At 38.5% G+C, this 144,179-nt stretch overlaps 7 protein-coding genes, 3 long non-coding RNA genes and 1 pseudogene across 10 annotated transcripts; 4 read left to right on the top strand and 7 right to left on the bottom strand.

Annotated features, from left to right (window-relative positions):
- Window positions 1-4,015: 4,015 nt before the first annotated feature.
- On the top strand, window positions 4,016-5,238 carry LOC116922424 (aquaporin-11; the record flags this gene model as incomplete). Its single annotated transcript, XM_032928782.2, is given in 5 exon segments — window positions 4,016-4,268; window positions 4,332-4,524; window positions 4,599-4,674; window positions 4,734-4,872; window positions 4,944-5,238. Coding segments are annotated over 5 exon segments (780 nt in total). The 3' UTR covers window positions 5,144-5,238.
- Window positions 4,559-5,647, bottom strand: LOC123475778. The gene is made up of 2 exons (XR_006651117.1): window positions 5,523-5,647; window positions 4,559-5,104 (listed from the first exon to the last, which is right to left on the bottom strand). It is a non-coding gene; the product is annotated as an uncharacterized LOC123475778 (long non-coding RNA).
- A 1,580-nt stretch (window positions 5,648-7,227) lies between these two features.
- On the top strand, window positions 7,228-8,826 carry LOC116922425. Its single transcript, XR_006651116.1, has 5 exons — window positions 7,228-7,515; window positions 7,576-7,651; window positions 7,713-8,229; window positions 8,313-8,582; window positions 8,648-8,826. It is a non-coding gene; the product is annotated as an uncharacterized LOC116922425 (long non-coding RNA).
- Window positions 8,827-36,122: 27,296 nt separating this feature from the next.
- Window positions 36,123-88,076, bottom strand: LOC123475696 (annotated as a pseudogene).
- A 405-nt stretch (window positions 88,077-88,481) lies between these two features.
- On the top strand, window positions 88,482-91,190 carry LOC123475695. Its single transcript, XM_045178697.1, has 6 exons — window positions 88,482-88,625; window positions 88,880-89,372; window positions 89,434-89,538; window positions 89,779-90,519; window positions 90,589-90,870; window positions 90,934-91,190. Exons 1-6 carry the CDS (start codon window positions 88,482-88,484, stop codon window positions 91,188-91,190), a joined length of 2,022 nt encoding a protein of 673 aa, XP_045034632.1.
- Window positions 91,191-93,348: 2,158 nt separating this feature from the next.
- LOC116919398 lies at window positions 93,349-94,074 on the bottom strand. The gene is made up of 2 exons (XM_032925369.2): window positions 93,601-94,074; window positions 93,349-93,516 (listed from the first exon to the last, which is right to left on the bottom strand). Exons 1-2 carry the CDS (start codon window positions 94,072-94,074, stop codon window positions 93,454-93,456), a joined length of 537 nt encoding a protein of 178 aa, XP_032781260.2. The 3' UTR covers window positions 93,349-93,453.
- A 50-nt stretch (window positions 94,075-94,124) lies between these two features.
- LOC123475824 lies at window positions 94,125-94,861 on the bottom strand. Its single transcript, XM_045178907.1, has 2 exons — window positions 94,710-94,861; window positions 94,125-94,542 (listed from the first exon to the last, which is right to left on the bottom strand). The coding sequence occupies exons 1-2, from the start codon at window positions 94,859-94,861 to the stop codon at window positions 94,125-94,127; spliced, it is 570 nt and encodes a 189-aa protein (XP_045034842.1).
- A 1,319-nt stretch (window positions 94,862-96,180) lies between these two features.
- Window positions 96,181-98,472, bottom strand: LOC123475694 (the record flags this gene model as incomplete). Its single annotated transcript, XM_045178696.1, has 2 exons — window positions 97,813-98,472; window positions 96,181-97,623 (listed from the first exon to the last, which is right to left on the bottom strand). Coding segments are annotated over exons 1-2 (2,073 nt in total), but the record flags the coding sequence as incomplete, so codon positions are not given.
- A 3,238-nt stretch (window positions 98,473-101,710) lies between these two features.
- LOC123475907 lies at window positions 101,711-102,655 on the bottom strand (the record flags this gene model as incomplete). Its single annotated transcript, XM_045179128.1, has 1 exon — window positions 101,711-102,655. A coding segment is annotated over exon 1 (945 nt), but the record flags the coding sequence as incomplete, so codon positions are not given.
- A 14,574-nt stretch (window positions 102,656-117,229) lies between these two features.
- Window positions 117,230-118,263, bottom strand: LOC116930794 (ubiquitin-related modifier 1). Its single transcript, XM_032938193.2, has 5 exons — window positions 118,054-118,263; window positions 117,914-117,981; window positions 117,774-117,855; window positions 117,476-117,524; window positions 117,230-117,376 (listed from the first exon to the last, which is right to left on the bottom strand). The coding sequence occupies exons 1-5, from the start codon at window positions 118,074-118,076 to the stop codon at window positions 117,308-117,310; spliced, it is 291 nt and encodes a 96-aa protein (XP_032794084.2). The 5' UTR covers window positions 118,077-118,263; the 3' UTR covers window positions 117,230-117,307.
- Window positions 118,264-118,716: 453 nt separating this feature from the next.
- Window positions 118,717-120,080, top strand: LOC116930773. The gene is made up of 3 exons (XR_006651189.1): window positions 118,717-118,797; window positions 118,865-119,535; window positions 119,600-120,080. It is a non-coding gene; the product is annotated as an uncharacterized LOC116930773 (long non-coding RNA).
- The last annotated feature ends 24,099 nt before the right edge of the window (window positions 120,081-144,179 follow it).

Raw genomic sequence — 144,179 nt, 5'->3', positions numbered from 1 at the left:
TAAGCCGCCATGCAAGAACTGTTACTAGTTCGTGTCCGATTTTTTCTTCACAGTTTCATCGAACTGGCAACTTCGGACGTTAGCCAACTCTATTTAAGAATTTCCTACTTATTTAGGAGTAATAAATGATTCGTTAGGGAAAGTTTAGTGTTCGTAATGACAACGTCAACTGTAGCGGCTCTAGGAAGAGATAACCCAATTCCATCTCGTTCAGGTACCTGAACTCTACCAGACAAAGTACGAAAGAAAGTCCTGGTAGAGTTCAGGCCCCTCTACCACAAGCTAGGCGTTGCCGTCATTGGTGCAACATGGTCCCTTCCCTATATACAAGCACTGCCGCTGCCAATCGGTCGGGAGGCCAGGCCTTTTCAGCCTTTATTTATTATTAATTGTACGATAGCTTTTTGTTGTTTTTTTAATTCGTGCAATACAATGCTTTTTGCCCTTAGAATTTTGTTTTCCCTTTTTAGATGGCTTAACGTTATGCTTTCATTTGAATTAATGTTAATTTTCAATTGAAAACGACAAGGTGTAACCGGTTCCACAATTTGATTACGTTATTTTGTACCCTGTTTGCACCCGTTTCGTGTATTACATTGTATTTTACTATTTTTATTGTTTTCTCTTCACTTGTTCACACTTTTTCTGGTTTGGGCAAGGCCTTATCGTTTTCATTGGGTGTTTTCAACTGAAGGGATCCGCTTGATAAGTACCTACCCGAGTTATAACCGATCAGTCATTTTTCAGGTAGCTATTCAATGTGGTTTTACGTGTATCGGGTATTCCCCTTGTCCCAGTACACGAAATTAAAATAGCTTCTATCAGAAAAAACATTAGTCCGAAATAAATAAATTTTACAGAAATGGATAGCCCTCATCATGGAGTATCCATTTCTGTAAAATTTTTGCTTAAAAAGTACTTACTTAAGTAGTAAAACCGATTGGATATATTCTGTCGGTGTGGTTTGACGGGTCGTGAAATTAAATCAATTACAATCAGTAAACTATAAATTCTCAATTTTAAGAAATAGCAGGCATGCATAGCTCTTGACTAGATCTACCCATTTATGCAAAATTATTGCTTTAAAAATACTTACTCCAGTAGTAAACCGATTCACAATTTTGTGTGTAGGTCGGTGCGGTTCGGAGGGGAATCGGGTAATCCCCGTCTCCCTGAAATGCATAAAATTTAAACAATTTTTTGCGGACAAACCGTTTGTCCAAAACAAATAATTTTACAGAAATGGATAGCCCTTATCAAGAGCTATCCATTTCTGTACAATAAATAAATAAATACTCATAAATAAAAATATTTTAGACAAGATGTTCTTTGGCGTGTTTGCACTTTATAGGTGTACTCGACCCAGTAGACGAATGTAAGAAATAAAAATATTTTTCAAAATTTTTTGTCTCTAAATATTTTTTCCTAAATTTTACAGAAAAGGATAGCTTTTGATAAGGGCTATCCATTTCTGTAATTGGATTATATCATATACATATCAATTTTTTTTTATAATTGTGAATTTTTCCCTATGAGCATTGGGTAGTGTAACCGGTTCCAAAACCCGATTACATTATTTTGTACCCTATTTGACCCGTTTCGTGCAATTTATTATAGTTTTATTTATTTTTCTTCACTTCCCCACCCATTTTTAAGTTTGGGCCCGGCCATATCGTTTACAGTGGGTATTTTGAACGAAATCAAACCGCTTGAAAAGCGCCTACCCGGGTAATGACCGATCAGCCATTTTTCAGGTAGGTAGGTCGGTGCGGTTTAACGTGTCTCGGGTAATCCCCTTGTCCCAGTACACGAAATTAAAATAACTTCCATCGGTAATAATATTATTTCGAAATAAAAAATTTTGCAGAAATGGATATCCTGTGGGCTATCCATTTCTGTTAGATTTTTGCTTAAAAAATATCTACTCGAGTAGTAAACCGATTGGATATTTTAAGTCGGTGTGTTTTGACGGGTCATGAAATTCAGTTAATTATAATCAGTTAACTATAAGTTCTAAATTTAAATAAATAACATGAATGGATAGCTCTTTATAAAATCTGTCCAGTTTTTACTTAAATTATCGCTTTAAAAATAGTTACTCGAGTTACACGCAAAATTGTGAATCGGTTTGTTAAACCGATTCACAATTTTGTGTGTAGGTCGGTGCGGTTTGAAGAGTATCGGGTAATCCCCATCTCCCTGAAATACGTAAAATTTAAATAATTTTTTGCGGGAAAACTAGAAGTTCAAAACAAATTATACAGAAATGGATAGCCCTACTCAAGAAATATCCATTTCTGTAAAAAATTATGGACAAATATTCATAAACAAAAAATTTTGAGACAAGAAGTTTTTTTTATAATTTTTGCGGCCTATATAGATATAGTCAACCCTATTGACAAAAGAAAAAAATATTATTCGTTTTGGAATTTTTTCTATGAATATTTTTTCAAAAAATTTTATAGAAATAGATATTAGCTCTTGATGAGGGTTATCGAAACAGGCCTCGACCCCGCAACAAAATCTGGAAGGAGATAGTATTTTATGGGCTGGCATGGTGGAAGTTAATCGGATTGAAACTAAATTTTTGTTATGCTCTTTTAATTGTTTTAACGAACCTTTGTTTGATGGATTGTCAAAATTGTTATGGCTAGTAACGTTATATTTTTGTTTGACGGTACCGTTATGTAATGGAGAGTAACTGTTCTGTAGTGTAAAACAAATTGTTAATCTGGATTGCCTGAAAAATTTTCAGGAAAATAAAGTGAACGAACCATGAAACCTTTTAACAATATATAAAAACGAGTCAAAATACTTGAGGAAAAAGAAATGTGATAACTCAACATGAGCGTAAAAAACGCAGAATTACATTTTCTCTGAATTTTTCTTCGATGCAAGGAATATTCATAAAAATTTGAGGGTGTTCGGGTTATGAAGCAAGGAATATTCATAAAAATTTGAGGGTGTTCGGGTTATAAGCTATTATAACGCTAATGGAGATCTTCTGGTAAATTATTTAATTTCTTTCCTACTCCTTAGCCGTTCAACCACGCAAGGCAGCCAAAATATCTCTTTGTTTGCAAAGCCCCTTCGGCTGTCCAAACACTTTTGCCTCACGCAACAAGTAAAATTCCACTTGCACATAAAGTTCCTCAAAACAGTTGTGGAATACCTATTACTCAGCAGGGGGGCCTACTAAAAACTTTTCATTAAGTTTGAATAAAAACAAAACTTTATAGTAGCACCTTCAAAAAAAGTGATTTTCCATGAAGTTATCATGTGTGTTTTAAATACTTTAGGAAAATAGAGTACCATACATTAAAAAACAGAGTTATGGGAGAAAAAAACCGTTTCAAGGAATGCCAGTTTTCAGTTCAATTTGTGAAAGACGAAAAAGTCTCTTGAAAAAAACTCGTCTAAAAGTTTTTGCGTGGCGTTACAGATTATTACTATTTTTGCAATACTTTTGCGATACTAGGTAGAGAACCACTTTGCTAAGCAGAAAATGTTGGCACATAAGAGAAGGAAGAGCCAAAAATCTTCCAGTTCCCGAAAGAACATTTATCTATAAAGAGAGTTATTTTGTTGTGAGTTTTAGAACAATCATTGACAAAATTAATTATTCTTGGTATTTATCTTTAATTAGTAATATTTTAAGTTTTTCCGGAATGCTCATGATGCTTTAAATATTTTCTTTCTTTCTTTCTTTCTTTCTTTCTTTCTTTCTTTCTTTCTTTCTTTCTTTTTATTTATTTATTTCTTTTTTTTTTTTTTTTTTTTTTTTGCGTAACATTTTTTCTTCCCCCTGAAGGTAGGGTATCTAGATATAGCCGTAGCTTTATGAGCAAAGCGTGCTTTAGCGTTATCGTGCAAGGAACTGCTAGAACGGACGTTCACTCTGAATTCGTGTATCAGCTTCTCGGCTTGAGCTAGCTCCAATTCTAAATATAGCTATAAAAGAAAATTTTAGTAATTTCAAAAATAGGTAGTTGTTTGGATCAGTTGAGAAACCCTGCTCGAAGCACGCGCATTCGCATTCTGTAGTTTCCAATATTTGCATAAGAATTTCCGTTAAAGAAATTAAATAAAATTTGCTATGGCTGGTTCTTTGATAGCGTCTTGTCTGCTAATTGCAGCTTGCTGTTTATTTTCTCAGCTCGTCCGTGTGATTATTAACAAAAAAGTTTCGACTCCCTTGTCCAAGCTTCTATGTCTGGAATTTGTTGCTTCAGCTGAGCTTTGTGCTGCCTGCTTCGAGTTGATTGTGGGTAAATGAAACACAGTTCAAGGTTGCACAAAGATAACATAATTTTTCGTTGCTACGTGGAAAGTTGCGGACGACTATGGAATTTGGATGTACGCTGTGATATTATTTCTTCTTACTCTGTGGTGGGCCACCCATTGGGGTGATGCATCTGCTTGTCCTTACATTCATCTTGAAGCATATCTCGATGGTTCTATCAGTTTTAGCCAAGCTTTTCTTGTCTCCTTGGCAGAAATAGCCGGGGGCCTGGCTATCTACAGGTATCTAGGTTTTAAACCACCAATTCATTGATTGTTTGATTTACATTGAATTATTATTTTCTCATTTACTTTAGGTACGTTCAGTACACTTGGGATTTACAATTATCGGTACACAATAGATCGGTCTGGGATTGCGACGCCGATCTACACGTAAGATTTGTTTCAATATCAGGGCTTAGATTAAAGTCAACCATTGACATGAATTACAGGTATCTGCATTTCACGGGGCATTGGTCGAAGGTGTCGCGACCTTTCTGTGTAGGATCGTATCAAGGACTATTGCTGAGCTCGAACCTCGTTTTGGAACTGCTCTCGATGCCTTCATTGGTACTTCCTTAGTTGTTGCAGGTAGCCAAGCACGTAAAACTTTTGCCTTGTAATCAGAGCAAATGCTAAAATATTATATTACTTCATTGCAGCCTGCGACTATTCTGGTGGATATTTCAACCCAGTATTGGCAACATCTCTCAAGCTGAACTGTCGTGGACATACTTTTGCAGAGCACTTCATTGTCTATTGGATTGGTTCGATCGCTGGATCCTTCCTTTCGTGGTGGACCTATCCTGTCGTTCAAGGAAGTCTATTTCCCATACAATCAATGGATAAAAAACATAAATAGTATTCAGTAAAATTTTTGAATGCAAGAATGCAATGAATGAAGTTTATTCCTCTGACGGGATTAATTAAATGCCCTACGTGAGGATTCTAAAACAACATTCAATTGGATCCATTGATTTCTCTCATTTCCTGCACCAACGGAATAGTCTACTAAAATAAGTCAAGACAGCATCTCTTCGTTCAGGTTTTACCATTAGGATTAGACTTTATTTGGCGACGGGGCTCTTAAATAACATCCGCAATGCCAACAGTCATTAACTAACCAGTCTGGTCTAGTTCATGAACATTTGCACTAGATCTTTTTATGCATTTAGAAACAGTAAAAAAACTAAATATTTAAAATGTTTATATTTGAGATGAAGTAATATTTTAAGTCTTACTGGTGAAGCTTTAATACGTGTCTGTGCAAAGCGTAATAGTTCGACCTGAATCGCTTTTTACAACTATCACAGGGGAAAGCACCAGGGTCCTGATATAAGTTTGCTACATGCAGAGTTGCCGTTCGATCGTCATTTCGTGATCAATGATCTCGATCTCGATCATTCAAATTTTTTGATCAATCGATCCATTTCGGTTGATCAATGAGTAAGTGATCGATCGATGATCAATTTCGATCAAATCGATCGCATAAAAAAAATGTCCCTATCAATTTTATTTCCGTAAAAAAATACACAACCTGAGACCGTGAGACTATACTATTTTCTGTTGGCCGTTGCTGTTGTTTTTTATGGCTGTTCGGCCCACTCACGACCGCAGGACCAATTCAAATTCAAAAAGAGCAACATTCCAAAATTTGAATCAAAAAGATTGCATCTTTTTGAAGTGAATATGAGTCCTGCTGTGTTATACAACCGTTCGCAGGCGGCGGAAGAAGGTAGGCCCCTGTTGCACTCTCTGATAGTGATAGGAAAAAATAAAACAAATAATGAAAATAAAAATTTTTAAAAATCCGAATCCCCGTGAACTTATGAATATAACAGTTTACTAATTAAGTTAAAAATTTAATACTGACAAATCAACAGGGTTATCTTTTGATGTTGAATGTGAAGGCGTGCATCTCATCGCGCAAGACGGCAGTTTTTAGTTGCAGTTGGTTTGTGATTTTGAACTTCGGAATCACTGACTCAAAGTCAAACTCGTAAAGTCAATCTTCGTGTCACTTACCTAACGCAGGCCTTTTAGATTTTTAAGAGCTTTTAAAAACGACCGCCAGGTGTCGCCAGTTTCACCGTGATCACCAATCAACCCCATTTTGATCTCGATCTCGATCTTGATAAGTTGCTGTGATCAATCGATCGATCTTGATCGGACAAAATGTGATCAATCGATCTCGATCATTCAATCGATCGCGGCAACTTTGGCTACATGCCTTCGTTAATCACACCACGTTGTAAATAAAGCTCCACAGATCTCATAAAGATATAAAAGTTCAGAAGAATGGATAGCTTGGTCATGGTATAGGAGTTTAATGGTAGGCGTACATGAGAGTAGCGCTCGGCCCCGCGCCAATCGGAGAGCTTTTTAGTCGATCCGGTGCGGGGATAATCTTAATCAGGGAAGTGATTTCGGTACTCGGTGCGGTGATATCGGTGATCGGTGCCTTCCCGGATTAACAATGAATAGTGATCTAAATTGGCAGTTGCCCTGTGGCCAACAAGAACAAAATGTTATCCTAGTCACGTGATTCTCGTTAACCTATCAGAACGCAAGGTCACTGGTAAGACTAACCCCCTATGGCTGAAGCGGTGTTATCAGTGCAGCACCGATTATAGCACCGTTCCGCACCGAAAAAAGAAATCCCCGCACCGAACTTCCCCCATTCATTTTAATTGGGGAAGCTTAGCGTTGTCCCCGATTAGAATGTGATCGGGACCGAGCCTTACATCAGGGTTGTTACGGTCGCTCAATGCCATGAGAGCTCTTTACATTGGAAGACGTCATCGTTTTTCAAAGGGGAGGAGCCTTTCTTCATGTGACGTCAGTTTCCAGCAGCAAATGGGAGTACAACTTAAACGCGTTCTTTTCGCCATCTAGGTAACGAAAATAAAACAAAGTTTGTTCTCAGTAACGATTAGTATGAAGCTAGTTTCGAAAACATGGCGTCGTCCGAGAATTACAAAAAAATCGTTGGGTTTTGTTTTATTTGCAAGGCAATTTACGACAAGGAAAATCATAAAGTTTCCACATTTGGTGTAAATAAAAGTAACGCACAATCTTGGCAGCAAAAAGTAGTGGGTATTAATGTTGGGGACAAATTGTGTCAGAAACATTTTGATCCACAAGATATTCTCAAAGGAACATTTGTGCTGAACTACTTATGTCCGTACAAAACGTGGAGGCTTGCTGAAAATACAACCCCAAAATACTACCTCAGTAACTTTAAAGCGTTTTTTTCATAAATAACAATAAATTAATTATGTAATTTATTATCAGCATCACAGAAACCCAGCAAGCGTAAGGCACTGGTCGACAAAATTGAAAAATTCATCTGCATAAAAAATAAAGCACAGTAAATAACTAAACAAATAACAGTAAATATCAAGTGTTATATTAAATTTGTTAATCTACAGGAGATGCAAAAGTTATGACTAATCCCTCTCCAAAACTAACATTGTGAACGAAGCAAAAAAGAAGCAAGACCTCCGAAGAAGGAACCACAATAATCAATCAAGATGTTTCATTATCATTAGATTCGTTTCCCAGTTCTTCTGACAGTGGAAATGTTTTACCATCTTCTGCATTGCGTTGTGCAGCCAGAGTTGCCGCGAGCGATTGATTGATCGAGAGCGATTGAGCGATCGCTCGTTTTTTTGCGAGCGAGATCGAGCGATTGATCGCACCAATTTATCGAGAGCGAGATCAAGAGCGAATGGTGTTGAGCGATATCGATCGTAACTTCAGCGCCATCTAGCGGTCGCAATTAAAAGATCTGTAAAAACGTTGAACGGTTGCCTTTTTCCGTTGTAACATGTAAGAAGTGGTCTGCCATTGAAGACGCCACTTTAATTGACAGTTTTTCTAGCAAACGAACAATTATGAGATGGATCCCACGCCTTCCACATCAAAAGATGACCCTGTTATTGATTTGTAAGTTATTTTATTGCCATATCTATGATACCAAGTTTCACTTTCGTTTCTTTTTTGAATTATCTCCATTACTAATTTACTAGAACTGAAACTGAAAGTCAAGATAAAAACTCAAACTCTTCAGGGAAGTCAGGAACGAAAATTTGTAATTGTTTTGATGGACAGTGGAGTCATTCCAGAAATACAATGTTTTGGTGAGCGATTTGAGCAATATCGATCAGCGATTGATCACTTCATAAACGATCGAGCGATTGGAGCGAATTGACCATAAATTTCAAGTGATCAAGAGCGAGAGCGTTGATCACCAAATGGTGAGCGAACGGCAACTCTGTGTGCAGCTACGTTAACACCAGGTAGCACACGCTCTTTTCAAATATTTAAAAAATTAGTTGTAAAAAATTAGTTGTTTACTTCTTAGCGGCCTCAACTCTAGATCAGCTTATTGATGATTCGCCATGCACGCCAACGCCGTCATCTGATAATCAAACTGCATTGGATTGTGCAGCTACTGTAAAGGGATCATGGATTTACTCATTCTTCCCTTTACGGAATAATTAAATTAAAAGCGGTTTAAATAAATAAAAAGAAGACGGCTGATCCACAATGCAAATGTATTGGTTACTAATTCTAAGTCTACAGTTATAAGTTAAATGAGGTGTGACATACCAATTGGGAACAGTTGAACGAGGGGAGAGGGTTACGGTTCACCGGTTTAAGTTAACGGAACTAAACTGGTACTTTAAACAGAGCTGTTAAGTCACAGAGCTCGAAGGGAGCTGTACTAGCTAAACAGAACTAACAGAACTAATAGACTGTACTGAACTGTGAGAGGAAAGTCACGGCCTTTTATATGGAAAAGATGAGCCGTGACCTGAATAAAGAAAACAATAGGGAAAGAAGGCTCCGTGCAAAAGCCACCCCCGACTCGAGTTGACAGTTCTGTCAACTCACTTAAGTCGAATTTTAGGGAGGTTAAAGGGTACCCATCCGCTAGGATGAGTCACGGAGGGGTAGGAAGAATTATAGTTTTAAGTCGTGAGATTTACGGGAGAAAGCGTGAGTTTGAGGTATAAATTATTATTTAATAGTCCTGTGTTAAAGCCACCCCCGAACTGTGGTGACAGTTTGGACAGGTCACTTAACCAGAGTTTAAGTGAATAATAAGTAAAACTATTTCTATACCTACGGTTATTTATGCATTGTGATCTTAATCTAAAAAGGGGCTGAATGTTTTGGCGCGTGTGGTGCAGGTGCATGAATATTCTAGGCGTGGGAACAGGTAAGAAGATGTTCGAGGAGTTTCTGGCTAGACGAGGGTGCTCCCGTGTTAGTCGGTTGATGTAAGAATATGTCTTCGGGCGGCGCAGGTGTCTTCTAGGGAGTCGATGGGAAAAAGGTCTATTCTGTTGCTGCTTGCAGTCTTATGGTAGGTTCAAGTGGAGGCTGTGTGACGAGGGACGTGGGGGAAATAAATTGGAGAAGCCATGCTTGCAGAATGGGAATTCTGTTACACTACGTAACATCAGGTAGCACGGGCTTTTTCTGATATTAAAAAATTGGTTTTTAACAAATGGTTGTTTGTTAGCGTTCTCTACTCTACATCAGCTTAATGCTGATTCGCCATGCACGCCAACGCCGTCATCTGATAATCGAACTCCTCGTTTGGGAATTGGTACTGTACCCACCAAACAATTAGGTACACCCCCATTTTTTTAGTGCATTCTTATGGCACTACGGGTATTAGGAAAACTTGAATATCTTTTTACTGATAAGGACAAATTTTTTTTTCTTTTTTCCTCTATCAGAAGAGAAAGAGCTCTAAAAGTTATCTTAACATGAAAAAATTGTAGAAGTTACACCCAGGGCGCTCAAGTATCGTTCACATGATTAGGTACACCACTTTTCTCCCCATGAACGCCACGTTAATACCGGCGTTTCCAAAAATATAAATAAAATACTTCAAAACATCCTTAAATTAATTGTTTTATGCCAAACGACGCATTTTTCTTTACTCTATTAGAATATAGTGCATGTTTTTGAATTATTTGAACTAAAAAATGCTTCCCTATACCCCAAAGTTGTTACACTCAAAAGTTTTACAGATAAATTTATGATTTGTGCTTGCGCCACCAGGGGCACTGGGATCAATTTCAAGTGCTCAGATTTTTTTCTTTATACACGCAAGGTAATTGATTTTATTTGGCTTAGGAAAAAATACTGAATGGATTTTTTGTTATCAATTGAACAGAAATAAGGTATAACTATGGTTTTGCACAGTACCTACTGACCAAACGACAAAAAATTGAGCAACTAACCAACCCTGAACGAACAAATTTTGCATTGCAACGTTTAATGACTTCTTTTTGAATGTCATGTTTTTGCACTAACGTTGATAATTTGGTTTTCTTAATTTTTTGTCTAACTGAAACCAATAGTAGACAAACAATAATTGCCATAGCTTGAATACATGAATTTCTTTGATTCATTAAATAATGTTATTTTTATTTAGCAACAAACTGTTGTTAGGACTTTCGTCAGAAAGCGCCAGCTAGAGCTACGATCGAAGAGTGGAAGAGCTCACGGAACACAGTACGAAGCAATTTTTCTTATGCAGGCCCTGATGCTGAGAATGAAAAGCGGTAAGGCTTACCGACACATCCAAGCGGATGGCCTTCTTCCGTTACCTTGTGCAAACACACTGAGAAGACTTTTGAATTCGTCCGATTGCAAAATTGGGTTCAATGAGTTAGCTCTCGAAAATATCAGAAAAGCTTTGTATGGGAAGAAATGATTCGAGCGGTGGGGCTGCCTCCTTTTTGATGAAATGTCAATTTTAGCTGACCTGACGTTTGATGCAAAACTACTCGAATGGCATGGCATCAGACTTGTGGTGATCGATTTCTGATCGAGATCGATCATCAAAAAGGGATCGAACGATCAATGTTCGATCCCTTTTTGCTGATCGTGAGCGAGCGATTGATCCACGACCCAGATCGAGATCGAGATCGAGATCGAAAGGGTGTGATCAATTTTGATCATTGATTGCAGCGCCATCTGTGAACCAAAAATATAACTTCTTTAAATATGTCACTAGAATTAAAAGATATTTCGAGAATTCTAGTCAGACTGCTTGCTTAGTCTGCTTGATTTGGGAAAGGCTTTGTAAGTCAATTTGATTTCTGAATAAATAATGGCTGAAGTAATTAAAGTCGATAATAAATTTTTTTTAATATTTTTTTATTGTTTACAAATGTACTAAATTTTTTTTCTTATTAGGGAATATAATAGTGCATTGCCATCGTCGGCTGTATGCGAACGTGTCTTCAGCACTGCTGGCTTGATTTTCACAGCAAAAAGAACTCGATTATCGGATCTCAACTTTGAAATACTAGTTTTTTTTATTTAACGGGGAATGCTGCCGTTGTTGGATCGATAGTCCAGCAAAAACATCGAAAAAATAGTTCACTGCAATTCACTGGATTTTATTTAAACATTCCAACTTTGAAGGACAATAATACCGAAATAATCTGAAATTTTCTAAATGTTGTGATCGAAAAGTGATCGAATTGAGCGATCGATTGATCACTTTTATTTCAGTGAGCGATGAGCGAGCGATTGATCACTTTTTGGGAATGATCAATGAACGAGCGATTGATCTCTTTTTGGTGATCAAACAACAAGTCTGCATGGCATTGTCGATTATGGAGAAAACATCAAGGAATCTTTCGAAAAGGGTCTCGCTGACCATGCGTTGGTGTTCATGTTCAGGCCATACGAGGAAGACTGGGTCCAACCATTCACCTGCTTCGCTGCAAAAGGAGCCGCTAAAGATGAAATGCTATACGAGCTCTTGGCTAAAGCAGTCTGCGTCCTCTACAATCACCTCGCCATTGTGAAGAACTTCGTGAGCGATGGACATCAAGCTAACAAGAAGGTGGCTACCATCTTTGGCATCCAAACTGTAGATCCATGCAAAACTTATTTCCTTCACCCGATGACGACTCGGTCAAGATTTATTGGTTTGTTGACGTCCCACATGCCTTTAAGTGCGTGAGAAACCATATGTTAATTCACAAACAAGTCCAGGTGTGTGAAATTTATTTTTTTTACTTCACTTACTTTTGGCTACCATCGCTAAATTTTTTTTAAATAGTTTGCAAGAGAAATAGCAAACTATGACTTTTATTCTAAGCTTTACAAGCAGGAAAGGTTCAATGGGTTAAGACTGGCCCATCGTTTGACAGAGTCGCACATATATCCTACAAATTTTCAACGAATGAATGTTCGAAAGGCCGCGCAAGTATTATCTCGGACTATCGCCATGGCCATTAGGCATTATAGAGAGAAAGATGAAACAAAATGTGACTTCAAAGGCAAATAAGAAAATTTATTACAGTTTATATCACATGTTATTAATCATATTTGTATCAATGGCAGGGTCAGAGGGGACGGAAAGACTTACCAAACTCATGAATGATGTGTTTGATGTGCTCAATGGCAGATGTTCATCTCAGGGAATAACGAAAGACAACTGGGAAGCAAAGAAAAAAGTTTTGAACGCCATGTTAACCGTGTTGAATCGAACAGAGGATGTGCACATGAGACATGATCCTGATCTACCTGCCCAAATGTTTTGCTCAGAAACGACTTGTTGGAATTAATGAATAAAGCCCAAGTGTTTTAGCTTTCAACAGATTCTTTATTACTTACATTTCGAGTAACCTGTCAGCTGTACATTCAGACACAGAGAGAGACAGACGCCATAGAAACTCACTAACAGGAAGACTTGTAACTGGGGTAGGGAAAACACAGTGAAGGTGGTACTAAACAGGAACCTAATAAGTAGGTCTTTCCAACACCTCCCCTCAAACATATTGGTTAAAATAGAAAAAAGATGAACGCAAAAAAAAACTAAAAGGGGTGTACACCGATTTGTTTCTGGAGCTGACTGAATAGCGGAGTCGGAAGAGGTTTGGTAAACAGGTCAGCCAGTTGGTTTTCTGTTGGAGTGTAGGTGATCTCGATTTCCTTATCCTGATGTTTTTCGCGAATGAAGTGATATTTTATGTCGATATGTTTAGTTCGTTGGTGGAACTCGGGGTTTTTCACCAGACGAATTGCACCTTCATTGTCACATAGGAGTGGGGTTGAACCGTTGTTTACGCCAAGAATTTCAGATAACAGTGAGCGTAACCAGACTGCTTCTTTTGTCGACTCGCAGGCAGCAATAAACTCAGCCTCCGTGGTGGACAAGGAAACACAGCGTTGTAGCCTGCTTGCCCAGGAAATTGAGCAGCCACAGAGTGTGAAGAGTAGACCTGAAACTGAACGACGATTATCAACATTCCCTGCATAATCTGAATCAGAATATCCAATCAGTTTTTCTTCTTTGTTGCCATCAAAGAGAAGACCAAAATGTGACGTCCCAGCGAGATAAGCCAGGATCCTTTTTACTCCATTCCAGTGTCCGTTTCCGGGATTCTCGCAAAATTGAGAAGCTTGGCTTACCGAGAAAGCGATATCTGGGCGAGTCATTGTCATCACGTATATGAGACTTCCGATGGCTTCGCGATACGGTACTGTAGGCGCATTTTGGTGGTCGGCGATTGAATCTGCAGGAGGCATCATGTTGCTTAGTCGAGCGTTTGGGTCTGCTGGTGTACTTTTTGGGTGGCAGGATTGCATGTTGAATCTTTCCAGGATTTTTGAGATGAAATAAGGCTGCGAAAGGTGGAGTTGGCGTTTTTCACGATCTCTGTTGATATCCAGGCCTAGGAAACGATTGGCTGGAAAAAAACGTACTTCAAAAAAAATTTTTAGATGCTCAAGTATGTCAGTTAGTGTGTTTGCCCTATTGCTGCAAACTAAACCGTCGTCAACGAAAATGAGAACAAAGGTGATCTCCCCTTCTTGGCGGCGATAATAGACACAGTGGTCGGACGAGCAGCGAGACAGGCCAAACTTGACTATAAACTCATTGAATTTGTTATTCCATGCACGGGGGGCCTGTTTAAGACCATAGAGGGATTTTCGCAACCGGCAGACCTCACTCTCACGACCTGGAACCACAAAACCTTCCGGTTGTTCAAGGTATAGTTCTTCTTTTAGTTCACCATACAAAAATGCAGTCTTTATATCAAGTTGAATTAGTTCGAGGTTTCTTGCTGCAACAAGAGCCAGGACAGTGCGGAGAGAGTTCGGTTTCACCACAGGAGAGTAGGTGTCATTGTAATCCAATCCGTATTTTTGGGTGTAGCCCTTGGCTACAAGTCTGGCTTTGTAGCGGGTTGGAGTATCCTTGGAGCCAGGTTTTATCTTGAAAATCCACTTAGCTCGTATCGGAACCCTACCCGGTGGAAGTGGTTGAAGAGTCCAGGTTTCATTTGTCATTAAAGATAAGTATTCGTCATCTATAGCAGCTTTCCAGTGGGGTGAATCATCAGAGGCCAGTGCGTCGGTGTATGTCTGCGGTTCCTGAGGATCGACTAGTGATACCAGTCCTAGTGATTCTTTCCACTCTCTGTATTTTTCCGTGGGGACGGGTACTCGTAGTGAGCGCCTTGGTTCCGGTCTGGATTGGTCTTGAACGACTGCTGGGACGTTCGGAGTGATGTGAGTTATCGGATCGATCTCACATGGCCTGGTTTCTTCGATGGTGTTCGTACTAGATTCCGTTTCAGTATCCCTCTGCTCTGGTGAAAGTCCCGGTGATGAGAATTCGGTTGTAGCTTGGGGAAGAATGCATGTGTTGTTGGTGTTTGCCGGTTCAGGAAGTGTTGATTCAGGTTGTGTTTCATACGGGGGAAACCAAAATGTTCCAGAACCTGAATTTTCTTCACGACTTTTTGGGTCTAACTTCTTACGAAGGGATTCTGGAATATGTACAAAGGTCCGTGAGCCAAATATGCGCAGATGAGATACATCTGGCCTTTTCTTGTACCATGATTCGTATGGAGTTACTTCGGCTGTACCAGAGAGGACTCTGTTGAGTGTATAAACTGAGTAGGCTATTGCTTCAGCCCAGAGTCGAATAGGAACCCGGCTTGAATAGATTATGCTGCGAGCTGCATTCAGGATGGTCCGATTTGACCTTTCGGCTACACCATTTTGGGCTGGAGTGTATGGAGCTGACGTTTCGTGTCTTATTCCAAGCCGCAACAGATGTTTCGGAATTCTTTTCCAGTATACTCGCCTCCGTTGTCGGAGCATAGAACGACAACGTTGTTTCCAGTTTGAGTTTTGACAGAGGCAGCAAAATTGAGAAACAACACTGGAACTTCGTCTTTGTTTTTCATGAAGTGCACTGAACACCATCCGCTGTGGTCGTCGTTTAAATGTAACAAAATACCTTGCTCCAGATGGTGATAGGTGTTCCATGGGTCCACAGACGTCGGAATGGACTAAGTTGCCTATCGTGGTTGCTCTTGATCTACCAACGGGGAAAGGTAGACGAGTCATTTTTCCAAGCTTACAACCCACACAAAGACTGTGAGACGGGGAAGTGTTCTTGAGGTTCAAGCCGTCTGTAAGACCTAGAGTGGACATTCTTAAGATGGTGTTGTTGGATGTATGAGCGAACCTCTCGTGCCAGGTTGATAATGGACAGGTTTGTTTTGCATCCATAGCTACCTCGGTCTCCTCCAAATCTATTGAGATGTTGAGGCAGTAAAGGGTGTTTCTTGTTCGTTTTCCAAACAGCTGAAGTTTTCCATCCTTGTAGAAGTGTACTTCATCGTTCGTGAAAGTAGCCTTTACGCCTTGTGATGTTGCAGCGCCAATTGAAAATAGATTGGTTCCTAGTTTGGGGATATAGAGTACATTTGGAATTGATATCACGGTTGTGGTACCATTGATGGTTGACTTTGCTTCTATGTCTCCTTTTCCTCTCACAGGTAAACGTGTGTTGCCGATTCCAGTGACAAACCAAGACTCAGGTTCAATGGGAATGAAATTTTTGAGTACTGATTTCAGGTGAGTCATATGTTGCGTCGCTCCGGAGTCTGCGAACCATAACTTGTCTTCATCATGAATTTTTGCGGTTGATGGGAAAAAAGACTGGTAACTGAAGTCAGCAAGATCTTGGTTGTTGTATGTCTCTGGGCGGAGTTGTTGTATGTCGGTAGCAATATTTGAGACTTCTCTGTTCTTGGCTGCTTCTTTTTCGGCTTTGATTCGCCCACGACACGTTGCGATGAAGTGGCTTGTCTCTCCACAAAAATGGCATTTTCTGTTGGTCTGGTACGGATGTCTACCTCTTCTAACTCCAAAGCCTCCTCTGCTTCGTTCACGTTGTCCTCTGAAAAACCTTTGAGGTTGACTAGTGAAAGCTTGATCATCAGTTGAACTAGATTTAGTGTCTAGATAGAGCTTGCTAAAGTTCTCTTCTTTCAAAAGACGCTGAGTCAATAGTTGAATGGTCTTTTGATCTGACGGAACATTGTCCCAAACTGACAAAAAATATCTGTAGCTGGACGGAAGAGTGATAAGGATTTTTGTTATAAGTTGGGATTCGGATATAGGTTCTTTGAGATCATTGAGTTGTGAAGCCAGTTGTTCAATGGTCGATATGTGTGTCATAACATCATGTTCTGGTTGGTATTTATATTCGAAAAACTTCCGCATCAAAAGGTGCTTGTTTTCTGCTGCACTCTGTGCATGTTGAATTGTCAACCGTTGCCACATGTCATGAGAAGTTTTGCATCCAAACAGTGTACTCTGTTGCTTCCTCTCCAATGAGGGAAAATAAATAATTTCTGGCATTTAAATCTTTCGATTTCCACTCATCAATCACTTTCTGATTGGTAACAGTTCTCTCGACTATAAACTGTATAGTCAAGGAAAGAAAAAAAAACAAAGAGACATGAGTAAAGAAAAACTTTTACTCGTAAAACTTCCAGATATGTGACTTACTTCACTAGGGATCTTTTCTACACCATCAATGACATCAAGTAATCCATGTGTCTCAAGAAGTAGTCTGCATCCAAACTTCCACTAAAGAAAATTATTTCCGTCGAATTTCACCAAGTGACTAATGTCTTTTAGTGTTGAACTGGACATTCTGATGAGACACAGGGCAATTTATCTGATAGGTATACGTATACAAAAAAAATCTTATTATTATTATTTCAGTATTCTGGGCCCATAACCTGTTGGAATTAATGAATAAAGCACAAGTGTTTTAGCTTTCAACAGATTCTTTATTACTTACATTTCGAGTAACCTGTCAGCTGTACATTCAGACACAGAGAGAGACAGACGCCATAGAAACTCACTAACAGGAAGACTTGTAACTGGGGTAGGGAAAACACAGTGAAGGTGGTACTAAACAGGAACCTAATAAGTTTCGGAAAACCAATTATTGTTTGTCTTTCCAACACGACTATGAAAGCTTGGCGAACAAACATTTTAAGTTTGATCTACTTGGTGAAGGAGATGTTAGATGCCGTATATGAAACTGCGTTAACTGGTCGTAGGAATCAAGACCCCGTTGAAGTATTATGAAATTTATCGAATTTTTTTTTTATTAACTTAATTGTTTTTTAGAGGTTTTTTGGCATCGTTCGCTCCATCAATGATACACCAACGGCACACTCTTGGCTCCAAGTCTTCCGTATCCTTTCTCTCTACCAGCCCTCTAAAAGGGTGGTAACAAATGCAAATGTCGATGACGGTGAAAATGGTGAAAAAATTCAAATCCTAGTCCAGTACAAAGAATGCCTGCTTCAAAGATTTAAGGACAGTTTAGAGTATGCTGTAAAACTGAGACATTCCCTTCGAGAGAAGCTGGAAAATGAATTTGTATGTCGATACGTGGAGAAGCTGGAAGAAGATCCAAATTGTGATACCACAGAAAATATTTTAGTCTACTACATGTGTGGGTACCAGTTAAATACTCGTGCGTGGGCAATTAAGTGTGAAGATTGCAAATCAATGATGTCAACAACTGAAGAATATTTGCCAGATGAATTTCAAGCCGCAAAATTCACCCTATGCAGTACCCGTGGCGGGCTGAAGTTGGCAACTCCAGCCATGTCCCACACGTTTCGAGAAGTTGAGAAGATCATTAAGAAATAATGTCATGACGGCCGCCACATATATATAAGGGGCAGCTACGAAGAAATAATTGCTAAAATATGTAAAGTTAATTTAATTCCGATTTGTTGTGATAACCACCCTCATACACTGCCGCATTTGTTAATGGATTATGTTCTTATTCGATTCCATTTTGAATCCAAACGGTAACGTGATACTACCCTTTCGAAAATCAAGTCAAGTGTACATAGTAACAAAAAGAAATCAACATGTGTCAATACAACCTCATTGAAATAAAATTGTGAGGTCCTTTTATTAATACTTTAACTTCTATGAGTTTTTTCGGTGTACAAAAATTATACACGTTCAACAGCTTATTCCATAATACAAAAGTGGAGGGAAAATTCGATACTTATCTATCATGCTGAAAAAGTTCAAAAAATATCCGCGTGGTAGCTCTGAGAACGGGTTTATTTTTTAGGACAGCCTCTTATGGGACTACGTCTTATGGCGTTGAGCAGCCGTAACGACCCTGCCTACATTAGAGGGCGTAAATGGGATGAAAACTGGAATGGTCTGCTATTGATAACGCTGGCCGGGTGTGTAGCTATGTAGAGTACTTTAACATGGGCTATTATGGTACTAACTATTAAAAAGCTTTAGAACGTAATGTAAAATAATGTTTTTTTGTTAGAAAAATTCTGATATATATGTAGAATCAAAAAAATTATACAGCTCATGAAATAAAACTTAAGCATAAAATGTATAAATTATTTAAAATAAATAAAAACAATGAAATCGTTCTGAAACGTGCAACACGTATTTTTCAAAAAAATCATGCGGTATATACTTTGAAAAAAAATTGCTAAAATTTCCGCTGTTTAAGGTAAAAGGCCTGCTGTGGAATTTTTTTATCCCCTAAAACGCAGAGATATCCGCAAATTTCTATCCAATTATATATACCAGCTGATTTTTTGAAATACTGTAATAGACCGCAGCAACTCCTCCCAGCAACAGCAACCCCACCCAGCAAGAAGGTCGTTACGAATGCAACCTTCCTTGCGGATAATAGTTTATGATAAAAGTAAAAGTTATTGTAAACCCCTCCCTTCTTAACCTTCAATCTTTTGGTATATAAGTGCATGGTTGTATCGTCTTAAGTAGAGTTAATTTACTGGTAAATACACAGTCTAGAAACTATTACATTTGGAGGTCCAAACGAGACCGTCAAGAATAACAACGAGACTCTGGAAGAAAAGTTTCTGATTTGTGCTTCGTTTGCTAGCTGCAAGTGTTCTACGCTTCTATCACCAAGTCTTCAAGCAACCGACATCGGAACACCATCGAGGTAAGCGAATGACGTTTGATTCACCTGTACAAAAGACTGCTCTCAACGAGAACACACTACTACCTTTATACCCCGTACTACAAGAATCTGATATAACCGACCAAGACCCAAACCTAAGTCACCATCGAGAACAATTTTTGGACCATTGGAAGACCTTAATAGACTTAGAATTTAAGCAAGACTTAGAAAGAAGTAAATCATACCAGACAACCTCAACAACTGAAAATATCCAACAGTTACAAACACAGAAACAAGAAGCAAGTCAGGCGACGCAAAATTCGCTGCATTTTTACACTTATTACCTTCTAGAAAAAACTTTAAAAGTAACAGATGGTGTAACAGCAGAAACCATTGCTAATGCTACTAAAACACTCAAAGAGGATACAGTCGCACAAGGTGGGAACACCAGAACACTCGATAGTTTACTCCAACAGCTACACACATTGCACGGAAAAGAAAAATAATTTTTGTTCGGTACCATCAGTGTATTGCAGAAAGGGTCAGTAATTGCACTAATTGAAGATGAAAAGCAGACATCTACGCTAAAATTTGAACTTTCAAACGCGCAAAAACAATTGGAGAGTAACAAAAAGAAGGCAAAGAGTTCCAAATACAATTTAAGCAGTTCGTTAGAGCAACTTCAAGAAAACAACGAGGCTCTGAAAAACTCCCTTGAAAAAGCCAATTACCGAATCGCCGACCTAGAACAAAACCTTGAAGCCACCTTAGCAACCGAGAGCCAATTGCAGAATCTTCTCAAAAGAAAAGAGGAAAACAACGCAGCTGTCGAGACCGAAGGGCAAGAAATAATTAACAAACTTGAAGGTGAGAAGACCAGACTGATCCAGAAACTCAGCAGTGCGTAAAACCAGATAAAACAAGTATCAGAAACAGCAGAGCAGCTCCAGAAAGAGATAAAAGTTTTGGCAGACAGACTCGACAAGGCTTCAACAGAGAAAATCAATTTAAAGAAAAACTTGCTAGATTTTACTTCGAAGAACAAGAACCTTGAAAAAGACCTTCAAGAACTACAAGATCGGGTACGAGGACAAGAAAATCAAATAATAATTCTAGAAAACCGGGTGAAAGAATACAAAAAACTTCAAGTTAAATTCATCGAGACTGAAGACTCCAACGACTCAAGGCTAGACGAGGACGAACCAGGAGAAATAACCAAACTAGTGGGAGATATAAACGAACTGACCTTGCCGACAGACAGTGGAGACAAGTCACTCCACTACGAGCTGGAAATAGAACAAGCAAACGATTTTGAACAAACAATAGAAAACCTGAAAACGCAAATAGAACACTTAAACAAAACAATCATCTATTTGGAGCAAGAAAATCAACAGCTAAAAAAGAAGGTCGACATGGGCGCAACACACGACGACGAGGATACTTCGGAAAAAACGTTCGTGAATAACTCCAAGAAAAATCCCAAGGATGACGATATTCCAGAAACTGAGCAGGACGACGAAGACGCAAAGAAAAAGAACAGGTACTTCACTCAGCCAATAGTGAAGGCCTTAGGAGAGCTATTCTCAAGAGAAGACAAAAAGGCAATTCCAATCTTTAAAGGAAAAAGCACTGATAAATTAATATCAGAGTGGCTACGCGGCGCCGAACACGTAGCACGAAACAATGAATGGGACGACAATCAAAAGATACGTTTCTTTTCTGATCGATTGAAAGGCGAAGCCTTCGAATGGCATGAAAACTACGCTGAGGAAGAAGGCGATGATTTAAATTACCAGGATTGGAAAGAAGAACTAATAACAAGATTTCAAGACACCTACAACTTAGCTACGCTGGAGAAAAAACTTTCAAAATTAACTCAAAAACCGGAAGAAAACTGCAGAGCTTTTGTGTCAAGGATAAATAATCTTTACGATACCATCGCTGGTAAAGAAGAAAGGGCTGACCATAACCAAACTATTATTGAAGGACAATTACTAAACAAAGTGAAAAAGATGAGGGATCACAGAAAAAGCAAAATCCTACTACAAGGATTACTACCAAAGTATAAAGCAGAACTTTTTTACGAATGCCAGAAAACACAGAAGACTTTGACGCATTATGTAAACAACTTTTTATTTCTGAAAAAATTCTACACACAAAAGAAGCTACAGACGACAAGGAGATGTCAGCTGTTATAGCAGGGATAACGCATCACGAAAACAACAAGACGATAAAATCCAACTACTTGAGCAAAAATTATCAGAAACTCTGTCAGAATTAAAATGTACTAATACGAAACGTGGATCCTCACAGGAAAACGACGTTACCATAGCTGCAACTGACCAATACGAAAACAGAAGACCACGTCCAAGTGAACGTTACTCAAGATCACGTGATTCGCGAGTGCGATTTTCTGACAGTCATAACAGCCGAGAATCAAGTCGAGAAAGAAGTCTAAGTAGAAACAGAAACAGTAGAACAGAGATTACAATTTGTCGAAGAAATTATAATCCTTCAGGATACAGGCAAACCAGATTTCCATCTCACCAACGTCCCCCATATCGGAACGACTACCCCAACCGGCAAGGAAACTACAACGGACCAAACAACTACAAACCACAAACACGTTATAACAGCAACCAACATCTACAGCAACAACAGCACACTAGCAACAACCCTCGAACTACTGAAAATCGAGAAATAACCTGCTACAAGTGTAACCGAAGAGGACATATTGCAAGAGAATGTTGGACAGATATGGCACGTACCAACAACCAAGGTCCCCGATAAACACCATAAAACCATTCCGTAACTCCCAACTAACATACAATTTAGGATCAAGATGTAGAAGTAGAAATTCCTAAAGTGATACGTATTCCCGTTAGAATTATTTAATAAGGAAATCATAGCTTAAGTGGACACTGGCACCGCCGCTAGTTTAGTATCCAGTAAAATATTGGATACTCTAGAGTGTAATGAGAACTTAAAACAAGTAGAAAATGCGAATCCCCCTATTTTTAGAACGGTGTCGGGACAAGAACTTAAATCGATAAAGAAATTTGAATTTTCAGTTATTATCAATGATAACCATATTATTAACCATCACTTTTATGTTATGAAAAACTTAAATGAACAATGCATCTTAGGATTAGATTTCTTATCTAACAATAATGTGAAGATTAACACTAGAAATCGTCAAATATGTTATGATCACTTTGAAGTAGAACATAATTTTGGAAGTAATACCATGCCCATTTATAGCGTAACATTTAGCAAAGCAGGCATCCATATACCACTAATCCCGATTGATAGAAAGATCTTACACAACAAGATTATCGTAATTTAGAATCCTTCACTCAATCAGACTTTAATAATAAAACTAAGCAGATAGCTAAGATTGCTGAAAAAGAAGAACAAGCACTCAATGTATCAGACGACATACAAACTAAAATCGAAATTTTACTAAAGAAACACGAAGATCTTTTCGCAGACCAAGAATCTGACTTGGGTCTAGCTACACAAGTGAAACATCACATCAACATAGGCCATAACGCTCCCATTAATCAAAGACTACGAAGAACACCCGAATCCCTAAAACTTGTTGTTAAGACTAAAATAGAGGTTATGCTAAGTAACAAAATAATAAGAGAAAGCCACAGTCCATTTGCTGCAGCCTTAGTAATGGTACCTAAAAAAGATGGAGAGATGCGAATGTGCATCGACTACAGAGCTTTGAACAAAATTACTGTTAAGGATAAGTACCCTCTACCTAGGATAGATGACACAATTGACGCGTTGTGCGGATCAGTTTATTTTTCAACATTGGACTTACTGAGCGGCTACTGGCAGATAGAAATAGAAGAAAGTGATAAACACAAAACAGCTTTCATTTGTGAATTTGGCCAATACGAATTTAATCGAATGCCATTTGGTTTAACAAATGCCCCCAGCACTTTTCAAAGAGCAATGAATAACATCTTGAAAACGGTATTGTACAAATTCGCATTGGTTTACCTAGATGACATCATAGTGTTCAGTAATTCAATTACTGATCATGTGACACACCTGGAAGCAGTTTTTAGACTCCTTAAACAAGCGGGTTTAAAGTTGAAAAGGAAGAAGTGCGAATTTTTTAAAGAAGAATTAGATTATTTAGGATACATCGTATCCGGGAAAGGAATAACACCAAGTACAAAAAAGTTAGACGCGATTATTAAATATCCCGCTCCCAAAAACGTAAAAGAATTGAGCTCATTTTTAGGTCTAGCCAGCTACTACAGAAAATTCATTCGGGCTTTTGCTGATAAAGCCCATCCACTAACTGCACTCACTAGAAAGTCAGCGGAATGGAAATGGGGGGAGGAACAAAGGGACGCCTTTGAACGTATTAAGAACTGTCTCATCACTAGACCTGTTCTAGGTTATCCGGATTTTTCTCGAGAATTTATCATCTACACGGATGCTTCAGGATATGGAATAGGAGCAGTCTTGGCTCAAATACAACCTCCACCTCAATCAGCGGATTTAGCGGAGTCCGACGGACAGGACCTTCGTAAATCAGACGGCGTAGAAGTCGTCATAGCCTATACCTCTAAACATCTGAACGACCGCGAGGTCAAGTGGTCAACCACAGAGAAAGAGGCATACGCAATAATCCACGCCATCGACGTGTTTAGGACGTACCTATACGGGCGTAAGTTTACCGTATTTACAGATCATAGACCTTTAGAATGGTTAATGAGTAAGACAGAACCAGCAGGAAGATTAGCTCGATGGGCTCTTAAGATCCAAGAATTTGATATCATTATTGGGTACCGACCAGGAAAGTCACACCAAAATGCTGACACACTTAGTCGCACCCCAATAGTGCCGCTAGCGAAAGTAGAAACAAGGTCAACAGGTACAAAAGAGAAACCAGAAGTAAAAAACGAAACCATGGAAACTAGAACAAAACAAGTAATTTTTGAAACGGAAAGTAATCATTCCAAGGACACGGAAAAATGGATAGAACTCCAACACAAAGATGAGTATTGCAGAAAAATATTAAAAGAAATGGCAAAGGCCAATCCAAATAAGGACGTTAAAAATAAATTTAAAATAAACGACAAAGGACTATTAGTAGATACCAGAAGAAGAATTGTAACGCCAGTAAGACTGGTGCTGCAAATTTTAAAGGAAAATCACGATCACATATTGGCAGGACATTTAGGAGTAGGAAAAACGTTGGCTAGACTTCAAAGACAGTACACATGGCCATGCATGCGTACCTCCGTAATAGAATACATTAAAAGTTGTTTGATGTGCAATAAAAGAAAAGCGGTAGGTGGAAGTAAACCACCATTGCACCCTTTGCCTTTAGTTGAAGGAGTGTGGGAAAGGATCGCAATGGATATAGTGGGCCAAATTCAAGAAAGCGCTAAGGAATACAGATATATATTAGTTATATCAGATTATGCCAGTAGGTTTGTTTTTACAGTTCCAATGAGAAATCAAACTGCCCAAACAATTGCGAAGATTTTAGTTAATCAAATATTTACTAAATATGGATCTCCAGAAGTAGTTCTAACAGACCAAGGTACTAACTTTCTATCCAGTCTGATACAAGAGGTGTGTAAACTATTCAAAGTCAAACAAATAAGGACTACGGCCTATCATCCACAAACTGATGGATTAGTTGAGAGGTTCAATCGAACTCTCTGTGACATGCTAGCTTGTTATGTCTCAGACCAACCTGCTAACTGGGACAAATACCTTCCGTTCGTTACTTTTGCTTACAACACAGCAAAACAAGCTTCAACTCAAGAAACACCATTCTTTCTATTCTTCGGACGAGAACCAATAATGCCCAATGATATCAAGATTAACAGAAGATACGAGACCTATGAAGATACTAGTATGGTGTATTCACAGCAATGGGAAAAAGCTCAAAAACTGGCAAGAGAACATCTCTTCAAATCCCAAGCAAGACAGAAAAAATACTACGACCTAACCACGAAAACTATTAAATACAACATAGGTGACTACGTATTACTGAAGGCGCCACCAGCAGCAGGAAAATTCATAAATCGATGGAACGGACCATTTCAAATTTCAAGAAGCTTCTCGGATATCAACTACGAGATCCAGCACACTGAAAACAAAAAAACTTAAATCTATCGTACACACCAACCGTCTCAAACTTTACATACCAAGAAAGCAAGAAACCACTAAGGAAGAAGAAATACTACAAAACCTACCAGAAGCCCAACGACGACCAGCAATTCACCAACGCCGACCAGGTCGACCAAGGAAGCAGCAGCTGATACATCCAGTGAAGATGAACATCAAACCACGCAGGAACGAAGGAGAACCAAAAGAACAAACAAACCATAAAATACCTAACCTTTACCGTAATCAAAACCGAAACGATCCTATAACGAATCACCAATACCACTTAAGAAGACGATATCAAGGACCGGATTACTAAACATTTCCATTTTTCACAGATGCAGACATTACTCTTCCTTCTTTGCCTCCTTCATTGACTTAACCCTACTTACCCTATCTACGCATCCGTCTGCGATTGCAACAACATGAAAATACGAGGAATCCTAGACTTCGAATTGCCTTACTACTGTGACAATGAAAAACCAGAAACACAACACTTACCAAGGATACCAACTACTTACACCTTAGTAACCAAGTAAAAACCAGCAGCCACTTGGAAAGGATGGACTTGTCGACAGTGGACTAAAACAAAGAAAATAACCGGATCGTTCTGGATCGGATCCTTCGATACGGTTTACTCCCAAGAAACAATACTAATCACCCCTTTGGAATTCTGGCGGATGGTCAACGATAAAAAATGTGGCGACAATAATATGCAAACCGGACCGAAGGGACTCAGTTTCACAGCCACTCCTACAGGAGAAGGTAAATGGTACGCCATCAAGGAATACCAAACACTCAACTGTATAGCGGAACAGATCACGCTACGTCAGGAGAAACCAGATAGTCCAATCGAAAGCCCTTTCGGATTACTAAACACCACCCAACAGGAAGGACAATTCATCCAAAATCAAAATACAATCGTGTGGGGAGAAAGAACAACCAACAGTTCATACACTCAGACGTTACTAAAAGGGAAAGGATACCTGGAAACTCCTCGAGAACCGGAGTCGGATAACTCCAGCCGCCTTTACGACACCAGTCGGCAGATTGAAATATCTTTTCTTAACAAACCCGATAAGAATATCGTACCAATAGGACATAAAGTGGTTGGAATCCCTCTAACGTACTTGACGTTTCCTGCAGAAACAACAAAAATTTTTTATGAAATGTTCAAGAACACAATCGCAACATGCCTTAAAAATACCAACCTTGCCACACCCGTGTGTGAAGACTACAGAGAGTTGTACAAATCCAGACCACAACGTTCTCTTCTTCAAGAAGTGCACTTTCTTTTCGACACCCAAGTCGAAGACGAAAAACTTGGGATTCGCCTCTACAGTATTTCATACGCCTGGGGAACTCTAAGATTGGCACATAGAAGACCAAGGATAATCAAGGAAGATGGAAAAATCGTACAAAAGGATACAACAATATACATTACTTACGAGTCCGGAAGCAGAAACCCTTTGACAACGTACAGTCAACTTTCAAAGGACGACCCTCTCCCATCAGGATCGAAATTTGAGTACATTGTCGACCAAACGATACGCGTACAAAATACTCATATCTGCATCACGGAGACAACACACGACTACGTATTTGCTGCAGCCTGTTCAGAGGAATCAACGAGATGGATTTTAGGAAAAGAGAATAGCTATCTAATTTCCCAAGAATCAGAAATGTGTCTTACCGTAGGAGTCGACGAAACCTTAAAATTGGAAAAGTGTGCTTTGGAAGGAGATACCAGAAAAAACCAGCAGTGGTTCTTTCAAACAATAAATACAAATCCGGATGTTATAGAAAATTTTCCCGACGTAACATTGCAGGATATTCAAGAAGTCCGATTAGAACAACGAAGAGCAATTATAACCACAATCAACTCACCCATATTTGGCGGTATCTTGAAAGCAAATCATGGCAGTGGAAACATCATCTGGGACATGATCGCCTGGGGATTGTTGAAAAATGGACAATATGCAAACGGGAAATGTGTCACATATCATGGGCTTGAAAAAAAACTAACCATGGAAGATTGTGACGCAGATTGGACAAAATGTCAAGAAGAACTAAAAACATTTATCACAAGTAACGATCCCCTGTTGCAAACACAAGTATCCGTAGGAAACTGCAGTAAAGCAACTACCAAAGGCCAAGCTTTCGAGTATACGTCTGATTTCACCATTAGACCGTTCAACACTAATGCTTGCGTCAAGGAAAACACAACGATGCTTATTCTACAGGAATGCGCCAACACCAGTTCAATTTGGGGCACTTTCGAACACACAGCACAGCTCATGGCAACAGACAGAACTGGCCTACATTCACCGGCGTCAGACAGAAAATGTCTCACACTAAAAGTAGGACGTCTGAGTTTAGGACATTGCCACGGTTCAAGTAAAAAACAACAGTTTAACTTCGAATATCGAAACCCGCACCAAATACGGACGCTTTCAGCAGCAGCCATTATAGCGCTTCACACTCAACAATCATTGGACGGAACACAAATCCCACTTATACCCCCTCTTCTCAAAAGAGAAAGTAAAGCAAACAACGAAAACTTAACCACGCCCACCACACAAAAATCTATCTCATCTACTTCCAGCACCACAACGACAGCAAAACCGACTACAAAATTAAGCACAACCACAATGAAAACAACAATAGCCACAACAGCCATGAAAACCACCGTTAAAAGCACACCACCGACAACTAGGCCTACAACAACTACTAAGCCAACGACTACCACAACTAAGCCAACGACTACCACAACCAAGCCTACAACTACAACAACAAAGCCTACAACTACAACAAATAAGCCTACTACTACAACTACTACGCCTACAACTACAACAACAAAGTCTACGACTACAACGCCTACAACTACAACAACAAAGCCTACAACTTCAACAAATAAGCCTACAACTACAACCACCCTGCCTACAACTACAACTACCACAGCTACAACTACAACTACTGAGCCAACAACTACAACCACTAGGCCTACAACTCCAAGTACTGAACCTACATTGCCATCAACTACAACTGAAACCACGTCCACTACACAATCATCAACGACAACTATAGCGACAACAACAACTGAATCAATAAGCAATTTAACAACACCTCCCACAACAACTGAAAAAATAGAAGATCCTCCAGTTACGAAAAATCACACCAGTATGGAAGATGCAATAATGGAAATTATTGATGACACTGAAAAAACATCTCAGCAAGAAATACCAGAGGCAGCATCTTTAACACTAGAACAAGTACCGGAGGTACCAAAAGATGAAACAGAAAGCGGTCTACCCCAAAATATAGAAGAATTCGGTGACAAAATTAAATTCAAAATTTCAAAAATGCATGAGCAATATAAAATAAGTATAGAAACAGAACACGAAAACAAACTTGCAGAAGAAATCCGCGACGTATATTGTCAACTATCAACGATAAAGAAAACTCAAGCGGTGATTCTAGCTCAAAGTAACGGAATTCTGGCTGCTTCAGCGCTTGGATTACCCATCTGTACGAGACTGCAAGGCTTCGGACAAGCGATGACACTTCAACAATGTGAAACAAAACGGATTTTCATCTCCGCAAAAGAATCCAAATGTGGATTTCAACCATTCTTTACCTATGAAGATAAAAACTGCACAATTGGAGTAGATGGATGGTCTATACATCCATATACCGATTGCTTTTGGAAAACTCATTTGGTAAACTTAAATGGATTCCATCACACCTGGGAACACAATTCAACAGACGGAGAGTGGGTAAAACAAAAAGCAAGCATTCACATGCCGAACTTAGACCTTATCAGAGAGTTCGAAGAGTTGCACTTGAATGATTTCGACTACAGTTTGAAGAGCCATCCAGCGCATGAAAGAATGGAAATGGAGCAATTGAATATCCTAAACGATTTATTAGGCCTAATGCAGGAATCAAATTCAAAATCAGTTTCTGACATAGTGATGTAAGAAAAACAGGATAATCAGATAGGAACCATGTTCTCATGGTTCGACACATTAAAAATTTTTATCCTATCTATTATCGGATTCATTATATTCATCGTATGCCTACGCATATTGATCATTTGTGACCCTTTCACAAGAATCATGGAAAAAATTCGCCAAGCTAGAAGATCAAGACGATATGGAATCAATATGGAAGAAGCGCAGGAATTAACTTCAATGATCCCAAATTCAAGCACTCAACCACCAGAAGAAATAATAGAACAACCATTCACTAGGATGATGGCTCCTACACCTCTTACCATGGAAAGACCCACACAATCACGCCCAGCTCAACCAAGCGCACCGAAACAACGTAATATTTACCCTGTTATGGAAGAAAAATGGGAATCCGATCAAGCTCGCAAATGCACAGGAAAAGACACGACGTGCACTTACGTTGTGGGTTATGGAATGGTATGGGAAGACCTTTGCAGATGCTCAACAGAAGTTGAATCTAAAACCAACTAACCTTTAAAAAAAAAAAAAAAAAAAAACAACTAAACAAGTTTTTATTATTGGGTGAAAGGGAAAAGTAGTAAATGTATTAAAAACCCAAAGTATGGCACATTTAAAAAAAAAAAAAAAAAAACTTCAAGTGAATTGTCTTTGTTATACCATTAGTGTTTAAACAGCCACCAAACACTCAAGTGTTAAGTAAAAGTGGAAGTTTAAACGTAGCAAAGAAACTAAAAAAAAAAAAAATGATGGAACAGAACAGTGAAGACGCAGTGCAACATAATGAAGCAAGTGATAGTGAAAGTCAACCGGAAACAAACTACTTAGTGATCGAAAGTGACATTGAAACAGAAAGCGAAACACAACGAGATGGACTCTTCGGGGATTATGGTTTTTACCCACCAACGTTCGAATTTAATCCAAATGCTACACAAAAGGCAAGACTATCTAAATGTAGTAACTGTGCGATGAAAACGCACCCAACTTTATCGGCAGCAAGAGCAGATGCCATTCAAAAACGAACACAAGCCATCACACGACTACATGATCAAGAAATTTTCTTAGAAATGATAGACGCTCCAAGGGAAGAAATAAGAAGGTGTATCATCCAGAAATTGGGTCCCGCTGCATGGGATTACCATCCAAAGGCAGAATTTCTAAACCAGAAATTTAACAACAAAACACTACTTCATACAAGCGTGAAAGCGGGAAAACTGGACATAACGGATTTACTGTTAGACTACGGAGCTGACCCAGATATAGAAGACGATGGCCAGACCATCGCACATAGAGCGGCAGCAGAAAATAACAAGCTCTTGATCAGGATATTACGATACCACAAATACAAGTTTTCATCGTATAATAGCCTTGGAGAAACACCACTAGTGGTCGCCATCGCCTATGGGCATGAAGAAGTGGCTAGTTATTTGTGGATAAGTTCCAACGTTGCCCAAATGGCAAAGGACAACAGCAACGTCCTACATTATGCCGCCAAACATGGAAACAACACTCTCGCTAGGGCAGCATGTGTAAGGAAAATCCACATTAACATCAATCAAACGACTAAACCAGGAAACTTTACGGCCCTACACTTAGCCACAATGTATAGGCAAGATCACATAGCAAATATCTTATTGGAACACGGAGCAGATCCAGACATAACTGATGTCGATGGAAACACCCCGCGGGATTACGCGTTTGATGAACATAGGAGAAACATATTCGAAGAAAACAAAAAAAAACCACTACTACAACAAAAACACTAAAATGAAAACATTACGACAACAAATTGCATTCGTTAGACAGAATCTTCGAATTCCTCCAGCAGGCATTCCGGTAAAAACACCGCAGACCGAGAAGTGGGATAGAAAATATCCTCGCCTGACTCCAACCACCACAACAACCTAGCGAGATGTTGAGGATAAAGATCGCGGTATCTTGCATATCCAGGATATCGGCTAAAAACAGAAAATAACAAAACGTTAATAAAATCGGAAACATAAAAAAAAAAGGAAAACCAACTCACACGTAGTAATAATCACCGATCCAAACTCGTCGAAAGCTGAAATCGCAAGCAGAGGAAGGAGCACAGGGATTGTTGAGTAGTGAAAACAACAACAGCTGCACTACCAATTCCTTATCCTCGGGTCGAAATCGAGCAAAGAAACGAGACGGCGAAGAAAACAACAACGCCCCCATCAGATGCAAAACATCATCAAAATTGCCCCGATGGCGCAACAAAAATTTTAAAGAGTCAACTTCCATTTTAAAATTCAAAACAAACGACACGAAACGACAACGAACGACAGAAAACCAAGAACCGACGTAAAAGAACGGCAAGAAAAAACTAAAGGAAGTAAAGAGAAGAAAACCATACAAGAAAGATGATTGATGAATGATTGAAATCTGTAGTAGCATTTCAGTAAAAAGGAACGTAAACCATCAATTATTAACTAACACTTTATTAGCCTAAAGACAATGAATAACGGTACGGGAAACATATCTTGTATTTTGTGCCTCATACTGTAGCCCAACAAACAAGAATAACGGTTGAAGGAAAGAAAGTAGGTGACGGGTTATTGTAAGCCCCTCCCTTCTTCACCTAAACATTGCCACGCCACATGCCGAAGAGAAGTAAGGAGAAGAAGAAAATCAGAAGAAAAAGAGGAAAATTGGAGGACCAATTTCTTCTTGCCGAAGGGGGGAAGGAATGTAATAGACCGCAGCAACTCCTCCCAGCAACAGCAGCCCCACCCAGCAAGAAGGTCGTTACGAATGCAACCTTCCCTGCGGATAATAGTTTATGATAAAAGTAAAAGTTATTGTAAACCCCTCCCTTCTTAACCTTCAATCTTTTGGTATATAAGCGCATGGTTGTATCGTCTTAAGTAGAGTTAGTTTACTGGCAAATACACAGTCTAGAAACTATTACACTATGTGTTGCACGGTTGGCTTCTACAGATGAACTAGAATTCTACAGATGAATTAGAATTTTAAAAAAATTTTTAACATTCCATTCTCAGTCTTTTTAATAGTTAGCACCATAAGAGCCCATGTTAAAGTAGTCTACATAGCTACACACCCTGCCAGAGTTGCCAATAGCTGCTCATTCCAGTCTTCGTCCCATTTTCGCAAACGATGGCACTGGGAAGTACGCCTACCATAGACTTCTATACCATGGCTTGGTGTTCTGTAATAATATAACGAAGATTTTTAACATCGGGAAAAAGGGAAGAGTGGGGCTAATTGACAGTAGGGCAAGTCTGCAATTCTTAATTTGGAAGAATCGTGTAGAAGAGATTTTATTGAAATAGCTTTACCGCTAATAGTTTAGGAAATAGACAAAAAGGAAATGTTTTGCACCAAATTCACAATAGTTGCGTGCTTGGTATTTATCAATTATATTTTCTCTTGTGCATGCATAAAATAAAAAAAAAATAATTATTATAGAAAATTTTGTTCTGTATCGAATTGTAACAATGGATTTGTTTTAATCAATTATAAATGAGTAATAAAAATTTTTATTTGGATAAACCCCGAGTTGGGGCAAATTGATACATTGCAACATGGGGCATGTCAGCATATGCATTATACATGCATATGTATAGTACATGGCCTGTCAGAATGTCAATGAATTGTAATTCGAATTTTTGCTAGATATGACTTATGGTGAATAGTGGTCTGCATGAGAAGCCAAAATTTGGCACTTGTTAGGTAAGTATCACTTTCTACGATGTTCACCTGTGAATATTATGCTTGAATTAGGTATATTATTTTTTTATTTTTTTGCATTTACGGCAATTTATCTTTATGTAAGCTATCACAACTTATTTCTGAGTTTCCCACTCTGAAATAACTAAAGGATTTTCTCGATTGCAATGTTATTCTAGTTTGCTTACAATATTTGACTGAAATTCCCATTTGAAATACCTAGGCAAACTTACACCACTACCACTGCCAACTTACTTCAGTAGAGGGGAATGTAGGCAATATGTTTTTTTAGTTTTTCGAACGTTCATTTTGATATGAATTCTTTAACGTAGATCAAATTAAAAAATAGCTCGAGAAAGCTTATTGTCTGAACTTTCTTTTACATCTTTTCGGGTATCGAAATATGAAAAATTAAAGAAACGAAAGAAGAAAAAAAAATGGTACCCAACAACGAATGTTTGATGAGGAATATCCTACCTTTGAAATGCGATCTTGAATGACATATCTTTAAACAAGACACTGAAATGTAAAGCAATATCCGATTTCATCCGTCGTGGCGTGAAGCAGGCATTTAAAAATAAAAATTATTAATATATTTTATCAAATTTTATATATTTTATTCAACTCATGCAGTGCATTGGATTTGGGGCCATCAGATCACTCAAATCCAGATCAAATCCGAAAACTTTAAGGATTTTGATTAGATTTTCGATTTTGGGAAAAGGCAGTGTTTTGATATGGATTTGACGCAAATGGTCGGTAAAATCAAATCAATTTCAAATCCAAATCCAAATCATTATAAGAGTAACTAAATCAATGGCCACCAAAGGGCAAAGCGCAAAGGTGAAAGGTCCAATTTCGCTGACGCTTTCCGTTCTGCAGTTGTTTTCTTATTCCACCCTACTTTTCATGTCTCATTAGTCATTTTTCTTCACAACTTCTTCCTTCTTTTAATACGCGAGTGTTTGTAACCAGCCACGATTGTGTGTAGCAGTGAATATATCGTTGACTAGGTGGTTTATAAATATACATTATATATAGTACTATACTATCATTTTCTCTGCAGGTATAAAACATTTAATTCATATTGCTATTTCCTACTCGGTCTTATATGTTCTCCTTTTTATTAGATTGGCACAACGTGAACGTGATTGTGACAACTTTTCAATCCATATATCATATATTCATATCCATATCCATCTCTCAACTCTTTGAAAGATTCAAAGATAATCAAAAGGTAGTATAAGTCCATTTAGGCTAAAAGTGTATAAGTTCTGATCATACTCCATGTTCCAACGCTTAATAACAGTAATAAGTTTTCCTTTGTAGATAAGTTCTAGTTAGGTCTACAAGTTATGTTTCTTTCTGTTTACATGGTGTTACTGAGAGCCAATTTAAAATTTTTATTGTGACTTATTAGCCAGGTCTAATTCCGCAGTTCACATCATTAAGGTAACACTTAAATGACTAATATTGCAGAAATGAGAATTAATCAATCCTTTTTAAACTGATATTCTAGAATGAGTACCAGAAGAAACAAAAACGGATCACGAGGTAGTGGGGGCTCACGAGGACATGGCAGCTCACGAGGACGTGGAAGCTCAGGCAGTGGGCATACCGTTTGATCTACAAATGTTAGTAATACTGCTCTTGCTCAAAACATTTCTCTAGAAGACGAAGAAGATGTGCTATTACGTCTATTGGCTGAAGAAGAAGATCACGAGCTATCTATTAGTATTTAAACGGAAGATATCCAGTCAGACCAAGAAACACAACTACCTTCCACGTCCAAGTTACCAGAAGGTGCGCATTCCTTCCCGATTTTTGAACAAAAAGCAAATGGCCAGAATGGAGGAAAAACTGTTGTGTGGCAGATTGGTCATACATCATCTGGTTGAGTACTTGCTAAGTGCAACTTCTGCAGTTCTGGTGGCTATCATTCCGGAAACAGAGACTCGTTTTCAAACTTTCTGCGGCCTATCAAAAGGAATCACGTGGACGAATATTGTAATATTTTCACCAAAGTGTCACCTAAATCGAGACTCAACCAATTGTCGATGTCAACGTTTGTTTTTAATTGAAAGAAAACTTCAATGCCAAAACAGAACAATTGGATAAATTGGTTACGTTAATGATCTGCAAGGACAACCTACCCCTCACAATTTTACAACGAGAGGGGTTTCAGAACTTAATGGCCGCTGCAGTTCCCGATTACAAACTTACTTGTTACGAAGGAATGCGAGACAATTAATTCCTAATCTTTATAAGGAGGCTGTAGCAGCATTAAAAATACGTCTTGCCTCATCACCTGCATGTTCAATAATGATGGGTTTGTGGTCTTCGAATGCAATGAAAGGATTTTTGGGAGTATCATGTTCCGCAGTGACTTGTGACTATGTACCATTCACCGCATTCCTCGCCCTCCATGAGATGCAAAAGAATCCTACAGCAGCTGCTGTCTTTGCAGAATATGAGTCGGTCATTGAAGATTGGGAAATCAATAAAAAGGTAAATGTTTCAAAAATGAAATCGTTCTGCTAACTGAATCAATTTTTATTGCTTTGGGTTTTCACTTCTTTCTCTGGAAGTGATTTAATTTACTCATTTGTACTTTATTTGTTGTTTAGGTGAGAGAGAAAGTGAGAATTTTGCCAATGAAAGAAGTCAGAATTTACAGGACTCTCATAAGACATCAGCAGCTGTGAAGCGAAGTAAATTTAATCGCCCTACTTTGTCCTCGGTTTTGCCTCAATCTCAACCTCAGTCTCATGGTCCTAGAGAGAAATTATTGAAAGAAATTCAAAAATATCTTGCCAAACCCGTCATGGTCAACGACTCAAGAGAATTTGATTTGTCTTATAGTTGTAATAGTTTCTAGACTGTGTATTTGCCAGTAAATTAACACTACTTAAGACGATACAACCATGCACTTATATACCAAAAGATTGAAAGTTAAGAAGGGAGGGGTTTACAATAATTTTTACTTTTATCATAAACTGTTATCCTCAGGGAAGGTTGCATTCGTGACGACCTTCTTGCTGGGTGGGGCTGCTGTTGCTGGGAGGAGTTGCTGCGGTCTATTACATTCCTTCCCCCCTTCGACAAGAAGAAATTGGTCCTCCAATTTTCCTCTTTGTTATTTGATTTTCTTCTTCTCCTTACTTCTTTCCGTCATGTGGCGTGACAATGGTTAGGTGAAAACTTTTTTTTACCTGTCACCAGCTTGGCGTATTTTCTTTCCTTCACCGTTTTCCTTGTTTGTCGGGCTATGTGTATATAGTATGAGGCACAAAATACAAGATATGTTTCCTTTACCGTTATTCGTTGCCTTTAGACTAATAAGAGTGTTAGTTAAAAAAATGATGGTCTACGTTCCTTTTTTACGGGAATGCTACGACAGATTTCAAAAAAAATTTTCCTTGTCTGCTTTTCTTCTTTTAGTTTTTTCTTGACGCTCTTTTACGTCGGTCTTTCGTTTTTCTTTCTTCTTTCGTTTTTGTGTTTGCTCGTTATTGCTTGTTGCTATTTTCATTTTTTTAAAGGTTAGTTGTTTTTAGATTCAGTTTCCATTGAGCATCTGCAAAGGTCTTCCCATACCATTCCATAACCCACAACATAAGTGCACGTCGTGTTTTCCTGGCATTTGCGAGCTTGATCTGATTCCCAGTTTTCTTCCATAATAGGGTAAATACTGCGTTGTTTCGGTGCGCTTGGTTGAGCTGGACGTGATGGTGAGGGTCTTTCGATGGTGAGGGTCTTTCCATGGTAAGAGGTGTAGGAGCCGTCATCCTAGTGAATGGTTGTTCCGTTATTTCTTCTGGTGGTTGAATGTTTGAATTTGCGATCATTGAAGTTAATTCGTGTGCTTCTTCCATATCGATTCCGTATCTTCTTAATCTTCTAGTTTGGCAAATTTTTTCCATGATTCTTGTGAAAAGGTTACAAATGATGAATATGCGTAGGCATACGATTAATACAATGAATCCGATAATAGATAGAATAAGAATTTTCAATGTGTCGAACCATGAAAACATGGTACCTATCTGATTATCCTGTTTTTCTGACATCACTATGTCATAAACTGATTTTGAATTCGATTCCTTCATTAGGCCTACTAAATCGTTTAGGATATTCAATTGTTCCATTTCCATTGTTTCGTGCGCTGGATGGCTCTTCAAACTATAGTCGAAGTCATTCAAGTGTAACTCTTCGAACTCCGTGATAAGGTCTAAGTTCGGCATGTGGATGTCTACTTTTTGTTTTACCCATTCTCCGTCTGTTGAATTATGTTCCCAGGTGTGATGGAAACCATTTAAATTTACCAAATGAGTTTTCCAAAAGCAATCAGAATATGTATGTATAGACCATCCATCTACTCCAATTGTGCAGTTATTATCTTCATACGTAAAGAATGGTTGAAATCCACATTTGGATTCTTTTGCGGAGATGAAAATCCATTTTGTTTCACATTGTTGAAGTGTCATCGCTTGTCCGAAGCCTTGTAGTCTCGTACAGATGGGTAACCCAAGCGCTGAAGCAGCAAGAATGCCGTTACTTTGAGCCAGAATCACGGCTTGAGTTCTCTATATCGTTGAAAGTTGACAATATACATCGCGGATTTCTTTTGCAAGTTTGTTTTCGTGTTCCGTTTCTATACTTATTTTATATTGCTCATGCATTTTTGAAATTTCGAATTTGATCTTGTCATTGAATTCGTCTATATTTTGGGGTAGACCGCTATCTGTTTCACTTTCTATTGGTACCTCCGGTATTTGTTCTAGTGTTAAAGATGCTGCCTCGGGTATTTCTTGCTGAGCTGTTTGTTCAGTGTCATCAATAATTTCCAATATTGCATCTTCCGTAATGGTGTGATCTTTCGGGACTGGAGGATCTTTTGTTTTTTCAGTTGTTGTTGGAGGTGTTGTTGAATGGCTTATTAATTCAGTTGTTGTTGTTGTCGCCATAGTTGTCATTGATGATAGTGTAGTGGACGTGGTTTCAGTTGTAGTTGAGGGCAATGTAGGTTCAGTACTTGCAGTTGTAGGCCTAGTGGTTGTAGTTTTTGGGTTAGTTGTTGTAGTTGTAGGCGTAGCAGTTTTAGTTGTAGGTGTGGTAGTTGTAGTTGTAGGTTTCGTTGTTCTAGTTGTAGGCTTAGTTGTGGTAGTCGTAGGCTTAGTTGTGGTAGTCGTAGGCTTAGTAGTTGTTGTAGGCCTAGTTGAGGTAGTCGTAGGCTTAGTATTTGTTGTAGGCCTAGTTGTCGGTGGTGTGCTTTTAACGGTCGTTTTTATGGCCGGTGTGGCTATTGTTGTTTTAATTGTTGTTGTGCTTAATTTTGTAGTCGGTTTTGCTGTCGTTGTGGTGCTTGAAGTAGATGAAATAGATTTTTGTGTGGTGGGCGTGTTTTCGTTGTTTGCTTTACTTTCTCTTTTGAGAAGAGGTGGTATAAGTGGGAGTTGTGTTCCGTCCAATGATTGTTGAGTGTGAAGCGCTATAATGGCTGCTGCTGAAAGCGTCCGTATTTGGTGCGGGTTTCGATATTCAAAGTTAAACTGTTGTTTTCTACTTGAACCGTGGCAATGTCCTAAACTCAGACGTCCTACATTTAGTGTGAGACATTTTCTGTCTGACGCCGGTGAATGTAGGCCAGTTCTGTCTGTTGCCATGAGCTGTCCTGTGTGTTCGAAAGTGCCCCAAATTGAACTGGTAATGGCGCATTCCTGTAGAATAAGCATCGTTGTGTTTGGCTTGATGCAAACGTTAGTGTTGAACGGTCTAATAGTGAAATCAGACGTATACTCGAAAGCTTGGCCTTTGTTAGCTACTTTACTGCAGTTTCCTACGGATACTTGTGATTGCACCAGGGGATCGTTACTAGTGATAAATGTTTTTAGTACATCTTGACATTTTGTTCAATCTATGTCACAATTTTCCATGGTTAGTTGTTTGTTAAGCCCATGATGTGTGACACATTTTCCGTTTGGATATTGTCCATTTTTTAACAACCCCCAGGCGATCATGTCCCAGATGATATTTCCACTGCCATGATTTGCTTTCAAGATACCTCCAAATTTGGGTGAGTTGATTGTGGTTGTAACTGCTCTTCGTTGTTCTAATCGGACTTCTTGAATATCCTGCAATGTTACGTCGGGGAAATTTTCTATAAAATCCGGGTTGGTATTTATTTTTTGAAACAACCACTGCTGGTTTTTCCTGGTATCTCCTTCCCAAGCACACTGTTCCAATTTTAAGGTTTCGTCGACCCCTACGGTAAGACACATTTCTGATTCTTGGGAAATTAGGTAGCTGTTCAATTTTTCTAATATCCATCTCGTTGATTCTTCTGAACAAGCTGCAGCAAACATGTAGTCGTTTGTTGTTTCCATGATGCGGATATGATTGTTTTGTACGCGTATTGTCTGATCGACAATGTACTCAAATTTCGATCCTGGTGGGAGAGGGTCGTCCTTTGAAAGTTGACTGTACGTTTTTAAAGGATTTCTGCTTCCGGACTCGTAAATAATGTAAATTGTTGCATCCTTTTGTACGATTTTTCCATCTTCCTTGATCATTTTTGGTCTTCTATGCGCCAATCTTATAGTTCCCCAGGCGTATGAAATACTGTAGAGGCGAATCCCAAGTTGTTCGTCTTCGACTTGGGTGTCGAAAAGAAAGTAAACTTCTTGAAGAAGAGAACGTTGTGGTCTGGACTTGTACAGTTCTCTGTAGTGTTCACATACTGGTGTAGCAAGATTGGTATTTTTAAGGCATGTTGCGATTGTGTTCTTAAACATATTATATAAAATTTTTGTTGTTTCTGCAGGAAACGTCAAGTACGTTAGAGGGATTCCAACCACTTTATGTCCTATTCGGAGGTACCAGTGTTTCGGATTTTTTTTTTCAAATCAAATCCAAATCCAATCAAATCCAAATCCTCCTGGATTTTTAAGGGATTTGGATTTGCCTTATTTTTCAATGGCTTGGATTTGGATCGGATTTGATCCCCACAAAAAAAAACCCGGATTTTTTCAAATCAAATCCAAATCCTTTATAAAGATTTGTTTCTTTTTTTTTCCAATTTAGAATTTTTTTCCTGTACCACCCAGCCACTGTTTGGTATTTACCTTTCTTGTCGTCTGCAGACTCTGCAGACGGACAATCATTGCTCTCCTGACAATGATTGTTCTTCTGACTTGCGCTTTAGTCCCTTGGGTTATTGGAAAGTAAACGCCCATCGATTCCCGTTTTTGGCTTTGATAGCAAGGGAGCTCTTCGGTAACCCGCTTCGGGAGAAGAGATCGAACGGGTCTTTAGCACCGCCACGGACATTGCATCGGCTAAAAGAAATCGCATTAAGCCTCCTCTCTTCGCGAATATGCTTTTCATAAAGCGAAATATGAAACTTATGAGTCCTGTGACTCCTGTCAAACACAAATGATGAATTGTGGCTAACTCTTTTTTTTGCTCTTTTCACCATTGTCAGTCAGAATACTCAGAAATAAAAAGATTTAATCCAACTTAAGAAATCTAAAGGAACCTGTTATTATAGTTTTAAAAAAAATATGGATTTTGTAAGAAATCAAAAGTCGAACAGAATTTTTAGCAAAACTTCTATTAAAAAGTAAACTAATCCTATTAAGTCTTGGGTTTTTATTTGATATTAAATTAGGGATTAAAGTCAAAAAAATTAAAAGGAAATTTAAAAAATTTTTACCTTGACACAGAATATGTAGAAGAACTTGTATGTAACTATGTGTTACATGTTGCAATCATAAAATTAACAATTGATTGTGAATTGGATTGGATTTGGATCGGATTTGGATCGGATTTGGATCGGATTTTCTCAAATTTAAAATGATTTGGATTTGGATTTGGATTTGATTTGGATTGGATTTTGCTGATTTTTTCGAGCTTAGGATTTGGAACGGATTTCAAAACACACGCAATGATTTGGATTTGAGTCAAATCCGGCAAATTTAGAAAATCCGAAACACTGATTGGTACGATGTCCTTATCTGGTTTGTTAAGAAACGATATTTCGATCTGCCGACTGGTGTCGTAGAGGCGGCTGGAGTTATCCGACTCCGGTTCTCGAGGAATTTCCAGGTACCCTTTTCCTTTTAGTAATGTCTGAGTGTATGAACTGTTGGTTGTTCTTTCTCCCCACACGATCGTATTGTGATTTTGGATGAATTGTCCTTCCTGTTGGGTGGTGTTTAGTAATCCGAAAGGGCTTTTAATTGGGTGATCTGGTTTCTCCTGACGTAGCGTGATCTGTTCCGCTATACAGTTGAGGGTTTGGTATTCCTTTATGGCGTACCATTTACGCTCTCCTGTAGGAGTGGCTGTGAAACTGAGTCCCGTCGGTCAGGTTTGCATGTTATTGTCACCACATTTTTTATCGTTGACCATCCGCCAGCATTCCAAAGGAGTTATTAGTATTTTTTCTTGGGAGTAAACTGTATCGAAGGATCCGATCCAGAACGATCCGGTTATTTTCTTTGTTTTAGTCCACTGTCGACATGTCAATCCTTTCCAAGTGGCTGCTGGTTTTTGCTTGGTTGCTAAGGTGTAAGTAGTTGGGATCCTTGGTAAGTGTTGTGTTTCTGGTTTTTCATTGTCACAGTAGTAAGGCAATTCGAAGTCTAGGATTCCTCGTATTTTCATATTGTTACAATCGCAGACGGATGCGTAGATAGGGTAAGTAGGGTTAAGTGAATGAAGGAGGCAAAGAAGGAAGAGTAATGTCTGCATCAGGGAAACATGAAAATGTTTAGTAATCTGGTCCTTGATATCGTCTTCGTAAGTTGTATTGGTGATTCGTTATAGGATCGTTTCGGATTTGGTTACGGTAAAGGTTGGGTATTGTGTGGTTTATTTGTTCTTTTGGTTCTCTCTCGTTCCTGCGTGGTTTGATGTTCATCTTCACTGGATGTATCAGCTGCTGCTTCCTTGGTCGGCCTGGTCGGCGTTGGTGAATTGTTGGTCGTCGTTGGGCTTCAACATTTTCTGGTAGGTTTTTTAGTGTTTCTTCTTCCTTAGTTGTTTCTTGTTTTCTTGGTATGTAAAGTTTGAGACGGTTGGTATGTACCACAGATTTCAGTTTTTTGTTTTCAGTGTGCTGGATCTCGTAGTTGATATCCGAGAAGCTTCTTGAAATTTGAAATGGTCTGTTCCATCGATTTATCAATTTTCCTGCTGCTGGTGGCGCCTTCAGTAATACGTAGTCACCTATATTGTATTTAGTAATTTTCGTGGTTACTTCGTAGTATTTTTTCTGTCTTGTTTGGGATTTGAAGAGATGTTCTCTTGCCAGTTTTTGAGCTTTTTCCCACTGCTGTGAATACACCATACTAGTATCTTCATAGGCCTCGTATCTTCTGTTAATCTTGATGTCATTAGGCATTATTGGTTCTCGTCCGAAGAATAGAAAGAATGGTGTTTCTTGAGTTGAAGCTTGTTTTGCTGTGTTGTAAGCAAAATTAACGAACGGAAGGTATTTGTCCCAGTTAGCAGGTTGATCTGAGACATAACAAGCTAGCATGTCACAGAGAGTTCGATTGAACCTCTCAACCAATCCATCGGTTTGTGGATGATAGGTCGTAGTCCTTATTTTTTTTACTTTGAATAGTTTACACACCTCTTGCATCAAGCTGGATAGAAAGTTAGTACCTTGGTCTGTTAGAACTACTTCTGGAGATCCATATTTAGTAAATATTTTGTTAACTAAAACCTACGCAATTGTTTGGGCAGTTTGATTTCTCATTGGAACTGTAAAAACAAACCTACTGACATAATCTGAAATAACTAATATATATCTGTATCCCTTAGCACTTTCTTGAATTGGGCCCACTATATCCATTGCAATCCTTTCCCATACTCCTTCAACTAAAGGCAAAGGGTGCAATGGTGCTTTACTTCCACCTGCCGCTTTTCTTTTATTACACATCAAACAACTTTTAACGTATTCTATTACGGCGGTACGCATGCATGGCCATGTGTACTGTCTTTAAAGCCTAGCCAACGTTTTTCCTACTCCTAAATGTCCTGCCAATATGTGATAGTGATTTTCCTTTAAAATTTGTGGCACCAGTCTTACTGGCGTTACAATTCTTCCTCTGATATCTGCTAAAGATCCTTTTTCATTTATTTAAAATTTATTTTTAACGTCCTTACTTGGATTGGCCTTTGCCATTTCTTTTAATATTGTTCGGCAATACTCATCTTTGTTTTGGAGTTCTATCCATTTTTCCGTGTCCTTGGACTGATTACTTTCCGTTTCAAAAATTACTTGTTTTGTTCTAGTTTCCTTGGTTTCGTTTTTTACTTCTGGTTTCTCTTTTGTACCTGTTGACCTTGTTTCTACTTTCGCTAGCGGCACTATTGGGGTGCGACTAAGTGTGTCAGCATTTTGGTGTGACTTTCCTGGTCGGTACCAGATAATGATAACAAATTCTTGAATTTTAAGAGCCCATCGAGCTAATCTTCCTGCTGGTTCTGTCTTACTCATTAGCCATTCTAAAGGTCTATGATCTGTAAATACGGTAAACTTACGCCCGTATAGGTACGTCCTAAACACGTCGATGGCTTGGATTATTGCGTATGCCTCTTTCTCTGTGGTTGACCACTTGGTCTCGCGGTCGTTCAGATGTTTAGAGGTATAGGCTATGACGACTTCTACGTCGTCTGATTTACGAAGGTCCTGTCCGTCGGACTCCGCTAAATCCGCTGATTGAGGTGGAGGTTGTATTTGAGCCAAGACTGCTCCTATTCCATATCCTGAAGCATCCGTGTAGATGATAAATTCTCGAGAAAAATCCGGATAACCTAGAACAGGTCTAGTGATGAGACAGTTCTTAATACATTCAAAGGCGTCCCTTTGTTCCTCCCCTTATTTCCATTCCGCTGACTTTCTAGTAAGCGCAGTTAGTGGATGGGCTTTATCAGCAAAAGCCCGAATAAATTTTCTGTAGTAGCTAGCTAGACCTAAAAATGAACTCAATTCTTTTACGTTTTTGGGAGCGGTATATTTAATAATCGCGTCTAACTTTTTTGTACTTGGTGTTATTCCTTTCCCGGATACGATGTATCCTACATAATGTAATTCTTCTTTAAAAAATTCGCACTTCTTCTTTTTCAACTTTAAACCCGCTTGTTTAAGGAGTCTAAAAACTGCTTCCAAGTGTGTCACATGATGAGTAATTGAATTACTGAACACTATGATGTCATCTAGGTAAACCAATGCAAATTTGTACAATACCGTTTTCAAGATGTTATTCATTGCTCTTTGAAAAGTGCTGGGTGCATTTGTTAAACCAAATGGGATTCGATTAAATTCGTATTGGCCAAATTCACAAATGAAAGCTGTTTTGTGTTTATCACTTTCTTCTATTTCTATCTGCCAGTAGCCGCTCAGTAAGTCCAATGTTGAAAAATAAACAGATCCGCACAACGCGTCAATTGTGTCATCTATCCTAGGTAGAGGGTATTTATCCTTAACAGTAATTTTGTTCAAAGCTCTGTAGTCGATGCACATTCGCATCTCTCCATGTTTTTTAGGTACCATTACTATGGCTGCAGCAAAAGCACTGTGGCTTTCTCTTATTATTTTGTTACTTAGCATTACCTCTATTCTAGTCTTAACAACAAGTTTTAGGGATTCGGGTGTTCTTCGTAGTCTTTGATTAATGGGAGCGTTATGGCCTATGTTGATGTGATGTTTCACTTGTGTAGCTAGACCCAAGTCGGATTCTTGATCTGCGAAAAGATCTTCGTGTTTCTTTAGTAAAATTTCAATTTTAGTTTGTATGCCGTCTGATACATTGAGTGCTTGTTCTTCTTTTTCAGCAACCTTAGCTATCTGCTTAATTTTATTATTAAAGTCTAATTGAGTGAAGGATTCTAAATTACGATAATCTTGTTGTGTAAGATCTTCGTTTTCTCTATCAATTGGAATTAGTGGTATATGGATGCCTGCTTTGCTAAATGTTACGCTATAAATGGGCATGGTATTGTTAAGATACTCTATGCTCCGCCACCTAACGGACATAAATCATGCTCTCTACCTAGAAACAAACTCTCTTCAACGTTGCTACCTTACTTGTTAGGGTGTCTAGAAATCCTTCGAACTACTTCACTGTGTCTCTGAACTACTTTGTTCTTTACGTGTGTTCTCTCTCTTCTCATCAAGAAAGGTATTACAATAAACATTTTGCTATCAAGCCGACATGTGTTGAGCGTACAATGTTAATAAGTATTACTTCCAAAATTATGTTCTACTCCAAAGTGATCATAACATATTTGACGATTTCTAGTGTTAATCTTCACATTAGTGTTAGATAAAAAATCTAATCCTAAGGTGCATTGTTCATTTAAGTTGTTCATAACATCAAAGTGATGGTTAATAATATGGTTATCATTGATAATAACTAAAAATTCAAATTTCTTTATCGATTTAAGTTCTTGTCCCGACACCGTTCTAAAAATAGGAGGATTCGCATTTTCTACTTGTTTTAAGTTCTCATTACACTCTAGAGTATCCAATATTTTACTGGATACTAAACTAGCGGCGGTGCCAGTGTCCACTAAAGCTAAGATTTCCTTATTAAATAATTCTAACGGGAATACGTATCAGTTTAGGAATTTCTACTTCTACATCTGATCCTAAATTGTATGTTAGTTGGGAGTTACGGAATGGTTTTATTGGTTTTATCGGGGACCTTGGTTGTTGGTACGTGCCATATCTGTCCAACATTCTCTTGCAATATGTCCTCTTCGGTTACACTTGTAGCAGGTTATTTCTCGATTTTCAGTAGTTCGAGGGTTGTTGCCAGTTTGCTGTTGCTGCTGTAGATGTTGGTTGCTGTTCTAATGTGCTTGATGTCTGTAGTTGTTTGGTCCGTTGTAGTTTCCTTGTCGGTTGGGGTAGTCGTTCCGATATGAGGGACGTTGGTGAGATGGAAATCTGGTTTGCCTGTATCCTGAAGGATTATATTTTCTTCGTCCTGTTGAATTTTAATCTCTGCTGTAGGGGCTGTTGTCTCTGTTCCTACTTAGACTTCTTTCTCGACTTGATTCTCGGCTGTTATGACTGTCAGCAAATCGCACTCGCCAATCACGTGATCTTGAGTAACGTTCACTTGGACGTGGTCTTCCTTTTTCGTATTGGTCAGTTGGAGCTATGGTAACGTCGTTTTCCTGTGGGGATCCACGTTTCGTATTAGTACATTTTAATTCTGACAGAGCTTCTGATAATTTTTGCTCAAGTAGTTGGATTTTATCGACATGTTGTTTTTCGTGATGCGTTATACCTGGGTCAATCCACGCCGATCCGTCAGATCTTGGGCGCGGGTAAGTCACGGATTTTGTTTAAATTTGGACAGTGGATTCATATAGTTATGAAACACTGATTTTCAAAATTTTATTGTATTTTTTCCAGTAGTTTCTGAGTTATCGCAAAATGAAAAACGTTTTTTTTCATTTTGCCGTAGAGCATTTTTTACCGGTGTTTTTTTATTTTTTAATTTTTGTCCCTATTATTTTATTTTTTGAGAAATTTAAATGCAAGTTTCTTATCCAGTTTTTCACTAGCTTTCGTTTGGTTACATTTATTTTAGTAAAAAATTAATTCTAAGTATAGTAATTTAACTTTTAAATTTGTAAACCCTTCCTTATTCAAAAATCGGTAGCCAAAATCTGCGACTTCATAGAGTAGCGGTTTTTTTATTTAATTATTTATTAAATATCAATTAACCATATGTATTAAATTCAAAGGACTTAAATTTATACTTTGGCCGAAACAAATCGGCAAAGTTCATGAATATTTTGGATTTTCAACTTCATTTTATGCCTAACGGGCTTTCATGTATAGTCAGAAAGGGTTAATGTAAAGGGTAAAGGGTAATGTAAAGGAGAAAGGCCACCTATGTTCCGCTAAGCCAACCCTTTTTGACTTTACATGAAAGCCCGTTAGACATAAAATGAAGTTGAAAATCCAAAATATTCATGAACTTTGCCGATTTGTTTCGGCCAAAGTATAAATTTAAGTCCTTTGAATTTAATACATATGGTTAATTGATATTTAATGAATAATTTAAAAAAAAAACCGCTACTCTATGAAGTCGCAGATTTTGGCTACCGATTTTTGAATAAGGAAGGGTTTACAAATTTAAAAGTTAAATTACTATACTTAGAATTAATTTTTTACTAAAATAAATGTAACCAAACGAAAGCTAGTAAAAAACTGAATAAGAAACTTGTATTAAAATTTCTCAAAAAATAAAATAGTAGGGACAAAAATTGAAAAATAAAAAAACACCGGTAAAAAATGCTCTACGGCAAAATGAAAAAAAACGTTTTTTATTTTGCGATATCTCAGAAACTACTGGGAAAAATACAATAAAATTTTGAAAATCAGTGTTTCATAACTATATGAATCCACTGTTCAAATTTAAACAAAATCCGTGACTTACCCGCGCCCGAGATCTGACGGATCGGCGTGGATTGACCCACCTGCTATAACAGCTGACATCTCCTTGTCGTCTGTAGCTTCTTTTGTGTGTAGAATTTTTTCAGAAATGAAAACTTGTTTACATAATGCGTCAAAGTCTTCTGTGTTTTCTGGCATTCGTAGATAAAGTTCTGCTTTATACTTTGGTAGTAATCCTTGTAGTAGGATTTTGCTTTTTCTGTGATCCCTCATCTTTTTCACTTTGTTTAGTAATTTTCCTTCAATAATAGTTTGGTTATGGTCAGCCCTTTCTTCTTTACCAGCGATGGTATCGTAAAGATTATTTAACATTGACACGAAAGCTCTGCAGTTTTCTTCCGGTTTTTGAGTTAATTTTGAAAGTTTTTTCTCTAGCGTAGCTAAGTCGTAGGTGTCTTGAAATCTTGTTATTAGTTCTTCTTTCCAATCCTGGTAATTTAGATCATCGCCTTCCTCCTCAGCGTAGTTTTCATGCCATTCAAAGGCTTAGCCTTTCAATCGATCAGAGAAGAAACGTATCTTTTGATTGTCGTCCCATTCGTTGTTCCGTGCTACGTGCTCCGCGCTGCTTAGCCACTCTGATATTAGTTTATCAGTGCTTTTTCCTTTAAAGATTGGAATTGCCTTTTTGTCTTCTCTGGAGAATAGCTCTCCTAGGGCCTTCACTATTGGCTGAGTGAAGTACCTGTTCACTTTCTTTGCGTCTTCGTCATCCTGCTCAGTTGCTGGAATATCGTCATCCTTGGGATTTTTCTTGCAGCTGTTCGCGAATGTTTTTTCCGAAGTGTCCTCGTCGTCATGTGTTACGCCCATGTCGACCTTCTTTTTTAGCTGTTGATTTTCTTGCTCCAAATAGATGATTGTTTTGTTAAAGTGTTATATTTCCGTTTTCAGGTTTTCTATTGTTTGTTCAAAATCGTTTGTTTGTTCTATTTCCAGCTCGTAGTGGAGTGACTTGTCTCCACTGTCTGTCGGCAAGATCAGTTCGTTTATATCTCCCACTAGTTTGGTTATTTCTCCTGGTTCGTCCTCGTCTAGCCTTGAGTCGTTGGAGTCTTCAGTCTCGATGAATTTAACTTGAAGTTTTTTGTATTCTTTCACCCGGTTTTCTAGAAATATTATTTGATTTTCTTGTCCTCGTACCCGATCTTCTAGTTCTTGAAGGTCTTTTTCAATATTCTTTTTCTTCGAAGTAAAATCTAGCAAGTTTTTCTTTAAATTGATTTTCTCTGTTGAAGCCTTGTCGAGTCTGTCTGCCAAAACTTTTATCTCTTTCTGGAGCTGCTCTGCTGTTTCTGATACTTGTTTTATCTGGTTTTCTGCAGTGCTAAGTTTCTGGATCAGTCTGGTCTTCTCACCTTCAAGTTTGTTAATTATTTCTTGCCCTTCGGTCTCGACAGCTGCGTTGTTTTCCTCTTTTCTTTTGAGAAGATTCTGCAATTGGCTCTCGGTTGCTAAGGTGGCTTCAAGGTTTTGTTCTAGGTCGGCGATTCGGGAATTGGCTTTTTCAAGGGAGTTTTTCAGAGCCTCGTTGTTTTCTTGAAGTTACTCTAACGAACTACTTAAAGTGTATTTGGAACTTTTTGCCTTCTTTTTGTTACTCTCCAATTGTTTTTGCGCGTTTGAAAGTTCAAATTTTAGCGTAGATATCTGCTTTTTATCTTCAATTAGTGCAATTACTGACTCTTTCTGCAATACACTGATGGTACCGAACAAAAATTCTTTTTCTTTTCCGTGCAATGTGTGTAGCTGTTGGAGTAAACTATCGAGTGTTCTGGTGTTTCCACCTTGTGTTACTATATCGTCTTTGAGTGTTTTAGTAGCATTTGCAATGGTTTCTGCCGTTACACCATCTGTTACTGTTAAAGTTTGTTCTAGAAGGTAATAAGTGTAAAAGTGCAGCGAATTTTGCGTCGCCTGACTTGCTTCTTGTTTCTGTGTTTGTAACTGTTGAATATTTTCAGTTGTTGAGATGGTCTGGTATGATTTACTTCTTTTTAAGTCTTTCTTAAATTCTAAGTCTACTATGTTCTTCCAATGGTCCAAAAATTGTTCTGGATGGTGACTTAGGTTTGGGTCTTGGTCGGTTAAATCAGATTCTTGTAGTACGGGGTATAAAGGTAGTAGTGTGTTCTCGTTGAGAGCAGTCTTTTGTACAGGTGAATCAGACGTCTTTCGCTTACCTCGATGGTGTTCCGATGTCGGTTGCTTGAAGACTTGGTGATAGAAGCGTAGAACACTTGCAGCTAGCAAACGAAGCACAAATCAGAAACTTTTCTTCCAGAGTCTCGTTGTTATTCTTGACGGTCTCGTTTGGACCTCCAAATGTAATAGTTTCTAGACTGTGTATTTACCAGTAAATTAACTCTAATTAAGACGATACAACCATGCACTTATATACCAAAAGATTGGTATTTAATCCCTTCTTGCTGGATGGGGCTGCTGTTGCTGGGAGGAGTTGCTGCGGTCTATTACATAGTCCTCTGCTATTCTGGAAACTAAATGAGCACAGATTCCTAGCTCTTCCCCTCATAGCTGGAGACATGATGGGCGTTCCAGCATCATCAAGTAATATTGAGCGTGGCTTCAGCATGAATGTTGAATTAAATCAGCAAAACGGAATGGAATCAAAGCTGGCCCTTTTCAAATGTTGTTGTTTATAAAATAGAACTGTCATTTCCTTTCTTAATCATTTGCCATTACTACATGGCTGTCACTGTCACTTATCCCAATTTGGTTTGGTTGATATTTTCTTGTTGGTTGGTGCCGTCGGTTAACCGTTTTTTTTTTTTTTTTTTTCATTGATATAAGTAGATAGGTGTCACTTAAAACAGAAGACTTTAAATAGTAGCTTTTGCAGTGTCAGTTGAATAAAGTACTCAGAATAAACAAGTTTGTTTCTTACTTTGTTTTATTATTTTGTTTGCAATTTGATTTGGATTTGATTTGATTGAAGGATTTGGCAAAAATCAAATCAATTTACGATTGATTTGGATTTGACTCTTTTTCCATTTGATTTGATTTAAAATTCTTAGATTTTTTAAAAATGATTTGATTTGGAATTGTCAAATCCGGAAAAATTCACCAAATCCAATGCACTGAACTCATGTGATAAATAATAATAGAAGTACCTGAGCTCAGGGTTGGAAGCGATACTTTTTAAAAGTATCAGTATCGAGATACCGATACTTCATTTTTCCAAAAAAGTAACGCGGTTGCGATACTACCGCGATACTTTTTTGGTGTTATCTCTTCGGTAGCGGTACCGATACTCTTAGCGCCATCTAGGTGTCACAATATCAACTTTCTTTACCAGTTTTACAATAGCTAACTAGTAATCTCTTCACAAATGCTATACGAACACAATCTACAAATGCTTGTTTACTTTTAGAAACAACATTTTTTCAAAATTGGTGTCCGAAAGGCGATTCCTTGTTGGACAAAGAATGCTCCATCCCACACTGAAAAGACTTTCCATCGAAGCCGACGAAGGAAAAGGTGCATTATATTTCATAAACAAAAGTTTTAATTTAGGGTATTTCATCAAACTTGAAATACTAGTAGAAGGGTCTCCTAAGAACGCAGCCACTTCATTGAACGTTTCTTTTGTAGCTGAAGCGTTTAGTGACTTGAAATATATTTTCTATCGCTTCGTCGGGCAGCTAAATTCACTGTCTTCACTTGGCTCGGACATAGTGAGTGAATCGAACTAGAAACCACCGAAAGATTGATTAAGTTTTTTGAAGCACTAAGAATCTTGTAAAATAATATTTTACTTGTTCACACTCTTCTCACATCTTTCACAATGAAACTTGTAAAAAATTTTCGTAGAAGTTTTCAAATTTTTCAGTTACAGATGATTTATCTGCCTTATTCACCCAATTCAGTTAAAATTTCGGATGCAGTAATGAAGCCAGAATGAGATCGTCGTCTTCAAAGCAATGAGAAAAACGCCCATCTATTCCTGAAATTATGTTAGCAATAAACGGCTTGCAATGAATGATGCTACGCTTTTCCTGCAAAGCAATAATCTTTTTCTACAAAATGATTAAGGTTGGAAGTAAATATCCAATGGACACTTTCAAGTCCGACTGAAGTACGTCTAGCGCTTCTGCTACTGGCCTCATGATGGTAACATACTCCTTGATGTAGTCCTCTTCGGTAGGGCGAAAGTAGGGGATTTTGAAGTGCTCAAACACATCCTTCAGATCTTGTTTTTGGTTATTAAAACATGCTTAACCCTTTCCACTGCATCAAAAAAATAATTTTATCTCCTTTCACAATGGAATACAAAAAGTAATTTCAGTTTTGCCGCAATAGCATCCGAAGATTTCGTGCTCCTGCTTTGTTTGTTCCACAGTGATTTCATTTTTGCTTCAGTTGATTGTTTTAGTTTTTTCAGTGTTGGCTCCATGTTTTCAAAATAATCCTTGCTTGCAATCAGATTTAGTATGTGGCTAGCGCTAAAAATAATAAAAACACAAGATTACTTTTGATTCGAGAAAAAAACGAGATTAGAACAAACCATCGCCGATTAGGAGAAAGAGAATAGATTTCCTCGGCATCTTCTTTATCACAGAGAACATCAGTTATAGAGATGAAAGTGTCAGGTTTGTCTTTGGATTCCGGGAAATCCTCGCGTTATTCTTCGTCTTCAGACAGTTGCATTCCACTTGGTGTTGTAGTGTCATCTTCGTCATTTTCTATTTCACTCTCCGAAACGTCAGCCTCGATCTCAGAACAAATTACTTCTTCGTGGGAGTTCGCACTCGTTGCGAACCGTGTGTTTTTTGGAGAGGTCAGAGAAGACTAGAAGAGACGAAAAGCTTTTACAAAATTACTGCCACTATTAGTGATTGTGGCCACGACCTTAGATATAATGCCGAATTCTTCGTGGATGGGCTCTAGTAGCTTGGCAAGAATTCGTAATCGCATTTTCTAATTACACGACGAATGGTGAGGCAGTAGGACGCTCGCTTTAGATCCGCCGTTATCCAATGGATCGTCATACCTAGAAAACTTTTCCTTCTTGAAGACCAGCAATCAGCTGTTGAACACAACCATGTTGCTGCCACCAGTAGTTCTTTCAACGCAGATTTTTTCTTTTCAAAAGTAGAAGATATAATTTTCCTGTAGTAGACCCGAGATTTTATTTTCAATCGAGGGCATAGTCTACTGACGAATTTTCTGAAATCGTACTGCTATGTGTGATAGACAGGCAATTGTTAAGATCCAAAACAATTTATTCTTTATTATTTTCCTTATTTTTCCCTACCCTTTATTCTTACGTAACATTAATTTTTTATACGCCCCTCTTTTCTATGTAATTTCTTCCTTAGACGTCTTACAGACTGATTTACCCTTCAAACGTTTCAACTTAATTTTCTTGTAGTTCGACCTTCACGAACCCCGTATAAAAACTTGTTGCTCTATAGAAAATAGAGAGAGACACCTTTCACAATTCAGTTCCTAAAGAGTTGTTCCCCAACTATTTTTTGTGCTACTGAAATATACTTTCCAAGAAACGACAATGAAAAAGTTAGTTAAAATATTAATAACTTACACAATACAGCTTCACATAGATAATCCTTTGTACGAAAATAAATTCAATGTATTCAGATTAAACGTATTCGGCTTTTGAAACGCTTAGCTTACCACAATATAGTCATCCAACATTTTTTGGGTTATGATTTTTTTACATCCGCTAAATGATAACTAACGTTGATACAAGGGCTTCTCAAGTTGTTCAGGAACTGGTGTTTGTGGCTAGTCGTGGTCGAGTTCGCAACATAAAACATTGAATTTTTCTAGGGCATCCTTTGTATGCATTTTCTTAAAATAAAGACCCATTGTTAATTACATCAAAATTAATTTCAAATTTATAAAGTTGAAGACAGAGTAAAAAAACACATTTTATAGACACCTGCAAATGTTTCCTGATATTTTCTCTGGAATTGTTGTCTGCTGAGAGGTACTTCAATTTCATTTGGCAGTCACCAATGAGACACATGTAAACAGAATTGCCATCTGATTTGCCAAACCCTACATATTTATAGAAGGACTCAGGGTATAGCAGCTTTTTATCTTTCTTGCCATCTGTAATCAAAACATGTTTACGTAATTGAGCTTTACTTTATGATATCACTTAATGACTCACAACTTGATAACACTTGAAACGTCCCCATCTGCAGCTTATATGGCATCTGCAAGAAGAAGAATGAAGTTAATATCGTATTATATTGATCAAGTTATACGATAAAAACAAATCCTAAACGTACAAGCTAAGCAGAACTCTTGCTTGCTAATATTACAAAATGAAATCTAATTAGGGAAGAGAATTTTGTATTCTTACCCTCTGGGCCACCATACACACTTGATTGAGGGGATGATTCCTGAAATTCAGTTGGGGAACGTGGAATTGAAAATAAAGCCACGTAAGGTTCTCCAAATAAGGATTAAAGATGTTAGTAACTAAAGACAGAAATGTAAAATTAACTGATTGCAACTAACCTTTGTCGGGCAATGAATCTTGGTTTGCATCATTCATCAAAACATTGTGACTTTTATGAGTAGAAACCTCAATGTGAGAATCACTCTCTGTCACGCCTGTCAGCTTACGTTTCAAGTTTCTGAATAATAATAATAGTAAAGCAAACAGCATAAACATAGCCGACAAGTCGACAACGATGATCAAGTAACTGTAATTACTTACTTGTATTTTTTGGGAGGCACGCCGAAACCGGTAAGTCCTTTGAAAAAACCGAAAGTAATTGAAACTTTTAACTTTCAATTGTCTGAAGCTGTAGATATTTAGTCACTACTTTTACTCCTAGATGGCGTAAGAAAAGTCTAAAATATCGGTATCGCTAGACTACTTTTACGCTTGCGACACAGGTAGCGGTACTTTTTTTACTGCTGTATCGCGATCCTGATACCGGTAGTATTGCGATACTGTGATACTACCGCGATACTTTTGCGTATCGCGATAGTCCAACCCTGCCTGTGCTGCTACAGCGCTTCCGGTTTCTTGTATAACGAGTAAACGGGCAATTTCGTTCTAGATGAACAGTCAAATATTTTTCTGGATATTAATTTTTTATGTGAATTTTTTGACATTCCGAAAAGTCGGTAATTTTGCCCTAGAATTCGTGGGTTTTTGTTAAGTTTTTGAATGCATCACCAGAGTTGGAGGTAGCTCACTGAAATGAGAGCGCGCTCTGAGCTTCCCGCTCCGTGCTAAAAAGTGAATGGAATACCGCTCTCGCATGCAGGAAAAAAATCTGAGAAATGGATCACTTAGCTAGCAAAGCACAAATGGTCTTACACAAAAATCTGCTTAATCGTTAGAAAACGATGTAGAGCTTCCAGGGAACCGCAAACGTTGTTGAAGTACCGGTCTGCTTCACAAATATTAGTCTAGGCCCTCTTCTTCAATCCGTCCAAGAATCTATTACTCTTTGGTTTCTTTCTTGATGGTGAATCGTAAATGTAACTTTCTTCATCATGGCTTATTTGAATTGTGCGAGTGATGAAACCAAAAAATTTAGCAAACCATTATGATGAACGATTGCAGTACTTTCTAATTACTCAAGTGTAGCACTCCCCCGCCTTTTAACTTCTCGCTTAAGGAGACTGATATCCTAAATTTTTTTCTCTTCTGGAATCCAAGTAATTTAAAGTGTGGGTCGCTGACAGCCGCAAGACAAAAATTGTCGTCTTCAAAGAAGCCACCGAATCTTTTATTCATACCGTCAATCAAGCACGTGACTAGAGGCACCTAATGTACGATGGTTCTGTCTTGTTGGAAATCAGCAAGTTTTTCTTTCAAAAAGATTAAAACCGGTACAACACATCCAACTGACATTTTTGCTTCACTTTGGAATTGGAAAACGTCAAGGGCATCAGCAATTGGTTTGATCACTTTAATCAATTCTTTAAGGAATTCTACTTTCCTAGTTGTCAGCTTTTTTATTCTTAAATGGTCCAAAATAGCTTGTAGTTCTTCAGACTTTTTAGTTACGAAATATTGCACTTTCCATAATGTACTATAGTAACTATTCCAACGCGTAGCATTGTGAATAACGAATAATTCTCCCAAGACCTTCTTAATGTGGTCAATGAGCTACGGCTTTGTCTATTCCAGATGGCACATGGGTTTGCATCTAACTGTTTCTTCTATTTTGAAAAGTTGATTCAATATCTTATTATCGTCGACCGTGGCAATTCGATTAAAGGTGTGACATGTACAACGAAAATGACGTGGAAGATGGATATGAGGCTGAACGTCACTAATGTCACTGCCAGCGTCATCATCCCTTTGAGCATCTTTTTTTTTTTCATTTAAGACATTTTCCTCGTCTCTCTCCGTCTCCCTCGATAGCTGAGTTTCTCTATGACGATTCAAAATTTCACCAATTTCTATATAAATGACGTCTTCCTCGACGTCCTCATCTAATTGTCCTCTTCCTATGGCTCATAGGATTGTCGCGTTAAGCCTTCGGGTAGGGGTGGTTGGGGGGAAGACATCTTAAAGGTCTTTAAAAAGTTCGACCCGTTATCAGTGATCTTGCAGTTCACTTGGGAGGTAATCTTAAAGTTAGCACGAAAATCTGATATTGCTTTAGCAATCACATCCTGAGTGTGGCTTCCATAAATTCTGCCAACTCCAAGGAAAGCACTTCGACGAATGATGTCTTTCAAATCTTTTCTTTCCACATGCAAATAGGCCGTCATACTCAAAAAGCTTTGCCGATGAGCTGTCCAGCAGTTAGCAGTAATCCAACATATTCATCTTTCTGCAGTTCAGCAATCAAATTTGCTTTGGTGTTTTTATACTAGTTTTGTTACTTGTTTAAGAGTTCCATCATGGACCACTGACTTTTAATGGCAAGTGGACCGATTAAACTACCAATGAGTTCTTTAAATCTATTCTTCTCTATTTCACTTATTTGCAAAAGGTTTGTGATGATGTAATTCTGGAGTTGCAAAACAAAGAAAACTGTTGTTAATATTTGAACTTTCATCTTTCAAACTATCAAATATCAGTTTCCTAGTTTGGAACTTACAATATCGCTTCGTCGAGTTCTATTTGTGTTTTGATTTGTTTGAATTGTGAAACACTAGAACCCATGTGTTGATCTAGTTGGCTTCGAACCACATTATTTCCTTTTTCAGTAACAGCATTGGCTTGGGATTCGGTCTCTCCTTTCTCTTTCCACAATTTCAGATAATCAGCAAGACTTGCAGAATGCTTGGACTGGAACGAAAAATTTAAAAGTCTGAAAGTCCCGTGTTATTGGTATTTTATGTTACCTTCATATGCCTCTTGGCATTGTACAGGGAGTTGTTTGATATTGATAAGTACTTTGGTTGTCCATTTGAGGCATACGTTGTCTTACGCTGATGGTACAACATGCATTTTACTTTAAAACTCCTTGCGCCCTTCACATGATACATGAATGTAAAGTACTTGGCTGGTAGTTGTATTATTTTACTCGTTGGCAGTGTTGAAGCACCATCGGCAGTCACAGCACTGATTACTTCCTCACTCACCCTACAAATATATTTAAATACATCATAAATCACATCGCGATATTGAATATACTAACGTTACTTAGGTAATTTACCAAATCAAGATTGGTTTCCTGAGACATTTTTTTACTGACATCGAGTTCATTGAACCAATATTCTTCATGAATTGTATAAAGACAATCACAATCTACTATTGACAGTTAAGTATCTACATTTATCTTCATGATGCAATGTGAAAACGTAAAGAGACAAGTCAAATAATTCAATTATTTGACCATCGCTAATTTAAAAAAAAAAGATTTTTCCTCGAGTAATGAATCTGACTCGAGAATTACTTTCAAATAGGATGTTACGCATGACAGCCTCAAACAAAATATTTGTTAAAATAGACAATTGAAAAGATTTGTAAACACAAATTTTTAGATTCACACCAAGATACGTAGAAATGAGGTGATGAAATATAAATGACTGAAAATAAAGGTGTCTTTCAGCAAATAAATTGTTATTCAAAAATTGGCCATTCAGCATATACCACGAATCATGTAAATACGTTTTTAATTAGAAATTAGAAATTCACAAAATATTACTTTTCAATTTCTTTCAATGAACAGTTTACTTTAAATTTTATGTTTTCGTTTAACCTAATTAAAATCTTACTTTGTATTCTATAAACGTTTTATTTTGAAAATTTGACAAAATTAAAATTTTTATTTATTTCTAATTTTTTTGCGATGAAAAAAAGAAATCACAAGTATATTTATTTTACGGGATAAACCAACTTTTAAAAAAAATCAAAATAGGATTAACGCCGAACACGAAAATGGTAGCTAAGGTAAGATTGTGAACGATTTTCTCTATCTAAAATGAGTAAGCTAAATTTTCTGAGTAAGGAATGTTTCAAAGCCTTAGCTTAACAATTCCACCTGTCACTTAAAAAAACAGACCCCCTGAGGGTTTCAAAAATGACCTGACCTGTTACTTGCCCTGAAGAAAAATAAAGCTGCGTGTAACGTTTTCCAACACTGCCCTGTCGTGTCACCGTCTACCCTACCTATTTTAAAAACAACAACAAAATACCCATAACCCCGCCAATATGTGGCTTTCAACATTTAAATTGTTCGGATTTTTGTGCAGGATACTGTACTTGAAAGTTGTACTATTGTAAGGAAAGTATCCACCTAGTGAACTTTCCGCTCAACTCTTTCTTGGAATGCATCCACATAACAACGGAGCTATCGGATTCCACCAAAAACTGACGTCCATACGCATAGGTACGGAATTTTTTCAGCAGTTACACAACTACGAGACACACTAGCTCGTTTGCGAGGTAACATGACTCCACGTGTGACAACGCTCTGCTTACAAATCCCACCAACCGTGTCCCAGAACCATCGTCTTGTAACAAGACATTTCCAAATCCTAAATTTTTGGCGTGCAATACTAAGTTGTGGCTAAATAATGGCTACCCGACAATGTCTAATTTTTCATTGTAATGTGCCAAAACAGGTGCCGACGTCAAACAGCGGACCAACGTCAGCTTGGCCGCCTTTTCTTCCTCTACTCAAGACCGTACTGCATTTTTCTTCAGTAGACCATACAGTGGGCTTGCTGTAGCCAAAAATTCTGGGATGTAGCGTCTAAAGAAGGTCCCTAAACATAAAAAAGAACAAAATGATTTAATATTTCTAATCTTAAAAGAAGCTTTAACTTTGTCTGGATGTGGGCGAATACCACTGTGGTCTATTACATGACCAAGATGCTCAACTCGTGGTCTTGCGAATAAACATTTGTCAACGTTGAGCGTCAAACCATTCTTTTCTAACGCCAAAAGCGCGCTTTCTAGCCGTTCTTGATGCTCCTTAAAGCTTTGTCCCAAGACTAGGACATCGTCCACTTACACTAAGCACATGTGCCACTTCAGACGCCTCAATAAATCATCCATCAATCTTAGGATAGTCGATGGCACGTTGTTGAGTCCAAATGGTAGACGGCAGAATTCATAGAGGTCATTTGGCGTGAAAAACGCCGTTTTGCACTTCTTGGATGACACGGCCTGAGAAAAATTCCGCACTTGACAGTCGATTTTTTTACACTTTTGCTGCTACAAACAAGATTGAATCACCTGGGACCCCAGGCGTCCTGACTAAACAAAACGCAAGTCCACTCTGACTGCGGATTCGGAAGAGACTTTTCCTAAAAAATCTTGATTATTTCATCTAAGACCATGAAATCGTTTGTCGATAAACAAATAAATATATCTAAGCTACTACTCGACTTAATCAGTTTATTTAAACATCAATGAATAACAAAAGGACACAAATCACAAGAAAAGGGATATTTAGGGGGAATCCTCACGAGGGGTTGCCAACGGAAAAGTAGGGCTCCCTCAAGCACTTGTCAATCCCGAGGTATACGCACTAGTGACTTCTCTGGCTAAAGAGGCAGATGAGCTTCCTTGTGTCCATCTAGCGGTTGGCACTGTTACTAGTGTCAACATCACCGCAACAATACGGATATACGCAGTCTGGAAGCGGTGTTCGCCTGAAGGTATAAAATGCTGCCGCAAAACTGCGTTAGATGAGTCTCCTTCGGTTGAGCTCCCAGAGTTCATTAAACTCCGTTAGAGACATTCCCTGGGTTCCCTAGAGATCTTCAGAGCTTCTCCGAGTCTGGTAAACTTTCATCCCCTTTTGTCTCATTTAAAACGTTTGTTTAGTATAAGTCAACTTGTTTTATTATTTCTATGTTTTTTAAAATACAACATTCGTGTGACAATTTGAATAACGAATAATTCCCCTAATGTCTTCTTTATATAGTTGGAAGCTAGTGAACTCCGGTTCTGCTTATTCCAAATAGCAAATAGCTGACGGGTGTTTGTAGTACAACGGCCCTGCGAAATCCACACCCGTGATTTCGAAGGCTTTCGTTTGTTTTAGGCGATTAAGTGGTAGAGGTGTAGCTACTTCTCTGGATGGTGGTGAAGATAGCCGTTGGCACTTGACGCAGGCATGCCAAACTGATTTAGTCTGTTGGTGTCCCTTTAGGATCCAAAAATGTTCCCTCAAATCCGACATGGTAGTTTTAACTCTAGTTCCAGACAGTTATAACCCTAGTTCATTCCAGATAGTTTTCTAATTGCTTCATTTTGGTTCCTTACAAATGGTTTCCACCTCTTAGGGTCTCCTCTGATCCAGCCCAGTGCAACAAGAGGGTCTGCCCAAAATGTTGTTCGCCACGACTTAATGTGGAGGAAATTTTTTAGTTTGTCTCCTAACCGGGCCGCTAGAAGCAAGCCCAACAGCTCCATTCTTGGTAAAGTTACCTTTTTCTTTGGGAGAGGCACCACTTTAGTCTTGCTAGCAAGAACATGGATGACTATATCGCCGTTTTTGCATTGGAGCCTTGCGTAGGCTACGGCTCCATAAGCAGCTTCGGATGCGTCGCCAAAAACATGAATCTCTGCAAGTTGTAGGACTCTTTCCGAGTAGCCTATCCAGCGAGGGATTTTTCAATTGGCAAACTCGTTCCACCCGGTTATAGCTGATATACAGTCATACGTGGAAGTTTCTTTAGCAGGCAAATGGTTCTATATCCTTCTATTCCTTTTTGATGGATGGGATAGTTTGGTGCCTACAGTACCCCTTTACGCTTTTCCTATTTCTCTTTCTTTGCAACCCGCGAAAAAGGTGCAACATTAAGTTAGGAAAATTGACTTAAACGTAGAGGAAGAGAAGAATGGAAAGAAAACGAGGGTATGGTAGGCACCATAGTATCCCTTCCGTCCAAACAAAATGAAAGGATATAGACCCATTTGCCTGCTAAAGAAACTTGCACGTATGACTGTACATGTTTTTCGTATTTCTGGTGGCGCTTCTACATCCCAGTCAATTTCAGCATCCAAAAGCTTCTGGTAGATTATTTTCCGTAGGAGCGTAGTGGGTACTCAAAACCCAATGTGATCGAATATTCTTGCTGATATCCTTGGGATATTTCTTTTGGTCACTAGGTCCCCCAATTCTGTTGTGGTGTCTTCCAGTTTCTGAGTAAAAACTTATTATGATATAATAATATACGATATGATATAATATTTACGATGGGGTTGATAAACCCCTTCTCACTGAGAAATTTGCGGACTGCTTGGTCGTTGGTTACCCAACTCCGCATATTGAGTTTTGCCTCCTGGAAGATGGATTTTGTTTTCTGTATCGTGGTTTTGGATGTAGAGATGTTGTCGGTGATTCCAATGTAGTCGTCGAAATCAATTTGCTTCTTCAGCTGTCCTACTGTCGTGAAGTAGAGTGACTCCATGCCATCTAGGTGCTTGTCAAGGGTAACCCTTAGCTAGAATGGGATAGAGCTAAGTCCAAAATGGGACTCGTTTCCACTTGTAGGCCACTAGAGGCGAGCCTGACGTTCTGTCACCGTGATCCACAGAAATCTGACAGCTTCAGCTTCTTCAGGATGCAGGGCGATGTTCAAAAATGCCTTTTCGATATCTGCTATCCATGCGAATCGCATTAAATCGAAATTGGCATCACATTAAAACGGTTAGCAGGTCAGGGTTATGATTCGGGCCGGTTTCCAAAACATCGTTGAGGCTTGGGCCATACTTCGATTTTGCCACCCATCGAATACCGGTCGAATCTTTGTCGTTGTTTTGTCCTGTCGGATGTCAGGTTTTCCATTCTTTGGTTTTCCATTTTCCGTTCTTTGCCATTAGGGCCTACCACAATCACCGTTGCCGTTTTCACCACGAGATTGCACTAGGTGTTTGCACTGGAGACAGATACCATGACGTTCATTGCGGCATTGTTTCCGTTTACGGTCTACTGTGAAATTCTTGTGACCTTTTTTTTTTACAGAGGGCGGTGTTTCAGGATTTATCTCCCGTAGGGCCAGTTAACTGCTGGCGCAGATGGTCAATTAGGACTTACGGGGGTGAGCCTGCCAGACTGGTATGATCTTTGCGTGGTTAACCTTTGGTCTAGTGCCGTAGCACGATTTAGGAACCACAGCTGTCGCCTTTATCGGCCTGTGGCTAGAGGTCCTTGGAATTGCTTTTCGCCGTGTCGGGCTAGAGCAATGACAAGAGTCTGTTGGGCCTTATGGGGCTCAACAGAGGTTGCTGCCGCTAGAGTCTTACTTTTTCGCGGTGATGGCTGGATCCCGGGTCTCCTTCGGACGTCTCTAGTCGCGGGCTGGCTCTGCAACGGGGCTGACAAGCCGAAGACGAAGCCTTCGATCGTCCGATCCTGGAATAGAGGCCACCAGTTGCTGATGATGTTCCCTGCCGGTTATCGATCGGTAACCTTCCCGATAACCCTGCGGGAACTGAACCTATACTCTGGAGTGATGAACTCTGCAGGCTCCGCCCTAATGTGTTAAACCCTCACGTCGTTCCTTTCACCCTCAATAGGTGTCTTCATAAATATGGAAAAGCACTCAGGCATTTCCAATATCACTGTCTCATGCTCCAGCCTCTCAACTACGGCTCTTGCGAGCCGTAGGCCGTCTTAAGTCGTTTGCCTCCGCTCATCGACTTCCCTATCCTCGGAGGTGCGGCGATCCACTGAGGATGACTCGGCTGAGCCTAGCCTGTTTCGGCCAAAGGGTTGTCACCCGGACGAGGGCTGTGAGCTTCGTCCGTCGGAATTTCCGACACGGTGTGGCGTGTCGCCTGGCAGTGCTTGCATAAATAGTTGGTGGGGCAGATGGCAGTTTCGTGATTGACACTTAAACATCTGAAGCACCATTTCTGCCTGGTGATGAAGGCCTTTTTGCCCTAAAGGTTTACTGTACAAACCGTGGGTAGTGTATTTCCCCACAGAAAATGCACGGCCTTGTGCATTCTTGGACGATGTAGTTGTCCTGTTGGCTTGGTGGTGGATTTGATAGCTGTGTAATTGGCTTTGAATTTTTTCTAGTTTGTTGAGCTGGCTGGGATCTAGCTTCAATTGCCAGCTGAGAGGCTGTAGCATCTGATGCCTGTTCCTCTGGCGTGGTTGGTGTTGTCTGCTTTGCCCTTTTTACCGTTTCTTACTTACTTCGGCTATATCTTTCAGCAGCGTCGACTTGATCCCTGATGAAGTTCAGCAGGGCTGTAATGTTAGTGATGTCATTTGCATCGGGACTCGACTATTCTTTCTGCAATTCTGCAGGAAGTAATTTCATTAATTTGGTGCCGAGGAGTCCTCCAAAGGTGGCTTTTTGCACTCCGAGTGTCTCCAGGGCTTTTATGTTGGACTAAACTGTTATTTGTAGTCTACTCAGAGCTGATACCTCTTTCATAGACTTCACGGAAGCCAGGTTGTCAAATTTGCATAAGTGGGTTTGGATGAGGCCCTTTGGTTGGCGTAGACCCTTTTCCGTTCAGCAATGGCGATGTTGTAGTTGACTGCGGTCAACTCCAGGTTTACTACAAACAAGTACGCCTCCCCTTTGAGATATTCTATGAGATAGTCCAATTTTTCGACATCCGACATTGTGGACGAGTGGATGGAGGTGTTAAAGCTCTCCCAGAATTACGTCCACTCAAGGATATCTTCTTTAAAATGTTTTATTTGCCTTAGGGGAAGACGTGTTGATTGTGGCGCAGGTATTGCTGCTACTGGAGCTAGAGCTGCTGCTGGCACAACTGTGCCAGTTGTGCCATAGCTTGGTTTTGGGCTATAAGCTGTTGAATTTGTTGCATGTAGGTCTGTTATTGCTGAAGAATTTAGGCTGCAAACGCTTGCTGTTGTTGGGTTAGCAAGTCATGTACCAGCTTGTTCCTATCTACATCCCGTTTTAGCTCATGTTTTCTTTGCTGATCTTGAAACTCAGCGTCCAGTTGGCGTTTGTACTCGTCGCGTTTGTTTTTGGTGAGGTCGAGTACCATACTCATTTCTTCTTAGACTTCTGCTACTGTGGCGAATAAATTTGGCTCTTAGTTAGCTTTCGGTAACTTTGAGATATGTATCGACTTTGTTGTCAGTTATAAATGATGTTACGAAGATTGGGCGGTTATTTAACACTATCTAAGATAGTTGGACATTATGGAGTGGAGTACCAAGTCGTAATGGAGTGCCAAAGACGGCTCTTTCAAGGCCATAAAGAATTCAAAGCAAGATTTCAAGAATTGCGAAGAAGAATCACGAAAACTTAAAGAACATTCACCATAGCGTATGTTTCTGAAGGCTAGGTGGCATAGATAAGAAGCTTTGATTAGGAACAAATAGAAGTTTTAAATTCTGAAAAATAAATGAAATAAGTTGGTCTTGTGACCGCTAGTTGGCGTAAGCCTTGAATTTAAAAGGAAAAATTACAATTTTCGAAACATTTGAAAGGAGGTTGTAGTTTTGAACGCTCAGAATTGCAAACTCCTCCCTTTTTTGTCTTGTTTTCAAATTAAACGATTTTTTTTCTAAGAAGTTAAGGTCCAGGTCACATAGCGCCAGATGGCAATGGCGTTAAGTTCTGATGAAAAAAATTTTTGAATTTGAAAAAATGGAAAGTTTTTAATTCTTAACTCCAGATGGCGTAAGCGTTCACTTCTGATGAAGAATTGTTTGAATTTTAAAAAAGGAAGAAAGGTTTGTAAATCTGAACGCCGGGTGGCGTATCGTTCAGTTGGAAATAAATATTTGAAAAGTTTTGAAAAAGAAAGGAAATAGTTGGAATTTCGAGCGTTAGATGGGGCCACCCTACTCGAAAATTCACAAAAATGAGAGACTGTTGCCTATATCTAAATATGTAAGAAGGTTTTTTTGTTTTTTGTTTTGTGGAGTGTAATTGTGAAATTTCGTTCCAAATTGGAAAAAAGGGTGAATGGCCACTATGTATTTTGAATTTTGTTTATTTTGAGGGGAGCATTACCAAGGATCTGTAAAGATCGATAAGATCGTTTGAATCGGCATCGCTTGTGATAACGTCTTCCTCTTCTTCTTCTTTCTCTTCTTCTTTCTTATCTTCTTTCGGAACCTGGATCTTGATCGGGTTGATCACTGTGGTCGGATACGGGTTGGGGTTGTCTAAGATTCTTTTGGGACGGAATTGGGGGCGGGTGTCGGGTGTGAAATTGGCGGCGTCGTGTCGTCGTGTGAAACGTTCAGCAGGTTATTCCAACCACGTCCACGTCCAAAATATACAGTCGGGTCGTATTTCTCCCTGATATAACGCGTGACGGTAATGTTGACTCCGAATCCGGGTGGCTCGGGATCCTCTTGAGGGGACAACTCTATTAATTTTTTTTCTCTGGGGCTGCAGCGTTGAGAGGCCCAGGGTGTTGTCGGGTTTCGCGCTTGGAGTTGGCGAGGTGTTCGCTCTTTTTTCGTCTACTTTGGTTGGCTTATTTTCCGGATATCGCCAGAGTATTTTGGAGTTAGGGCCTCCTTTAACTCCGATAGCGACAAATGCTTTACCAGGATTGGGAGGAGGGACTCCAAGGGGGTTGTGGTTGAGGTCGAGCCGTCCGGGTTAGCTGCAGCGGCTGCTTCTGCGTGACGATTGAATTGTTGAATTTGACGCCGGCTTTACGAGGTATTGCAAAATTGCCTCGGGAGTCTGGGCCCTATCAACGGCCTTTCAAAGCCTACAGCGCTCCTCTGCACTCTTTTGCTTTTCTCCGATTCCGATCCGATTGTAGAGTTTTTGGAGACCCGTGGTGCTCCGCTAAAGTGGAGAATAACAGAGAAAGGAAAAAAATTAATGGGAAGATTAACCCCCAACAAGTAATTTTGTGAAAGAGGAGAGAAACAAAAGAGTAAGCCAATATGGACGCCACAGAACACGCGAGGGAGAGGCAAGCGTAAAAAAAGGTAAATTCTGAGACTCTTGACTCGAGATAGAGAAAAAAAAATTATTCAAAGAATGAGACAAAGAGAAAAACCTACGTGGAAATCCCTCCAAAGAGTTTCTAACTGTAAGTTGAGTGACGCACACCTTGATAGCCGCCGACCACGCGGTGCGACTGATTTTCGGAAAAGAGAGAAGAATTCGGGCACACATCAGAAGAAAACAAATTCCTACCACGTCGACAGAAAAAAAATGTCGTAGTTTTACGAAGAGGGAAAAAACATAAACGGGAAAGAGAAAAAATTTTACCCTACGGCATACACGGGTTGTGTGCACAAAAAAAGGATGAGTCACGGCTCCCCCACAGTTTTACCGACACAAAAATTTTAATTTTAAAATAAATTTAAAATAAAGTAAGTGGTTCGAAGGACCATGTAAATTTTAGTTAAGCCTGTGTACTGAACTTACCTTAGCAAACAGAAATTGGAGAATAAAACACGGGAGCACTGGTTGTAGTCTCGACTGTATGAGGTGTATTCTGCAACTGAATGCCCCTTGCCCTATACATGGTAACGGCCGTTATGCCGAGGGTGGGGCTACACACAAATACAATTTAAGATGGTGGTCCCCTACCGAGGGCCACCAAAATCATACGACAGAAAACGTTGTGGGATACGTGTCCGGCACCCAGTTTAGGTTGTCTGCTGTTGGAAATACGGTATATTCCCAACACTATGGTCAAGCCACGGGGAAATTTAGAGACAACTATTGCAAAAGCAATCGAAAACCTCTTATAAAGAGAATAACTGTGACAGAACGCACAGATATTTTGAACACCCATATTTTTGAACACCACAGTTTATTTCCGTCGTCTGCATAATTTTTAGCAAAAAAATATCTGCAGTAATTGTTAAACAAATGTTTACTTTGCAAATAATAGGTAGCGTAAAATGTTCTGAGCACCAGCTCAACCGGTCTCCGCGCAAATCGTCGCGCGCCGTGGTCCACAAAGGATTTGATAGTGCTCGGTGGAGTGGCAAATGAATCGGTGCGAATCAGGACAATCCAATTGTATTTCCAGCGACGGCATACGGAAGAAAACTTCCCAAATAGCGGTACTGGGAGAACAGGAGCTCCCAGCGATCCTGTTTCATCGGCAACATGTAGCAACTGTAACCCACAATCCACCGATTACACGGTGACGTTCCTTCTGGTTTTCCCAAGTGTTTTTAATGAAGCAGAGTATGACGGGGATGTGCTTGGACGCAACGTACTTAGGCCCATCCAGTTGGTCGACTTGCTTTTTGCTTTACCGCTTCCAGATGGGTAACTGTCCAAAAGAATGCAGTCGATGGTGGCACTGAAAGAGCTTGTGGATCCGCTAGCTTCCTTAATGGGACGAATTCGGATCCGTGTAGCAATTTTTGGTGTCTAGATCCGGTGCATCCACCAAGTTCACCTGAGGTATTTGGGAAATTACTTACGTTCGTGTTTGCCGGTGGGGCAGAACAAACACCTTTCGGACTCAGATACTTTCTCAGCCCATTTTTTGGGCGTGAAAGATGTGAAGACTCTGCAGTTTGCTAGATTTTTGGCCCTGTAGTTGCATGCGAAGCATCTCTATCGTCCCGTCTTCTCGGTTTGTTTCGTCTTCAATTTCGGTCGGCTTCTTTAAAGCGCGCTTGCTGGAGATTATGATGCCGTCAACTTCGAACCTTCCATTGTTGAATCGTGTCCAATAGTCGATGTAGGGGTAGTAGTAGGTCACTTGAAGTGCTTCCCCTCCTCAAAACTTACGCCTTTTGGCGGCGACATTGGCAAGGAATACATTTTTTCCATTTTGTTTGCTCATTGATTTTAAAGTTACCCAGGCGTCTAAATCAAGGATGTTCAGTTTAGAATGAAGTTGATTGGACGAAATAGAGATAGGAGTTGCACGCCGTGTATGGCCCTCCTCAAGTACTGAGACTAACTGATCATTCTAGTTTGCCACGTCACGTACGTTGCCAAGTCACAACATGTCTTTTTCTCCACGGCACTAACAGAGAGAGAGGAGGAAGAGAGAGAAAAAACTAAATTGAACGAAACACTAACACAATGAACGATTGGGGAATGCCTGAATGAGGGCAAAGAGAGAACCCTCCTCCCCCCAAAAAAAAAAACACAGCCAAAAAAAAACAAGACAAAACAATAACACAACTATCAGAGCGGTACATTACACAGCAAGCGTCGGACCCATGATGGAGAATATCTGGAAAGAGCAAACACAGATACAAATTTTTTCTTGGTGCGATGCATTGTGAGCGCCGGGGTGTCATGGACGAACAGCCGGTGAAGAGTTAGGGACTGAAGAGAAGTTAGAACGAAAGAAGAACCCACCGGATAACTACCCGCAGCTACCGCAACTAACCCGCAATTACCGCCGATTACGGCGAAAAAAACGAAGAGCCGGGGTTTTGACTAAATAATCGCGAAACGGCCCCACTTCCACAATGGTTCCTGGCGTAGACCAGCGTTTGTACTTGTGGTGCTGAATGAGTACGCTATCGCCAATACTAAAGAGAGGAATGGGGTGAGCCACGCGGTTTAAGTGCTGCCTTTGAAGCTCCCTGGCAAGAAGAGTACGTTTCTCCAGAACAGCGGCGGCTTTCTGACATTCTGGCGCTAACGAACGTCGATGAGCCGGGATAAGGTCACGTGTCGGACGGTTGAAGACGATCTGCGACGGTGATGCGCCACCAGAAATAGGTGCATTACAGAAGATAAAATGTTTGTGATGTACATGTTCTGTTTAAACGCGTATCTTCTTCGTGGTTTGTCACGTTGCAACTTTAAGACGCGATCTTCGTGACGAGTAGGCAAGGTCTGCGGCCGATCAGGAATGTGACTATCTTGTTGGATAACTTAATCCTGTATCGATCTCAGCTGGAACTTGTTGACACCCATCTCCGTCCGAAGGCCATTGATCTTAGTTAGTCTGGTTCAAATCCTTATTTACCGTGTCGATCTTCTGATACAAATCGTCCAACGTTTGATGTGTGTTTGCCACCAACGTAGTATTGGCAGGAGTTTCGTTGGACGTGTGTTTTGAGCCGTCTATGAGTTTGTTTAAGTGCTCACCAATACTTTTAAAGCCCTTATTTAATGTCTCCGTGACAGACATTGAGGTAGTTTCCATCTCCATCGTTCCTGCCTCCAACTTTACTTCTAGTTGCATCATGTGTGTCTTGGGTATGCAAATCCCCTTCGATGAAAAGCCGGTTGGCGTCGCACGAATAGAGCTTTTTGTGGTAACGTTGTACTTATCGTGACGTCTGAGGCTGACGTACCGATTGAACTGACAGAATGGTTCGAGGGCGTAGAATAACGAATTCCAAAATTGATAATTTTCACGTGGTCAGTGTCGAAATATTGCCGCGGGTAAAAAGGGAGAATGGTTATCTCTTCGTAGAGTCACTCGCTTCTTGGACAACGCTACGATCGTGGTAAAGAAATTATCAGGAGAAGTCTGCTCCAAGGAACATACGGAGATACGCAGTCCGGAAGGGGAGTAATTTGCGTGACGGTATGAAACAGTGCAGCGAATCTGCGTTAGATGAGTCTCCACCGGATGAGCTCCCGGAACTGGGCTCCGTTAGAGGAGTATCCTGGTTTCCCTAGAGGTCTTCAGACGCTTTTCTGATTTTGGGTAAATGGTTATCCCCTTGTTTAAGTAAAACGTTGTTTAGATTTAAGTCAACACTTGTTGTATTCATTCGTGCTTGATAAAATACAACACCCGTGTGACAATATACCTCCTATTTTTCACACGCTTGATGTTGCTGTTCTGTGAGACCGGATAGGCTTGCTATATAACTTTGATGCAGGTCTTTAACTTTTTCGTAAATACGAATTAGTTCGTCCCACTTTGCTGCTACATGCAATTTCTTCAATGTGACGACTCTCATCTTGTGATATATCACTGCTTTTCTGAGCTGGGTCATTAATTTTGTATGGGATGCCTTTCTGTTTCCTCGTTTCTGGGAGGAGAGGCTGTTCACTCATTTATAATTCTGGTTTCATTTCGCCAACCTTTCTGATATAGCCGTTCAATTCTTTATTTTTGGCCTAACTCATGACGTAGAAGCGGATGTCAATCAATCACGTAGATACAGCGACGTTCCAGTCAGATGCTTAACACGTGGTAGACAGGGCTTAAGCTTCAGACTGGCGTTTGACGTCTTGCAGTTTTGACGTTTTGACGTTTTGACAAGGAGAATAACCGACAATTTTACTGGATCTAGCACATTTTTGCCAAAATAGGACGAGAAATGAACGTGTTCTTCAAATCCTGGGTTTCGGCACCATTTTTGCGGCACTCTCACATGCAATGATGAAAAGTTGCATAGATATGAGGATATGAATGGGTGATAAAAAATGAAGGTGATAGAATGATGGTTTGGACTTAAACTGAACTATATTTCGAACAGACTTGTTGTTTTATCACCAAAAAGAGATCAATCACTCGTTCATTGATCATTCCCAAAAAGTGATCAATCACTCGCTCATCGCTCACTGAAATAGAAGTGATCAATTGATCGCTCAATTCGATCACTTTTCGATCACAACATTTAGAAAATTTCAGTTTATTTCTGTATTATTGCCCGTCAAAGTTGGAATGTTTAAATTAAATCCAGTGAATTGCAGTGAACCATTTTTCGATGTTTTTGCGGGACTATCGATCCAACAACGGCAGCATTCCCCTTTTAATAAAAAAAAACTAGTATTTTAAAGTGGAGATCCGATAATCGGGTTCTTTTTGCTGTGAAAATCAAGCCAGCAGTGCTGAAGACACGTTCGCATACAGTCGACGATGGCAATGCACTATTATATTCCCTAATTTAAAAAATGTAGTATATTTGTAAACAATAAAAAAATATTTAAAAAATTATGTATTATCGACTTCAATTACTTCAGCCATTATTTATTCAGAAATCAAATTGACTTACAAAGCCTTTCCCAAATCAAGCAGACTAAGCAAGCAGTCTGACTAGAATTCTCGAAAAATCTTTTCATTCTAGTGACAAATTTAAAGAAGTTATATTTTTGGTTCACAGATGGCGCTGCAATCAGTGATCAAAATTGATCACATCCTTTTGATCTGGGTCGTGGATCAATCGCTCGCTCACGATCAGCAAAAAGGGATCAAACGATCAAATCGATCTCGATCAGAAATCGATCACCACAAGTCTGATTTCGAACAATGGGGGCTAAATTCAGAAATTAAAACTGTGGGATTATGCGAAACGTACTGGTTTACGGACGGTAAAAAAATCGTATTGAAAAAAGGATAACACACCCATGAAAGCGTAGGAAGACCCTTGCCTTCCACAATCCTTCCCGTTAGTGCAGCACTATAGGTGACACATTATAAATTACAGTATTACTTGTAGTATTAAAAAATATATCAAACACTCTATTATTATACATGCAATTCTGTTTTAATTCTAATCTAGTATCTAGTAATATAGTATCTATAAAAAGGATAAAATAAACATTTTATTTTGCGAATGGCAAACGAAGCTTTACCCTTCGTCCCATGGATGTAAAAACGCTGTCCATTTTCTAACGTAATTTTTTTGAAATCCAGGGGATAACCAAGTTGTATGTTACCCCTCAAGGCCGATCTGCATCCCCGTGAAACAAAACCAGGATTATCGCTTAGGCTTTTATCAACTACGTTCACCGTCTCGGAAAACGGCGGACGTACGGTACCCGCCAAACGATTACACCCTCCTTTTTCCAGTGCATTGTTTTTAATAAAGGAAAAGTGAGTGTGAAACAGGAGTGGCCACAGGCACTTTTACTTGATGAGGGGCAATTCGCTCCAGATGAGGACGCAGGTTGGAAATTTTTGTTTGATCTTTTTCTCTTAATTTATTCTGTCTGGAGCTAGAACATTAAATTCCTTCCCACTATGCCAAAGAAAAATGAGTCCTTCAATTTTAAAGACATATTTTCCTCAATCAGCTAACTAAAAAAATTTTTGTTGGTCAACGCATGACCACAATCAAGCCCTAGGGGCAGAATAGCAGAGAAGTCCCTTTTTTCCTTTTCTTTTCTCAATGTCTTTTTTGCTATCATTACTTATCCTACTCATTACTAATCTAAATGACGTTACTTTTACTTGAAACTTTACATCTTCGTAGAGGTAAATATTATCTACACATTATGTAAGTTTCAACGAAATGTAATATTTTCTAGAATTTTAGCGATTTTTATAGTCTCTCTATTTTTACCCATAGTCTTATGAGGGAAACTGTGAAAAAAGGGAAAAAGTGTTTTCCAAACTTTTACACTAGCCTTATCCGAAAAGACTAGAACAACCCACGAATTGAAAAAATTGTGGGAATAGATTATTCTTTTGCCACAGAAAGTGTATTTAGAAAATACTATGCGATCACTACAACATTTAAAAGTTTCAAATGCCGTGTATTTGCAGTAGATCAGTATTCTCAGTACTCTGAGACAATTCTTCTTAAAGGGTTACAAACATGCATTTTTATACGGAAAAATGAAGGTAAAAATGGATGGGTTTAAAAAATACTTCCTTGATCGACAAATCTCCTAAGGGAATGTTGCGTACGTGACGACCTTCATGCTGGGTTGTTCCTGCATGTTACATCCCTTCCCCCCTTCAACAACAAGAAATTGGTCCACCAATTTTTTTTCTTTTTCCCGGCTTCTTTTTTGCATACGGCATAAGAACAGTTAAATGCATGCATAGAATGAGGACAGGAATACAAGATCTATTTCCCGTCACCAATTATTTGTTGCCAATAAAAATGTTAGTCTGGCTAAAGAAAATGGGTGTCTACCTTCATCTTCCTTTGTGATGCATTATGTTATTATTTCAGATTTTGCACTTCTGTTTTTCTTGTTTCTTGTTTATTTATTTATTTATTTTTTTAAGTTTATCTTCTTCTTGAAGGAAGGGTCTTAGTTTTAATTGAACGAATCATTGTATTAGCTGTGCTTTTGACAGCTCTTTTAAAAACCCAAAGGAATACGAATTCTTTCGAGTTTTTTATGTGCCACCATGGGAATTTTGATAGTGTTTTTGAACTGATAGAAATTTTATTGTTTACTAGTCCATATTGATAATTTACAAAGTTTAAGTCTGAAGACAAGGAACTAGTGGTGCAGCTTCTACTTTTTTCCCTTCTTAACGGTCCATTCACTCGTGCATCGTCACATGACGGTTTTAAGGAGTCTGGATAAATGACTATTATTACCTGTAAGTTTTCCGGGCATCTTTCGTTCTTAAGTTTTTTGTTAATTTCTTTCGTGTAGTCATTATCCTGGGTATGCAAAATATCAGGATATTTATCCTCAACACCTCGCTAGACTCTTGGTGGCTGGTGTCAGCAGAAGACATTTTTTTATCCTACCTTGAAATCGACCATCTTTCTGCCAGAGTAACTAAAGGAGAATTTTTAACGTTGGTTGGCTCATCGACAAGTGTTAGCAAGGATTTTTCATAAAATGACAGTGGAAATCCTTCTAGCTCGTGGTACGGTGGGTAGTGATTTCCCTTCGGATTTTTGCTTGTTTTCTAGTGACTTTGGGTATGATAATAAGTTTATTGGCCTCTTTAGTACGTCGTTGTTGGGTTTTTTTCTTGTTCTTTTTTTTTTTGTTTTTTTGTTTTTTTGTGTTTTTTTGTTTCTTTATTTTTGTTGTTTTTTTCTTATTCCTTCTTTGTCCCTAGTTTAAGTATTCCTCACTGTCGGAACCCTTGTTTTTCGGCTTTGTCTATAATCCTAGTATTCAAATACGCCTTTTTTACCTCTGTCGGTGGCGTAGTCCATCGCAAAATTTTCTTTTATGTCTGTTTCTTTCCTAGTTGCTCCGTGTTCTGAGAGGATAGTCATGGTGACTTCTTGTCGGAGCATTGTTGCTAGGTGTAACGCCGTGAAGTTTCCTGGTTGTTAATGTTGATATAGTTCTACTTTTCGTTTGCAACTCTAGCGAGGTTCTCGTTTCCCTACTTTGCAGCAGAATGAAGGACGGTACTATTGTCCTTCGCCATCGGTGCCACATTTGAGTTTATACATAGTTGGCGACATCTTGATTCTCGTGAGCAATGGCGACTATCAGTGGGGTTTCGCACAGACTGTTTTACACCAAGAATCTACATTTATGGTATCTTAGGATCCGTAACAGTGTTGGAGAGACAAAAAGACACACCTTTAGGAAAGATGCTGTTTAGCACTTCTTGTTTAAAAAAACAAAACAAAAAAAAAACAAAAGACATGCGTTTGTTCGGGAAAGATACTGTTTAGTACCTCTCTTTCCTCAGTCGTCTCCCCACGTATAGTCTCTCACTCTCTCAACTATCTTCTTATCTGAAAGGTAATATTGTAAAAGGTTCTTCTCAAGTTTCCACAATACATTTTACAAGTAACCTGTCATACACAACTCCTGTATTTCGTTAATATTTTCAACAAACAGGAGTTTGTTATTTTCCACTGCCACTCTGTGTGCGACAGTTTCTTCATCTTCTTCTATATTTGGATCCACTCCGTAGTACAATAGTAGATCCGTAATGTCATATTTTTATCCAATTTAACACTTCTATGTAAAAGGGTCTTTTTGTTGTATTCGTAGTTAAGGAATTCAGTTTTAGGGGGGTAAGTGCAAGCAGCGGTGCATAATTTTTCGATCATACATCTTCTGATTTCTTCTCTGAGCGCATCAAACATATCTTAAGAATATCTCTTTATTACGTATACGTGGGATTGCGTGAACTCTCTTCGGATGGAGTCGGCCTTGGCTGCGGAAAACGTTGGGTATAATGCAACATGCACAGATGTTGCATTATAGTTTTGTTGTAAGGATTATACCAGAAGGTTGGCACTAAAGGCTTATAGTCCATAAAGTCTTCTTCTTTTTCTTCTGAGTTTTTCCACATTCACTAATTGTTTCACTGTGACTGAAAAGTATTAATCTTAACCTGTAACAATAATTACGTTAATACCTGCGATTAAATACTTTTGAGGATTAAACTTAGGCAGGTTCTATCACTGATTTATTTGAACAGACTTTTGACACAATAATGGCGTCTGCTTCTACAGGGAAAAAAATTCTAACAACGGCTATTGCCGATATCGGCCACCAAGAAGGCTCTGCTTGGCAGTGCCCCTGGCGGCCTACATGAAGTTTACAATTACAGCATAGTTTACAAGTCAAAAATAATAGACCATCTAACGGGCTTTCCAAATTTAGAGACCCTATCTTCTGACGGACTTTGACAATCCGCAACAGTGACTTTCGTAAATTTTTTATTCTTCGTTGATGTTTTTCATAGCAATAACCAGTTCTCTTCCTGATACATGATGTTGAATCCCTCTATTCTTCCCTTGGCACTTTTTCTTCCGCTGAGTACTGATAGTATGACGGAGTTACTTCCAGTTTTAACTATGTTGAAATTTATGTTTTTAGTACACTTGCTACTGTTTTCCAATTTTCCTTCACTTATCTTATTTAAAAAATAATCTAAGTAATTTTTTTAAAGTTTTTATTTGTGTTTAGTTTCCACATCCGACGAGCATTTTCATAGATATTCCCATACCATACCGTAACCAACAACGTACGTGCATGATGTGGGTTTTCCTGTGCATTTCCGTGGTCGTTCTGATTCTAAATTAATTTCTACCTAAGGGTAGATGCTAAGTTGGTTTTCTGCACTAGGTCGGTTTTATCGTGTTTGATGTCATTACCTGGTCAAAACCTTGCAGCTTGGTTCAAATTGGTTGCCCTAATGCTACAGCGGAAAATGTCGATGGTTTTGGCTAAGCTAACTGATTACGTCTTTTTCACTGCTGAGAGTTAAAAATATTCATCGTGAATTTCTTCTGATTTTTTTTTTGTTTTGCTTCTATGCTTATTTTGTATTGCTCGTAATTCTTTTTTTTATTTTACTTTATCGTTGAATTCTTCATTATTTTTAGGTGAACCCATGGATGTCCATTCGTCACTTAAGGATTATTCTGGTTTTTTATCAACTGTTTGTGTCAGAGCTGCTGCTGCTAGCATTTCTTGTAATCCTTTAGTTTCTGCTTCCTTAATTTCTTGTTTATGGGGAGTTTCTGTGGTACTGATATTTTGAAAGATCTTTATTGTATGCTATAAATATTTTAACTTACTTTTTCATTGTCTTTTATTGTAAAGTATATTTTCAGTAGCACAAAAAATTGGGGAACAATTCTAGAAGGAACTGAATTGTGAACGGTGTCTAGTCTGTTTTCTATAGAAGGTCGAGCTACAAGAAAATCAAGTTGAAACGTTTGAAGGGTAAGTCCGTCTGTAAGACGTCTAAGGAAGAAATTACATAGTAAAGAGGGGAGTATAACAAATTAATGTTACGTAAGAATAAAGGGTAGGAAAACAATAAGGAACAGAAAGAATAAACTGTTTTGGTTCTTTACATAGCTATCCGGTTCCAAAAGATTGCGTCTCGCAATCAATCAAGGTCAAATATGGAACGGAATAGAAAGAAAGTCAAAACCAAACAAAGAAAACAACATTAATTAATTCAACAGAACAGCTGCTTCACGATGCGCTTGTCTTAGTGCGTCCCGATTGAATTTGTTCCGTGGAGGCTCTCCTTGTAGAAAAGAGGCTGATGGGGCAAAAAATTCCGGGGGCGGGTTTGTTGATTAGAGGTGGGTAAATTTACAATAGTAATGGGTGGGGATGGATTTGTGGGGTTTAATAACGCGGAGTAGCCTACTTCTATATCATTATCAGATGTTTTGGTGAAGCAAGTGAAAGGGCTACAAGTACTTAGAAAAGAAAAACAAGGTATGTGTCTTACAATAAGGGAACTTACTCAACAAAAATGAAAAAAAACAAATCCGATAAATCCCATCCCTAGAAGACTACAAATGCTACTTGACCAACTAAGAATTTTAGACGACAGGGAAACGTTTTTTTTTCTTTTTGGAGTGAGGAAAGAAGAGTGCTCATGTGAAAAGGATTTCCAAGTTCGATGCTATGCTCTTCTTTAGCAGCAGCAATTATCTCGGCGATTGCAGCAGTAGTGCTCGTTGACGAGATTTGTATGCCAGTAACAGGGGTTGTAAAGCGTCAGTTCCCATCCTTCAGCGTCTAAAGTGCATTCGCCGAGTTTGGGTTGAGGACCACAGCTTGTGATTTCAGTGGTGATTGTTGAATTTTTTGGGGAGCATTGATAGACGCTGATCGATTCACAAGTAGCTATCAATTTGCTACATGTGGGTAAATTAAGGTAACTGGTAGAAAGCCATCCACTGTGTTGTGCGGCGGCGATAGCAGTTTTGTATGCCAGCACCCGATTTTCACATTGTAGATCTCCAATTTCTCGAGCCACTCCATTTATTCCATTGACAGTTCTGTCTCGTGCGTATTGAGAATGTGCCGCTCCACTGATTTCAGCCCGGATAATGTCAGCAATATTTTCGATGTCTTCTTCCAGTGGTTTACTCGGATGAGCATTGGCGTCAGTTAAAGAATGTAAACGTAAGATAACGATTTTCATTCCGTTTACTTGTTTGTAGCTTTTTTCTGATGAATTACAATATTTCTGGTTAGTTGTATTGTAAACCAAGTCAAGTTGTTGTTCGACGTTACGAATTCTTTTTTTTTCACTGTTGTTAGTCAGGTAACGTTGAGCGATACCTGTTTCCACAATCCTTAGTTTGCACTGTTGAACTTCTCTTATATTTAGGATCCGTTGATTCCTCCCGGTTTATCGCCAACGGGTGAGCTTATCGTACAGTTAGCGTACTCAGTTTCTTAAGTAACTTCTTCTAATCGACAGTTGATCAGCTGTGACTTGAAGCCAGGTACTCTGCACGTTTGGAATACGTTCGAACGACCAATTATTGTTTCCTAAGTAGTCCATGCTTTTGCATGGCACAATCGGGAATCTCGTATTTTTTCACATTCATGTACATTGACTTCTATTGGAACTCTTCATTGACTTGGAGTTTACCAACCCCAGAAGGCAGTATAGATGTGTTTCTTTTCCAGCCACATGGTAAACGAATGGCCAAAAAAACGGGTGATTTGGGGAAGAGTAGAATAGACATCATAATATACTGGAATAGCGGGAAGGGGGCTTATTTGATAATCACAGTCATCGCTAGTGAATTTTTGGAAACTTTTTGGCTGAGAAGCCGTACAATTGCAAAAAGTGATGTTAAGAGCATCCTCCGTGCTCCATGCTCCATGCCGACAGAAAAGCGGTATGATGAGGAGAGGTAAAAGACATAATCTACGAAAAAAATAATTTCAAAATCAATTATTGGGGTCCATTTTATGAATTATTAAGATTGCTAATACAAAGTTTATATTTTTTTTTTGTATTTTTTTTTTTATTTATTATTATTATTAATTTTTTTAACAGAGTGCTCTAAGTGATATTGTTCAACGATTACTCAAAGTTTAAGAAATCCGTTAATACACAATAATTAGAATTGAAGCCCGGCTTGAAGATAGTTTAAGAGATTCTAACGTGATTTACAAAAAAATAGCAGCAATACAATTTCAGAATTTGACAACTGGTTTTAAAAGTTTCCGATGACGCAAACCAAGGCGACGCTCTGGTTGTAAAGGTAAGGTTGACGTCTCTGGAATCGGGTTGGAATGTAACGAAATTGTTGGTGAACTAATCATTAAATTTGGAGTAGGAGGGACTGTGGGTGGGGGTCTCATCAAATTTTGAGTAGGAGTTTCTTTTTCACACGGAATTTGTTCAAACTAAGATTGAAGGTTTGTTTCTAGGGGTGGAGGGGAAGTATCGAGTTCATCTGCGGTTTCTTGTACGAATTTTTCGGCCTGTTTCTCAATTCTTACCTCTAAAAAGTCGACACTTGGTTCGTCTTTCCAGATAATTGACTCAAATAGGGGTTTTATCCCTGAGGGTATATATGTATATATACCGAAGGACTATAACAATTTTAGGGTGTGGGGTATAGGGGGTAGGGTAGTAGTAGTAGATCTCAGAAGGTTTAAAGTCCATTATGTATTTCCATATACGTTTCTTCCTTGAATGACCAATCGTCCCCAAATTTTGTACAAAATTCTGTCAAAATTTGATACGTGGTATAGTGGCTTTTTCATTTGATTCTATTACAGTTTAAAAAAATTAATTTGCGTAATTGTTACCTAGCTGGTTGCCGAATCCTAGGCAGTGAATTCGCTTTTGTTTGCGTAACCTTACAACTGTCAATGCATTGCAGTCAGTGCAGAAGGCTGTATAACAGTCACTAAACAGTAAGTGTTTTCTTTAACAAAATGTTTTAAACAGTAGATTTTTATATATTTTTGATGCTGTATCTACATGCATGTGTGTGATAGCTCAGCGGTAAGGTGTTGGGCTCATAACACCAAGATCAATGTCTCGATCAATACTCTTTGAAACAAAAAATTTATTTAGTTTTTTCCTTTTTATGCGTATATTTTTTTAAATTTTTAAGTCGCTTAGTATGTCTTAAACTTAAACTATCCAAAGTAATATTTATATGGTTACATTCCCTGAAATTGCTTTTACAAGACAATTCAATTTGTTGTCTATTTTTGAGAAAAAATCTTCACGATTGCATTCTCATTTTTTTTACATAAGTCCCCGTGTTGCTAATTTCGGACAGTATACTGCTGCAGATGATGTAAAATTACACTGCTATTCATACTAGTCGCATTATGTCAATAACAGCGTAGTGGTAAGGTGTTGCGCTGGCATCATTAAGTTTAATTGTTCAATACTCATGCGGAAATAAAACAATTTTTCTTCAAATGTCATTGTTTTTCTAATTTTTGGAAAATTTTTTAAAGTCGCTTTATAGGTCTTAAACTTATATTATCCTAGCCAATATTGATATGGTTAGATTCCCAGAAGTGTATTTTATAAAACTATTGCATTCGGTAGTACATTTGTTGTATAAAATTCATAAAATTCGTTATTGCATTTTAATTTTTTTACTGAAGCTCCCGTGTTGCTAATTCCAGACAGTAGACTACAGCAGATGAACACTATAAATTGATTGAAATTTAGAAACCTTGGATCCAAAATCTGTTTATCTTTCGCCCACGTTACATGTCTATAGACAATTTTTTTCAAAAAAATTGCCCGAAGGACATTACCGAAGGAATATTGTTCGATTCACATGTACAAGCTGAGTTTGTTTTCCTACATCTTGTTGTATTTCTACAGTACTATTGTTTCTTACTTTCAAAATTCGAAAAAGTCCCATAAAACGTGGGGAATGAGTTTTTACTGATTCCCACCAAGGGCGTTTGCATATCCAGTAAAACTTTATCTCCTACGTTAAATTTTTGCTCTTTTACGCGTTTATCGTACTGGGCTTTTTGTTGTTCACGAGCTTGGGAAAGATTGATTTTGACAAGCTGAAAGGCTTCGTGTAAGCGTTTCATAATTTGACTTTTATAGTCTGAGGGAGTAACTATTACTGGGGGAAGAGGACGGAGGAATTGATCAATCGGCATGACTGGATCACGACCGTGATTTAGAAAATATGGAGTCTCAAGTGTTGACGAGTGGACAGAATTATTCTAAGCGAAAACAACGGGGCCTAAAATATCCTCCCACCGCTCGAATCCATTCTCCAAATATTTCCTTATCATTTCAACAACAGTTTTGTTGAATCGCTCTGTTTGCCCATTAGTCTGAGGGTGATACGCAGTTGTTTTCATGCGTTTAATGTCTAAAGCTTTACAAAGCGCAGAAAATAAATCAGAAGTAAAATTACTGCCTCGATCGGTAATTATTGCTTTCGGGGGACCATGATGTAAAATAATTCGTTCTACTAAGGCTTTACTAGTACTGAGGGTGGTACAGTTGGTAAGAGGAATGACTTCTATCCATTTAGAAAAGTAATCCGTGATGACTAATATATAATTGTTTCCTTGAAGTGAATGAGGTTGGATTGGACCTAGAAAATCTAAGCCCATTACTTCAAAAGGTCTTGTAGCGAGGTCTAACGGGTTGAGATAGGCTTTCGCACTGTGCAGTCGACGTCCCAGTGCTCAAGGTTTACAAGAAGTGCAATATTCCTTAACATCCCGTAACATGGTAGGCCAATAGTATGTGTCCCTTAGACGAAAGAATGTTCGCCTAGTTGCCATATGTCCTGACAATGGGGAATCATGGTATTCTTGTAAAAGTTGCTTTCTAAGAGAATCTGTTCAAAGTTTCTTCTTTTCTCTGACGTAGGTTTGTAGTGTTTACATTAAAGACCATCTTCAAAAAAGAAATAATCTATTTCACTAACCCAATAAGGCATCGGGCCATCTTCTTTTTTGCAAGGTTCATTTTGTTCCAAAAACGTAACGATCGCACTGCACAGAGAGTCTTTCTGCTATTCTTGACACATTACGTTGTTGTCTGCAGGAATGAAAGATATTAGATTCATCGGTATTCTTGAAAGAAGATCAGCATTCTCATGCACTCGACCTAGTCGGTACTGAACACTGAACTTCATATTAGATACCAAAATCGCCCATCTACCTAGTCGCCCTGTTTCGTCTTTAAAAGTCTGCAACCATTGAAGAGGCCTGTGATCGCTTACAATAAAAAAAGGTTGATCTTATAAGTAAAGTCGGAAACGTTTTATCCCGAACACTACTGCTGCGGCCAATTTTTCTATTGTCAAATACTTGATTTCCCCTTTATTGAGATGTCTGCTTGCATAGGCTATACGTTGGTTTTTTCCGTCTTTCATCTGAGAGAGGACGGCTCCTAAGCCAAAGTTACTTGCGTCCGTGTAAATCAGAAATTCCTTCGAAAATTCCGGGTATATCAAGATAGGTTCTGATATTAAACATTGTCGCAAGTACTCAAAAGCTGCAATTTCATCTGTTTTCCAAGTTACACTATCAGTAGGTTTTCCTTTAGTCTGTGATAACAAGGGGTGGGTGACGGTAGAGAAATTTTTTACAAATCGTCTGTAGTAACTGGCTAGTCCCAAAGAAGATTGTTATTCTTTGACTGTACCAGGTCTTTTGTAATTCACAATGGTTTTTTTAATTTTTAGCAGGGTATGGTTTTATTGCTTCAGCCGTAATTATGTGTCCATGATACGAAACAGATTGCGCTAAAAATTCACATTTTGACAATTCCATTTTGAGGTGCGCGTTTTCTAAGAGGGAAAAATCAGTCTTCAAATTCGTAAAATGCTCTTTAATTGTTCTTGAAAAAATTATTATTTCGTCAAGATAAACGAAACAAATCTTTCCAATAACTCTTTGTAAAACTGAACTCATTAGTCTTTGAAACGTTCCCGTGGCGTTGGTTAAACCAAACCCCAAACGATTCCATCCGTACAAATTGTCATCGACTATGAAGGCTGTTTTTTCTTTGGATTCCTCCCCGAGCTCAATTTGCCAATATCCGGAGGCAAGATCTAATGTGGAAAAATACCTCTGTCCCACCAGTAAATGTAAAATGTCGTCAATACGAGGTAAAGGAAAAGAATCTTTTTTTGTAATTGTATTTAATTTTCTAAAATCTACACACAAACGGACATCCCCTGTTTTCTTATTTACTAATACTATCGGGGCTTCCCATGGGGACATTGAATAACGAATTATTTTATTTTGCATCAGTTCTTCGATTATATTTTTAGCTATCTCTTTTTGTTTTGGAGACGTGCGATATGCCCTTTGACGAATAGGACCTTGTCCTTGTGTGTCAATGACATGTTTTACTAAAGTAGTACGGCCTAACTCACTTGTTTTAAAAGCAAAACTGTTGTAATTATTTATTACTAATCTACGCAATTTCTCTTTGTTTTCCTCGTCTATGTCTGGAAGAGCCGACTCAACGGCTGCTGTGTTGATTGGATCTGAAGCAACGCTAATTGAAGCCATTGTTTTAACAGGCTTTCTTGAAGGTTTGGAAATACGAAGGGTTCCAACCACTGTAAGGCGAGGTAGAAATATAGTTTTATCTGTTCCATTAACAGCCACCTGACGGAGCGAACGATTTGGTGTCGTAGAAATGTAGGGTTACAGGTTAAGCCCGGACGGAATATTACAGCATCTAACAAAATGACAAGTATTGAGAGGGTTGAAAGGGTTTCCTCTTCTCCAGTCCCTAGGAGACTAGTGGAATTTGGAGGAATTCTCAAAGGTTTGCTTGCACTGACTGCCTACGAACTGACCCACTGACTGATATGAAGGCTGAGAGCTAGTTGTAAAAACAGGCTGTCCATTATGCTTCGTTTTCTGAGAGGAATTAATGCAATGTTTAGTGTTCGTTAGAACGTGTTGTGCAATACAATCAGCTGCTTTAGAAGCATCCTCATAATCCATTCCGGATTCCATCAAACAGCTCAATTCTTTTACGTATATTTTAATGGACATGTCTTGGTTTGTTTCTTCTGACGGTTTGTTTTGTATGATTTTGTTTGACTGGTCAACGATCGACGCTGGAGTAAAGGAGACTTTCCGACCTTGTAGTCCTTGATAAGGTAAATAGTTACATGGAGTGGACGCTAACTGTGTTTGAGGAGTTTGAGTATTCATACTTGACTGTGAATGATTAACCGCCGGAAAAGGGATTGGTGTGGTACTAGAGGTCGATTTAGGACAATCTAAAGGAATCTGATCAACTTGCGTGTGGGGCTTCCGCTTTTACAATTTTGATGGGTACGCTGTTTTTAGAAGTCTCCTCCTCAGTTTCGAGTGTTAGTAAAGATTGGGGCACTAAGTTTGATTCTGAGTTACTTTATTGTTCTCCCGAGTGCACTGATTCATACTCTGAATCGGTACTTTCGTAGTATGACCTGAGACCCCTGTGTTTAAAGAGTTCAATTGGTGTCAAAATTGTGGGCTCGGTTAAGAGTAATGCTCTTAAGGCTGTTTCTACTTCTTTGTTTGTTAACTCTATTTTTTTTTCATTTCGAAGCAAATACTGCTATTCAAAAATAAAACCCCAACAGGAATTTCCGTTATCCTCGTATTTCCGTATTGCTGATAAAACCATGCCCGATCTTGGTTCTCTTCATTTATTAGTTCTGGGTTTTGGAAATCTATAGAGATATCTCCTATGTTTTCTACCCTATCTGTTGTTTTTTCAAGGTCCGTAATCGCCCGAGCCTGTTCTAGAAGTTGATTATATGATAGCAATTCTCTTGTCTCATCGCCTATCAGGGGTTCGACTACGGTTTCGTCTTGTGACAATACCTGCATATTAAGTACTTAGTTCCACTGATCATCATTTCCCAATTTTTTTATTTCATTGGAATCAAGAAGATCAATATCGGATTAATGTGGGCTATCTGTATCTAGTTCGACACCTAGATTTTTGTTATTTCTCAAAATTGACATCGACCCGCCTCCCGATCGTAAGGGAGTGAACCTTTCACGTACTGATCGAACAAATCTTTGTATTAGTGTCCCTTTTCTTACAGATCTTCTTTCTAAAGTGGTTTCTAAACCGCTATCCTCATTTGTCCTCATCTTTTATAACGATCTAATTTCTAATAAAGCCTCTTCTTTTATAACTATGAAAAGTTATAGAAAATTTCAACCAAATAGAAAGCAAACAAACGAAGAGAAGGCAATAAATAACACTTATTACCATAAAAATTTTAAGCCCAGAACAAAACAAAAAACACACGCTATTCAGCTGTGTTAAACTGGTTGTCGGCTTTCGTGTTAGGAAGCCGAGTTCGACTCCGCTGCCACCAAATGTAAGCTATTAATATTTTAGCTTACTTTTTCATTGTCTTTTCTTGTGAAGTATATTTTCAGTAGCACAAAAAATTGGGGAACAACTCTAGAAGGAACTGAATTGTGAACGGTGTCTAGTCTATTTTCTATAGAACAAAAAGTTTTTTTACGGGGTTTGTGAAGGTCAAACTACAAGAAAATCAAGTTGAAACGTTTGAAGGGTAAGTCCGTCTATAAGACGTCTAAGGAAGAAATTACAAAGAAAAGAGGGGCGTATAAAGAGTTTATGTTACGTAAGAATAAAGGATAGGAAAACAATCTATACTCTATAAAAATCTAAGGAAAAATGTGGGAGGAGTTTTGGGTCTCTTGCAATGAGCGCATCCTGTGATTGGCAAGTTGCCGCTGGCGTTGGGAGGAATTGGTGGGATAGGACTTTGGAAGACTAGATGCGAAAAGGTGGACGAAATCGTGGAAATTGACAATTTTTCAGTCCATGGGCATTTAGTAGGACGGGGTGGACGAGACAGCATGTGAGCCGACGGACAGTGGCAATAAATAGGTTGACGGCCAACTAAAACGGACATTTTGGTGGGCAGTAAGTGGGTTGACGGGCAGAGACTGTGAGGAGGATGATAAACAGAGGGAACGATATGGTCGACGGGCCCCCTACAGTGGTTATTTTTGCTGATCGATTGTTGATCGACGAGCAAAGAGGGGGTTGACGGGCAAAGAGGGGGTCGACGGGCAAAGACTGTTAGGGATTAGATAGCCAGAGGCAATATATAAGTTGACGGGCATCTTCATTGGGCATTTTTGTGGACAGCGAGTGGGACGACGGGCAGAGACTGAGTGATTCGACGGGCAAATACAGTGTAAATTTTGGCCGGCAGTGATTGGGTAGACGGGCAGAGACTGTGAGTGAGTCGACGGGCAGGTACAGGGATTGGGTTGACGGGCACAGACTATGAGGGGGCGGACGGGTAAGGCAACGATAGGGTCGACGGGCAACTACAGCGGGCGTTTTGGCGGACAAAGAGTGCGTCGACGGGCAGAGAGGGTGTTGACGGACAGAGGCTTTGAGTGATGTGACGGGCAAAGGCAGCAAGTGGATCGACGGGCAGAAGCAAAGAGTGGGTCGACGGGCACCTAAAGCGGTCGTTTTGGCAAGCAAAATAGGTTGACGTGCAGACTATGAGGAGGAGGACGGGCAACTAGGCGGACACCTTTGCGGGTAGAGACAGTGAATGGGTCGGCGGGCAAAAAATGGGAACGCAGAAAGCTTAAAGAGTAGACGGGCAAAAACTAACCGTTAACAGTTTGGCAGAATTAAATGGCGAAAAAAGCGTTAAAAATACGCTAGCGCCACCTATCTCCCGGCCCTGGACGGGCCCAAAATTACTAGTAAGGAAAAGAATAAAGAATAAATTGTTTTGATTCTTTACAATATTAATAGGTTAGCATTAAAATCTTCAGTTCCTAGGATAAGAAAAACCAAATAAGAAATTCTGTTGTAAATGCGTTGTTTGACACTGGAGCCTCAACCCAATAGACGTCCGTTTCAGGACGTCCAATGGTTGATCCTAAAGGACGTAAAAAAACCGGGCATTAGGACGTCTCGGTGACCTTCATTAGACGTCAGATTGGATATCCCGCGTGGTCCTAAAAGACGTACCTGGGATATCCATATGAGGGCAGAATGCTATTAGGGGTGAAACATTTTTTTCAACGAAAAATGAAAGCTACACTTAAAACATGGAAACTTTTCACACATCTTCTTACCTATTGTAATAATCCACCGACCAAATCCAATTCAAACGGTAAAATTGAACATACTGCTTTTATTGCCCTTATTTCTTATGCCACTGCCCTATCTTGATCCTAAGTTTGTTGTCCGGAATGACCCACATTCTAATTTTATTATCTTAACGGTAAAGCAAGCTGTTTTTCGCATTACTTTACAATTATGAACACGCCTGACTTCATTTGACCAAAAATTCTGCTCGCTCTCTTGCCGTATAAAAGACGAACAACCTTCACTTGAAAAGTCAGTCAGGCTTCAGAGCGTCAAGTCGGTCAGTCAGTCAGTCTTCGGTCAGTCTTCTTGCAGTCTTTTCAGGGTCATCTCCCAGCTCTCAGCTTTCTCAGTTTTTTTTTCTTTTCCGTTTTGCTGCTGTATTTTATGTGTTGGTGCCAAATTTTAATAAACTCCAAACCCGAAGCAATAAAATCTTTTACCAATTGTTTCACCATTACTTTGAAAAGCTTTATAAAATGCTTAAGAACAATTTGCAATGGATTTAATAATCATTCACAAAATTTGATTTTAAAATCTATTTAATCGCTGATTTAGAAATTGATCTGGAAATCGTTTTTCTTTTCTCTTATCTTAGCCTGTAGGCTATAGCCTGTTTTGTGTTATCTTATCTTATCTGTCTTCTTAAGATCAGTAAATCATCTTACCTTATTGGAAAAATTTTGAATATTTATTTTTCGGGTTTGGGATCAGAGTTTATTTAAATTTGACACCAAGACATTATATAATACAGCGGCAAAAGATAAAAGGTAAAAGACTGTGAGAACAGCCGGGAGCCGGGAGAAGAACCTGAGAAGACTGCCAGCCTACGTCGTTCGAAGTAATGAAATTGGGGTTAAAACAGGTGAATAGAAGCAATTCACTTCGCGGTTTCGCGAGTCAATTGTTTTGGGTTCCGCCATTTTTGCTAGCTGTTTACATTTTTGTACTCGTTTGTGGCATAGACTGGTTGTGTTAAGCACAAAGTTTTACACATACTCACCAAGATACGGAGATTTGAGGCGATGGAATAAAAACAACACAAAATAAAAGGCGTCCTTCCACAAATCAAATTTTTATTCAAAAATTGGGCCTTCAGCGGTTCAGCCCATACAACACATGTTTATAAACCACGTTTAAATATGCCATTACTCCTCCTATATGGGAATAAATGTTGTGTTGCATAAAACTAAATAGGTAATGAAAATATCGTTAGGCATAGGAAAACTTACTTCTACTTTTGAAACTAGCCATTAAATCCTGTTCTATTGCGTGATCAGATGAAACAGCAGTGAAATCTTGATTACTTCTTTCGATAACATGGTTTCCTTTCTCAAACTGTTGAAGAACATCAGGATGTTTTTCTTTTAGTTGAGACATTTCTTGAAGATATAGTGTTGGAAAAACAAAGCGCACAACCGGTTGCACAAACGCTATACCGGTTGCTTAACCAAAAAAAAAAAAAAAAAAGAAACAGACGTTCTCACGTCAGCCGCTAGTCGGTAAAAGTTTTCCTACTTTATGTTCTTTTTCTGAATACTCACTTCCATAAAACTCGTCCACACTACAGGTTATATATTTTTGTAAACCTAAATTTATCCATTCACATTTCGAATAGACTCTTCTCTCAGTGTGAACCTAAGGTAAACCAAATACTACGTACAAAATAATAAACCTGTCCATTGACTGAAACACTCGTGTCATCTAATGCCTTTTCATATCTAAAATATAATTCACAACAGGTTATGGGCCCAGTGTTGCAAATTATATTAGATTCTACTGAAAATGGCTTGTGCCAATAAAAGTCTGGCTCACGTGGTCAAGTTTGATGGGTCCAACCTACCACTCTGGAGGTTAGGACTTGACGTGGCTTTAGAAGAACACGATGTGCAATCTGTCACTGATGGAACACTTCTTTGCCCACCTGAGGTAAATCTTTTTCTTAAAGGGGGAGCCCTAGATTGACACAGTCTCCACTAAACCAAAAAGTACGCATTGACAAAATTGGCAAACTTACTTTAAGTCTACTCGACCCAGACTCGACTGACTTCTAAAGTTACATTCAATTTCTCATCTCTCCATTGCTTATCTACTTAAAGCTTATGTCGACTCAAGCTTCGACCATTTTTTTTTTTTTAAATAAAAAATAAACTAACAGTTTTTGTCCATTATCTGTATTACAGATAAGACAAGTAACTGAACAAGTTCCATCTGTCGAAGGAGGCCCAGTCACTCCAACATATGGACCCATCATCAACACTGATGCCATTAGAGAGTGGAAAATCAAAGACTGTACTGCACGACGCATCCTCCTTACCACGATCGAACTGAAGTTGCAAAATACGTTGGTTGGCTGCAAAACAGCATTCCAGATTTGGACTCGCTTAAACTCACAGCACAACAAGTGTGCAGCCAACAACAAGTACATTATACAAAGGAGTTTCCTAAACTACGAATACCAAACGGGTCACAGCGCTATGGACCATATTACTGCTATAGAAACGATTGCTGAGCAGCTCAAAAACATGGGGGAACCTCAAACTCGGCTCCAGATCTGCACAAAAATCATCTACACACTGCCACCACACCTTCATGGCTTCATAGCAGTCTGGGAAGCTCTCCCAGAAGAAGAACAAACTATCGCCTTGTTAACAGCAAAAATACTCAATGAAGAAAGCAAGAACGCAATTTTCAAACCTCAAGAATATGACCATGGGTACCGTGCCTCTTCTAACAGAGGGTACCGTGGAGGATATGGTAGTGGCAGAGGAGGTTTTTCTGGCCCAGGTAAACACCATGATGGTCCACCTGCTGCCAAGAAACCCAGATACAACGGACCACTGTGTGACCACTGTCATCCAAAAGGCTTTGTAGCCACACACCCATTCGCAAAATGCAGAAAACATGCACAATCTTTGAAACGAGACTCGGTCAACACCGCTTTTCCTCGATCAACTTCGTCCAATGAATCAAATTTTCTCAATTCACCAAGCATTTATTTTGGGTTGATGAATGTCGACGTTGGCTTGTCATTACACCAGTGTGCAGTCGCTCTTCTTGGACAACTCAGCTTTTCACGCAGACTCTGGTGCCACCGCCCACTGCACACGCCTAAGACACCTTCTACGCAACGTAGTTACTGTATCTAAGGGCAGCTGGGTTATTCAAGGGTTCCGTGGAGCTCAGGCTGATGTTGAAGCATACAGAGATATTGTCTACGAGGCAACAGTCAACGGTCAGAAGCGTGTCGGCATCCTCAGGCGAGTGCTATACGCCCCAAACACTGGAATCAACTTAATCTCCATCGGTCAAATCACTGCCCTGGGCGTAAGCGTAAATTTCTCTGGCTCAAAATGTGAGTTTGTAAGAAACAACAAAGTGGAAGTAACTGGTCGTCGAACGGGAAGTACTCTGTACAAACTTGACATCAAAGCTATAGTTGAATCACCTCAACAGGAATGCGTTCTTATTGCGGAACAGTCAGCAGCTTCACTGATTACTTGGCATCGCCGTCTATCCCACGTAAACTGCAAAACGATTGAGCAAATGGAGGCAAGCAACGCAGTTGAAGGGATGAAGATTACGAATCGCAACTTACCAGCTGTTTGTGAAGGATGTATCTATGGGAAAATGTGTCGGCGCTCATTCAAGTGCTCTAACAAAGAACCAAAGCCACTGGAAATCGTCCAGCTCATTGTGTCAGACGTTGGTGGCCCCATGCAAGAAAAATCTCTGAGTGGTGCACTCTACTATCTGGCGATAAAAGACAAAGCAAGTGGTTTTCGTCAAATTTTCTTTCTCAAAAGAAAGTCGGAAGTTGCAGGTAAATTCAAAATTTACATTTCTTCTTTTCAAAACGAAACTGGTAAATTAATCAAAGCTATCCGCACAGACAACGGCACAGAATTCAAAGGCCAAGACTGGATTTGGGTAGACGAGATGGGCATTAAACGTCAGTACACTATCGCCTTCACCCCACAACAAAATGGCGCGTCTGAGCGTGACAATCGAACTATCGTCGAGGCTGCACGGAGTGCTCTATACGGAAGAAAACACGTGGTCTCGTCTCACGTACTATTACGGCTCTGGGCAGAGGCGGCCAACTACGCCGTATACACACTTAACCGGACTCTCTCCCGCACCAGAGACGTTACGCCTTTTGAAAAACTTTACGGTACGAAACCTAATGTCTCGCACTTGCGTCAGTTTGGCATTACATGTTACGCTCATGTAGCAGATGAGAAACGTCAAAAGTGGGACAAGAAAGGAGAGAAAGGCATGTTCCTTGGCTACGACAACAACTCGACCGGTTACCGCGTCTTCATCCTAGCAACCTTCAAGGTTGTAATTAGCGACGAAGTTCTTTTCGAAGAAGACGACGACAGTTACGAACCACAAAGCCGTGCCATTCTTCAGAAATTTCCCTTCGCAAAAGAACAAACAATCGTCGATGAAACTGACGACAACTCGTTATTCACAGATTTCACACCATAGACTGTACCCATGCCTAAGCTTCCTCCGTTTGAGCCTCCAGTCGAACTACAAGCTGAGCCTCCAGTCAAACTCCAAGTCGAGCACTCATCCGAGTCAGTGATAAATGAACCCCTACATGTCGAGGAACAAGACAGAACTGGTGCTTTTTATGGATTCGGAGAAAACGATTTTCATCCCAATCATCACGAATACGAGGCGGAAGGGGGCGAGTTTTTCGATGACGAGAATCACAAGAATGCCCCAACGAGTGCCAACAGACGGTATCCGCTCCGGAACCGCAAGCCAAAAGTGATTCAATTCATGAATCTAATGGACTCTAACGGCCAGCCTTTTGAGCCTGGCTCTTTTTTGGAGGCAATGGATTGCCGTGAAGCCCATCTGTGGCAACCGTCTGTTCAAGACGAATTCGACTCTCACATCCAAAATGAGACGTGGGTACTGGTGCCTCTACCACCTGGTCGGACAGCCATCGGTACTCGCTGGGTGTTTAAAGTGAAACCCGGGTATCTGGACACCCCTGCTCGCTACAAATCGCGATTCGTGGCCAAAGGATATTCCCAAGTTAAAGGTATTGACTTCAATGAATATGCAATCTATGCACCAGTTGTTGGGTACTGTTCTCTTCGAGTCATTCTATCAATCTGTGCGGCCTTCGACCTGGAAATGGCTCAGTTAGATATCAAAACAGCTTTTCTGTACGGCCTCTTAGAAGAAGAGATTTATATACAACAACCCGAGGGTTTCATCTTGCCGGGCAGTGAGCATCTTGTTGGAAGACTGTTAAAATGCATCTATGGACTTAAACAAGCCCCCCATGTCTGGAACAAGAAATTTAATGATTTCCTCATTCTTTTCGGCTTCACGCGCAGCAAGCACGATCCATTTGTCTACTTCAGACGAAGGGAAACCGAAATTCTTATTATGGTCATTTGGGTGGACGACGGTCTTATTTGTAGCAACAACAAGGCAGCCATCGCAAAAGTTCTTTCTTTCCTGTCAACACATTTTGAGATACGTTCGTTACCAACTGACCGCTTTGTGGGTTTGGAACTAACCAGAAAAAGAGAGGAGAAAAAGTTGTGGATCAATCAACAGGCGTTTATCGAAAAAGTTCTTTATCGATTCAACATGTCGACTTGTAATCCCAAACTTACTCCCGCAGACCCGCACGTGCGCTTGTCCAAGGAAATGGAGCCCAAAACAAGAGTTGCCCAACAAGAAGCTAAGAAGCTACCCTACCAACAGGCCATTGGATGTCTTAACTATCTCGCTCACACGTCACGACCTAATATCGCCTTCGCAGTCAACCAACTGTCTCGCTACTGCAACAATTTCGGGCCGGAACATTGGCAAGCAGCTAAGCACTGCATTGCATATCTCAAAGGTACGGCCAGCCATGGTCTCTGCTACGGGGGAGACGGTGCGAATGTCAGTTCGGCACTCATCGGCTATTCCGACTCGGACTATGCTGGGGATCTCGACCAATCCCGCTCAACGACCGGATACATCTTGCACTTTAATTCGGGTGCAGTGACCTGGAGGAGCCGACTTCAACCGTCGACAGCAGCTTCAACTTTGTTAATTTTTTTAGAAGAGAGTTGTGTACCTCAATGAGAACACTTTCCTTTACTACACAATCAATTGTTGTAGAGAAGTGATTGATTTTTTCAAAAATTTCTGTAAGCTTCAGAACATCATCTACACGAGAAATTATTTAAATTTATAGCTAACCTTAAAATTACTAACCTTGTTTACAGCTCTTTAACAATTCTTCTAATAACAGCAGATGTAGTGCATCATCTACCAGTAGCATAGCTCTTTCTGCCCTAGAATAAGCTTTACCAGACAGAAGATGGGTTACAGTTTCCGCCGCATAGATCTATTCATACACTTCCTTTAAACCGGATCCATCCATCAGTGAGCAGATTGCATGTATATAACTCATCTGAGTATGGAAACCACCAAGTTTTAGAACAACATGAGATAAATCGCTGTTACTCTTTTTGATAGCAAAAGCTTTAAGGTAGAGTGGTTGATCAAACGTTAGAACCGGTGTAAAACCATACTTCCTCCCTTGATTAACAATGAAATAGAGAGTTGAAGTAATGCACGTTGTGTCACTAGCCGATAGGTTTACAAATGGGAAGTACAAAATTGCACATTTTCCTCTGCTACTTCCTTTTACTGCACGTTGCATTACTCCTTTCCATCCAGGTCTATTACTTGAACCAAAAAACCAAGAGCAGTGCCAGAATAAATCGAGTCACGTTCCGTTATCATTCCTTTTTAAAGAAAGTTGGGTGTTATGGTAAATTCTTGAAAGTTCCTTTATTAATAAATACAATTATAAAATTGGAACAGGTTGTTAGATTCAATGAACAAAACATTTACTGAAACTGATGATGCAAACCTTGTTGTCCCCACGGTAGGAAATGATTGGAATTTTTCCAGCATTTAATATGTCTTCATTTGTAATTTTTCTGTTCCAAGGAATAGCTTTCTTTCTCAACAATGGAGCTGGGCACATTGCGGCCATAATTCCCATTCCGTGGAATATTCCTTTCCCATCAATTATTATTATATTGTGATCTGTGTTATCTGCGATGTGTTGGACGGAAAGTTGAGGAGAATATCCCTCTAAATCAGTGTTAATTTCAACTGCAGAATTACGTTCAAAGTAAACTACATCACCATAAGATGAGCATAAACCCAGTGGATGAAGTAAATCTATAAGTTGTCGTGAACCAAATGAATGATGAAGGGTTATTGCTAATCCAAGTTGAAGTGGCGCAGCGATTGAGTTAGGATGAACTGCTTGAACAATGGCTTGACCAATTCCACCAATTTTTCTTTCAATGTCTTTTCTGGTAAAAAGATTTTCCATAATAGTGCGGAGGGACTGAGGAATGAAATTCAAAATTTCACTTGTTGATCCTAAATCATTAATAAATTGAATTCTTCTTTGTTTGGAGATATGGACAGTATTTCGCTCTTGATCAATCTTGCTGCTTCTTTAATGATCTCCATTTTCTTATCATTTTCACTTTGTTTGATAGTTGTTGAGTAGAAATTGTGAATAATTCTGGTTGATTTTTCATGTAGTATGACAATGTGGTCATTCATGTGTGATACTCTGGTGATTATTACTTCTTGTTCTTTAAAATGATGCAATAGTCGAAATTTCATCCATTTTGAGCAATACGGTTGAACACCTTCCTTAGCCATTATTTCATTGAGTTGTTTGAAGGAAACGTAATCTTCATCGTGACTTGTAATGTGAGTTGCTGGAACAAGGAAGGCTTTGTAACGTTCACTATCGTCATCTTCAACTTTCCTTTTTACAGGAATTCGCCTAGATGTATGGAAATTAGTGAAAAAATTGGTATGATAAACTGGAGTTACATTTTCTAAATCAAACCCAGTTTCTATACGAGAACTTACAGCAGCTGACCATTCATCACCCCTCTCTATACACCGTTTTAATATTGCTTTATGAACATCATTAGATTTCACATTTACCACAGGATTTTTAACTTTGTGTGAGGCTGAAATATCAGCAGAATCTCCACAAAGAAAGCAGTTCTTGTTGAAATCAAAACGTGATGGAAAATCTGAAACTCCTTGTTCTTCGTGGTTGACTGAGAAGTAGTTACGTTGTTGAAGGGTATCATTATTTTGAATTGCCTGGAGAATTTTCCGTTTGCTAGAATAGTTCTTTCTGCTATTTCCGTGAACGTATTGTCCTTCTGAAGTAATAGGAATGATGTCACCCCTCGTCAATATTGCTGAGTTCAATGAAATTGCACCCTTTTCAATCAGAAAACTCAACATCCATAAGTTATCAACACAATTACAAATGACACAAACTTTGTCACACATCGTAAAACAAAATTCTAAACATCACATCAAGTAAATGTAACTTAATTTTTTATTTCATGGAATACAGAACAAATATTATTTGAAAAACTACATTTTCGTTCTCTTTCACAAAATGTTATGTCGTCTGCTTTTCAACTTTTTGTCATACGATGTTATTTGTCTCCCACAAAAACTTATTTAATTAAATTACCTATCTTCCCCACCACTTTCACCGGGAGCTTTTTTATCGCAGTATTGTAAGTTATCAATATTTTAACTTACTTTTTCATTGTCGTTTCTAGTAAAGTATATTTCAGTAGCACAAAAAATTGGGGAACAACTCTTTAGGAACTGAATTGTGAAAAGTGACTCTCGCTATTTTCTATAGAACAAAAGTTTTTATACGGGGTTCGTGAAGGTCGAACTACAAGAAAATTAAGTTGAAACCTTTGAAGGGTAAATCAGTCTGTAAGACGTCTAAGGAAGAAATTACATAGAAAAGAGGGGCGTATAAAAAATTAATGTTTCGTAAGAATAAAGGGTAGGGAAAAAATAATGAAAATGATAAAGAATAAATTGTTTTGGTTCTTTACATAGCTATCCGGTTCCAAAAGATTGCGTCTCGCAATCAATCAAGGTCAAATTTGGAACGGAATAGAAAGTGAGCCAAAACAAAACAAGAAAACGACATTAATTAATTCAACAGAATAGCTGCTTCTCGATGCGCTTGTCTTAGTGCGTCCCGGTGGAATTTATTCCGTGGAGGCTCTTCTTGTAAAAAAGGGGCTGATGGGGCAAAAAATTCCGGGGCGGGTTGTTGAATAGAGGCGGGTAAGTTTACAATAGTAATGGGTGGGGATGGATTTGAGGGGTTTAAAAACGCGGGATGGCCTACTTCTACATCATTATCAGATGTTTTGGTGAAGCAAGTGAAAGGGTTACAAGTACTTAGAAAAGAACAACAAGGTATGTATCTTGCAATAAGGGAACCTACTCCACAAAAATGAAAGAAAATGAATCCGATAAATCCCATCCCTAGAAGACTACAAATGCTACTTGCCCAACTAAGAATCTTAGATGACAGGGAAACGTTCTTTTCTTTTTGGAGTGAGGAAAGAAGAGTACTCATGTGAAAAGGATTTCCAAGGTCGATGCTATGTTCTTCTTTAGCAGCAGCAATTATGTCGGCGATTGCAGCTGCAGTGCTCATCGGGTGGGGGGTTAGCGCGGGGTGTAAACTTAGTGCGAGTAGCTTATCAATTTCATACGGCAAAGTGTTGATCAAACTATGTCCTTGGATTATTACACCAGGGACGATTGGATGCCAAGAACTGTTTTTGTAGAAATGTGCTCGGCCGTTAATGTTGACGAAATTTTTGTGCCAGTAACAGGGGGTGTAAGGTGTCAGTTCCCAACCTTCAGTGTCTAAAGTGTAGTCGCCGAGTTTTGGTTGAGGACCACAGCTTGTGATTTCAGTGGTGATCGTTGAATTTTTCGGGGAGCATTGATAGACGCTGATCGATTCACCAGTGGCTATCAATTTGCTACATGTGGGTAAATTAAGGTAACTGGCAGCAAGCCATCCACTGTGTTGTGCGGTGGCGATAGCAGTTTTGTGTGCCAGCACTCGATTTTCACATTGCAGAGCTCGAATTTCTCGAGCCACTCCATTTATTCCATCGGTAGTTCGGTCTCGTGCGTATTGAGAATGTGCCGCTCCGCTGATTTCAGCTCGGATAATGTCAGAAATTTTTTCGATGTCTTCTTCCAATGGTTTACTCGGATGAGCATTGGTATCAGTTAAAGAATGTAAACGTAAAATAACTTTGTCCATTCCGATTACTTGTTTGTAAATTTTTTCTGATGAATTACAATATTTCTTGTTAGTTGTATTGTAAACAAAGTCAAGTTGTTGTTCGACGTCACGAATTCTTTCTATTTCACTGTTGTTAGTCAGGTAACGTTGAGCGATTCCTGTTTCCACAAGCCTTAGTTTGCACTGTTGAACTTCTCTTAACGATTCTTTCCAGACAATGGTCACTAGGTTGTGAGAAACGGATCCGTTGATCCCTCCCGGTATATCGCCAATGGGTGAACTTATTGTACAGTTAGCGCACTCAGTTTCTAAAGTAACTTCTTCTAATCGACAGTTGATCAGCTGATCAGCTGTGACTTGAAGCCAGCTACCCTGCACATTTGGAATACGTTCGAACGACCACTTATTGTTTCCTAAGCAGTCCATGCTTTTGCCATGGCGCAATCGGGAATCACGCATTTTTTCACATTCATGTGCATTGACTTCTATTGGCACTCTTGATTGACTTGGAGTTTGCCAACCCCAGAAGTCAGTATAGATGTGTTTCTTTTCCAGCCACATGGTACACGAATGGCCAACAAAACGGGTGATTTGGGGAAGAGTAGAATAGACATCATAATATACTGTAATAGCGGGAAGGGGGCTTATTTGATAATCACAGTCATCGCTAGTGAATTTTAGGAACCCTTTTGGCTGAGCAGCCGTACAATTACAAATAGTGATGTTAAGAGCATGGAGGCGAGAGAAAAACGGTATGATGAGGAGGGGTAGAAGACATAATCTATGAGAAAAGTAATTTCAAAATCAATTTCAGGGATCCATTCTATGAATTATTAAGATTACTAATACAAAGTTTTTAGAATTTAAACACGGTTTAAAGATAGTTAAAGTGATTCGAACGTAATTAAAAAAAAAAATTACAGCAATACAATTTCATAATTTGACAACTGGTTTTAAAAGATTCCGAGGACGTAACCCGAGGCGACGCTCTGGTTGTATGGGTAAGGTTGACGTCTCTGGAATCGGTTTGGAAGGTAAGGAAATTGTTGGTGAACTTATCATTAAATTTGGAGTAGGAGGAATTGTGGGTGGAGGTCTCATCAAATTTTGAGTAGGAGTTTCTTTTTCACAAGGAATTTGTTCTAACTCAGATTGAAGGTTTGTTTCTAGGAGTAGAGGAAAAGTCTCGAGTTCATCTACGGTTTCTTGTACGAATATTTCGGCTTGTTTCTCAATTCTTACATAAAAAAAGTCGACACCTGGTTCGTCTTTCCAGATCATTGACTCAAATAGGGATTTTATTCGATTCACATGTACAAGCTGAGTTTGTTTTCCTACGTCTTGTTGTATTTCCACAGTACTATTGTTGCTTACTTTCAAAATTCTAAAAGGGTCTATAAAACGTGGAATGAGTTTTTTACTAATTCCCGCCAAGGGCGTTCGCATATCCAGTAAAACTTTATCTCCTACATTAAATTTTTGCTCTTTTACGCGTTTATCGTACTGGGCTTTATGTTGTTCACGAGTTTGGGAAAGATTGATTTTGACAAGCTGAAAGGCTTCGTGTAAGCGTTTCATAATTTGACTTTTATAGTCTGAGGGAGTAACTATTACTGGGGGAAGAGGACGGAGGAATTGATCAATCGGCATGACTGGATCACGACCGTGATTTAGAAAATATGGAGTCTCAAGTGTTGACGAGTGGACAGAATTATTATAAGCGAAAACAACAAGGCCTAAAATATCCTCCCACCGCTCGAATCCATTCTCCAAATATTTCCTTATCATTTCAACAACAGTTTTGTTGAATCGCTCTGTTTGCCCATTAGTCTGAGGGTGATACGCAGTTGTTTTCATGCGTTTAATGTTTAAAGCTCTACAAAGCGCATAAAATAATTCAGAAGTAAAATTACTGCCTCGATCTGTAATTATTGCTTTCGGGGGACCATGATGTAAAATAATTCGTTCTACTAAGGCTTTACTAGTACTGAGGGCGGTACAGTTGGTAAGAGGAATGACTTCTATCCATTTAGAAAAGTAATCCGTGATTACTTATATTTAATTATTTCCTTGAAGTGAATGCGGTTTGATTGGACCTAGGAAATCTAAGCCCAATACTTCAAAAGGTCTTGTAGCGAGGTCTAGCGGGTTGAGATAGGCTTTCGTACTGTGCACTCGACGTCCAAGCGCACAAGGTTCACAAGAAGTGCAATATTCCTTAACATCCCGCAACATGGTAGGCCAATAGTATTTATGCCTTAGACGAAAGAATGTTCGCCTAGTTACCATATATCCTGACAATGGGGAATCATGGTATTCTTGTAAAAGTTGCTTTCTCAGAGAAAGTGGAACAACCACTTGACACTGTTCAAAGTTTCTTCTTTTCACTGACGTAGGTTCTTAGTGTTTACATAAAAGACCATTTTCTACAAAGAAATAATCTATTTCACTGACCCAAGAAGGCATCGGGCCATCTTCTTTTTTCCAAGGTTCATTTTGTTCCAAAAACGTAACGATTGCTTTGCACAGAGAGTCTTTCTGCTGTTCTTGACACATTAAGTTGTTGTCTGCAGGAATGGCAGATATTAGATTCATCGGTATTCTTGAAAGAAAATCAGCATTTTCGTGTACTCGACCTGGTCGGTACTGAACACTGAACTTCATATTAGATAACAAGATCGCCCATCTACCTAGTCGCCCTGTTTCGTCTTTAAAAGTCTGCAACCACTGAAGAGGCCTGTGATCACTTACAATAACAAAAGGTTGATCTTGTAAGTAATGTCGGAAACGTTTTATCCCAAACACTACTGCTGCAGCCTCTTTTTCTATTGTCGAATACTTGATTTCCCCTTTATTAAGATGTTTGCTTGCATAGGCTATAGGTTGGTCCTTTCCGTCTTTCATCTGAGAAAGGACGGCTCCTAAGCCATAGTTACTTGCGTCCGTGTAAATCAGAAATTCCTTTAAAAAATCCGGATATATCAAGATAGGTTCTGATATTAAACATTGTCGCAAATACTCAAAAGCTGCAATTTCATCTGTTTTCCAAGTTACACTATCAGTAGGTTTTCCTTTGGTCTGTGATAACAAGGGGTGGGCGACGGTAGAGAAATTTTTTACAAACCGTCTGTAGTAACTGGCTAGTCCCAAATAAAATTGTAATTCTTTTACTGTAACAGGTCTTTTGTAATTAACAAGGGTTTCAATTTTAGCAGGGTCTGGTTTTATTCCTTCAGCCGTGATTACGTGTCCAAGATAGGAAACGGATTGCACTAAAAATTCACATTTTGACAATTTCATTTTTAGGTGCGCGTTTTCTAAGAGGAAAAAAAAGTCTTCAAATTGCTAAAATGCTCTTCAATTGTTCTTGAAAAAATTATTATGTCGTCAAGATAAACGAGACAAATTTTTCCAATAACTCTTCGTAAAACTGAATTCATCAGTCTTTGAAACGTTCCCGGGGCGTTGGTTAAACCAAACGCCAAATGATTCCATTCGTACAAATTGTCATCGACTATGAAGGCTGTTTTTTCTTTGGATTCCTCCTCGAGCTCAATTTGCCAATATCCGGAGGCAAGATCTAATGTGGAAAAATGCCTCTGTCCCACAAGTAAATCTAAAATGTCGTCAATACGAGGTAAAGGGAAAGAATCTTTTTTTGTCATTGCATTTAATTTTCTAAAATCTACACACAAACGGACATCCCCTGTTTTCTTACTTACTAATACTATCGGGGCTGCCCACGGGGACATTGAATAACGAATTATTTTATTTTGCATCAGTTCCTCGATTATATTTTTAGCTATCTCTTTTTGCTTTGGAGACGTGCGATATGCCCTTTGACGAATAGGACCTTGTCCTTGTGTGTCAATGACATGTTTTACTAAAGTAGTATGGCCTAACTCACTTGTTTTAAAAGCAAAACTGTTATAATTATTTATTATTAATCTACGCAAATTCTCTTTGTTTTTTTCATCTATGTCTGGAAGAGCCGACTCAACGGCTGCTGTGTTGATTGGATCTGAAGCTACGCTAATTGAAGCCATTGTTTCAACAGGCTTTCTTGAAGGTCTGGAAATATGAAGGGTTCCTAACACTGTAAGGCGAGGTAGAAATATGGTTTTATCTGTTCCATTAACAGCCACCACACGGAGCGAACGATTTGGTGTCGTAGAGATGTAGGGTTTCAAGCTAAGCCCGGAGGGAATATTACAGCATCTAACAAAATGACAAGTATTGAGAGGGTTGAAAGGGTGAGTTTCCTGTTCTCTAGTCTCTAGGAGACTAGTGGAATTTGGAGGAATTCTCAAAGATTTGCTAATCACAAAGGGATTTTCTGTTTCCTGGAAGTGATCAATTTCCGGGACTCGGTAGATGGACTGTTGTTTTCCGTTATAGATAAACTGATGTTTCCAAAGTGCATCGCGCCCTAGAACGCAATCTTCAACAATTCCATTTACGACTATGAATTTCTGCCTAAGTGCTTGGCGTGGCGTTTCTTCTGCCACAAAAAAGTTAACGGTGATTGTGCCTTCCTTGACGAGGCGCCTGTCATTTATGCTGAAAAGATCCACATCTACCTCTTTAGTGAAATTAATTAATTCTTTTCCTTCTTTAAGCTTATGAAAAAATGTGCTGCTAATAACGCTTCTCTCGGCTCCAGTGTCAAACAGCGCTTTTACAACAGAATTTCCTATTTTTATTCTTATCCTAGGAACTGTAGATTTTACTGGTAAACTATTTATATGATGTCGGTGCTTTTTCTTAGTTCCACCGAGGGGCCCAACGCTTACATCGGTAGTTTTTAGTTTCCCCTTTCTTCAAACAAAGAGAGTTTTTTCCCATTTCCGTCATAACCCTCTGGAGGAGTGGGTTTCAAATTTTTTATCTGGGGACAAAAGTTTGCTCGGTGTCCAATTTCTTTACAACGAAAACATTTATCATTAGCTTGACTCTCCCTTGCTTTACAATTGTTTATTGAGTGATAGCCCCAATCGTTGTGAAAATCACAAAAATATAAATCCCCTGTTTTATTGATTGGAGGGTTTAACTGTGGTGAGCGCTGTGAAAAACTCACGTTTCTCCTGGTGGGTAATTGTCTTTCCATTTTCTCCATGTTTTCTTCTAAATGTTTTTGGTGAGTGTTTGATTCCACCTGGGTACTAAGGCGATCTAAAGCTTCCTTTACTTTAGTAAATTCTCTATTAAGTTCGACGTATTTGGCCTGAAAAGCATTTAGTCTGGATCTAACTTGGGCTTCTTCTACTGCCATGGCCGTCATTTCAGCTTTTTCTATGAGTTTTTCAAAAGTTGCGAATTCTTTATACTTAAGTCTGGTCTGGACGTCGAAAGACAGCCCTTCCAGAAATTTGTCCATCATAATTTGTTCTCTGGGAAAAGCTGTTGCTTTATCTATCGTGGATTTTATAGGATACGCTAAGTGGAAGGCCTTACGTATACGATTCGCATAACGTCTCATATTCTCTTCGGGTTCCCGTTGCATATTATGAAATTCGACGCTTTGTTTAGATCTGGTCTCTGTAGAGTGGAAAAGTTTAATTAAACGCTCTTTTACTCTGTCGTATATTTGCGCGCTAATTGGGTTTTCAAGTTTAAAGTTATCAAACTCATCAGCCGCTTCACCATACAATTTGGAGCGTAGTAAGATAATTTTTCTTGACTCCTCAAAATCGCCTAAAACCAGTACTGATTCTAGATGTGCAAGCCAGTCATCAAAGCGACCGGAGCGTTCACGGTCTACGTAAATTCCGACGTTACTAAATAACGTCATTGCTTGGCTTTGTTGTAACTTTTTATTTTTATCGATGGCGTTAGAAATAAAATTGTTTGTGTTTCCTATACTGTTTACTTTTGACGGACACATTACTAAGGGATTCATTTTAGGAATGGAGCTGGTAACTGAGTACTTTGGAGTTGCTCCGTTATTACTTTGCTTATTGTACATGCTTGGGATTTTTACACTTTGTCCACTTAACGCAAGTGGTTGTGTAAGTAAAGGTGTTGAGGTAAGATATGAAGGCTGAGAGCTAGTTCTAAAAACAGGCTGTCCATTAGGCTTCGTTTTCTGAGAGGAATTAATGCAACGTTTAGTATTCGTTAGAACGTGTTGCACAATACAATCAGCTGCTTTAGAAGCATCCTCATAATCCATTCCGGATTCCATCAAACGGCACAATTCTTTTACGTATATTTTAATGGGCATGTCTTGGTTTGTTTCTTCTGACGGTTTGTTTTGCATGATTTTGTTTGACATCTCAACGATCGATGATGGAGTAAAGGAGACTTTCCGACTTTGTAGTCCTTGATACGGTAAATAGTTACACGGAGTGGACGCTAACTGTGATTGAGGAATTTGAGTATTCATACTTGACTGTGAATGAGTAACCGCCGGACAAGTGATTGTTGTGGTACTAGGGGTCGATTTAGGACAATCTAAAGGAATGTGATCACCTTGCGTGTGGATTTCCGCTCTTACAATTTTGATGGGTACCCTGTTTTTAGAAGTCTCCTCCTCAGTTTCGAGTGTTACTAAAGATTGGGGCACTAACTCTGATTCTGACCTACTTTGTTGTTCTCCCGAGTGCACTGATTCATACTCTGAATCAGTACTTTCGTAGTATGTTTTTAGACCACAGTGCTTAAAGAGTTCAATTGGTGTCAAAATTGTGGGTTCGGTTAAGAGTAATGCTCTTACTTCTTTGTTTGTTAACTCTATTTTTTTTTTTCACTTCAAAGTAAATACTGCAATTCAAAAATAAGATCGTCAACAGGAATTTTCGTTATTCTCGTATTTCCGTATTGCTGATAAAACCATGCCCGATCTTGGTTCTCTTCATTTATTAGTTCTAGGTTTTGGAAATCTATAGAGATATCTTCTGGGTTTTCTACCCTATCTGTTGTTTTTTCAAGGTCCGTAATTGCCCGAGCCTGTTCTAGAAGTTGATTATATGATAGCAATTCTCTTGTCTCCTCGCCTATCAGGGGTTCGACTACGGTTTCGTTGGTTGTTGTTGTTGACTACGGTCGATGATACTTGCATATTAAGTACTTCGTTCCACTGATCATCATTTCTCAATTCTTTAATTTCATTGGAATCAAGAAGATCAATATCGGATTGATGTGGGCTATCACTATCTAGTTCGACACCTAGATTTTCGTTATTTCTCAAAATTGACGTCGACCCGCCTCCTGATCTTAAAGGAGTAAACCTTTCACGTACTGATCGAACAAATCTTTGTATTAGTGGTCCTTTTCTTACAGATCTTCTTTCTAAAGTGGTTTCTAAACCGCTATCCTCATTGGCCCTCATCTTTTAAAACGAACTAATTCCTAACAAAGCATGTTCTTTTATAACTATGAAAAGTTATCAAAAAATTCAACCCAATTGGAAGCCAAAAACGAAGAGAAGGTAATAAGTAACACTTATAAGTATGTAAAAGATGGTAATAAGTAACACTTATTACCATAAAAATTTAAAACAAACAATAAAACAAACAAAAAAAAACGCTATTCAACTTAACACAAAAGCCGAGTTCGACTCCGCTGCCACCAAATGTAAGTTATTAATATTTTAACTTACTTTTTCATTGTCGTTTCTAGTAAAGTATATTTCAGTATCACAAAAAATTGGGGAACAACTCTTTAGGAACTGAATTGTGAAAAGTGACTCTCGCTATTTTCTATAGAACAAAAGTTTTTATACGGGGTTCGTGAAGGTCGAACTACAAGAAAATTAAGTTGAAACGTTTGAAGGGTAAATCAGTCTGTAAGACGTCTAAGGAAGAAATTACATAGAAAAGAGGGGCGTATAAAAAATTTATGTTACGTAAGAATAAAGGGTAGTGAAAAAATAATGAAAATGATAAAGAATAAATTGTTTTGGTTCTTTACAGTATCTACTCATTTTTAACTATTTTTCTGTGTATGTTTCATGAATATTGCAGAAATTCCAATTTTTAACATTTTATTCGATTTTCCCTGACTAGACTATATATCCAATCGGTTTTACTACTTAAGTAAGTAATTTTTAAGCAAAAATTTTACAGAAATGGATACTTCATGATTAGGGCTATCCATTTCTGCAAAAAAAAAATTATATTTTGGACTAATATTTACAATTTTCATTGTCTTAGGCCCTGGGTATGATGACACCCTTTTACAACGCAGCTCATTTTTCCTTACACATAATGTAAACAATACCGTTAAACATTAAAATTTAGCTGTTTTTTAGAATTAAATACCCTTAATTTAATATTAAAATGTAGCCAGTTCATTTACCTTTAACACAAAATTATTGCTAGTATCCTTTGGTAAATTGGAAAGGTTTCACAAATTTTTTTTTGCGATCCCCTTTTTTCCCTATAAGGATTCCTCAGAGGAAAAACGGACTCGTAACAAACATGGCGAAATCCGCAAGAGTGCGTTCACAAATAGGGAGGAGGGTACGCGTCAATCACTGGCTCTATTGTTGGTGAGAATCATCATGAAACAAATTGTATCTAAATAAAAAAAAAAAAAAATTTTTTTTTTTTTTTTTTTTTTTTTTTTTTTTTTTTTTTTTTTTTTTTTTTTTTTTTTTTTTTTTTTTTTTTTTTTTTTTTTTTTTTTTTTTTTTTTTTTTTTTTTTTTTTTTTTTTTTTTTTTTTTTTTTTTTTTTTTTTTTTTTTTTTTTTTTTTTTTTTTTTTTTTTTTTTTTTTTTTTTTTTTTTTTTTTTTTTTTTTTTTTTTTTTTTTTTTTTTTTTTTTTTTTTTTTTTTTTTTTTTTTTTTTTTTTTTTTTTTTTTTTTTTTTTTTTTTTTTTTTTTTTTTTTTTTTTTTTTTTTTTTTTTTTTTTTTTTTTTTTTTTTTTTTTTTTTTTTTTTTTTTTTTTTTTTTTTTTTTTTTTTTTTTTTTTTTTTTTTTTTTTTTTTTTTTTTTTTTTTTTTTTTTTTTTTTTCAAAAAAAAAAAATTTTTTTATTTTTTTTTTTAAAATAATTTTATTTTAATACCCAAATACGATACACTGATCTAAATTCGTAAAGTACCGTGTCAAAAATACAGAAATACGCACTGATTTTTCTTATTACTTGTCGTTTAACAATTTTTCAATTAAGATATTTTATCGCTTAACCCTATCGGGAACTGCGCGAACACCGAGAGCCCTTGAGTAAAAAATTCTAAAAATAAAAAAAGGTGTTTGGCCCTATCACCCCCTGTAGACGATCGGCCTCCTAGACTAACGAACCTAGCGGGGAATCCTGGAACCACTAAGTAAACACCCGCCGGTTTTGGTATAGGTGATAGTGTACCTTACTATTAAATCGTGCTGAAAGAATAAAATTTTGTAACAACCACGAAAATTTAGTTGCCAACCAAGTTTTCGTAGGTTACGCGTATTTTTCTGGGTTGGTAACTCGAAAATTTGGTTGGCAACTAATTTATCGGGGTTGGTAACTACGAAAATTGAGTTGCCAACCAAATTTTCCGTAGAATACCCGTATTTTTCGTAGATTCTCCGTTTTTTTCATGGTTGGTAACCACGAAAAAGTGGGATGCATTTTTACAGTGATAATTTTCATTCCTATTCGTGTGCATTTTTGGGCTTCAAAAATAGCCCACAGACTAGTTAGAGAGCATGTTTTTTAAGTATACGGTTATTTGGATACTGCACGATACCACATGAAGATCTCGAAGGAACGTCCACATTTTCCGAAGCCAAAAACTGATTTTCATTACCTGTAGAATCACTTGAGTACGCGGTACGCATTTCTTCAAACACGAATTCGTGTTTAACAGTACTATTTAAAATAAAATTGATTCTAAAAATCCCTTCTTTATTCCGCTTTCTTGTCCACCCCTCCATTGGCAAATCTGTACGCCCTATGAGCCTTTGAATGTAAAGAAGTTCACCCCAAAGTTTGGCACAATGGCCAAGCATTCGATACGTTTTACGTCATGGATGAATGGCTTGTATAAAAGCAGCTTATTCCGAAAAACGTCTGAAACTCTGAAGAGAGTAAAACTTGAGGGACAAGTTTAGAGGGGGATGATTTTCAAGAAGGAAACCGTCAAGAAAATATGGAGGACGTGGAGAAAAGAAGGGATCGAGTACGGCAGTGATCACTATAGAGCAGCAGTATGTGTTTAGAAGAATGAATAGACCAGGTGTTGCCCTTCCCTTTATTCAGTCTATAGTTCTTTTGTTGCTGTTGCAGGCGCCTCCGGTAGTCGCATATATCTTAAAAAATCCAAGCTATGATGTGAAGCAACATTTCTCCAGTTTCATGGTCATAGAAATAACAAGAGGGCAGTACAGATGGTAACCATTGGTCTAGTGACTTACATGATTAAAACGTATGTAGCTTATTTATGGGAACCAACATTTCGAGAGAAAAAAAATCTTTGTTTTGATGATTACGTAAGCACACCAGTATTTGGTAGAAGCAAATAATCATGAAACCTACTGAAATTTATTTTTTCGTTGAAATCTTTATTTGTCACATCAATGAACAGTTGGCAATCTAGATAGCATTGATTTCAGAACGAAAACGGTATGATTTACACAGTTTCTGGTCCTCTCAGTTCATCTTTCGTAAACTAACATTAATCACGTGATATATAGCCGAGCAAGTATTATTCTCCCTAACTTAGGCAGCTAGAGATGACAAGAAAGCTTATAAGTAGCGCTTGTGCTAATCTCGGGCATAACTCATTCCATTACTTGGAATTCACGATGCTTGGCTTTCTCTTAGAACTAATACCGTTTTCACAGATTTCAAAAAACATTAAATATGACATTTTAACCGACTTTAGCAAGACGTTTGGCTTTAGGGATCGATCCGTTTAGGTAACCACAGATTGGTGCTATCTAAAGTAGAAAATGTCTTGACAGTCGGACAGTCATCCCGTTTGTTTGTATTTTTTGTCCACTTTGGCCACGACCTGTCAACCCCATTTTCGCCCTTGCCTGTCAGAGACACACTATGATCGATGACGGCCTCTCCATCGCTCGACTCAGGTCTTATCTACGCGCCACAACTCATTTTTCTTCGACTTGAAGCAACCTATTATATTATCCTGTGCCTTGCAGTTAGACATTCAGGCGAAGGGAATACAGCCAATAGCATATATACTTATCTCGCGGCATGTTGCCCACTAAAATGCGACAATCATCTTGTTACTCTATTTCGACACTCTCCTCCCGAAAACTGTATTTCTTTCAGTTTCGACGACTGAACAACTTTTTTTTTGTTTGCTGTATATATATATTTTTGCACTCCTATCGTCATGGATTAAGCCTTCAAACTCTCTTTAGATTCATTTGATCGATATGTTCGGACTACACACTGTAGTTTACACATATTTCGATAAAGAAACATTTAAATGTTAAATACGAGCTCCGAGAAACATATTCCCGTTGAAAAAAGCAACGGCAGACTACTATCGTCACTACCTCAAAATTAACTGCGGACTCACTTTTAACCACGTCAAATGCAGATTTTTTTTCAAGCTTGCATCTATAATTTCTCTTTCTTGTTAACAACAACCGCCACCTTAGAGTAGTTCAAGGCACGCGTTAATTTGTTCCTTGCATGGAGGGACAAAGTGTCACCCTATAAAAGAAAAGTGAAGGCAATCATCGTCAACTCTCAGGAAGAAGTAGACGTGCAAAGCGGAGTGAGAAGAGAAACAGCGGTGAAATCATGCTGCCTGCCGTAACGAAATAAATAAATTCCTTGGTGCTTGTAAACTGGACAATGGAGGCAAGGATGTGTGCGGAATCCAGTGCGCGAAGTTTTGGACCCTGGTGATATCGGCAGCTGGTGACACACAGGATAACAAAAGACTTGGATTGGCGGAGTGCAGCATAGATTTCTGGTGGCGTAGTTCAAGATCGTCGGAACTAGGAAGTTCTTTTGTCGTCACGCGCTTGCCTGCCCCCTTTTTTTTTTTTTCTTCTCCCTCTCCCACTTTCTTTTTCTTGTACGATTTCCGCTTCAGTAAAGAACATCTTTGGAACGAAAAAAGCTCCGCCCTCTTCTTCCCGGACGCCAGCAGCGAGCAGATATCCAAGCCAAAGAAACGGAGGGCGGGGACGCGACAGAGGGGTCTTTGGAAGAGGTGGAGATGTAGGAAGTTAGCTTCGTCTACAAAGAAACGATATCAGAGCCAACCGACGAGGCGAAGTAGAAGCGTTTGAAATCGACAGTTTCCCGTTGTCGACTAGTCGGTCGACTTCTCCGGCGTTTCGTTGCATTGCTGTTGTCAATACAACGGTATGCAGTGAATGTTATCGGATCGTTACAGAGTTCCAGCTAACTTCATCTTTCATCTTCAGCAGGTTTATTTTGTTTTGTTTTTTCAACCTTTATTAGCGCTTTCTCTTATTGTTCATTTTAAATTGGTGTTTTAAGAGCTCTGCGTGGTATTTTCGTGTTAAACAGAAACTACTATCAGTTAGTAAAGTAGAAAAAAAAACTTTGCGTTCAATAAAATTCTTTATTTCAACCTGTACTTTCAAAAAATGTTTTAAACTTCTGAACATTGTCACACATGTAGACTCGCGTTTCTCCACGTGTGCTTAATATTGTTTGTTTTCCGTCATCGTGAAGTTGAACCTATTGATTTGCACAGTACCATATGGGAAAAATCCTGCTATTTTTTCTTTTTTAACTGCCAGCCGTCGGTTGTTAATACCTGAAGCATATAAAGGGACTCTAGAGAAGGCAGGATAATCAAGTTTGTGGACGTTTTTGGCTTTCGACCGACAATAATCGATGAAAAGTGTTGATACGGAGGATACTAGTTATTTTTCTTTCCACACGGTAATGTATTACTATTTTCTTGTTTAGTTTTTTTCAATATCATTTTTTATGATGACTAAGGCAAACTTAAGTTTTCTAAATGGCGTATTTTTATTCTTCCCTTTGGGCTTCTTTTTGTGTCCTGCCTCTTGCCCACTCTCCCTATCTCCTTTTAAACTGACTAGGTTAATTAATTAACACCAAATTCACCTAACACTTGTTTATGTCAATAGGAATTCGCACAAATTATGGCTATGGTATCGCTTGCTGATGGTGCTATTTGAATCATCTCCCTACCAGCAGCAAGTACTAGAAATAGTTATTAACCGAGTTGAATGAAGATAAAGAACATGAACAAAGTGCCGTTTGATTAGATGGGAAAAGGTAATTAAGTTTCCCTGTAACATTTGGGAGCATTATTCTAGACGGTCTGCTATGACTAGGCGGTCTAGAATCCCTTTACACATTACCTTCCAAGCCAACATTTATGACCCCCCCCCTCCCAAGTAGCCTACGTCAAAAACTAGGATTGCGCTCTACAACTTTGCTTTCACTAATCACTATTTGACCCTATCCGTATTTAATGTGACGTGCATTTACTCATGCAAACCGAATTCACTGCTTGCTAAAGAGTCGAGCGTCGTTAGACCGACCTGTCAGTATGTGACATGGGTTTCTTTCTTGGACATGGACGTCGGACGAACTCTCCCCTTTTTACCGATTAAAAAAAGACGGCAAGAGTGATGTATGTGCGTCCATATGGCATTGTAGTAGAATCTTATACTCTAAAAAAAACGACGGTGGGAAGCGACAAAGCTTTTCTAGCTGTTTCAGACTCTGTTGATGGATGGGGGTTTTAAGCGCCTAGTGAACTGAGGCGGAAATAGTCTATATTGTGGAGAAATGCAGCATTAATTCTATTATGGCGACCAATGTCAAGGGTTCAGATAGAAAAAGAGCTTTGATCTGAGTCGGGAAAAACTCGATGTCAACGTAAACAGATTACGATTTGATTCCCGTTTCCGTTGTTCCTCTTTTTTAACTAAGCTTCCTTATGTTATTACCTGGATTCTTAGCAACACCAGAGTGGCTTTTGTACGCAAAGTTTACATGGTCGACATTTGGTTCCATTACGAGACATAACAATCCTTTTGGACTTTGGATACCATTCTAAACGGTCTTATATCCAATGTCAGCTGAACAACATTTTCAAAATTTCGGTGATGAACTTTTACAATCTAACCAAGGTAAGCTACTCTGCAAAATCATAAATCAAGTTAAACATCTACCATTGGTTATCTTAATTGTTTGGATTAAGTTGTGCCTCTACCGTAGGATTTCCAAGCAATCGATGTCGTTTCACATGGAATCCATAGGTTTTCATTTATCTAAGTCTGCAAAGAAGTAGGTTCCGTACGTATCAAACCTGCCAACGAATCTTAAGGCGATCGTAAAAATTCTAGAATCGCAATTTTTTTGGCTTGTGATAACCTACGATGTACCTTCTGCACTCGGAATTTTCCGATCTCGATTCGCACTGCGTATGACATTATCCGTGCGCATGACATTAGCCATTTGACGTCATTATCTTTTACCCAAATTTCCTATTCATATTTCTTTCCTTTGTTTAACAAGAGAGTGACGATGAATCAAGTAATTTTTAGTTCAATAAAGTACTATTTCGATGTCAATAATCGCAGGCAGCCCATAAGCTGTCATCATGGTTTAGACGAAGCTTAGAACATTTTTTGTTCAGGAGACGTTGCAGGCCCTGATTGTCCAAACGCAATTCTTGTGTAAATACGACAACAAGAAATGTGTGGGGACATCGTTGCTTGCACGTACGCAATCTTCGCTTTCAATGCAATATTTTTAGCCCTATTAGACGTTACTAAGAGCAAAATCGGTCGGTTATTCAAAGTAGAAAGTATTTATTACTGGCATTTATCTTCAAGTGTTTGCTTTTGAATTGTCTTGCATGCCTAAACAGCATGTAAAGAATCAGTGAAAGAATAGATTTTTGAGTTTGTTTAAATTATGACTGGTTATTATCCGTTACTTTCTTCATTTCGTTGGAACGACCCAATTTGAGATCAGCATAAGGTTTTCAGGTGCGATTGGTTCATAATCTCAGTGTCGTAGCTGCCATACGTGATTCACTACTTTATAAGATAATGCATTTTTTTCCTCATTCAAATGTGTCTAAATTTGGTTAGGGAGATGAGCGCCGTTCGAAACACAAGAGACACGAACGTGGTATGTTGTTTAGAAAACGCAACTGATCACACAACTTTGTTTGAATAAGTTGTTTTTCTTCCTTTACTACATTTTCATGCCTGAATTTTGATATTTGCTAGAATCACGGATAACACAAAACCTGTAAATTCAAAACGGAAACGATTTTTACTATTTTCAAAGGCTCTATGTATGTTCAAACACAAAGCTCTCAGCCTTATGACACACTGAAAAGAGAATTAAGAGAAGCCATTGTCTCCTTTTCCCAATCTTTGCCTGAAAATCTAACGGACATGAAAATATACGCCCTTCTATCAATTTCCAATGGCAGCTGCATAACACTGAAAGTAACACTAAAGCGATAGCGAGTCGTATGAAATTTCGACATATCTCTCATGTTCATTGGCTGTAAAATATTGATAGGAAGGTTCTTTTTTCCCCGCCTACTTTTTGTTTGCTTCTTTGATAACTATTAGCTATCAGAATGAGAGCAACATTAAAAACGGATTTCAAGTTTAATAGCACCAATAGTTATTCAGCCACGGGCATAAAAGCAGTAGCTTTTATTGCAACTGGAGTTTTTAATCTTTAGATTATTCTAGATACATTGATACAAGAATATGCCAATCAATAAAACCGAGTTAGATTGATTTTCTCCCTCTGCAGATATGCGCCACATGTTTTTTTAACAAGCTAATGTCCGTATGCGTTAGCAGCCGGTAACACTTTTTTTATTGTAATTTTTTTACTAATTAGAACCTTTATCATTTCTGAGGAATGCGAAGTTTGACTAAGTTAGTCGTTTACGACTCCGTGGAGACATCTTAAAGCTGACACATGGAAAATTCCGGGTATTGCTGATGTTCTGCAGAGTGATGATAGCAAACGCGGGAAAATAATGTGTAAACTTCTATTGTTTTACACGTGGTTTTGCTAAAAAAAATAGCTTATATCAAAAAATGTTTCCCTGCATATAAATGGCATGTTCAACGTTGTTAGGGGAGAGTAGCAAAGGTTTGCACAGTTTTTTTTGCATCGTCTGCCATTTTCTTGCTTTCAAGTTTCAATCCTTTCAATTTAATCTGGTTTCAAAAAAAAGCAAACGTTTAACTATGTTTGGATTTTTTAAAAACGTGTCCGTCTACGTTTCTATTAGCGCAATTTACGTTTTCTAAAACAATAAAATAGGTTACCAGTATGACCCTGTAACGAGGTAAGTTGCTCTTTTGGGTGGATACAATGTCAAATGTATTTTTCATGGATTTTAAGCCAAAAATGGTGTCACAGAAACTCATCTGCAGTTTTGCACAAAGACGACCATGACGAATTATTTTTAGTTTCCCACTATAGCCCAGTAGACCAACAATTGAAACAACAGAACTAAAAAAAATTATTCAGCCATCACTGATCGGAACAATTCGCAAACGGGTATTCCCTGCTGCAGTAACACACAAGTTATGTGACCAATTTGGGGCATCTATCTCCACTAGGTGCCAGCTCGCCTCACCAAGAGTGTTGCTAGGGTGTACGAGTTGTTGCCGAAATATCGACATTATGTCGTTTAAAATTTTTAAGTAATAAAATAAATAAAAGGAAATTATAGAAAATAAGTAATAAAATAAATAAAAGGAAATTATAGAAAACAAAACTCTCTACTTTACAAAATATTTTTCAATATTTTTTCTTCCAAAAAATAGCAAAATAGTTAGAACTTAACTAATGGAAATCTTATACATCAGGATGGTCGGAAAACTTATTTATTTTTTAAGTTTCGAACCATGGGGATATTTCGACAAAACGGTGAAATCTGATTTTTTTTTTTAGAAATCCCAGCGAAAAAAAAAGAAAAAAAAAGAAAGAAAAAAAAAAAAAAAAAAAAAAAAAGAAAAAAAGTAAAAAAAAAAAAAAAAAAAAGAAAAACGGATGATGGGATGTTCTATTGCTAAAGGGAAAAAAAAAACAAAGTTACTGTGATTGGTGTTATATGCTATATTTAACGAAATTTTTTTCCTCATTCGCTTAGAAAAAAAAAATCATGTTTTAAAACTATTTTCATTATGCATATACAATTTCGAAAGCATACGGCAGGCCAACTTGATTTTACATTTACCGCATTTAAATGAAATATTAACAGCTTTCTGTTTGGGCATTTGTTATCATAGTCAACCGTAACCTTCTTTTATGTATTGCACCTGGATTTCCGACGGTATAGGTTTATTTTCCCCCGCTTCCTTTATTGTGCACGCCTGCAAACAGGCATTAGCAGTAATTAGTTTACCCAACAGTAAAATCTTGGCGCACGGCATGTTCACTAAACAGCCGCCAACTTGTAACTGCGTATCCATAATTTTTTTATTTAAACTTCTTTTATTCATATCGAATATGATCCGTTCTAACAAGTCCCCAATAATTACATTTGTTTTTATCACCTAAAGCAAACTGACCGAAGAAGGAATTTATACACCCATCTTTTCCCCACCGCGGAATTGGTAGGATGTTCCAAACGGCGCTTTGGATTCAAAACGGGTAGCCGTTCCCAACGAATTGGATGATACCGTTCCCATGAACTGTGGATGCGCTTGGCATAAGAATGGTCTTCAATATCTTCGTAGCTCAGGCGTTTTTCTGTGCAACACCCATGCCTAACATAGCTGTAGGTATATATACAAGAGGGACGGAAAGAGAACGACCATCCAACCCAATGTAGTTTTGTAGACCCGATGAATTTGTTTCTGTTTACCAAGCCTAACATTCCTTGTTTGAGTGATTTACGACGTCCACAGCAATCCAAAAGTGCGTAGGCCTTTGACTCATCAGTCGAGGAATATTGCAATGACAGTACCAAAGTTCCATTTGAACATACTGTAATTTTTTCTTTTGGTTTTCTTGCCGCACCAATGCCGCATACGTAACGTCAACAAAGAATTGAGTAACATCGAACATGGGCTACGATACAGAAAGTTTCCACTCGGCACACACAGAATTAATTAATTCGATGTTTGATGTGTAGTATTGAAGTCTTCCCATCGTATGTTGCTGTGGATCTTCTAAATCCTTAGTAAAATTAATTCCATCCTGGTTGTGTAAAGAAATAAAAACCCCCCACGATCAAATTTAGTCAGTTAAAGTCTGAAATGGAGGGGAAGCTAGAACCAGAGAAAAAAAGGAATATGAAAAAATAAAAAAAAGAGGGGAAAGAAGGAAAAATATATTTCCTCAGCATATGATCTGGCTCCGAGCCAGAACAGCTCCGATCCAAATCGATCAATCGACCTCTTCCTGCTTTACCTATATATCCAGAAACTGGATGAAAAAGAAAACTTACGTTTCGGTTTCATACCGAATACATCTACGCGTTGTTGTTCGTTTCCACATCACCACATTATTTTAAAAAAACCATCTCATATTTAGTTTGTAAAACAAATTCACTATGCATGGCTTAATGTTTGGTTCGTTTGCATTACATGTGGCCGATGGTAAATAGACTGGATGTTAATTAGAAAGAATACAAGCTCACTTAACCGGAAATCTTTTACTCCATCTTATTACCATTTTACGTACGCACGACGATGGTGGGAAGACGGAGGTAAGGGTCATAGAAATCATTAGAGGGCAAAAACTCAGCGAGGAAGAAAGAAGATAGTTACTTATTACATAGCAATGCGATGCAATCGTGTTCTCGCACGCCTACAAGACTCTGAAGGGCTACCGGATAAAATCAGAGACTTGGGGCCAAGAAGAGAAAAGAGGAGACCGTACAGTACACGAAGAGGAGACAAGGAAAAGACAGAGAGGGAGAGACGAATGAGAAGGCCACTCGTTTTGTTAGATGCTAAGCTTTGATGGTAAAAAGTATAGAAGCCTTTTTCTCTGTTCCTTCCCATTTGGCATCTCTCCACCAAACGTCCGCGCCAGCGGTATCCATGGCCATTAACCTGCAGCGAAGTTGGTGATAGAGCTGCTCCCGTGTCGGTAGTCGCTCCGTTCGTCTTCTTTCTCTTCTTGATTAGCAAAGGTTCTAGGAGAGGTCAATCATCATAGTTTCTAGTAAATCTTGATTGGCTTGATAAACAAATGGTGTACCGTACCCTGTTTCGATGACGCTTCTAATGTACAAATAACTTTTGGCCAGTAGGGTAACTTATGAAACGACATACGTGACAAGTTAATTGCGCTAAGGTAGACGCGTAAAAATCTAATTTGCCCATTTACAAAGTCTGGTGCTTCCTTGAAAAGCCTCTTGTCTTTTCCGACTTCAATACCATCCAACAGATAACGGAAACAGACTACTCAGATTGCATATCTATAGCTACTGAATTCAACACTCCGATCACATGCTTCGCCCAAGTACTTTAAGCCCGACTTTAGTTTATGGAAGAGTAAGTTCGAATGTAAATGAAAGCTGATACAGGGAAGATTTCGTTTTCAGATGAACTTGGATTTTACAACAGCTGAGAATGCGGTGCATTTTTTCTTTTACATCGGCAGTTCTAATCTTAAAATCATTTCGTTCCATATCTCGTCTTACAGTAGAACATCGCCGTGTTTTTTTCTTTTTTTTATTTCTCTTTCGTTTTGACCTATACGTACTGGCCAGAGAAGATATTGGTAAATGGAAAACGGCTGGATAGGTCCAACCTTTTTCATGTTCGGTTCAACTTGTAAAAAATAAAAAACAAAATAAAAATAAAGAAATAAAAAAAAAAAAAAATTTCCTCCGTCGACTATTGATCAACCAACCCACAACTATGTGTCGCACAGTACGCGAATAGGCTCTTTAGCTACCTTGAACCATAACGGAATTTCCTATCGTGGGGAATGACTATGATTTATCACACATTTTTGCCAAAGTGATTGATGCTGAACAGCGAGCAACAAACGTGATCATGCCAAATCATTCTGGAAACCACAAAAAAAGAAACTAAAGTAGCCTACTTTCAGCAACAACTTTTCGGCAGCACAATGATTTTTCTTTAAGATTTGCCACCTCAGTCTTGGAAGGCCATATAAGCATAGAGGAATTTGAAATTTCATCGCAAATAACATTCAGTATTTTATAATACACATACGGTCGCATTTCTTAAATTTATTCTATATTCGAAAAGGAAAGAACCTCCGTTTTCGACTCGCACCCGACAAAATTACGGGTAAATGTGAACCAGTGACTGAAGAATAGCACGAAGATGTGTGGACGTGGCGATAAGGATGACGTTGATAACCTTTGACCGGCAACAGGTATTACGTACAATACGTAGGAACTTATACACCTATTTTGTCGATGTAAAGTCGCGTACATAGAAACATGCTAACCTGCTGAACAAATATGATCCTTTTAGTTTAATGTATTCACAATTTGGAGTTAAGACACAGTTCAAATAAAAAAATGAATGAGAAAGGTCACGATCTATCCTCCGTGAAGTGTTGATATGAAAACTATTTCATCCTTATTCTGCAAGTGATAGTCTAGCTGTCCCTGTAAAAACCCATTTGGGATATGAAAATGAAGATCAGAAGAATGATGATGATGAGAGTAATGATTGCAAGAAATGCATTCCTTTTTTTTTTATCTTACCACTAACTCCCAGTCAGCATTGTTAACAAGCACTAAAATTCCAGGTCTCCTGATAAAGAAAAAATATTAATAAAAAATTAATCCTTGTTTCGATGTCCAACATACAATAATAATTACTAAAATACATAAATTATAATTACAACACATTATAATAGATTTTTTTTTTAAATAAATTTTTGTAGGTTGAATTCTAGTTTGGGTGTTGGTAATCTATTATTGCATATTGCTTGCTATGAATTGTTTTTGGATACCATAAGGATATTGTTTCACCAAAGTGGCTAAACGTGAGTTCACTTACACTGTATCTCCTTGAAGAAAAAGTTCAGGTCGCTCTTTTAACAGATTATCTTTTATCCAACTTAGAAGTTTTTTCATGCTCCCTTTAAAAAAGGCAAAGTTAGTTCAAATACATGAAGTATCATTTTCAAGAAAACTCACACGTTTCCCCAGCAGGTAGATTAATTATATGCTGCTTGATTTTTCCAAAAAGCAATTCAGCTCCACCACTACGAAAATCATTTTAACACAAATTCAATGGATGATTGCCAGTTAGTAGCAGGATTATCAAAATTTTCTACCTGAAATTCAAGGAGACTTCCATAACAGAATCGAAAAACCCGACGTACGACGATATTTTCACGTGTCACTATAAAAATTTGGTTGTTCATTGTCGACTTTTGGCTGCTCGGCGGGTTATGATAAAATGCGGACGCGGACTGCAGTTGGAGTAAACTGCGGACTTGCTCGTGACAGCTGGCTGTGCAACTTGATCACCGCGAGACGTTCTCGAAGAGTCGAGAGTCGAGACCGTCACCGCTACATCCCAGCGGGACTATCCCGGCCCTCTGATTGGCTCTCTCAACCATTTTACCCTTCCATGTATTTCTGCTTTCCGCTCCCACATTTTCCTGATACACACAGCGTGGTTTTCCGTGGGAGTGGAGTTCGCGCTTTGATTTGTTTGTTTCTTTGTGTATTTATATTATTTACATTTATTGTTTGCTGTTTGTTAAGTTTTACAAATACAATATTTTTACTTATATTAATTGTTTTTTTTTCATTTTATATAATAGATTGAATTAAGTACCGGTGTGTTTTCTTAAATAGAATTGGCTAACGTCCGAAGTTGCCAGTTCGATGAAATTGTGAAAAAAAAATTGGACACGAACTAGTAACAGCAGATGACTATGTATGACTCTGGTAACAGTTCTTGCATGGCGGCTTACAGAGTTTCGCCCGTTGTAGTTTTAGTTTTAATTTTTTCCATTGAAATTATCTTCCGTTCCATTCATAATTGGATTACGAATTTCCTTCGTTATCAGGTAATCTTGTAATTTTTATTTGACCTCGATATAGACTGTACTTTATTTATTATTAATTTTTTTGTAGAGGTGTTTACTTTCTGTAGCAGACAAATGGATGTTGTAGAGGAAACTGGCGGGCTGATAAGGGAGCCGATAATAACAATCTGTGAATTAAGTGACTATGCACAGGGACTTGATGAAAAAGACAAACGACAATATGTAGAAAAACTAGTTAAATGTGAAATAGATTGCCCATTATAATTAATTAATTAATTATTATAACGAAGGGCACAGTTTTTCGATAACAACGGCTTCCACTACCCACATTTGTTGTGGAATAAAAAATGGGCAATCTTATTAAATTTTAGTATTTTTGGTGGGAAACGAATGAAAGTGAACAATTTTTGTAATGGGTGTAGTTTACAATGCCTGAACTTTCAATATTTTCAAAAAATCTTGAACCGATAGCAAAGAATCGGTTGTTAGAGCTTTTGTCGTCGTTGAAAATTGATGATCCAAACTGGATTGACGAAAATCTTTGGAAAAAATATCGTGATGCCATTCCAATTGTTCCGGCAGTGACGTGGCCTAAGCTAATTGACTATTTTCAAAATGAAAAAAAGTTGAAATACTGGAGAACCACTGCAAGTTCAAAAAGAAGTTATTGCTGCCATGGAGCAAAATCTGGATAACCCATCGTTTAGGGACTTTAGTGGGTTAGAGCTGACAAGCAACACAGTCGTGCTGAAAGCCAAGGTATATTCATCAAACTATTTCTTCGTGTTATGTAAATCACATTTTATATTGTATTTATACATAGGTTACAGCATCAAAAACATTAAGTACAACGTACTATCCTTGGGTAGCCTGTGCTAAGGGCGGCATGGTTCAATTTGCTCATTGCACATGTCCAGCAGGGTAATATTTAATAAGTATATTAATTAGTTATATAAGTATGATTCCATTCTTTGCTAAAACAGTTTTCGACACAGCAATAACGCCTAACCATTTTTTAAAACAAAGAAGAGAATGAGAAATAATCTGTAAACTGACAGTTGGCTGGTACTATTTATCTGAAATTGCCAATGCTTTTTTGTTTGAGGTTGCACCAAACTGGGAGAAATACCTATCCAAGATGGCAACCTCGAACCACTCTATTCAATGAGAACTCTGGAAATGTGAATGCAGTAACTGTTAAACAGTACCCCAAAATCGGCTTTGGAATTTGTATTCTTTTATTCGATTTTGGTGGCTTTTAAAAATATTTCGAATAAAGAATACAAATAGAATAAAACTTTAAATTATTCGAGTATAAAGAATACGAATAAATAGAATAATAATGAATAACGAGAAGAGCCACTTACAAACAGTAATAAAATAAAAATAAACTAGATAGAACTGGGGCTAGAAAAAAAGAAATTGGGAAATGAAAAAATGAATAGGGTACCCACTGCTAGAAAGAAAGGGGGGAAATCTAAATTATAGTTATGAAAACTTAATCATAAACGCGAAGAAGATGGTTTCTCAATAAGACCCTGCAGCCGCAGCAGACCAACTTGGACACAAATGAGATTTTCGCATTTGTGGAAAACGCACAACGCAGGATGTTTTACTGCTATATTGGGCCATAGGCACTTGGGTTGGCGCTTTGTGGTTCCAAAACACGATCAGGTAATGATCGGGAAAACTATAAGTCCAAAAATTTAAAAAAATGATAGGAATGGATATATCTAGATAAGATCTGTCCATTTTTTCAAAAATATTGCTTTAAAAAAATACTTATTGGAATAGTTACCCGATTTGCCGTTTTTCAGGTAGGTCGGTGCGGTTTAGCGGGTATCCAGTTACCCCCCCCTCCCACCAATAATAAGTAAAATTTAAATAATTTATTGCGGGAAAACTATATGACCAAAATTAATAAATTAAGGGTTATCCATTTCCGTATAACTTATGAAAAAATATTCATACACAAAAAAGTAAAAAAAAAAAAAAATTTATTGTTACTTAAGTCTATTGGATCTAGTATATATCTAGAGCGCAAAAACTACAAACAACTTCTTGTCCAATTTCTTTTTGTTTATGAAAATAATGTAATTATTTTACAGAAAAGGATAGCTCTTGGTAAGGGGTTAAGGGTGGTAAGGTTTATTAATTTTTGCCTTATAGTTTACCCGGATGTAGCGGTAACGGTCTCGACCCTTCGAGACAGTCTCGCGGAGACCAAGTTGTCCGCGAGAGTCGAGACCGTCACCGCTACATCCCAGAGGGACTATTCCGGACCTCCTATTGGCTCTCTCCCACTCCTCACCGTAAAGCCCCCTCCACTCCTGCTTGTGGTGTGTGGTGAGTGTGGGGGACTGGGGCATGTGTGGAGTTTTTTGTCAGGCTGCCGCCTTCATTTGTTTGTTTTCGTGTTTATTTATACTATTTATGTTTACGGTTATTGTTTGTAATTTATTTATTTAGGCCAATACACTATTTAGACCTTTATTAAATCGCCTTTCAATTTATAAAACAGGAATGAATTAAAGTTTAGGATTTAAAAATTTTAATATTAAAACTTTTTATCCGTTATTACTTTTTTTTGTTCTTTTTGTTTTATTTTGTTATTTGTGAAAAAACTAACATTTTCTATCATCCCACTGAGGTGCCGTTCATAAATGATGTCACACGTTTAGGGGGGGGGGATGGTCTTGTTTTTGTGACTTTTTGTCACTAGGGGGTGTGAAGAGGTCTAAAAAATGTGACGTCACGTGAGAAAAAATAAATTTGTAATTTTTTTACCAACACAATGACACCAAAACTAGGATGACCCAAATCAAGTAAAGCTCAATTTTGTCATGCCGTCCTTCAAGGTTGCAATAATCCCTCGTTTTCCATTGGTTGGGAAACTGTTGTGAAACAACAAAAGTTGCTGAAACAGTCTCAGTTTTAGTTTATAGACGGCAGCGATTTGACGCAGTTCATGGTACATCTGCTGCCTGGTCACACGATAGAGTTCGTGTCATATAAACTATAAAGATGGATAAAACTGAGTTATACTCATCTTTATTTTCGGTCTATGTTTCAGCTTATCGGGAAAAAATCAAACAGATTTTCCAAAAAGAATTTAACGAGAAATGGAACAAAATGAAAGGGGAAAAGAATTTGTTTGCCGACGGATAAGCCTGGTTACAGAACCTTAAACTACCTGCGAAAATGAAAATAAGTGCTCTTTTGGAATAAACAAACTGTAGTCATTAATAATCCAGTGCAAGCTGCAAGTTTGTCAGTCGTCGCCCCAATTCCTCTTCAGTTTGAAGCCGATTCAGAACAATTCAAAGAAAAAGCAATTGTTCAAGAGTGATAAGTTTAGATAAAAAGGGTACAACCCAAGCCGTATCACCCTTCTGAACTAGTGGGCACTTTATTTACTGGACAACCGTTTAAAGAGTGTCATAGAGGACCATACAATACAGGTGAAGTGAATGCATCAAGATAGTCCTAGATAGAGTTATTTAAATACCAGGACACATTACTTTTCTGCATGAGATGCTAACAGTAAGAGAGACGTCATACGGCAAAAACCCTTTCCACTATGCTTTTCTGGGCCAGATGCTCAACAGCATCTCAATAGTTATTGCCCTGGGGAGTAGTACTTGAAGCGGGTTTGGATTCATCCCCAACACTCTCCCTCAAACCCGGTTCACCTACTCCGTTCTCAGAGTTCCGACACCGATTCTTTCTCTCAACTCAGTGAATGCAGGTGCCGGCAAAGGTTTGGTAAATATGTCCGCGAGTTGGTTGGACGACCCAACATACTGCACGTCAATCCGCTTCTGCTCCTGGTAGTCCCTGATGAAGTGATACCGCAAGTTGATGTGCCTGGTTCGTTGATGGAACTCAGCATTCTTTACCAGTCGGATGGCACTTTGATTGTCACAGTATAGGGGGACAGACGGTAGCTTCAGCATCACCGGAATAGTTATCTCCTGCTCTTCTGTCTCCAGTTCCGCTTCCACCAATCCAAGCCAAATACTAGCTGTTTGTGCTGCCTTGGCTGCTGCAATGTACTCGCTTTCTGAAGTGGATAGCGCGACGCATGTTTGTCTGGAACTTCCCCACGCAACCGGGCCACCTTTGCAGAAGAAGATGTTTCCTGATGTTGATTTGCCGTCATCCAAGTCACCCTCGTAATCAGCGTCGGTATAGCCGATGGCTCCTTCGTCTCTTCTTCCTAGCCACAGACCATAGTTGCACGATACTTTCAGATAGGCAAATATTCGTTTGGACAGCGTTCCAATGGGCTGGCTAAGGGTTCTCACAATATTTTGAAACTTGTGAGACAGCATATGCAATGTCGGGGCGGGAAGTGGTTGCGAGATATAGTAACGCGCCTACTGCTGAGCAGTACTCTGTCGTCAGCTTTTTCTTCTTCTCTCCCTTTCTCTTCGGAACCGTCGCTGCGCTAAGACGAGCATTGGAATCAGCTGGTGTAGATTTGGGGTTGCCATTGGTCATGCCGTGTTCTGCGAGGATCTTCAGGATCTGATGAGTCTGGTAGATGAATATTTGACGGTTTTCCCTGTCACGCACCATGTCAAGGCCAATAAATCTTTTCAGTGGTAAGAATCGGACTTTAAACTCGGACCTCATAAACTGTGCAAATTTCTCTAGCGATTCTTTTCGTGAGCTGCCGTACGCCAGGTCGTCTACGAATTTGATAAGTATTGACTTCTCTTCCTTCGTGCTGCGGACAAAGATGCAGACATCAGCTGAGATGGGCTTGATACCAAATTTGCGAATAGCTTCTTCAAGTCTTTTACTCCAAAGTCGGGGCGCCTGCTTTGTTCCGTAGAGTGCTTTTAAGAGACGACAGACGTGATTTTCTTTGCCAGGTTCAATAAACCCTTCAGGTTGGGTCATATAGACCGGTCTGTCCAGAGTTGCATTGAGGAACGCCGTTTTTATGTCGATTTGAATTATACCCATATCAAGAGTTGCCATCAGCGATAGTGCAGCACGAACAGTTTCGTAGCGTGGAACCGGGGAAAACGTTTCCTCAAAGTCTATTCCATAACGTTGATGACACCCAACTGCTGTGAGTCTTCTTTTGAAGCGAGCTGGCACGTCACCATATTCTGGCTTGAACTTTCCAATCCATTTGTGTCCAATGAGATTGCTGTTGGAAGGGATCTCGGACCGCAGCACAAGCTCCCAGGTATTGTTCTTAATGTGCGATTTGAACTCCTCTTCAAATACCTTCATCCAATGTTCTGCATACTTGGATCGAGCAGCTTCATTATAGCTCTGCGGCTCGTCTACTTCCAGTTCAGACAGCTCACTGCTTGATGCGGCCTTTCCAGCCGACTTCAACAGCCGTACCCGTTTGACCTTCTGTAACTGTGTTGATCGTCGGCATTGTTGTTACCATTGCTTTGAGATTTTTGGTTTTCCATGAGTCGTACTCGTTGTGATCTCCTGTAGTTTTGTTGACCATCGACGACGTTGGTATCCTCTTTTTGATTGAGTACTGCTGGCTCAGTTGCACCCATATCCACGTCGACTGCCTGTTCAACTTCGGGTGGTGTTGTTGAGCCAGCCGGGACGTCACGGTTCATCACATCGTTGATGATTGGTTCCACGCTTTCATTTTCTTTCAGCCCCGCTAAATTCTGATGTTCTTCATGTCGGGTGATTGAATTCACATTTAGGACATTCATGACGACTTGAAATGGCTCACATGGGTTGAGTTTTTCTTTAGCTGCATCTGGTGTATCCCCAATGAGTGTCGTTTCATCAAAGGTTACATCTCGAGAGATGATGACTTTTCTGTTGACGGGATACCAAAGTCGCCATCCTTTAATGTTGTCACAGTATCCTACCAGCCAGCACGCCACGGCTTTGGGTTCTAGCTTACGGCGTAGCGGATCTGGTACATGTGCATACGCTCGACAGCCTAGTATGCGTAGATGATCAACGGACGGTTTCTTGCCGAAAACTTTGTCATAGGGTGTGATATCAGAATGTGAGTTGATTGAACGATTCCTGATGTAGACAGTGGCGCACAGGAATTCTCCCCACAGTTTCATCAAGTGATTGCCGGTGTTGTGAGATAGCTGATTGCTGTGGTTGTTATTGTACATCGAGCTACGAACGCCATCCATTAATGTTCGATTCGTCCTTTCCGAAACTCCATTCTGTTGCGGGGTGTATCGGTTCGTTGATTGATGAATGATTCCATTTTGTTTCTTCCAGTTCTCCATCCGCTCACCTTCGTACTCCCGTCCTTGATCAGTTCGTAGTATTTTAACTTGTTTACTGGTTTGGTTTTTCATTCGTTCGTAGAACTCGATGATGTGGTCGACTGCTCCATTCTTTTTCTTGATCAGTTTCACGTCCGTGTAACTGCTGTGGTCATCCTTGAACAGGGAGTAGAATCTGAAGTTGTCAAACGTTAGGATATGGGTCGGTCCCCCTACATCAGCATGGATGAGATCACACACTTCTGCGGTTTTTTTCACCACCTTCGGTCGTAAAAGGTATCCGATGTCCATTGTCAGTAAAGATGATAAAAACCGAGCGCCAATTGCAAAGACTACTACAAACAAACAATCTCCTATGCTTCTGCATGTCGAATACAAAGTGAGCCTACCAGACCACGATTGGGTGATTATTGCACAACACAAGTTAATGCCTTCAGTTTTTTCCGGAATCCCAATTTAAAAAGATGGACCTGGCAATCCAGAATCCGTTAGCTACTCGGGACTAACTTATTGCAATTCGATCTGGCAAACACTCCTCGTCAACAGCCGATGCCAGCAGCAGATTGCAATATTCTGATATATTTGAATCAAGAAGAATATCAAAACCAACGCCACCAAGTGGCGAAATTTCTTAATGTTTCGTATGGTTTTTTATAAGAATAATTAGACGACGAGGTTTTCTTCAGTTTTCTTTTAAATTTAATTGTTCGGAACATATTAAATAAAAGTCAACTTAATGAAACGAACAGGTATTAATTTCCAATATGTCGGGACAAAACGCGAACAAGTCAGGCATTTTTATGGAGAAAAAGAAGGATATCAATATTGTCATGGGGAAGACGGCTTCTTTTTTCTGTCAGCAAATGGGCCGCGGTATATCGTGTACGCGTACCGTGTACCGTGTACCGGTATATCGTGGAAAACGATCGTGGAATGGCTAGCCCCGCCCAGAAGGGGAGGAGCTTATTATCGTGGAATGGATCGATTTCCACGGTATATCGTGGAAAGCGATCGTGTACCTATATAGTTATTCTATGTAGAATTGTCATATATAATACCTATAGACCAAGATCGGATGCTGAGTTGCCAAGTCTGCATTCCGACCTGCGGTATTTGTCCTCTCGGGCCTTATAGGAGGGAAATGAAAAATAATATATTTAACTAAGTTGTAGTTAGTTCCGTTACAAAATCTTTTGGAATCGTGTACTTTACCTCTGTTCTGATATAATACAAAATATTTTATCTCCAAAAAAGTTGTTATTTTTCCTGGAAAATTAATGAAAGGTACTTGTTTTTCTAAGTAAACTTATTTTTCCTTATGAATAAGTCCTTTAGCATAATCAGATAACCTATAAAGACCAATTGTGTCAAATAACTCATTACCGACATTATAAACTACACTACTCATAACATTAAAAACGAAAACAGTTTGACACTACAGTCACTAGTCACAGTCAATCACTTTACGTCTGCTCCCACATAACACAAGGCAGTCCGTCGGATGTCCGACAGATGTCGGGGTCGGATGTTGAGTACATCTTTTTGATATCCTCCGGACAGCCCGATATCCGATTTGGATGTCCTATGGATGTATTTTTTTTTGGTTTTGACCGCCCTCAACAGCGCCGTCAGACATTCTAAGGATATCCGAACGGGATTTCATTTGGCTATAAATATGACATGTATTGGACATCTATTCTTGAAAAAACATTACACTATACCAGGATTCGAACTCGGGTCTCCGGCATCGCAGTCGAATATTATTCGACTGTGCCAATCTACACATATATTTTGTATCATTTTCGAACAATAGGATCGAATTGTTGTAAAACACTTGAGCTTTTTCGATAACAAATCATATGCAGGATTTTTAAGAAGTCAAGATGATGTCGAACTTAGGTTAAACCAGAGGTGTATAAATTGAAATTAAACAATTTATGCTAAATATTTTTTGAATTTTAAACTTCAGCATGATTTATTAAGTTTAAAGTAGTTTTTTATTCTTTGAAATTATAATCCTATCATAAGTATACTTGCTTTTAATATTATTAGATACCGAATAATATTTATTTTCTGTGAGTTAATTTTCAATGGCTTGGTTCCCGTAAGCTAAACGGAAAGCTTGTGCAAACAAACTCACGACTTTCATATATTTTATTCATTTTTTGTAATAAATTTTAAAATAAACCATCCGGCAAATAGATAATTACTCCTTTATTTTTTAAATTTTTCATTTTAAATGCTGGACTTCAAATAAAAATAAGTTCAAGGGAAAAATTTGAACACGGTTAAGTTTTCCCCCTCTCAAGAAATTTTGACAATTAATAATGAAACTTAGTGATCGGCCCCAATTAGTTCTAATCGAGTTAACCGCCCCGCACCGATAAAGTGCATTCGGGGTTGAAATGAGGTGCCACTTTTTCAACCGGGGCGGGGCGGGGAAAACTTTGAGGTTAACCCGTTGCCCCGAAGCAATAAAAAAAAATGCCGTTCTTTCGGTTTCAGAGTAAAAATCGGGGCAAGCGGGTAGAACGAGCTATTATCGGGGTTGTTATCGGATAGATCGGGTCAATCGATAATGTTTTTTGCATTGATGAATCGATTGATTGCAATCCAATTGATTGAAAACCCCAATTGAATTCGGGGAGAAGAATTTTCCACCCTGAGCCACGCCTCGATGGCCCGAAATGAGAAACCCGATTTGCAAAAAAGTGCCCCGATTGGCTCGAGGCCGATCCTTAAATGAAACAATTGAAAATCTTTTTGGCTGTTGGAAGGAGGTCCGTAGAATATAATTTTCGCACATCCATTGCACTTCCAAGGTGACTAGCCGACGGACATCCCTGGAACTACCCATTGAGTACATAGATATCTAACGGATGTTCGGCCATGATTCGGACATCCGACGGCAGAAATGTGCTATATGGGCTACGGTACATTGTAAACAAGTACCTTTCATTAATTTTCAACTGTATAATGTTACTACTATATAATACTACTGTATAGTGCTGCTATATAGCACTACAATATAGAAATACTATATAGAACTACAATATAGAAGTACTATATATAACTGCTATATAGCATTACTATATATATATATTCCTTACAAATATATATCATTTAAAATTTTGTAATCCTTTATATGTTATCTATTATAGGTTATAGGATAAAATTTATATGTAATAACAATGTACAATAAAAGCATATTAAAATATTACTATATACAAATACTATATATAAGTACACGCTGCCAGTAGACGATATACCATCCAACGACAGTCGTCTGCTAGGCGTACTTCGTGGAAAACGTCGGTTAGGCTCCTCCCCTTTGGGGGCGGAGCAAGCCATTCCATGATCGTTTTCCACGATATACCAGTCTACGGTACACGGTACGCGTACACGATATACCGCGGCCCTCAGCAAATTGCCGGCGTCAGAAAAAAGTTGCTGAGACGACACAGAGGTTGCTGGGATACATAAATAGGCCTTAAAAACATTCAGCATGGAATGTAACGATCCCTGTCTGTGTCTAACCTACCACCATTCAACGGGTCTTCTTTCCATTCAATCAAAGGAATAGCTAGATATTCATCAAGGACGACGATGTGACTCACCGAAGTCCCAACGTCATTTTGGTCAGCTACAAGTTTATTGTGATCGTTACTTATTGCTGTTTCAGTCGAAGAATTTGGGGCTCCATTGGTTGGATTACAACCAAGTTGCGATGCCAATTCTCTACTTCTTAATTCTTCTCTGTTTTTTAATTCCGTGCACACTTGTCGTTGCACAGTGGCAAGTCCAGATGTGAGATAATAGAGAAGTAAAACATCCTGCGTTGCGCGTATTCTACAAATGTGAAAATCTCATTTGTGTCCAAGTTGGTCTGCTGCGGCTGCAGCGTCTTATGGAGAAACCATCTTCCTCACGTTAAAAATTAAGTTTTCATAACTATAATTTAGATTTCCCCCTTTTCTTCCTAGCAGTGGGTACCCTATTCATCTTTTTATTTCCAACTTTTTTTTCTAACCCCAGTTCTATCTACTTTATTTTTATTTTATTTTTGTTTGTAAGTTGCTCGTCTCTCTTAGCCGAAGAATTTCGTTTGCTGCCAGAAATTCGTCTGCTACAAGGGGATAAACAACAAACCATTCACAAACAATAGCTAAATAAAAATAAACCAGATAGAACTAGGGCTAGAAAAAAAATTGGGAAATGAAAAAATGAATAGGGTACCCACTGCTAGGAAGTTTCTTTTTCACAAGGGGTAGTTTCTTGTTCTGATTCAGATTGAAAGCTAGTCTCCGGAGTTGGAGGGGGGTGGTTTCTTGTAAAAATTCTTCCGCCTCATTTTCAATTCTCGCATCTGAAAATTCGACGCCTGGTTCGTCCTTCCAGATAATTGACTCAAATAGGGGTTTTATTCGGTTCACATGTACAAGCTGTGATTGTTTCCCTACCCATTGTTGTATGTCTACAGTACTATTTACTTTCAAAATTGGAATAGAGCCTATGAAACGTGGAATGAGCTTTTTACTGATCCCTGTCAATGGCGTTCGCATATCCAGCAGAATTTTATCCCTGACGTTAAATTTTTGTTCTTTTACACGTTTATCGCACTGGGTCTTTTGTTGTTCACAGGCTTGAGAAAGATGGATTTCGACAAGCTGAAAGGCTTCGTGTAAGCGTTTCATAATTTGACTTTTATAGTCTACTATTACTGGAGGAAGAGGACGGAGGAACTGATCAATCGGCATGACTGGATCACGTCCGTGATTTAGAAAATATGGTGTCTCAAGGGTAGATGAATGGACAGAATTATTATAAGCGAAAACAACAAGGCCTAAAATATCCTCCCACCACTCGAACCCGTTCTCCAAATATTTCCTTATCATTTCAACAACAGTTTTGTTGAACCGCTCCTTTGCCCATTAGTCTGAGGGCGATATGCAGTTGTCTTCATGCGTTTAATGTTTAAAGCTTTACAAAGCGCAGAAAACAAGTAAGACGTAAAATTACTACCACGATCGGTAATCGTTGCTTTTGGGGGACCATGATGTAAAATTATTCGTTCTACTAAGGCCTTACTGGTACCAAGGGCGGTACAGTTGGTAAGAGGAATGACTTCTATCCATTTAGACAAGTAATCCGTGATTACTAATATATAATTGTTTCCTTGAAGTGAATGAGGTTTAATAGGGCCCAGAAAATGTCAGCCCAACACTTTAAAAGGTCTTGTAGCGAGGTCTAATGGACTAAGATAGGCTTTCACGTTGTGCACTCGACGTCCAAGTGCACAAGATGCACATGAAGTACAATATTCTTTAACATCCCGTAGCATGGTAGGCCAATAATATTTATCCTGTAGACGAAGGAATGTTCGTCCAGTTGCAATATGTCCTGACAAACGAGAGTCATGGTATTCTTGTAAAAATTGCTTCCAAAGAGAAAGAGGAACAACCACTTGACACTGTCTTAAGTTTCTTCTTTTCACCGACGTAAGTTCATAGTATTTACACAGTAGACCATCTTCGACGAAAAAATAATCTATTTCACTAATCCAAGAAGGCATTGGGCCTTCCTCTTTTTGCCAAGGCTTTTTTTCTCTAAAAACGTAACGATCACTTTGCACAAAGAGTCTTTCGGTTGTTCCCGGCACATTACGTTGTTTTCTTCAGGAGTGGCTGATATTAGGTTCATAGGTATTCTTGAAAGAAAATCAGAATTCTCGTGTGCTTGACCTGGTCGATACTGAACACTGAACTTCATATTAGATACCAAAATCGCCCATCAACCTAGTCGCCATGTTTCATCTTAAAAGGTCTACAACAATGGAAGAGGCGTGTAATCGCTTACAATAACAAAAGGTTGATCTTGTGAGTAATGTCGGAATCATTTTATTCCGAACACCACAGCTGTGGCCTCTTTTTCTATTGTAGAATATTTGATTTCCCCCTTATTTAGATGTCTGCTTGCATAGGCAATGGGTTGGTCCTTTCCATCTTTAATTTGAGAAAGGACGGCTCCCAAGCCATAGTTACTTGCGTCCATGTAAATCCGAAATTTTCTCGAAAAATCTGGGTATATCAAGATAAGATCTTATATTAAACATTGTCGCAAGTACTCAAAAGCTGCAATTTCATCTGTTTTCCAAGTTACACTATCAGTAGGTTTTTCTTTAGTCTGTGATAAAAAGGGGTTGGCGATGGTAAAAATTTTTTTACAAATCGCCTGTAGTAACTGGCTAGTAACAAAAAAGATTACAATTCTTTGACTGTACCAGGTTTTTTGTAATTCATAAGGGTTTCAATTTTAGTAGGGTCTGGTTTTATCCCTTCAGTCATGATTACGTGTCCAAGATAGGAAACGGATTGCACAAAAAATTCTCATTTTGACAATTTCAGTTTTAGGTGCGCGTTTTCTAAGAGGGAAAAAACAGTTTCAAATTGGTAAAATGCTCTTCAATTGTTCTTGAAAAAATTATTATGTCGTCAAGATAAACGAAACAAATCGTTTCAATTACTCTTCATAAAACTGAATTCATCGGTCTTTGAAACCTTCCTGGGGCATTGGTTAAACCAAACGCCAAACGATTCCATTTGTCATCAACTATGAAGGCTGTTTTTTTTAATTCCTTCTCGAGCTCAATTCCGTAGTATCCGGAGGCAAGATCTAATGTGGAAAAATACCTCTGTCCCACCAGTAAATCTAAAACGTCGCCAATACGAGGTAAAGGAAAAGAATCTTTTTTTGTTAGTGCATTTAATTTTCAAAAATCTACACACAAACGGACATCCCCTGTTTTCTTACTTACTAACAGGGTTGGACTATCGCGATACGCAAAAGTATCGTGGTAGTATCGCAGTATCGGGACACTACCGGTGTCGGGATCGCGATCCAGCATAAAAAAAAGTACCGCTACCTGTATCGCAAGCGTAAAATCAATCTAGCGAGTCCGATATTTAAGACTTTTCTTGCGCCATCTAGGAGTAAAAGTATTATCTATATATCTAATCAACAGATGGCTTCTAGTCCTTATCCTGAGTGAGTTTACTGGTTTTTGCGCCTTCTGCTACAGCTTCAGAAATAAATGAAAAGTTAAACGTTTCAATTGACCCTTCTACTAGTATTTCAAGTTTGATGAAATACCCTAAATTAAAACTTTTTTAAATGAAAAATAATATACCCTTTCCTTCGTTGGCTTCGGTGGAAAGACTTTTGAGTGCGGGAGGAAGCACTTTTCGTAACAAGGAATCACTTTTCGGCCACCAATTTTGAAAAAAATTTAGTTTTTAAAAGTAAACAAGCATTTGTAGATTGTGTTTGTACAGCATTTGTAAAGAAATTAGCACACAAGCATTTGTAAAGAAAAAAATTTCTCTTTGTTTTCCTCATCTATGTCTGGAAGAGCCGACTCAACGGCTGCTGTGTTGATAGGATCTCAAGCTACGATATTTGAAGCCTTTTTTTAAAGAGGATTTCTTGAAGTTCTGGAGATACTAAGGGTTACTAACACTGTAAGATGACGTAGAAATATGGTTTTAGCTGTGGAGCAGGAGCTTCACCCTCATTGCTACCTTGTTCTTTTTGCATTTTTACGCTACAATTTTCTCATATTTGAACTGTAACTGCAGTCATTTTTAAACAACAACCGAATATGTGAAAAAGCAGACGAAGCAATTTTGTTATGAAACTCTGGATTGAGATTACACGTTGCCTAATATAAAATAATTGAAGTAATACGAATCATTTGAAATCTTTTCCTTTGACTAATGAAGAATGTAATAAAACTTCACATACTCTTTTGAAAATAGCGGCCAGTTTTACAGTGTTGTCAAATAATATAATAGGCATATAGACCTTAAATTCAAAGTTTAAACGTTTCTGGTATATTGTCGCGGGTGAAAAGGGAGATTGGTTATCTCTTCGCAGAGATGAGTCATCCGCTCCTTGGACAAAGCTGCGATCGTGGTGAAGAAATTATCGGGAGAAGTCCGCTCCAAGAAAGATACGCAGATATGCAGTCCGGAACGGGAGTAATTCGCGCGACGGTATAAAACGCTGCCCTGATTCTGCGTTAGATGAGTCTCCATCGGGTGAGCTCCCGGAGCTGGGCTCCGTAGGAGGAGTTCCTTGGTAGTTCCCTGGAGTCTTCAGACGCTCTCCGAGTTTGGTATGGTCATCCCTTATTGTTATTAGTTAAAAGTGAATAATTGTCTAGAATTTAAGTCATCACTTGTTGTATTCGTGTATTCTTGTTCCAATACAACTCGTGTGACAATTGGTGGAGATACAGTCCGTTACCCGTGAGTAACGAAATCGTGCTTTAAGTGACAATTGGTGGAGATACAGTCCGTTACCCGTGAGTAACAAAATCGTGCTTTAAGTGACAATTGTTGGAGACGCAGCTCGTTACCCCCGATGCCGAAGAGGACAAACCCACGGCTACCTAGTTGCCCAAGAGACCCCAGCCGACGATTACATCCGCTTCGAGAACTGTCAAGCGTTCCGGTAGAAACTTCACCTACCCCAGCCTCATCGTTGGAGAGTGGAACTTCCTTTGTTGGTGAAGCCCTAAATTTTGAAGGTCCTATTCCAAAGGACCATTTGACCGAAGAAGCTGACAGTCAGGGTGAATCAGTCGAGACTGGAAGAGATTCAGACGGATTAAGAAACCGAGGTCGTTTTGAGAGCTGCAAGTACAGTTGTTCCAGTCAGTGGACAACAATTTATAGTGCCATCAGGGCATAGTGTGCAGCCACAAAGACAAGCTATGGAAATTGTCAGAAAATTTATTAGCCCGCCAATCTTCTGAAAAAATTCAGAAGAAGATGCGCACCAATGGATGGAGCGCTTTGAATAACATTATACCCACAACAGATGGGGTGATATTGGAAAAAAAAAAAATTATAATTTTGAAAAGTATTTTGATGACGCCGCCAGGAGCTGGTTCAAGTGTACAAGGCTCCCGAACGAGTGGATGGTAAGTCTCAAACGGCCGGAAGATATGCGATTGCAGCGCCTCTTCCGTGGCCGAAGGCAGGCGGTTTAAAGAAAAAAAAAAAAAAAAAAAAAAAAGGAAAATCCTTAAGACTATCCGGGAAATACAAGAAACATTTAAACAAGTAAGTGCAACCGGAAGAAAGAAAAACGAAGGAGTAAAAGTCCCTTATTTGCTAAGAGGACGCAAGCTGATTTTTAGTCTCATCAACCTTCGTGGATCGCAGAAGATTAGTACAGTCGGGTCGCCTGTCTTGAAGAAGGGGGACCTGTCGCGGGTGAAAAGGGAGATTGGTTATCTCTTCGCAGAGATGAGTCATCCGCTCCTTGGACAAAGCTGCGATCGTGGTGAAGAAATTATCGGGAGAAGTCCGCTCCAAGAAAGATACGCAGATATGCAGTCCGGAAGGGGAGTAATTCGCGCGACGGTATAAAACGCTGCCCTGATTCTGCGTTAGATGAGTCTCCATCGGGTGAGCTCCCGGAGCTGGGCTCCGTAGGAGGAGTTCCCTTGGTAGTTCCCTGGAGTCTTCAGACGCTCTCCGAGTTTGGTATGGTCATCCCTTATTGTTATTAGTTAAAAGTACAACTCGTGTGACAATATGTAAAGCAACACATATCGACGTCTGTCGTTATACTATAATTATAAGTAAAGTTCGAACTATTTTTAGGAATAAAATCATATTTCTTAAATAAAATGTGAAATTTCACAAAAAGTATAAATTTTGATCGCGTCTGTTGTATTGAAAGCAACCGATTACAACGTCTCTCGATATTGAAACAATTGGGGTGATGATTTTTATTTAGATTTGACACCAATTACATTCCAGCAGCAAAAACTAAAGGGAAAAGGTAACAGACGGAGGGAGGAATCGGGAGAAGACTGACTCACTGACTGCCTCGCTGGTCGACTGGTGACTCGACTGACTGCTGGTGAAGTTTGTCCGTCTTTTATACGGTAACACAGAGAGTCGAATTTAAAGTCAAACGAGATCAGGCGTGTTCAAAAATATAAGGACGGCGGAAGAAGGCTTACTTTACCGTTAGAGTAATAAAAGTAGAAAGTGGGTCATTCGGGGCAACAAATTTGGGGTCAAAACAGGGCAATAAAAGCAACGCGTTAAATTTTACCGTTTGAATTTTAATTTGGTCGGCGGATCGTTACAATATGCCGTTAGAATAAGCGAATTTTTCTTCATTTTATCAAGAAGAAGTTTTTCATCTTAAAAAGTTTGCGTTTTTTGAAAAATCCCGCTGACTTCGGGAGTGAATACCGGGTGAAAGCAACCGATGTCAGTCATCAGACGCATCATCTAATGTTCCTACCACCCCCCTTAACCAAACCCAAGTGTCAAACCTTCTCTTAAATGGTTTGCGTTTACTTCGACAAGGGCTCCCTGACTAGTAGCATTCCGATTAAAAAAGGAACGTAGACAATGATTTCTTAGCTAACACTCTGTATAGCCAATGGCAATGAATAACGGGAAAAGGGAATGTATTTTGTATTTCGTGTCTCAAACTATATACATAAGACAATTTAGAAAGAAAACGGTGAAGGAAAGAAATGGGTCAACTGGTGACAGATAAAATAAAAACAGGTTTCAATCTAACTGCAGTTATACTACATTCCGGAGAAGAAGAAGAAAAACGAACGACATAGAAGGAAGACAGCTTTGACCTTGCCGATGAGGGGGGGGGGAATGTAATAGGCAGCTGCAACCCCACCTAGCAACAGCGCCTCAGCCAGTAGGAAGGTCGCCACGTACGCAACCTTCCTTTAGGCTAACTGTTAAGTGAAGTAACTATAAACCCCTCCCATCTTAACCTTCAATGTTCAGTATAAAAAGACTCAATTGTAACATCATAATCAGAGTTGTCTATTGGCAAATACACAGTTTGGAAACCTTTACAACATCTACCTATTTAGTGAAATTAAATAATTCCTTTCCTTCTTAAGCTTGTGAAAAAATGTGCTACTAATATCTCTCGGCTCCAGAGTAAAACAGCGCATTTACAACAGAATTTCCTATTTTTATTGTTATCCTAGGAACTGTAGATTTTACCGCTAAAATATTTATATGATGTCGGGAATTTTGAGATAGTTTTTAGTTTCCCCTTTCTTCAAATGAATTGAGTTTTTTTTTCATTTCCTTCATAACCCTCTGGAGGACTGGGTTTCAATTTTTTTATCTGGGTCAAAAGTTTGCTCGGTGTCCAATTTCTTTACAACGAAAACATTTACCATTAGCTTGACTCTGCCTTACTTTACAATTGCGTATTGAGTGATAGCCCCAATCATTGTGAAAATCACAAAAATATAAATCGTCTGTTTTAATGATTGAAGGTTTTGACTGTGGTGAGTGGCGTGAAAAACTCGCGTTTCTTCTGGTGGATAATTGCCTTAGCATTTTCGACGTATTTGGCCTGAAAAGCATTTAGTCTGGATCTAACTTGGGCTTCTTCTACTGCCATGGCCGTCATTCTATGAGTTTTTCAAAAGTTTCGAATTCTTTATACTTTAGTCTGGTTGGACGTCGAAGGACAACCATTCCAGAAACCTGTCCATCATGATTTGTTCTCTGGAAAAAGCTGTTGCCTTATCAATCGTGGATTTTATAGGAAACGCTAAGTGGAAGCCCTTGCGTATACGGTTCGCATAACGTTTCATATTCTCTTCGGTTTCCCGTTGCATATTAGGAAATTTACCAGCTTGTTTAGACCTGGTCTCTGTAGAGTGTAAAAGTTTAAATAAATGCTCCTTTACTTTGTCGTAAATTTGGAGATTAATTTGGTTTTCAAGTTTAAAGTTATCAAACTCATCAGCCGCTTCATCATACAATTTGGAGCGTAGTAAGATAACTTTTCGTGACTCTTCAAAATTACCTAAAACTAGTACTGATTCTAGATGTGAAAGCCAGTCATCAAAGCAACCGGAGTGATCACGGTCTACGTAATTCACGACGTTACTAAATAACGTCATTGCTTGGCTTTGTTGGAACTTTTTATTTTTATCGAAGGCGTTAGAAATAGAATTGTTTGTGTTTGCTATACTGTTTACTTTTGATGGACACATTACTAAGGTATTCATTTTAGGAATGAGCTGGTAACTGAGTACTTTGGAGTTGTTACAATGACAACAAATGAAGCTTCCGTTGGTAAACTTGATTGAAAATGGTTCTGTGAAAAAAAAAATACATTTTTTTTAAACAAAATTAAAAAAATTGTGAAGATTTGAATTTTTTGAAATTTCTTGTCTGACCCTTTTGAATAGGGAATTTATTTATTAATTATTTAAGTGTATAAGTTTGGTAACGGCGCAGTTTTCCCTATATGATTATGAAAGGTATTTTAGCAGGTGTTGATGACCAGCAAAAACTGCTCTAATACACGGAATTTTATGGTCACCAAAGCTGTTTTTTGGCGTTCACTGGGACGACTTTTTGCTCTAAAAAAAAACTCTAGAGACATTATTCTGCCATCGGATTCGAACACGGGTCTCCCGCATGACAGTCTACTATATACACAACATTTATTCATATTATGGGTATTTTTAGACTGATATATATAGTAAATATACATAGTGAAATCATTTTGGCTTCCATAATTAGAAATGAATTTTTGAATAAAATTTTGCATTAAATAAATCTACACTTTGCGCATTTTGACCAAAATACCAGAAGAGAAACATAACTGTTATGATTTTCGATCATTGGACTCCCGCATCATAGACTGAGGTTCTTCTTCTTAACCAATCACTACGTATTGATAAAAACAATTCTAGATTTTTATTTGATGTGGTGTAGGTAATGCTTACAAAGTTGAACCCCAACGCTACACTGTAAATTGTGAAAACGTGGGTTTTAAAGAAATGGATCGAAATAAGACGTCTTCTTAGGGACGTGATTTATTTTTAAAAAGGACCGTGGCTGAAGCGCGTCCTTATAACGTCCTTTGGCGGTACAGTACTGCACGTCCTAGTTAGACGGCTTTAAGATGAGTTACTGCATTAAATTGTTATGTGGGACTTGACTTTTTGTAGAAGTAACCCCAACGCCCCCCCCAAAAATGCGATGTTTTTTATTTAATAGTATTATTTATTTATTTATTAAAAAATGATTTTATTTGGAACCATTTCTTATTTCCTTGTAGTTTACTCCTACACACTTCGAGAGCAACAATCTTACCTTCAGTCTATAGGGGCGCTAATGTACTGTTAGGTGATAAAAAAAAACGCGCAAAAATCAATTTCGGGATTCTAATAGAAAAACGCCTTTAACAAAATTAAAATATATTGATTTTTTGTTGATTAATTAGCATTTCAAAATATTCACAAAAAATAAATTCAGAAAAAATATTGTTTGCAGGTGGTGCGCCAGCTCAACCCAATAGACTGCAAGTAAAAAAGAATTCAATTCTTTTTCAAAATTATTCCTTTATGAATATTTTGTCATGACTCTTACATAAATGGGTAGCCCTCACGAAGAGATATTCATTTTTGTAAAATTTGTTATATTAGGCTTATAGTTTCCCTGATAATAATTATTTTAATTTCGTGTATTACTGGGAGGAGTGGATTACCCAATATCCGTTTAACCTAACCTAAAATGAATGTGTAAGAATTTAGCCGCTCACCGCTCATTAAAACTATCTCTAGAACCGTTTGAACTTAGAAACTTTTTCAAGTATTTCTTTAGAAAACGTATTTGAATACACCACATTTGTGGCTCTCAGTTATTTAAGGCTTAAGAGTTAAATCTTTAACTTGTTTAACTTTTCATTAAAAGTAAATTTACTTATTTTTAGAAGTACTAGTCTTCCAGTTTCTTGAAAATTTGCCGTTCTGTAAAAAATTCCTCAATCTATCCTACATCCCATATTGTACAAAATTCAGCCCAGCAGTACTAAACAGACTTTCACAGGCACCGTAAAACGAAAATAAATATATATGAATAAGATAGAAACGAATTTACTCTGATGTGCCTTTTGGTATTGCATCCCGAGTTATCTGTAACTGCAGAAAGATCGATCTCAAATTTCGCATTGTACTTGGTCTTTACCTTGTTGTATATGAAGCACTTCACTATACCGCGTTTCCCATTCTGTTTGTCACCCAACAATTTCAAGTATTCTGGTGGTAGTTTAATTCTAGTTGCATTCCAGCTCGCATTAACAGTTCCACCATTAGGAGACTGGGTAGCAATTTTTTATTTCCAGTTACCAGTTTCTTATTTTACAGCACATACTTTTCTTTTTCCTGTCGAATTTTGAAAAAAACAGCAATTGAAAACTTTCACATGGTTTTTTATAAACAAACCATTCGATTAAGGTCAAAATGTCTTCAAATGTAGAAAATGAGGCACATTGGTCTCGGTGGAATATTGATCTTCCGTTTAAAAGGAAAGAAATATTTCAAAAAAAGCAGATTTTTAAGGTTTTCACAATAGTAGCATCTTGGTCTTCTCTTTGACCATAGTGGGTACCATTTTTTTTTATTTGATTACTCCCTAGTAGAACATAAAGTCCCATGGATATCATACAGCCGTTCCTTCGTCCCAACGCGTTTCAATTCAAATACGTGGTTTTGGGATGGTTTTGGGATATCCATTACTGGTCCGGTTAGAACAGGACGTCCAATTCAGGATAAAATTACGTTCAAGGGATATCCCACATATGGATATGGATATCCCTATAACGTTGCTGGTTCTTCATTTTTTATACTGAGTCCTACTGAACATGGAATTTATGATGAGAAAGTAATAAATTTGGATATGACTAACGGGTACCTTCTTCTAATGGAGAAGTCTATGGGAGAATTGAATTGTCACTGGTCATTACAGCCAATTCCTAAACCCAATGGTAACATTTAGTTATCCATCAAATTCCTTTTCCCCAATGGTACCATCAGACCTGCCGTTCAATCAGGAAAACGTGATTGATGATCACCATCTCTATCAGCCCCAAATTTTGATCGATCGATCGTTCAATTGATCACGGAAACATTAGCCTCTTTAGAAAGCATCCCGATTAGTTATTAGTGTAAACTAGCAGAGATATGTATTCGTGTATTATTCAATGAAGAATGGAATACTGATGGTTTTTGTTGAGGAACACTCGAGCAAACATTTGTATACTGTCTCTTTTTTTATTTGAACTGATCTTTTGGAAGAATTTTGCGACACAAAAACAATATATGGCTTCTTTCTGCCTGGAGATTGAAAATTTTCCTCAGAATTGGGTGTTTGTCTTGATTCCACATCAATGTTCATACTACAAAAAATGTGTTCGGTATTTTTAACTTCTTTCACAAATATTAAGTACATTTACTTAACGATTGATTTTACTTTCCTCATTACTTCATGAAGAGATGGCTTCAGCATTCAGCCATTCTCAAAGAATTGTCAAAAAATGATTGAAAGCTACTGCGCGAAAGGGATTGAAATTACTGTGATTGATTAAGAATAGTAAGCATGATGTATGGCTTCTGCAAAGCAAAGTAGAAGAAGTACTATTTGTGACTCATAGATGGCGTGCGAAAATTGATCGAATAAATCAGTAACATTTTGATCTCGATCTTGACTGAGATCGTTGATCGATCGATCGTTCACGATCAGAAAAAATGATCGATCGATCGCAATCGATCTCGATCAGAACTCAATCGACGCAGGTTTGGGTACCATTTAGTTGTCCAACAAATTCCAGATTCAATTGCATAGGATCTGGGACTTCAGCATTTCCAGTAGGACAAATAGCAGCAAATATTTCTACAAGCCTGTTCAAATTAAAAAAACCCCATTCAGTTTTACAGATGAGAGTAATAAATGCAGATATGAATAAGACGTAGAGGAGAGTGGGGGCAATTGAGACACAGGGCAATTGAAACAAAAATTGTTTCTCTCGCCTTATAAGAGAAATTTTCTTGAAAAAATTAGGGTTAATAGAATGAGGGGGTTTACAAGTTTAGAAAAATTTACGCGTTTTTTTATTCAAAACTTTTTAAGATATCTCGAAAAAACTGTTCTCCCTCTGTTAAATTTGCGTTTTCAATTTTTTTGTTTTAACCCCTAAAACGCTACATTTTAGTAATAAAATTAGTTTCAGATGATTTGCAATTCATTTTTCTACAATTTAATGTCATTTAATTTTCCCCTGCACTCTTAAATAATTTTAAATAATTAAATATAACGATGACCCTATTGCAGGGCAATTGAAACACTTTGTTTATATTCCCTGTCTGCGAGTGGTTGCATTTTTTTTGCAAGTATTTGACGTAATTCATTTTAAAAAATGTAAATCATCATGTTAACACAACTATAATACTTGTATTCGCTGTTTGGGATTTATTTAAAAAAGCATGTATCTTAATGGTTTTTTTAAATTTAATTATTTAAATATTTTAAACTAAATTACGATCTACTTTAAGTATATTTTAAAAATCTGTAAATCGCATTGTACCTAATGGTAAAATTTGATCACACTAGCAGTTGTGGCTGCTGAGATATCGTGATTTTCATTTTATGTGGGTATGAAGAAGCTTCCTTATGGGAAAACCCACGTTGCAATTGCGTCGACACACCGTTTCAATTGCCCTGCTACCATGGCAATTGAAACACTCGAAGCGACCTCAGTTTTTTACAATTTACTACTATTAAAATTAATCTTTTCTCATAAAAAAAAATATCATTTAGTAGCTGAGATAATAGGCTACAATTCTATATAATTTTTATATCAAATGTTTTAGTTTTTTTTTCAAGAAATACAAAAAACCAAAAAGTGTATCAATTGCCCCCACTCTCCCCTACCTTTGTCTAGTGGAGAAGTATATGGGGAAACTGCTTTGTCACTGGTAAGTGAAGCAAATTCCTTGTCCACAATGGTATTGTTTAGCTGTCCAACAAATTCCTAATCCAATGAAATAGGAGCTAAGATCTCGTATTTTCTAGCAGGACAAATACCAACAGGTTGGTAAGGGTCTCTGTTTAAAACTAGATAACGTACAAATACATTTTGTAATACGAAAGGAAAACAAAATAAATAAAAATTATTGGTGTGTTCCATTCCACAAAACAGTTTTTTTTTACGGATGTTGAGTTACTTTGTCCAGTTCTATTTGGAGTAATATCCCGAAAAATATGCCTTTTCGTTTACTTATTCTTGTTTGTTGAGGATAATCACTACTCTAATTGTTTGGGATACACACGTTTTTCAACTGCTATCGTAAATATTCATTAAAAAAAACACACTTCCCATTTGTGATCCCGCTATTATATCCGATTCATCGAAATGACGAGTGCACAAACAAATTCTTTTCTTTAAATTAGGAATGATCTCTTTCCATTTTTCAAAGGATTACAATGAAATAGGTAATTCCAGTTTCCTTAATCCATGTAGCTTTGTGGATTCTACGACACTGTATAATAGCGCAAATGTTGCGGAACAAGAACTTTTTGCAAATTGGATTCTTTTAACAGTTTCTTTTCAACGGTGCATCCCTTTCAAAAGTCAAAATGGTTAGATCCAGAAACTGAGAGAAATTGTTTCTCTCATAGTGGAGCAGCTAGGGTTCTATGACTCTGTCACGGTTTTGAAATCTGAGCGTGCTCAAGCTTATAGCTCATGATCTTATAAGCGTAGCTCGAAATACGCTCAATCTCAAAGCACGTTCGTTTCAACTCTGCTTATGTTCTTGTATCGTTATCGATCATTACATTCATATTGAATCTTAACTAACCAGATTTTCTCACTTCAGTATAAAGTGATGAAATAGAATTAATGTGCGTGCTTCATCTAATCGTAATTATATGCAAACCGTGCGCACCCTCCATTATTTTTAATAAAGAAAATTCGTGATTAATTGATAGTTATAGAACATACCTAATAACACAAACGATAACACAAGAACAAACGGAACACAAGAAACGAATCTTTGAAACATCAAAAGCAGTTTATTTTAATTAAACCCAATAGTTTTCATTATCACAAAAACCATCGATCACATCATCATCAGTATGCGAAAAGCTTAATGCTTTTTACATTGATTTGTGGAATTTTGCAAAACCACTTCCAGGCCCTTAATTTCTTCCCCTAGTAGTGTGATTTTTCCTTGATTAATGGTGACGTCTTACAATTCTCGCAGCGACAGCAAAAAATGTTAACTATTTACTCGTTTCTCTTTTTGTGTAAAAAAAGGAGTCCATCTCTTTTTCTGTTTGTGAGATTTCCCCTTGATACCTCAATTTAAGCATACAGGTATCAATTTAAAAATGATTCTCCTTGTAAGTACAGAAAAATAGCCTACAGATAGAGCACTTCCGTGATCCTGTTGTGGACCTCATAACAGCAGCATTTATTACTTCATGGAGTCGATTCCATTTTCAGCCTGTATTTTAGTTCTTTTTGTACATTCGATTGCTGTAATTGGTGGTAAACAAGACTTTTCAAGTGTCTCCTGCTTCTGGCGCCTTTCAAAAGCAGCCATAACATTTTAGAGACTCGAGTTTTGTCTGTAGTACTGAGGATACTGCAGACAAGAATTTGTTTTTTTAATTTTACTCTGATAACAAGGCACGGTATGAGTATACTTAAATTTCTTATGTATTGCTTCACTAGACACTTTTGCTGAGCTGCACACTTGATTCTGTTCTTGAAGCCACCAGCAACAATTCCTTCTTTAACATAGAAACCAATTGGTTGGGCTAAGTCGCCCGAGTGGCTTAGAAGAATAGCAGGTATATATGTTGTTGATTTCCAACGGCCACCTGACGGAGAAACGTAAAGATTTAGGATGCCTGTTGGAAGACCTGTTATTTTTTTTAAATAAAATTGTAATTTATTGTAGGCAGCAAGGGGTGCTGTGAAACAGAGGCTTCATGATGCCCGATATTGGCAAAGGCCAGTTGTTCGAACAATCCCCTTATACAAGAAGACGTGTTTAGTGTCAGTTTCAACGTTTCAATAAACTAACCAGAAAAGTGCCTGTATTTCTCCTCTTTAAAAAAAAATTCACAGCAGGTTTACAAGTAAAAAGGTTACAATTGGTGTCAATATGTTGATGCTTTACTGACTCGTTAAAATGTACCAAAACTCTTCATATTTTTTGGTATGTTTTTATATGAAATGAAAGCTAAGATGACTAATTCCTAAAAACATTATTTACAT

This window comes from Daphnia magna, linkage group LG9 (assembly GCF_020631705.1).
Source record: "Daphnia magna isolate NIES linkage group LG9, ASM2063170v1.1, whole genome shotgun sequence".
NCBI classification, from domain to species: Eukaryota; Metazoa; Arthropoda; class Branchiopoda; order Diplostraca; family Daphniidae; genus Daphnia; species Daphnia magna.
The sequence above is the reverse complement of the archived record's forward strand: the minus strand, read 5'-3'. Positions and strand labels throughout refer to the sequence as shown.

Coding starts and splice junctions, on each gene's coding strand:
- LOC123475695 (XM_045178697.1), top strand. CDS start 88,482: ATGGCTTGTGCCAATAAAAGTCTGGCTCACGTGGTCAAGTTTGATGGG. Junction 90,520..90,588: donor AAGAAAGTCGGAAGTTGCAG/GTAAATTCAAAA, acceptor CTATCCGCACAG/ACAACGGCACAGAATTCAAA. Junction 90,871..90,933: donor GCCTTTTGAAAAACTTTACG/GTACGAAACCTA, acceptor CTCATGTAGCAG/ATGAGAAACGTCAAAAGTGG.
- LOC116919398 (XM_032925369.2), bottom strand. CDS start 94,074: ATGGAAAATCTTTTTACCAGAAAAGACATTGAAAGAAAAATTGGTGGA. Junction 93,517..93,600: donor CCTACCGTGGGGACAACAAG/GTTTGCATCATC, acceptor TTATTAATAAAG/GAACTTTCAAGAATTTACCA.
- LOC123475824 (XM_045178907.1), bottom strand. CDS start 94,861: ATGATACCCTTCAACAACGTAACTACTTCTCAGTCAACCACGAAGAAC. Junction 94,543..94,709: donor ACAAAGTTAAAAATCCTGTG/GTAAATGTGAAA, acceptor CCATACATCTAG/GCGAATTCCTGTAAAAAGGA.
- LOC116930794 (XM_032938193.2), bottom strand. CDS start 118,076: ATGGAAGTCTCCTTGAATTTCAG. Junction 117,856..117,913: donor TCTACCTGCTGGGGAAACGT/GTGAGTTTTCTT, acceptor CCTTTTTTAAAG/GGAGCATGAAAAAACTTCTA. Junction 117,525..117,773: donor TTTCTTCAAGGAGATACAGT/GTAAGTGAACTC, acceptor TTTCTTTATCAG/GAGACCTGGAATTTTAGTGC.